Genomic DNA, 144,179 nt, shown 5'->3' on the forward strand with positions numbered 1-144,179 from the left:
TGTTATAGTCTATTTGCAAGGCACTTGGCTTATATGGTCCCTGTTACTTCACAGGACCCCCACTTGAACAGAACAGCATAGAGGGCAACTGGTTGTGCAAAACACCTTAAGTTCACTCAGCAGCTGTCCCACGATTATCCCACCGCGCCACATTACTGGGAACTCCAATCACATCCGTTAGAACAGACAGTTAACTGTTTAGACTTTGCAGTACCGGCAAATAAACATGGTAAGCACACAACACGGCAAACCATTGCAACAACAGTTTGGCGGCGCAAACCTTGACAGTCCTACTTATGGACACTTGGACCTTCGCATTCCACAATATGACAAATGACAACATAGTTCAGTTCACACTTTTGGTAAGGGGGTGCGGTACATGACGCAATCTACATCAACTCCCTTACAAATGCTTGCCCAGGCATGGGTACAGTCTTGGAGGTGAGTTTGGAAGCGTGTGGGCCCACTTGGCTTCATGGCCTACTTCCAGCTACAACCTCTATGACTCTTTACATAAACCAATGGGCTTAAGTAACACTGGTCAACAAATGTTTACAAAAGTCATGTTACTGAAATAAAATTAGTCATTTCTTATCAATTTTTATGTGCTCAATACAAATATGGCAAATATAGTCAAAATGCAAAACTGGCAAAAAATTTTCTTGTAATCTGCAATAGTTGTTTACATCACGAAATGTATGCCAACAGTTAATAGTTGCCTCTGGCTAATACCTGCAAAAAAACCAAGACTACGTCTTAGATGTCTTTGCCTGTCTCTTGTACTTGTTCGGGACCATCTCTGTGGAGTGTCCAGCAGTAGTCGGCCAGCACGGGAGTGTCCAGCAGTAGTCGGCCAGCACGGGAGTGTCCAGCAGTAGTCGGCCAGCACGGGAGTGTCCAGCAGTAGTCGGCCAGCACGGGAGTGTCCAGCAGTAGTCGGCCAGCACGGGAGTGTCCAGCAGTAGTCGGCCAGCACGGGAGTGTCCAGCAGTAGTCGGCCAGCACGGGAGTGTCCAGCAGTAGTCGGCCAGCACGGGAGTGTCCAGCAGTAGTCGGCCAGCATGGGAGTGTCCAGCAGTAGTGAGCCAGCATGGGAGTGTCCAGCAGTAGTCGGCCAGCATGGGAGTGTCCAGCAGTAGTCGGCCAGCATGGGAGTGGACCATTGTCCCTGGTATCTTTGTTCCATTGTTGTGATGTCTTGATGAAACGTTCACCATGTTCATCACTAACCACGGTTTTCTGAAAAGACATCCAGATGGGAATGAGGAAAGTGGATCTTTAGAGACATATTGAAGCCAAGTTACTGCATCAGCAGGTCTTGTTCCTTGTAGTTTTCTGCCCTAACATTCCCGAGAAAGTTTGTAGACACTTGGCGGAGAGCACTCCCATGCTTGTTCCACATCACCCTGCAGCAAGTTGTTGAACCGGTCATTATTGAAGAGCGCTCGAATCTGCGGACCCACAAAAACCCCCTCTTTAATCTTTAAAATGTAAGGATGTTGTTACAGCCCTACTGGATACATTTACACGGTGAAACACAGAAAATGAACTACCGGGTATCCCCGAAAATAAGACAGTGTCTTATATTATTTTTTGTTCAAAAAGGTTTACGTTTTTTACATGTATAGCTGCCTGGACACTATTTAAATTGGCTTTTTTAAATTAACTGTTAGCAGGGTTTAATTTTGGAGTAGGGCTTATATTTCAAGCATCCTCAAAAAGCCTGAAAAATCATTTTGCATCCTCAAAAATTCTGGAAAATCATGCTATGTCTTATTTTCAGGGAAACAGGGTATATGAAATATCTTCAAAACGAGAGCCAATAAACATTTTTCATGGTCATATTCGTGTTCAGCGCACCAAGATACAATTGGTAACAATTTCAGTGTTGACCCGTGTAATCAGCGGATACATGTAATCTAGCTTGACCATGCAAACTGTAAAAGACCGTCTACTTAATTAGTTAGTGAACGCCCCTGTTCTCTGCACTTAGTTAACATAGTTATCAACGGCTTCTATGACTCTACCTTGACTAGGATAGTTAGATACAAGGTTAGGGAGTCCACAGCGGAATCCGTCTCTGACCCCGGCCAGTGACCTCGCGTACCTTCACTTTTCTGTATTGCAGATAACCGCGGACACTCGCCTTTGGTCATGCTCAGTACAGCCTTTTGTTAAATATTTATTTTTCTCGTGCCGCTGCTAGGTGATGACTCGGGTATCCGCAACCTATCCGCAATGTCAATTATGGATTGACTGGGGGTTAGACATCTTCCATTAACTTCAACAGAAGCCATCCGTTCGGATCCCGCACAGAAATAGAACATGCTGCAATTTTATATCCACTCAGGGAAATCGCAATTGCTATCCGCTCATTTGAGTGGACACGCGAATGTTCTATTTTTTCAATGAGTGCGGAATACCACGGATTGTCCGCGCAGGTGACAATTGTGAATTCCGCAATTGAAATCCAGTTGTGTGAGACCAGCCTGAGCTTGAGCAATTAAAATCTTTTGGGTTGAGGGAACTTGTGGGCTCTTCCTGAACCAAAGTATCAAGAGGGTACTAAAACTGGTTGAACAGATATCCGACAGAAGATCATGCAGAGGAAGGCCACGTGTGGTTGATCCTAGAGGTGAGCATCAGGTGGCACGTCTCATACCTCAGAAATGATGTGCCACAGTGGACCAACTGACCCAGTACAACAGGGAAGTTAGACTAATTTCCACAATGACCATGTGGCTTACTTTGCGTTGACTGGGGTTCAATAACCGAAGACCGACAAGGGTGTCCCTGATGACTCCTCATTACCAACAATGCCTCGCATGGGCCCATGAAATACATTAATGGAGCTTGTACATATGGCAGGTGGTTGTCTGGAGTGACAATTTCCCATTTTCTGCGGAACCATATGGCTGTCCGACTCTGCAACAGGGATAAACGGAATGAAGCCATATCCCATGGGTGTACCATTGAGGCTCAACAGATCACTTGTGGTGGTGTCATGGTCTAGGGAGCATTTTCCTGGCCTAGGACCGTTGGTCATCAAATCACAATCCTTAAATGGTGAACACTACAGGGACCTGTTAGCTGACCACCTGCTCCCATATCGACGGAAGCTCTTCCCCGACCCCAGTGCCATGTTTCGACAGGACATCACTCTGTGTCATTGAGTTCAGATCACGAGGGAGTGGGTGGAGGAACACGGCAATGAATTCTGCACACAGCCTTTGCCCTCAAACTCACCAGATCGTAACCCCATTGAACATGTTTGGAATATGCTGGAAAGGGTTACAATATCTACTCCGACTTATCAGTCAAACGTGCATGGACAGAGGTGCTGCAGCAGGCGTGGGTCAAGTTGGGTATGGAGGATGTTTGCTACGCTGTGGAATCCGTTCCTAGGCATCTGAAAGCAGTGATCAACTAAAAAGGTGGAACAACTTATCGAATGGGTGTTCTTAATGCAGTGATTGTTCAGTGTAGTTCAATAGGAACATCAATTATACGAATACACTTCATATTGTAGCAATTGCCTAATTAATGACCAGGATTTAAGGAAATAATCTGATCGTTGCTAGATCATAACTTCCAGTTTTCCAGCTTTCAGTCTGCCCATCTCATCTAACATTCCAGATATGGTGCAGTTAACATCAAGGCGATCTGGGATGAGATGAAAGGTGATACCACCATACCTAGCTTTCCATAATACATAGACACGTCACTGGGGAGATGGTTAATGACACCAGTAGAGTAGCAATGTCTTCGAAGGACAATTTAAAAAGTCGTTAATGAACGATGGCACTTCATATATTGTCTTAATTATCTCTACACCTTCTACTGACTGTGCTGGAAGCAAAGACCTGACCCATTTTGCTAAAGTGATTAGCTCTTGAATGGAATAACTAGTTTATGAATAAATTAACCAGCTCATTGTCTAATGTAAAATGCTTGTTTTATACCAAATAATTCATTAATTGATCTAAAACTAACGGTGGTGGTGGTGGTGGAGGGGGGGGGGGGTGTTAATCTACATAGTGCCTGAATAGAATAGAATGAGGTTGCTTCAGATTGATGCACATGTCCACTCCGGTCTTCACTTAGTCAGGGGCGCCAAGGCTCATTGTAGTATGCATGGGGAGTGAGGGCTACTTTGCAGAAGAGCTGCTGTAGCATACATTGCTGAACAAGCTACTGCTGGCTATGAGAGGTCAGAACTTGCAGAGTGATATGGTTTGCTTTATATGGGGCCGTAAGCCATTTAAGAGTGCCCATGATGACCCCTGTCGAAAACACCTACACGTGAGAACGGGAACTTGTACCAATGGAAGAAGGCAGCCTGGACTGATAAATCAGGTCTTCCTTCACTTACATCATCTTGACATCTGGGTGCATGGGTATTTCTTACCTGGGGAAAAGATGGCACCAGGATGTACTATGAGAAGAGGACAAGCTGGTAGGGCCCTCAAACTGATGTGGATGTGACACATACATCTACTCACCCCATGTACAGACCAAGTACTGCACACAATGAGTCACTCTGCTGTTCATCATGGCAACTGTTGCACAGCCACTTAGGGGGTGCAACCACGACTGGGATGGAAGAGCGCCTACTCAAATCTCCGATGCATTTAACTGGATCCATGTCCTCAGGAGTAATGACGTTACTGTATCGCACCACCTGTACTGGGTCCTGCACCACCAGAAGAAATGAACTAGCAGCTCGGTATTGAAACATGGCGGAGATGCGAATCATGGCTATAAGAAATCTGCATGGCGGTGTGGACCGGATGGAGAAGAAATGTGAAAGTTAGCGACCTCTATCAGAGGGGATGTCAGGGCACTGCAATCACTTATATGATCCCTGTAAGAGGGTAATACTGGTATTTGTATATTGCCTTTATGTATAGTAACCTTCACCTTACTGGACAAACGTAAAGCTTCCTTTTTGTCAACAAAATTTGGCTGCAGGCCTTTTGCAGTCACTTGTCGGTTTTTGACCACGTGCCTCAGCAGAAATATAGGGACAGCTGGTGATAGTTACGATAAGCTGCCATGTTCCCTTATCTGCTCTGCTGGCATTACCATGCTGCGTCTTCTGCACACCGTGGCTTCCATATCCATTCTGCCAACAGTCAGTCCTAGATCCTGCCTGCCTGTAGGGTCCACATGCCCCTGCCTGCCCCTTGTTTTACAGGGCCGATGAGCAACCAATCCTGATCCAGTACCTTTTGTATTTGGCATCCACAAGCAAGAGTCGATGCCAAAGCCATTGGTTCCGCTCCATCGTGACCAAGTGCCAGTTAGAGTGTTGCTCTGATTAAAAAGGTTGTTCACGGTTAGAACAACATGACTGCTTTCTTCCAAACACAGCGCCACCCTTGTCCTTGTGTGTTACTGCAGCTCAGCTCTATTGAAGTGAATAGGAGCTGAGCTACAACACCAGACAACCCACGGACAAGGGTAGCGCCGATTTTGGAAGAAAGCAGCCATGTTTTTCTAACCCCGGATAACCCCTTTAAGCCCTCTGCTTGTTGTGACCTCCACTAGGGACTACAGTTTTGTTTGAGGACATCCCTGACCATCTGCTTCTGTCTTCACAGTGACCTGCCCGTCCTGACCTTTGGCTACATTATTGGATTCAGCCCTTGTTCACACCTTCCAGCACTGCACCATCAGCTGCCACATAGTCAGGACCATTGGCCTGGGGTTTCCTAAGGTGCCACCTCCTGTTTTAGCCCAAAGTCAAACCGCCATGGTTTTCTGGATTTCATTCCCCCCACCCCCGCATTTTATAATTTAACCCTTTCCAATCCAATTTGTATCCTAGTTTTCTTAGGGGGCTTACTCTTTTTCTGCCATTACACAACGGCGCTATCTGCTGGCTAAAGCCAGTACTGCATGAGGCGACACGTTGGATAGGGTCCGACAGCAGAGAGGCTGGCAATATACAGTAAGAGAACCCTGACGGACGTCTTCCAAGATTGGAGCTGTACAGCCTTAAATCATAATGTCTTCAAAGGTCAGACAGTGGCTTGGAAACGGTTAAAAGATTTTTTTAAGGTTGACACACTAAAAACCACCACGTTTTAGATACGTTCATTTTATAAGACTTTTTTTTTAATTGATCTGCATTAAACCAACAAGATGTGTGCAAAATTAAATACTTTGTGTACAATTAAAAAAAGACAAAAATACACAAGGCGGCAGACAGGACGACACGCTGCACGCCGCCGAGCCACGGCCGGTCACTACGCCGGTCCTACGCCCTGCTGCATTTTCCTCATCAACTCCTCATCTTGCATAGAAAGTTCTGTGAGTTTCTTGCCCATCCGTTCGTGGATGTCAAGATATTTGGCGACACAGCGGTCGAGGCACACGCTCTCGCCCTTGGACAGCTCCGCTTCCTTGTAGTGAGGGGGAACACACTTTTTGTGACAGGCGCTGGTCATTCTAGACAAAAACAAACAAACAAAAAAAAAACAAAAAACCACACAATTCAAATATTTTTTCATGACTTCTGGTTCACAAAATAAACTCACAGAATTATTTCGGAATACGTTCCCGACAGATGTGTCTAAAACCACGACAGAATTAAGGCGCACTGACATTCAGACAAACGGGTTGCGCCTAAAAGAAGAAAAGGCTCAGCCAATTTCGTTTTTCCCTGAATGTGGGCGTGGCTAGCTCATGTCTATCTTTCCGACATTAGTAAAATGTGGCGCTAATAAAACCAAATGAAAGTTGGTGTAAATGAAAAGACATTTGGTGCAGTTTTTTGGCGTACGCTCCTTTTTTGGCTCAAATCCAACAGCCTTGATAGTTTTATGCTCTTCATTGCGTCCCCATGTTCAGAATATAAAATTGCCACATTTTTGGCGCATGCAGCACTGCTATATAAAAATTGCCGCATCTTTCCAATTTTTGATGCAGAGTAAATTAAGGCAAAGTCCCTGTGCTACAAATGTACATTGGGCACAATTTAAGCCTGTCAAGTTCTAAACAGAATTGGCGCAATACACGCTAATATTCATAAATAGGGGCCAGCGTTTTAGTGGGAATAATTGGCGTTACTCAGGGCGAATGCAAGTAATTTGTAAATGATCGTTTGTTATGTCTACCCCCCTTTGTTAAAAGTCATCAGTGAAATGGTGTCTGTTGATCCGATACTGCACAAGCCTCTAAATGGCAATCAAAAGGTTGGCCAATGTACCCTGTAATTTGCAAATGGCAACAAGAATTTGCAGTCTTGTCACCATTTGCAACTATACTTACTGCAGATTTTTCACAGTTGATAGATTTTTTTTCCTCCTAAAAGTATTTTTTCCAGCCTATGGTGTTACAGCGGGGTTTGAGTTCGGTAATGGCCTTGGGAAAGCCCGGCCCTAAGTGATGGGCCTGCCTAGGGTGCTGGCGTAACAGGTAAGGGTCTAGAGCCTGCTGGTGTTTACATACTCTCTCTGGGAGGAAATTGCACTCCGCAGGCTTTCGCTGGGACCTCCGCTTGCACTGCGGGAAGAAGCAGCTCATGCAGATTCCACTTGTTTAGACCAGTGTTCCCCAACTCCAGTCCTCAGGGACCGCCAACAGGTCCTGTTTTCAGGATTTCCTCAGTGTTGCACAGGTGATGTAATTATTGTCGGTGCCTCAGACATTGCCACAGGTGTTCTTACCATAGGATATCCAGAAAACAGGACCTGTTGGTGGTCCCTGAGGACTGGATTTGGGGACCCCTGGTTTAGATCATTAACAGATTTATTATAACAGCCCTTAAACGGACTTAGTCTTTTAGAAAAAGTTTGCAATGGCAATTAGGTTCACCAGAAAATTTCCTTGAAGAAATTATCAGTAACACTGGTGAAGATGCCAGAACCGGTTGTCTTCACTGGGTAATACGCTTACTGGCACGGAGAGGATCCTCCTGAGACCAGAAGAGCAGGACTGGCATGCTTGCGACAGAAATCCAAATGTTTCCTTCACTGGGGAGGTTGGAACGTTAAGAAAGCGGACAGAATCCCCGCATTGTAAAACCCGTTTCGCAGGACTGCAGCTTTCCGCATTCACATCTGTACGCACACAGTGCCCCACTTCCATGGCGCACCCAGTCTCTGCCTTCTCGCTCCAAAAAAACTCCTCCAACTTTTAAAGATACATAAATCAAAAGTTTTAACAATAACAATTTTGTATAAACAGCCCGACTATAGCTTCAGCCTCAAAAGGGGGTTTACGTATTTACAAAAGGGCAGATCTAGCAGATGTGCCAAGAATGTCTGCCAGATCCACCTCCCACCAGAAACAATAGTAGTAAGCCTTGATAGGTACATGGCAGCAGGTTGCTCCTGGTCTGGAAATGCCCTCTGAGACTCGGCCTGCAAGACCTTCCGGGTAAGGAGCTCCAGGCCCATACGTTCGCCAACAGGGATTAAAATCTAAAATTTAGCACGCCCTGCCTAGAGAGGGTGAAGAACCGTAATAGGCTGCTGCTACGTAGGAGTTAAGGCGGTCAGCTTGCAGTTTTTGTTTCTTTTAGTGTCTTAATAAATAAGGCCCATTGTATAATTATAGTAAAATAAGATCCTTTGTGAATCTGGAATTCCTCCAAGATAAATTAACATATTGGAGAAGTCCAGCCGCAAGTGAGGACAGTTACTGCGAGCGAGACAAGCGAACAATGTGAGCAGCGACTTAAGAATGAGTGGGAAAGTACCAGGACATCAAGGGCCGCAGAGACGCCAGAACAGCACGAGGCCTGAATTCAAAAAGAGAGAGAAAGCGCCAGAAAGATTGAGCCGGGACATTAAGGGTGGCAAGGCCATCGGGGCAATGCTGGGTATAGAAGCTAGTGTCTTTATATAGCTAACATGATAAAGGTTGTTCAGACGGGTCTCAAGCCGGTGCCATTGGCTCACACTAGAAATAGGCTCTGCAATTCGCCATTTGCAAAAGTCATAATGTATCGTCACAACAAATGGCGCACAGAGAAGTTAGTAGAAATAGTGCGTGTATGAATGGCAAATAGGGAACCATCATGTTAGTGGGGTTCATTAGACTTGTAGTCCCCGTTAAACTTTGACATGCATATAAACGTAGGAAAGCAAATAATACAAGTCAGTGGGAGCAAAGACAGAGCTCAATACATGGGCAGAAATCACAGAGTAGCTGAAAAGTGTCACTGAACACACCCCTAGAATATACGTTTTATTATAAAGGCCCATTCAAACAACGATTATTGCTCGAAATTCACTCAAAAGCCATCTTTTGAGCGATAATCGTTGTGTGTAACTGCGCTGACATCGTGCAGTTTTTGTTAAAGAGTCGCCGATTGTTTTCTTTTAGCATGCTGAAAGAGAACGATCAGTTATCAGGAGTTCACAGCGGGGCACAGCTGATACTATTGTTTCAGCTGTCTCCCGCTTCCTGACGACAGGCAGATCTGAAGAACACAGTGGTCCAGCTGTGTTCTTCATAAACAGCCAGGGTAAGAAGAACACAGCAGTCTAGCTATTTTCTGCAAACCCATTTTGGAGCACTCGGCTGTATAACAGCCGGGCGCTCCGAGCAAAGAACAGCTGGATGCAGAAGATAAGCGGTCCAGCTGTCTTCTGCATTCCTTGCACGGAGCGCTCAGCTGTATAACAAAAGGCGCTCTGAGCAAAGAACAGCTGGATGCAGAAGACAAGCAACCCCACTTGTCTTCTGCATTGCCCGCTTAGAGCGCAAAGTGATCGCTCAACACGTTTGAGCGATCAGCTGCTGCTTAAAGGCACACAGAAATTATCTTTTGAGAGATAATCAGTGTCTAAATGGGCCTTTACTGTCTAAAATATCAAACAAAGGGCTGATAAATAGCAGTTAAATAGAAAAGTATAGAACTATACCACTAGATGGGCAGGGTATTGGTATGGAGACATCCTTCAGCCTCTAGTCACAACGGCACAGCCAAAAATGACCATCCATGATGAGGTTTGTGGGATGGAAAAACTGCTGACCAAAGTCTTGCCCCCAAAGTAGATGGTAAAGGACACACGCTGCGTGAACCTAACCATGTTTGTGATAGAGATCGTGGAAAACCCCTATTCCTCAGAGGGGGAAAAAAAAAAAAAGACAGAAAAGCTCTAATAACCTAAACCACTCCAAGAGAAGGCCCAGATCCCAAGACAAGTTTACTGGGTCCCAAACTAGTGTGGAGCTGCAATATCCCCAGGCTGCCACTTCCTACTGTCTTCCCAAGAATCACAAGGGTCTTCAACCTCTCAGGGGTCGCCCCATAGTGTCGGGGGTCAACAGTCTATCAAAATTCCAGCACACATCCTGACATTCTGAGTCTTACGCCCTTTTGTTTTAGCACTCCAAGCAACAACCAATTTTTCATTTTTTTTTCCATTGTCGTTTTTCATAGGTTTTTTTTGTTGTAAATGAAAAAAAAAAAACAACAAAAAAAAAAGCGTTTTTAAAGATTTGCTGTTGTATCATTGCATTCCAAGAACCAGGACATTTAGATTTTCCCATTGACGGAGCTCTACGACGGCTCGTTTGGATAGAATTCTACCGATACTCTGTAGGGGAACGGGATAGAATTAATTATTCTGTGTGTCGGGAGGCCTGGATGCAATTATACAGCGGGTGGAAGATTGGATGCAATTTAAGAGGGTTCTACCTCTAAAAATCACTACTGAGATTCGGAGCCTGGTCACATGTCACTGCTTGACACAAATCCACGCTAAAGTTCCGCATGCGCACTTTGCCCATTCATACGGCTAAATCTGCATGCGGCTTCACGGCAAAATACACGGCAGCGGATTTCAGAGGTAGAACAAACTGCATTGGGTTCCCCCGCGTGCGCCAAATACAATTATACCCTGGAGGGAAATGGGGAGAAGGCAACGGCGCCCCGCAGGTCTTATTATAACAAGATATCATTTATTTAACCCTTTCCAATCCAATGTCGGGCCTGCCCCGACATCATAATTTCCCTCTACAGCTCTGATGTCGGGACAGGCCCGACACTGCAGTGCAGGAGTGCATCTGTACCCGATCAGACACATCGGGTGCAGATACACTTCTGCACTGGTCCTCATCGAGGACCCCCGAGGAAAGGGCAGAAAGGGTTTTTATTTGGAGCTGGGGAGAATGAATGAGAGAAAAATAATTGGATTGGAAAGGGTTAAAGGGGTTGTCTCACGCCGAAACGGGTTTTTTTTTTATTTAATAGGCGCGAGACAAACCCAAGGGATGGGTTAAAAAAAAAAAAAAAAAAAAAGTTTATTACTTACCCGAATCCCCCGCGAGCGACTTCTTTCTTCCTTTACCAAGATGGCCGCCGGGATCTTCACCCACGATGCACCGCGGGTCTTCTCCCATGGTGCACCGTGGGCTCTGTGCGGTCCACTGCCGATTCCAGCCTCCTGATTGGCTGGAATCGGCACACGTGACGGGGCGTAGCTACGAGGAGCAGCTCTCCGGCACGAGCGGCCCCATTCACCAGGGAGAAGACCGGACTGCGCAAGCGCGTCTAAAAACGCCAGAAGAAAGTGAATTTAGACGGATCCATGGCGACGGGGACGCTAGCAATGGAGCAGGTAAGTGAATAACTTCTGTATGGCTCATAATTAATGCACGATGTATATTACAAAGTGCATTAATATGGCCATACAGAAGTGTATAGACCCACTTGATTTCACGAGACAACCCCTTTAAAGTAGGTTTTTTCCCCATTTTTTAAATTTGGCGACTATTATTCTATTTGGCTCCTAAGTTCTCGTCTCATAAGTCTGTGAGCAGGTAACAAATAAATATACAATCAAGGCTTCCTCACCTGTTGTACATATCGGCCATCATTTCCACTTCCAGTTCTGCTGCCAGCTGCTGGGCCCGTAACATATCCATGGTAAGGCAGCTTGTAAGCTCTTCTGTACAGAAACTAATGGACAAAAGAGAAAAAACTCTGAAATATAACCACCGTTATGGGGATCTACACAACTTACAGCTATGACATCACCGAGATGTGCCCAATCGAACAGGACTCGGAATACTACAACCAGATTCATTCATTCCTACCAACTGTAACCTTTACCTGCCATGTCGTGGAGCACAAACTATGCAATGCATTCTTATGGTCACGACTAGTGATGAGCAAACCGGAAGGTCATCAAACCCCTAAGACAGCGTTCAGTGGGATGAGCCCGTAGATCCCTGTTTTCGGGTAGAACTTCGCTAAAAGCTCAGTTCGGATTCATGCCAAAGTGAACTTTTAGCAGAGGTTGACCGAAAACAGGGATCTACTGGTTGGGTTCACTCAACACTAACCATGACTGTTGCACACTGCTATTCTAACGGCAGATTTAGGGTGGACACCCACTGGCGATATATTCTCTCTTGCGCTGCGAGAACACGAGAAAACTCTCGCCTCGCAGCGCAAGAAAGATGCCGGTATAGGACCGGCATATCGCTAGTGTTTTCAATGGGGCCAGCAGCAGCATGAATGAATAGCTAAGGGCAGTGTGTCATTGGTTGAGCGCTCAGCCAATAGCTAAGCAGTAGCTGCTATTGGCTGAGCCCTCAGCCAATCTGCACACCCCTTTCAGGAGGCGGGGGTCTTCTGCGCATGCACAGACCAGCTCTCCAGCGCGAGTACGCCGGAGCAGCCCCATTCAACAGAGCAGAAGACCGGACAGCGCAAGCGCGTCTAATGGAAGGAGAAGGCAGCTTTAGTCGGCGCCATGGAGACGAGGACGCCAGCAACGGAGGAGGTAAGTGTATAACTTCTGTATGGCTCATATTTAATGCATGATGTACATTACAAAGTGCATTAATATGGCCATACAGAAGTGTATAACCCCACTTGCTGCAGCGGGACAACCCCTTTAATAGCAGTGCCAGGGAGCCACCAGGAGGACGCGGCTGAGCGCCGGAGAGGTAAGTATAATTTTTTTTTTTTCTTTTTAAAAACACTTTTGGCAGATTATCGGGGAAGGGCTTATATTTTAAGCCCTTCCCCGATAATCATTCCGCGGGGCTTGGCAGAAACCATTGCTTTCAATATTAAAAGCAATGGGATAGAATGCCGGGGACTTCTGCCACAGCTATGACAGAGGATTTGATGAAGGAAACTCCTGTCACAGCTGTGGTAGAAGTCCGTGGCATTCTCCATCTCTTTTCAATGGGGCTAGCGCTGCTGCCGCTGGCCCCATTGAACAGACTGGCGATATGTCGGCGTGATGCCGATTTTTTTCTCGCACTGCGATGCGAGATTTTAACTTTAGTCTTGCGTCGCAGTGGAGAAAAAAAAAAAACACTAGTGGGTGTCCACCCTTAGACAACAATTTTACGCTCAAAAATCGCTCAAAGCCGTCTTTTGAGCGATAATCGTTCTCTAACTGCACTTACATCGTGCAGTTTTCGTTACCCCGTCGCTAATCGTTGTCTTACAGCATGCTGAAAGACAACGATGAGCCTTATCAGGGATTCACAGTGGGATACAGCTGATACTATTGTTTCAGCTGTATCCCGCTCCCTGATGACAGGCTGAATATGAAGAACAGAGCGGTCCAGCTGTGTTCTGCATCCCCCACACGGAGCGCTCGGCTGTATAACAGCCAGGCACTCCGAGCAGAGAACAGCTGGATGCAGGAGACAAGCTGTTCTCGGAGGACCACCAATTGATCGTAGAAGAGATTGCCTGTAAATTTAGAGGTTTGGTAGGATCTGGGCACACTATCCTGTGTGAAGACCTGAAGATGCAGTAAGCATACCTGGTCTTCCACTAAAACAACGCTGCTGCTCACCAGATGGCCTTTAGTCAGGGGTTTCTTAATGACAACGATTTAGACTTAGTTCCTCGTGCTTCATGTGGCCATGCACCAAACGGTTTTGGCTTTTTCCGATGACGATGGACACTCTTAATGGTCACGGTTTCCAGCTGCGCCTCTCTGGCATCAATGATTTTTAGAGACGGTGATGTCACTGGGGCTTCTTGACACATAGTGGACATTTAATGGAGGCCTTGGGCGTAACTAGCAGACAGCACACAGAAGCCCCGTTGGCATTGGACACTGCATGTTCGATTTGGGTCCATGATGCAAACCAGAATAGGGCGTGCTGGGCTGGGCCAGTGTGGAGCCTATGACATAGACAGACAGGAAGTCCACCTGTGTCAACGAGCCCTAAGAGGTCCACCTGTGTCAACGAGCCCTAAGAGGTCCACCTGTGTCAACGAGCCCTAAGAGGTCCACCTGTGTCAACGAGCCCTAAGAGGTCCACCTGTGTCAACGAGCCCTAAGAGGTCCACCTGTGTCAACGAGCCCTAAGAGGTCCACCTGTGTCAACGAGCCCTAAGAGGTCACCGTAGATGGCAGAGCCAGAGCCAATCAAGCCTCTGTGTGCCAATGCAACCCATCAGTACCTTGTGATCACATTCTGGGGGTCCGATGGATGACAGAGGAAGCCCCCTCTCTATGTCAACCTATCGCATTAACCATATAAAGGGTTAAACAGCTGGATTGGGAGGTTTCTTTGCTCCCATCTGGTGTGAATACGGCCTAGGGCCGGCATCACACGGGCAAGAACATTGCATGGCACACAAATATGAACCCCATTCTTCTGAATGGGGTCACACGAGCAGTTTTTTTAGCGGTGCGATGCGGGAAACAAATCGCGGCGTGCCCCATCTTCCTGCGCGCCCTCACATTGCAGCGCCCGTTGTTTATAGTGTGGCCGGCAGCAGCATTGCACCACATGCCAGGTGCACACGGTGCCACGTTTGTCCCATTGAAAACAATGGGAGAAACTCTGCATCCTACGGGGGAAGAAAAAAAAACGCATGTTGGTGGGCGCGATATCCTGCCGCGATTCACAGCCCCATATCGCATTCACCGGGTGACGTTCGCCCGGAAGCTTCTTCAGGTGATTGCGATTTTATCCGGTAACATAACGACACCATTGATTATTTAATGGTTTCGTATTGACTAGCGTGATTCTTGCGCAAAAGAAAATAGGACGCACCCCATCTTTTTTTGCACACGGTTTCCTGCTTTTTTTTTTTTGCGTAATCGTGTGAAGCCTGAATAGTCCAAATAAAAAAAAAAAAAAAAATCGTCCCTGGTTCATGCACTAATAAGCGATATAGCGGCGAGCGTTTTTGCACATTTGTGCCCGTATGTAGAATGTACGGGCTTATTTACGCACATGCAATGTCTGCAGCCACAATACGCATCAGCGTGTTTCGCCATTTTTCTGCGCAAAAAAAAATAAAAATGGACAAATGAAACTAATGGGGGCGCACAAAAAAAAAAAAAAAAAGTAAAAAACATGCTATCACGCGAGGGCAAGCGCGTAAAATGCACTGACGCATGTGTGAACCCAGCCTTAAGAGTTATTACGTCATGCGTATCCATGGCAACATCCGCAGCGTATTTGGCGCTACAGACTTTGGCGCGGATTTGCAACAAATTTTGTACCATTCGGATTTTTTCACTCCAGGAACTCTGCAGTAATTCTCAGTATATATGTGAACCCCAACCTGGTGGGCCATGCATATACTACACAGAGCCTGCACTGCAGTGACAGTCCAGCAGCTGCACGACACACGGCAGGTGAGCAGACTGATGACAAGGACCCATGCTGTCACCTTACCGGCACACACTCACCTCCACAGCCTGCAGGAAGCACGTGGGTCACACTGGCAAGCCACAGCTTCCTGCCACCATAGAGTCTTCACGGAAACAGAGCGTCGCCTAAACCATAGAGCGCAGCAGTGCTTCTAAAGCATGACGCACCAGCGCCACCTTCAGGGCACTCTCGAAATATCACGTCCAAGTATGTCACGTTATATCATTTGTGGTGAGGCTGTAACCCTCTCACTGCTGGGAAGGTGGCCTGTGCTCCTCACAGAGGACAGTGAAGGACTGGGTTCACGCGGGCGGAATTTCCGTGCAGACCTTCCGCACGGAAATTCCGCATGCATTCTAAAGCCCAAGCCTAAGCGGCAAGGCGGACGAGATTTGCAAAAGGCTGGCTGCACATGGGCGGAATTGGCATTGCGAAATCCAGAGCGGGCATACGCCTACGGATTCCACTGCGAATACCGCCCATAGCATACTATTGAAAAAACGCTTTTTTTGATCGCGGAGGAAAAATCACAGAATGTTTTAGTTTTGTGAGGATTCCATGCGGACGGCTTCCATTGAAATCAACGGAAGCCATACGAACCACGGCCCTTGACATTGCGCAAAGGTCACGGATCGCTGGGCGATGACACGGAAAAAGCAGCAGTTTCAAGGCGCGGGTTTTGAAGCTGCCCTCTCGGGCGGTCCTGCTGGGGACATTCCACAGGATTTCCGTCCCGTGGGAACGTGGCCTTTTAGGGGACGTCTGCGGTGGCACATGTTCATCCGTGGAACGCACGCCCGTTTTTTTTCTGCGTGGGTTTTTTTTTTTTTTTTGCAGGACTGAAAAACGGAACGTACGGCATTTTGTATAGCGATGGGAAACGTTTCGTTTTTTTTAACAATGCAGTCAATGAAAACCGTAGGGAAACGTATGGCTGAATGTTCGCGCACGCTTCACGGCTCGTTCACGCGAGTTTATTTGCGCACAAGTGTTGCAGGTGTAATACACAGTGAATAGAACTCACTGATTCCAATGGGTTCGTTCACATCAGCGTATATTGTAACGCCATGCCCTATCTCGTTACACATTCGCACACCGCAAGAGCCCATTGAAATCCACGGTTTTGTGTAAATGCGCACGACATACGCAGAAATCTGCGCCTTCGCTACGCATATACGTACAACACCAAGGGGATTTTGTGGGTAGTTCTTGGTGTGCGCCAGCACGAGGTACATTTGCGCACACATATACACGCCGGAGCGGATGGATTACGCAGATGTGAGTGCATTTCGGTCAGACAAACACACAGCGTATTTGCGCGGCCGAATTGCGCTCACACCGCGTGTGAATAAGCCCTAACATATGGGTTTTTTTGTGATTTGAGAGGAAAAAAATGCTGAACTACAAAAGTTTATTAAAAAAAAGTTGACAGTGAGAAATGCGGACGTTTTTCTTATAGAAGACGGATCAAAACGTAAAACACGAATACGATTTTAAAAACGCAGGCTTTTTTTTCTCATGAAGGTTCCCGTAGAGCGGCCGGTGTGGACGGACCCTTAGCTGGGGTTCTAACCCCTTGATGCTAAAGGGCCAGGGGGCGGGTCCTTCCAGCGCGGCGGATTACGCGGTAAATTGAACACATTGATTTCAATGATTTCGTTCATATGCTGTACAATTTCATCACGTAAAAAGCTAGGAGCCCTGATGGGAGTCGGACGGACCGCGGCGCAGTCAGTGGGGTCTGATCGCTACGATCATAAGACGGAACTGTTCGGCTAGGCAGGAACACAGAACCCCCGAGAGCTGATGTGAGCGCATGGAGTTCCCAGAAGAACCCTCCGATGTAAGCCGCCTTTTGTTTGCATACAAGATGTTATATGGCAGGCATGGCGGCTCTAGTCCCCTGTTGTACCGCCTCTAGCTTGGATACAAGATGTGATACAGGTGGACATGGAGGCTCTAGTCCCCTGTTGTACCGCCTCTAGCTTGTATACAAGATGTGATACCAGCAGGCATGGAGACTCTAGTACCCTGCTGTACCATCTCTAGCTTGGATACAAGATGTGATACCAGCAGGCATGGAGGCTCTAGTACCCTGTTGTATCGCCTCTATCTTGGATACAAGATGTGATACCAGCAGGCATGGAGGTTCTAGTCCCCTGTTGTACCATCTCTAGCTTGGATACAAGATGTCATACCAGCAGGCATGGAGGCTCTAGTACCCTGTTGTGCCACCTGTAGCTTGGATACAAGATGTGATACCAGCAGGCATCTAGGCTCTAGCACCCTGTTGTACCACCTCTAGCTTGGATACAAGATGTAATACGGGCAGGCATGTAGGCTCTAGTACCCTGTTGTACCATCTCTAGCTTGGATACAAGATGTGATACAGGTGGTCATGGAGGCTCTAGTACCCTGTTGTGCCACCTCTAGCTTGGATACAAGATGTGATAACAGCAGGCATGGAGGCTCTAGTACCCTGTTGTACTGCCTCTAGCTTAGATACAAGATGTGATACCAGCAGGCATGGAGGCTCTAGTACCCTGTTGTGCCACCTCTAGCTTGGATAGAAGATGTGATACAAGCAAGCATGTAGGCTCTAGTACCTTGTTGTACTGCCTCTAGCTTGGATACAAGATGTGATACAGGTGGACATGAAGGCTCTATTACCCTGTTGTGCCACCTCTAGCTTGGATACAAGATGTGATACAGGCGGGCATGGAGGCTCTAGTACCCTGTTGTGGCACCTGTAGCTTGGATATAAGATGTGATACCAGCAGGCATGGAGGCTCTAGTACCCTGTTTTGCCACCTCTAGCTTGGATACAAGATGTGATACCAGCAGGCATCTAGGCTCCAGTACCCTGTTGTGCCACCTCTAGCTTGGATACAAGATGTGATACAGGCAGGCATGGAGGCTCTAGTACCCCATTGTGCCACCTCTAGCTTGGATACAAGATGTGATACAGGTGGACATGGAGGCTCTAGTACCCTGTTGTACCGCCTCTAGCTTGGATACAAGATGTGATACCAGCAGGCATGGAGGCTCTAGTACCCTGTTATACTGCCTCTAGCTTGGATACAAGATGTTATACTGGTGGTCATGGAGGCTCTTGTACCCTGTTGTACTGCCTCTAGCTTGGATACAAGATGTGATACGGACAGGCATGGAGGCTCTAGTACCCTGTTGTGCCACCTCTAGCTTGGATACAAGATGTGATACCAGCAGGCATGGAGGCTCTAGTACCCTGTTGTGCCACCTCTAGCTTGGATACAAGATGTGATACCAGCAGGCATGGAGGCTCTAGTACCCTGTTATACTGCCTCATGCTTGGATACAAGATGTGATACGGACAGGCATGGAGGCTCTAGTACCCTGTTGTGCCACCTCTAGCTTGGATACAAGATGTGATACCAGCAGGCATGGAGGCTCTAGTACCCTGTTGTGCCACCTCTAGCTTGGATACAAGATGTGATACCAGCAGGCATGGAGGCTCTAGTACCTTGTTATACTGCCTCATGCTTGGATACAAGATGTGATACAGGTGGGCATGCAGACATACAGGTTCTGTATGGTATCCTGCAGTATATCAGTTCACATTTGCTATAACTGTACCTCTAGATCATGCAAACTCGTTGGCTCTCGAAGTTTGTGTCCCAGATGGTCCCATACATGTTCTATTAGTGCTAAATCTGGTGACCGGGCAGCCACAGAAGTGTGACAATGTTGTGGGGGGTTCCTGTGACCCCCATGTGTGCGCGGCCGAGCATTATCCTGCTGGAAGCCGCCATGAGAGGAACACATGTGGCTGCAGGATGTCCTGAACATATCGCTGAGCTGTCATTGTCCCTCGTACCACTACTAGGGGGGATCAACTGTATATGCGCTGGTCCTCCAGACCATCACACCTGCAGGGGGCAGTGTGCAGCTCCACAGCAGAAACAGGATTGAGGCGCTCACCCTGTGGTCTACAGGTGCGAACATGGCCGTCATCAGCGCCCAAACTAAACCTGGATTAGTCGCTGAAGACAACCCGGTTTTCCTCTATGGCAGTCCACTTTCATCGTTTATGACACCCCTGCAAATGAAGGTAGGTGGGTGTCAAAGCAGAAGATAAGTGGAAGAAGAGGTCACTACACACGAGGAGCCTCGGAGAGCCTCTTATAGGCCAAGCGGAGAACCACTTTTAGGGCCTCTGGTGACAAGACCGTTCATCTAATCACCACAACTCTCATCATTTGTAGATCCCCCTGAGATGGAACTGCATGCCAGGTTTACAGCAAAATGAGAACTTCTAGGTGCTTAATTTTTTTTTTCTTTTTTACAAGGAGTGTAAATCATTGGCAGCCATGAATTAAACAGCAGACAGAAACCAATTCATTACAAGGAAGATGCATGAAAGATCCTGCAGACCGGCTATTGTAACCTGCAGGTTGTGACCGGACAGCCTCTCATGCTTCCTGCAATGATTTATCGTCCGTGCTGTGAAATGCAGAATGTAGACCAGAGCTACAGAAATCCTTCGCGCCAGCAGCCTATGTTCATCAGATGGATTGTTTTCCTTTAAGGGGTTGTCCCACTTCTAGCAATTTTGCTGCAGGAAGCAGATAGCTTTGTACATTGCTTAGTTACTTCAATAGGACTCAGCCTGCAGTACCACCCTGGGCCACTGCGCAATGCACGGAGCTATCTACCACTTTAATTATCTTATGTGAGCACAAGGGGAGCATCTAGTAACAAGGTGCCTAATAGAAAGGATTGTCCACATTTATTAATACAGCATATACAGTACCCTCCTGCAACTTTGTTTATTGCACTGCTTTCCATTTATTAACTTGATGGGAGCTTTGTGTCCTCCGTTATATGTTTTTGGATGCTTTTTTTGCATAAATTATGTTAGTCTACAGCATTGTCAGACTTTTGGCCCAGGTGACATTTTGAAAACAAAACAATAAAAAGTTTTGCACCGCAAAGAATAAAGTGTTCCACCAATCCAGTTTATCTCACTACCTAAGGTTTTAGGGGTTGTCCACTTATAAACTATCGAAAGCCTGTCATCAATAGTAGATTGACAGGGGTCTGTTGCCAGTGATCCCCGCCAATGAGATGCTCGCTGGGCCTGTGTGCTGGTGCACTGAGCTGATTTCTGCAGGAAGCAGACAGCTCCATTCTCACTGCTGTGGCCATATTGTGGTATAACACATAACTTTTATTTTCTTCATAGCAGTGGCATGATACGCTTAAAGGCACAATAGAATAAACATAGTGGCACAGTACACTTCATTGTTACAGAGAGCCTTTCTGAGAGGTTCTTGATTGGGATGCTCTGATTGGTGCACCACATTTGGGTTACACCCGATGTAATTGCCAACTTTCGCTAGTCCTACAGTGCAACTATGCATCTCTGGAGGCAACTCCCACAGTCTGCTTTAGTTAAGGCTTCTTTCCCACGAGCGTATATCAGCCCGCCATTTTCACGGCTGGCTGATATACGCTGTGATCTGATGCACTGGATTCCAAAGCATCAGATAACATGGATATATTCCTGAGACGTAAAAGCGCCCGGCTGGCCAATATAGCGCCAGGCCAATATAGCGCCAGGCTTATTTATGTTGGGCCCAAAAGATAGTCCTGGAACTACGTTAGCTGCTGCATGGGCTCCTATGGGAGTCCATGGCAGCGGCCGCAGGTGGGAGGGAGTTTAGCAGTGTGGATGCTAAAGGCCCTTCCTCTGCTCTCCCTTCCCCTGTGCAGGCTCACCTGTCCTCCCCTCCCCCCTGGCTCTTTGCAATGCAAGGGGACGGGGCAGGGCTAAGCACTGTCCCATCCCGCCTCCTCCTCCAATTGATGGCTATAGACAAGGGGTGGGATGTGGGTGGGGCTAGGCTCCCACCCTCTCCCCGCCCCTTGTCCATAGCCATCAATGGGAGGAGGCAGGATGAGTCGGCGCTTAGCTCCGCCCCATCGCGCCCCCTCCTATTGTAAAGAACGAGCGGGAAGGAGAGGACAGGTGAACTTGCGATGGGAAGGAGGGAAAAGGGGGGACTGCATGGTAGTCTCTGCGTTTATGGGCCAGGGGCCCGTTCACCAGTTTTAGCTCTCCCAACGTAGCATATATCGTCCGGCCGTGAAAATGGCGACTGATATACGCTCGTGGGAAAGAAGCCGTAGGGTGAATGTCCACGAAAGGATTTGCATTGGGAATCTGCGTTGGAATTTCGTAGTGGCAAGGTTCTATTGAAGCGATCACTCACTGGCACTTTTTTTTTTCCGCGGGCGTATTCTGCATCACTCGTGGGCATGAACCCTAAGGGCTTTTAGCACAACTGATTTTAGCATCTACAGTGGAATACAACGCACCCCGTCACACGTCACCCAACGACCTGTAGCGAGCTTGGAGCCGCTGGTCAGGTAATGCCACTTACAAATCACCTGCCCAGCGGCTTGGCGCTCACTAGAGGTTGCCAGGGTGCGATGTCTTATGAAGTGAAGGGTAACACTGCAGCTGCTAAAATTCACAGCCGATTTCAAGCCAAAATCTGCACTTTTTTATGCAGAAATGCTGCAGAGTTTGTCTTGGAACTTTCCAATGTGGATATTCCTCAGCATATCCGCTACGTGTGAACATAGCCTACAGATCGCTCAGCTCAACATCACACTGGATGACTCCAGCTTGCCGTTTGCAGGGTAACACTTGAACTTAAATTGTTCACAAGACAAGGAATATACTCTAAAGGCTCATTCACACGGGCGGACGTGGCCCATGTATTTTTCACATATGTAATACGCAGTACACAGAGCAAATACGCCCGTAGCATATTATGCACACAACATACAGGCCACATACACCTGTATGAGTGAGTCCTAACACTTGGCTATCCTTTCCAAGAACCAATTGGGCTTACTGTAACTCTGTTCCTCCGAACTTCACCGGTCCGCTCACACTACAGGATGGGAATATACTGTAGTGACCCAGAATATCATCCTGGTACCCTCCATAAATGTCATACATGTTTGTCTTATGTAGATGCACTGTGCAAAGCTTGTGCTATCATATTCAGTGTGTGTGTTGCACAGCTGTGGCGCTTGAGAGGTTAACTTTAAAGAGTTACGCCTTCAATCTGTGAGTTCCAACTTGAGAGGTTTACCACCTAACACAGAGCCACATGGAAGCACCTTCAGCTTCCTTGTGGTGAAGATGGAGGAGAAGGAGAGATATCCCGTAGCTACTGCATTTTGAATGTGAGTGGAGTGAGCCTCGAGCCTAAGAGAGAGCTTTTTTAAGTAATCATTTTTCCTGACAAGACCCATTGCAGAGGTGCTAATTCAAACTCACACGTTTTCCCATGCAGCCTTCCGAAGTCAAGATCACCGTGTAAAGGTACTCTCTTAAGTCACACCCACGCGTCTCCAGTGTGGGGTGCAAATGCTAAAATTAAATAATACTACCAGAGTGTCTGTGGAGTGACCCCTACCTCCTTCCTCCTCCGGAGTGCTCCCAGTCCAGGAACGGTACCTTACAGATAACGCAGACTGTAGGACCGGTTTCATCCTGTGTGTCCTCCCTGTCCTCTGAACTTCCTTTTCTTACCTGCACTGTGAAGAATTGTACCTGGATTGTAGTGAATAAGTGTCTTGCCAAAGTTATTCCAAGTAAAGTTCATACCGGGCCCTAACCATTCTTGGGGACCCGAGGTACTAGAAAATCAGTGTCTGTGTTTATTCTCCGCTGTATATCATACCGGTGTGTAGGAACGGTGGCGTCACCCGTGACAAATACTACCCCATCATCCTGTTTATTGGCATTCCTTAACCTAGGGGTGTCAACGGTGGCCTGCAATCCTGCTCTGGCCTTGGCTACGTGCGATCCCTCTTAGAAAGGAGCCTGGTAAGTGCCGCCGTGACGAGCCACCACTTAACCCTCCCAGCTCTCCATGTTGTCATCCCTCTGCGAAAGGAGCCTGGTAAGTGCCGCCATGACAAGCCACCAATTAACCCTCCCAGCTCCCCACGTTTCTCAAGTGTCCGGGGTACTCCTCTGGGGTGTTGCAACACAACCTCACACTATACGTTGGGGCAGCTAATATCTCTCTGTCCTCTGATCACTTTCAACCTCTGGCCCCATTTATATACAGTCCCTTCTGCAACAGTCTTTTCCTAACAGATAACTGGAGTGTCAGGGGCGTAGCTAAAGGCTCAAAGGCCCAGGTGCAAAAGTTTATCTTGGGCCCCCCAACTTCTCTTAACCCCTCAACACAGAGGCGTAACTTGAAGCTCCTGGGCCCCAATGCAAAACCTGTAACAGGGCCCCAACTATAATACTTTATTCATAGTACTGGGCTCCCTATATGGAGAAGAGAGGCCTTATGGGCCCCCTAAGGCTCCTGGGTGCAACCGCATCCTCTGCATCTCCTATAGTTATAGTCCTCTCTTACAACACTCAGATCTCCTTGTGCAGTATCTCTCCAACACTATGGATGTCCAAGACTCTGTTTTCAGCCCATATCAGAGTCTCAAGACTCGGGGACTGCACTATGCAACTTTACTGCCCCCACCAACATCATTCTATAGTACAATTCTGACCACAATGTTCATCATCGGGCTCTGTGTGAGCTGGCAGTAATGCCCAGCAGCTCTTCCTGCACTTGCATACCATATCTGGCACCAACACCACCGTGTACAGCAGCCCACCAGTCCTTTATATACAAGGGCTAATTTTTTTTTTTTTTTTTTTGTTAAAGTGACATACATACAATTTTACATAAGAGAGAGGAGCAATATGAGGTCTCTCCCCCCCCCCCCTTACTGATCACCCTGGCAGTCACATTTTGAAATGAGATAACCCCTTTAAGACACATCGTTACACTCCTGTGTAAACCAACGACTGGCTGGCAACTTCGCTCTCTGATCAGGAAGGAGAGTCAAGGAAGTAGTTGGCTGTGTAGCTATGCTGCAGTGTGAGGAGCTGGGGATACTCCTTTGAGTCTGTGCAGTCATGCTGTGGAGTAAGGAGTAAGGGAATCCTTACTGGTGTGAGAGAAACTGCAGTGCGCTGGATGAGTCCTACGTCAGGGAGCTCCTCCACCGGACAGACTTTTCCTTTGGTGAAAAGGCAGGGCTGAATACAAGCATTGGAGAGACTTCTGCCTGACAATGTAGATGTAATACAGAGCTGCCAGAGACTACATTGCTGGTGATCAGGTAAGAACTTTTGAGAAACCCGCTACACAGGGAAAAGAGGACGTAGATTGAAACCCTGGTTACCAGCGAAGGAATTTGAGAAACCTGACATATGGGTACTGGACCTTTAACACAAAACCGCTAACGTGAATCCTCTGTAATAGCTGATCGATCGGAGCAGGACTCAAACTGTTTATCTGACTTCTTTTTACATTCATTACACTTTTTTTACTTCGAGCAAACATGTTGACTCCCAGACCTATGTGAGCTTTTCCCGGGGCCTCCATGCTACCCACACGGTCCCAGGTCACCGGGAAGACCCCGAGTCAGATACCAGGGCCCCCTCACAGTAGGATTCCTCCACTTCCAAGATGGCTAAGCCAAGTAGAAAGATGCCTCCTGACTAGAGATGAGTGAGCATACTCGCTAAGACAAACTACTCGAGCGAGTAGTGCCTTATGCGAGTACCTGCCCGCTCGTCTTTAAAGATTCGGGTGCCGGCGGGGGAGAGCGGTGAGTTGCGGGAGTGAGCAGGGAGGAGCGGGGTAGAGAGAGTGAGAGAGAGATCTCCCCCCCCCCCCCCCCCGTTCCTCCCCGCCACTCCCCGCCCCCCGCCGGCACCCAAATCTTTAGAGACGAGCGGGCAGGTACTCGCATAAGGCACTACTCGCTCGAGTAGTTTGCCTTAGCGAGTACGCTCGCTCATCTCTACTCCTGACATTGAAATTCAGACATAGTCGGATACATAGAAGTGCTGCTGTCTCTCTGACAACTCTTTTATTCTGGAGGTCCCAGGGGTCGAGCCCCACGGATCACACATTGATGGACTATCGGTGTAAGTTCTTGGAAAACCTCCTTAAGAACTTGCAGAAAGTCTTCCATTCTGACAGATGGGTGAGTGTGTAGTTTGTTTCTGGATTGTGTCCCTTTGAGGTTACTGCAAGCCACAGAAATATCGGCCTAGCGGCCCGCAGCCATAACGGTTCACCTTGCACCCCAGCGCTGAGCTCTTCCTGTCATTGATTTTCGCGTAGAGTACAGCTGCTCTCTGCATCTCATTTCATACACAGGCGGAGTACTAAGTCCCCCTGGATTCAATGTATTAAGCTGATGTTACACATAGCCAGCAGCCTGCAGCTCGGATCAGGCACTCGTTTTGTACCTTTGTAGAAGGATTACTGAGATTTTCTCAGGCGGATGTTAAAATCTTAATTGAAATTCAGGAGTAAACATTAGCATACAGCAATTTGCACAGTCACACCGCTGTATGTTAAGGTACAAGAAGACTGTAGAGGGCCAAAAAGTCAAGAAAACAATATGCAGGAGCTCTTACACTTAACGACGCGCCCCCTTTTTTTTGTTTGGCTTCCTCGCCACCTTTTTCGATATGTTCCCTGAGAAAAAAAGATAGATAAAACCAAACATTATTGGAAACGAATAAAAAATAAAGCACACAAGCCCAGTGTACGTATATACAGGGGGTGGACAAAAATATGGAAACACCCTGCGAAATGCATGCTTTAACCCCTTCACGACCAATGACGTACCAGTACGTCATGGAGCGTCGGGATATGTATAAAGAGAGGTTGCTGTTTATAACAGCTGACACCCGCGGGCAATAGCCGCGAGTGGCCGCGCGGCCGATCGCAGCTATTAACCATTTAAATGCCGCTGTCAATTCTGACATGGGCATTTAAATCCCCCGAACGATGTTCGGGGGTCCCGCATGGCCCCCCCGCGGGGAGATCGGGGGAGCCGTGCAGGTGGCATGGCAGCTGGGGTCCTAATGAAAGGCCCCAGGGCTGCCTTAACAGACTGCCTATCAAGCCATCCCCGTGGGGTGGCTTGATAGACTGCCTGTCAAAAAGCAGTATGACATAATGCTATAGAATTACATCATACTGCAGGAGCGATCAAAGTATCGCATGTTAAAGTCCCCCAGGGGGACTTCAAAGTAATGTAAAAAAAAATCAATAAAGTTTTTTTTAATTGAAAAAAAAAGTTGTAAAAGTTTAAATCCCCCCCCTTTTGCCATATCTATTATTAAAAAATCTAAATAATAAATTAAAAATATGTATTTGGTATCGCCGCGTCCATAAAAGTCCGAACTATCAAAGTAGCACCTTATTTTTCCCGCACGGTGAACATCATCCGAAAAAAAAAAATAAAGAACGCCAGAAATGCACTTTTTTAGTTACCCTGTCTCCCAGAAAAAACGCAATAAAAAGCGATCAAAAAGTCGTATGCATTCCAAATTGATACTATCGGAAACTACAGGACATTATGCAAAAAATGAGTCATCACTCAACTACGTCGATGGAAAAACAAAAAAGTTATAGCGCGCACAAAATGACGACAGAAAATAATTGAAAAAAATTTAATGTCTTTGAAAAAAAAAAGAGGAGTATAGTAAAAAAAAAAAACTACACAAGTTTGGTATCGTAGTAATCGTACCGACCCATAGAATAAAGTTATCATTTCGTTTTTGTTGCCATTTGTGCGCCGTAGAAACAAGACGCACTAAAAGATGGCGAAATGTCATTTTTTAAAAATTTTACTCCACTTAGAATTTTTTAAAAGTTTTTCAGTACATTATATGGTACTTTAAATAGCACCATTAAAAAATACAACTCGTACCGTAAAAAATAAGCCCTCATACAGCGACGTCGATGAATAAATAAATGAGTTACGATTTTTTTAAAGGGGGGAGGAAAAAACGAAAATGGAAAAAGAAAAAGGGCTGCGTCATTAAGGGGTTAAATAACATGGGATTATAAATCATATTTCAATAAAACACGTAGAGACTGATTTTAAGTGGAAGTAATATGACACAGATGCCCGAGCAACAAGGTTCCATTGGTCAGGGGTTTGGGCCACTCAGCTGCTGTTACCAGCTGGCTCCCAAAACCACGCAGAGCAGGGCAAGAGGTGAAGTGAACACAAATTGGATGGGAAAGCTCTCAGCCAAGCATGGGTCAAAAGGGCAGGTCCGTACGAATTATTAAAATCCTATGCATTTCATACAGTGTTTCCATATTTTTGTCTTCCCCTTGTATATTAGGACACACAACAATCAATGGAACACAAAGGTGTTCCACTTCTATCATCCAAGTAGAAACTGGGGGGGGGGGGAGAAAGGGTACTGGTCTTAAAAAAATATATATTTTGTCGCCATGTTCGGACCACCATAACTTTTTTCTCATTCTGTCAATGGCGCTGTGTGAGAGCTCGCTTTCTGCGTCCTGTAGCTTTTATGGCTTCATTCAACTTCTTGATTGCTCTTTATGACATTTTTTCTCAAAGACAGAGTGACCAAAAAAGGCACCTTTTTTAATATTTTTTTTCTGATAACGTTCACAGTTCGGCATAAAGCATTATTTTGACAGATCAGACTTTTCTGGATGCACCGAATATGTTTTTTTTTATTATAAATATGAAAAAGGGTTTTTTTTTAGCTCCTTAGCATTATATATATTGTATTCTGACAGGGAGTCTATTAAGATGTGCTACAAGTAGCACTTGATAGGTAATCATTCATGGCTGAATTGAGGGCTTTCAGAATGTCTTGGGGTGCCATGACAACCGAATAGGAGCACGCAATCTCAAAATCTGAATGGGGCATTTAATTGCAGCTGTCAGAATTGATTGGAAATTTTAATATTCATTGTAGCAAAACACTATGAGTGCAACATGTTATATATTTTCAAATCTAGCAGCACTAAAAGCTTGCAATATAGCTGTAATGATCATTCAGTCATAAATTTACTCCTCGGAGGCAGTTCCATACTGATCGGCCCCACCCCTGAGGAGCCTCTCCATCCTGACAAGTACTTTCCTGCAATAGAACAAATATTCTGTTCACTTCTGATCCTTCTCATCCCATGAGAAAACAATAGGACTTTAAGGGAAAAATACTATATATCTCATCCAACCAACTTGTTAGTGATTTTTCACATGTTCACAAGATCTCACTATATGAGTGCTTTTACCCTGAGATGTAACACTGGTGTAAGGAATTGTATGGAAGCTCATAGATACGGTGTGGTTGAAGATAGGTCCCCTGCACACGGGGCGGAAATTCTGCGTCGGGATTTCCCGCAGGATTTCTGCCCATGCCCGCCTGCATAGGATTGCATTACAAAACGCAATCCTATGCAGATGGCCGCTATTGTTCGTGTGAAAATACACACGGAAAACAAATCGCGGCATGCTCTATTATCACTCCTGGCGCCCCGGCTCTACTCTGCGCATGCGCCGGCTGGCTGGCAGCCGGCACAACACAGAGCCGGAGCCGCGGGAGCAGGTGAGAGCTGCACTGGTCCCTGCAGGGGCACCGGTCGGGTCCCGCTGCGAGATTTCTCGCAGGGGATCCGACCGGGCCGTCTGCAGGCGGCCATGGTCTGGTTTTAGAGTGTGCTACAGTTTTGATTTGAAAAGGGAAAATTGCTGTATATGAACCCCAAAATTGATATTTTTGGCTTTTTATGTGTGGTATAAAATTTGATATGTAAATTGGGCGTTGCTGCGCCAAATTTTAGAAGATTTTCCTATAAATGAAAACTACCTTTGAATATGAGGCGTTGCCAAGGCATTGTGACATCTCTTATTTGTATATCAAATCAATGCAAGGAGCATTGCATGGCCTTTAAAGTCTACTCATGCCCACTAGGCGGTCTCCACAAGGAGAAACTGTATCCGGTATTAGTGCAGGAGGTCTCCACTGGAACTATGGTGTGGAGACATGGGTTTGGCTCTTGAGGTGGAGACATATTGCACTAATACCATGCAGGGTTGCCCAACCTGCAGCCTAAGCGCAACCCTTATGCTATTTTGTATGGCCTCCAACCATCTAGTCACAGACATGCCTGCCAGTGTCTGGTGGCTACCATGCTAATGGTGCACTATGCTGACATCTTGAAACCCTATATATTGCAAGAATTGGGGATCTCCTGCCCCCTATGAAATTCTCTAAAAAAGGAACAAATTAGGTGCCCATATATGAGTGCGGGTGTCTTCATTGTAGTTTGCAGGAGTCATGAATCACTTGACTAGTTCAGCATCTCACTGAACTACAATGGAGAACCTGGCACCCATCAGACCTATCCCTGATGCTAATTCCCATTTTCTCATAGCACTTGAGAGTAATTCAATATGGCATTGTGGTCCCCGGACCAGAAAAGGTTGTGCAACTCGGGTGCAGAGTGTGCAAATACTATTCCTTGGGATGTGAAAGCAATGTGAAGAGTTTAAAGCTGGCCAAACACCAGAGATGTTTAATGGCTCAAAAAGGTACAATTTAGACCATATTCTGTCATTAGCAACTTTTTTTTAACAAATATTGACTGAAGAGAGATATTTTTCGAAACGTCGATCTGCAATGTATTTCACTTGTTGTTGGACGCTATAGTTGAAACATTTTTTAACATTTTAAAACATTACCTGATTAGATGCCGAGGAAGCACAATCGCCGCTAAGCAGGCACGATTTTAACCCTTTCCAATCCACTGTCTGACGTCTAAAGACATTATGATTTAGGGCTGTACAGCTCCGATGTTGGAAGACGCCCGTCAGGGTTCTCTTGCTGTACATTGCCAGCCTCTCTGCTCTCGGAGCCTATCCAACGTGTCACCTCATGCAGTACTGGCTTTAGCCAGCATATAGCGCTGTTGTATAGCAGCAGAAAAAGAGTAAGCCCCCTAGGAAAACCAGAATACAAATTGGATTGAAAAGGGTTCATTTACTTTACACTGAGATAGTGTAGGTTCTGACGGACGCGGTGAGGCCTTGCCATCGGCCCGTCAGCTTATGTGTCTTGGCCAAAATGCTAACTAACACCCGCATTTTATTAGTGTGTATCAATAGTTCCTTTATGCAGTTTGCTATTGACTTCTGGGGGAGCCCAAGATGTCAGCCAGTGTGGCCCACTGTTGAGATACGGGGCAACCCACTGTTATGTCAGTGTGAGTTGTAATCTTGTATTGTGCGACAAACCCATCTATTGGCTGGCTTCTGTGGTAGCGTTCACATTGCAGATCTAGTTGCATGCAGTCGCTCCTCCCCAATCTGGGCTGGTTGAGTGGGTGGCTGCATATAAGTCTGCAGTGGACAGTTTAGCTCCTCTGGTTTATAGTCTGGCTTGCTGCATATGGTTAGGGTCTATGGCCGTTGTGCCGACCCTACGGCCATTGTGCCGTAGGGTCAGAGTTAGAGGTTTGGCTTACCAACTCCGCAGCCCTCTTAGTGCCCCCAATAATAATAGTGTCCCCTGTAATAATAGTATCCCCCAAGTAGTAGTAATGGCCCCTAGTGGTAACAGTTCCCCCTGTACCTCTGGTGGGGCAGCAATCTCACCTAGAAGTAGTTTACCTTCCCTGTGTAGCTTTGGTCTGGGCACCGCTAACTGTAACAGGCTTTGTCTCTGACACTTCCTCCCAGCATTTTCCTGTACGCAGGGAGGAAGTGTCAGAGTCTGTAATACTCAGCGGTGCCCGGGCCAAAGCTATGCAGGGAAGGTAACGTTTTTCCTGGGATTGCTGGTCTTAATGATCAGTTATGGTGCTTTTGCCTTATGGAAGCAGTCAGAGGGGTCTGGAGATGCCAGACCCTTCTGACATCGGACCGAAAGATGCACATGTTGTCGCAATATTTTTACTTCATTTTTACTTGCCTTTTAGTAAGAAAAATACCGTACTTATTTAGTACATCTGCAGCGCAAAACATGTAAAATAAAGTTAGCGTGTTATTTTAAAAAAAAAAACTTGGTGGTTGGCGTAACAGAGACCCTTAACCTATCCTAGACATCACATACTATAGCAGTTTTGCATACTGCCCCAGAGAGATCCATGATAAATTTCCCCCGATGTTTATACTAGGAAGATATAAAATTCTGCATAAAGTAGTAAAGACATCTGCCGCCACCTAGTGGCAACACGGGAAACTTCTGGACAGATGCACAGGTTATGAGCTAAATGTCCTATTTACTTGAATGGGAACCTAATTTTCTGTAATCTGCACAGCGCAGATTTTTTTGTGTTTGCGGATGTGAAATCCATGAATATAAAAATAGAAGTGACTGACGGGATGCGGCAAAGACTTTTCCGTGCAGATTCGCGACTTCCAATATGCAAATTCACGACTTAAAAGCACGGATTGTTTGCCACAGTTTTCCACTGAAATCCCTTTTGTTATATGAATGCACCCTTAGGGTGGCAGCGTTGTGGCAGACATATAGTTAGTTCATCTATGTCTATTTATTGAGTTTGGCGGTAGGAGGGTGGAGGCCGGGTGCTGCCATGACACTTTTTGCCTTAGGCAGCAAAAAAAGACAAAAACATGAAAGCTATTGGGCCATGGTTACAGGGGCTGTACAGAATTTCAAGTTATCCTCAGGGTAGGGTAATAACTCGCTGATTGGTGGGGACCACACTGCTTATACCCCTGCCGATCTCGAGAACGAGACCCCTGTGTCCCGCTCTCCTGTCACTGCGGGGGGCACTCTGAGTGGACATCTGGTTGTACATAGGCTGACAGCACTCCATTCATTTCAATGGAGCTCATGGAAATACTCTGCAGTCCCATTGGTACCAGCGTTTCATTCAGTTTCCTCCTCACTTCAGGGGTGCAGTGAGGAGGACGGGGTACACGGAACTGTCTGATCTTATATTAAAAGGGCTTGTACGCTCCTTAACCCTTTCAGATAAGAAGCTTCTGTATCTAGAAATCTCTGACACTTCTCATAGTCAGCAGCGTAACTATATGGGGTGCAGTAGATTCAAGTAAACGGCACGTGGTAGTTGGGGAGCCTCGTATATTTTACATTCGAGCCCTGGCTTTGTGGAACATTATAGTCTCATGAATATGGAATCGTCAGAGGTCGGAGTTCATAGTAGCATCCTCATAATATCTGTCCATCATCGTGTATTTGATTTTCCACTTTAAATAATTTTGTCAGTAATGACATAAAACATTCAGATACCTGAGATACATGAAAATGACAGTAGGTAGTGCTGTTCCCGTCATTCCTTAAAATGAACTATAGATCTTGTGCTTTATCCCCTGGTAGGGAGTCTCTGCTGTACCAGCTGCTCATATGAATTCCTATACAACTTCACTTCACCTGGAACAAAGGCTTTGTTTTCTACCCTAGCCCTTCATTTAAAGAGACTAGTAATTATTGGGAAATTATATTGTACCAGTGTTTTTGGTGGCGTAATGCGCCACACAGCTCTGCTACATGCACTTTACACACACAGCTCTGCTACATGCACATCACACACAGCTCTGCTACATGCACGTCACACACACAGCTCTGCTACATGTACGTCACACACACAGCTCTGCTACATGTACGTCACACACACAGCACTGCTACGTGCAAGTCACACACACAGCACTGCTACGTGCAAGTCACACACACAGCGCTGCTACATGCACGTCACACACACACAGCGCTGCTACATGTACGTCACACACACAGCACTGCTACGTGCAAGTCACACACACACAGCACTGCTCCGTGCACGTTACACACGCAGCTCTGCTACATGCACATCACACACACAAAGCGCTGCTACATGTACGTCACAAACACAGCACTGCTACGTGCAAGTCACACATACAGCGCTGCTACGTGCACATCACACACACACAGCACTGCTCCGTGCACGTCACACACGCAGCACTGCTACGTGCACGTCACACACACAGAGCTGCTACGTGCACGTCACACACACAGCACTGCTACGTGCACGTCACACGAGCAGCACTGCTACGTGCACGTCACGCGAGCAGCACTGCTACGTGCACGTCACACACGCAGCACTGCTATGTGCGCGTCACACAAATAGCGCTGCTACGTGCATGTCACACACAGCACTGCTACGTGCACGTCACACACACGCAGCACTGCTACATGCACGTCACACACAGCACTGCTACGTGCACGTCACACGCATACAGTGCTGCTCCGTGCACGTCACACGCATACAGTGCTGCTCCGTGCACGTCACACGCATACAGTGCTGCTCCGTGCACGTCACACGCACACAGTACTGCTCCGTGCACGTCACAAACGCAGCACTGCTACATGCTTGACACAAACATAGCACTGCTACGTGCACGTCACACGCACACAATGTTGCTACGTGCACGTCATACGCACACAATGCTGCTACGTGCACGTCATACGCACACAATGCTGCTACGTGCACGTCACACGCACACAGCGCTGCTACATACACGTCACAAGCACACAGCGCTGCAAAATGCACGTCACAAGCACACAGCGCTGCAACATGCACGTCACACGCACACAGCGCTGCTACATACATTCTTCATACAACAGGGATCAAAAGTAGCACAGCAGAGTCCTGCACACATTGATTACCCACTGGTCATGTGACCCCGGACTTCTCCCATACAGGTGACTGATCACATGACGGTGACATCATTACAGCTCCTGTCCTTCCTATGTCCCCTACAAAGTAATGTATACCACATGTAATCTGTTGTGGTTCGCTGTGTTCTCCCGTGCTTGAAAGCGCTGTGGAATAAGTTGGTGCTATGCAAATAAAGATTGTTAATAGAGATGAGCGAATATAATCGCTAAAGACAATTGCTCAAGCGAGCATTGCCTTTAGCGATTACCTGCCCGCTCGAGACTGAAGGTTCGGGTGCCGGCGCGGGGAGCGGTGAGTAGCGGCTGTCAGCAGGAGGGAGCGGGGGGGGGGGGGGGGGGGAGAGGGAGCAAGAGATCTCCCCTCCGTTCCTCCCCGATCTCCCCCGCAGCTCCCTGCCCGCCGCTGGCACCCGAACCTTCAGTCTCAAGCGGGCAGGTACTCGCTAAAGGCAATACTCGCTCGAGCAATTGCCTTTAGTGAGTATACTCGCTCATCTCTAATTGTTAATACTATTGTCCACCATTGTGCTCCCACAAGTTAATAATACCCCATTAGTGCTAAAAGTTGGCTTGCCCTCCACAAGGTAAAAAATCCCCCCCCCCTGCCAGTTTCCCCCCAGTGTCCCAAAGTTATAGTGTCCCCAAAAGGTAAGTGACCCTTTGTTTCCCACACAAGTTAAGTGCCCCTTTAAGTGACTGTGCCCCCTTTCTACCTTGATTTGGTAATAGTGATCAAATAGATAGTAGTTCCCCTTTTGTGCACCAATTATCTGTGTGCACTGGTATGTTTCACTCATCCATTGCTCCACTCCATCTGAATTTGACTGCTCCGCCTTCCTTCCACTGAATCTGCTGTGATACCTTTAAATCTGTCATAGTCTGTGCGCAATGGTATGTCCCATTGCTTCATATAAATTGAATTGACTCTATTTGTACTTTATGTATTTTCCTCATCAACTCCCCCAAATAGTTTTCTCCCTGCCTCATCTTAGTGTTGCTGGACACAGTTTGTTTTTGTAGGAGGGCAATAAAGCCCCCCCCCCCATCTTGTTCATTAGCCATCTAAAGGTGGGTCAGCTGGTTGACTAGTGAAATGTAACAAGCCACTCCCAGCCAGAACTTTAAAGTCAGTTCTACCCTCCATGCCACACCAGAGGCTGCCTCACCTGATGTGTCCAGCACTAAGTGTCCAGCAACAAGTGGTTTATGCTGTCGAATGATGCAGTTATACAGCGCAGTTCGACAGAGCAGGAGACAGGTAACATCCACAACTGTCCAAAGCATGGGGGAAAATAATCTCTTTGCACTAATCTCCTTCACTATCCTCTTTTCGAGCCTTAACACTTTCTTCCAACGCCCGGCCCCAACACACTCCATCCACATCAGCCCTTCCCTCCTCTCCTCACCCATGTATGGCTCCCATGCACTGTTTAACTTCCTAAGACGCCTTCAACCCCCCAATACTGCAAAGAAACACCTCAGACACCCACACAAATCCCCTAGCCATGTGCTCACCCTTGCTACCCTGCTACTCCTAGCTACAGGGGACATATCCCCCAACCCAGGCCCACCCCGTACTGTTCCCTACCAAAATGCCCCCCCTGCCCCATTCAAATGCGCCCTGTGGAACTCCCAATCTGCATGTAACAAACTCCCAACTATCCATGACCTTTTCACCAGTAAACACTTAAACCTGCTCGCCCTCACGGAAACCTGGATACAGCAGTCCGATTCTACCTCCCCCGCTGCATTGTCCTATAATGGCCTGCAGTTCTCCCACACCCCCAGATCGGATGACAGACGCGCCGGAGGAGTAGGCATCATCCTCTCCCCAAACTGTGCCTTCCAGGTCATTCCCTCAGCTCCCTAGCTTACCTTCCACTCCTTCGAAGTCCACACCCTGCGACTCTTCCGCCCACTGCCTCTGCGTGTCGCAGTTATTTACCGCCCCCCAGGTCCCACCCGCCTGTTCCTAGACCACTTTGCTGCCTGGCTCCCCCACTTCCTATCCTGTGAAATCCCAACCCTCATCCTTGGTGATTTCAACATCCCTACTAACGACCCCAGCTCCTCATCTGCCTCCCGGCTTTTAACACTTACCTCCTCCCTTGGCTTATCGCTAATCTCTGACTCCCCCACTCACAGAGATGGTAACACTCTCGATTTAGTTTTCCTCCGTCTCTGCTCTGCTTCTCACTTTACTAACTCCCCACTTCCACTCTCAGATCACAACCTTCTCTCTTTCTCCATCAGGCACCCTAGCATCTCTCCTGAGCCTCCTATCTATCGCACCTCTAGGAACCTCCAGTCTGTCAGCACTAAACAGTTTGCCGAAACTATTCAGTCCTCCCTATCGCCTATCTCTCGCCTCCCCTGCCCTAACCTGGCAGCCGAATACTACCACACCACCCTCCGCCGTTCCCTGGATGAAGTGGCACCGCCCGTGACGCGAGTCGTCAAACGCAGACCACGGCAACCCTGGCTCACGTCCCAAACGCACTTCATCCGGCAGTGCTCTAGGTGCGCCGAGCGGCTGTGGAGAAAGTCAAAGCTGCCAGCAGACTTCTTCCACTTCTAATTCATGCTTAAAACTTATAACCTAGCCCTTCACCATGCCAAACAAAGTTATTTTACCTCCCTTGTCTCCTCACTATACCACAACCCCAAACAACTCTTTGAGACCTTTCACTCCCTCCTCAGCCTCAAGGAACAGGCCCCTGCGACAGACCTGACTGCTGGAGAACTAGCTGCCTATTTCAAAGAAAAAATCGACCACATTCGAAAGAAATCTCTGAAAGCTGCATGGTTACCCCCGATCCCAGTTTCATCAGCACTGCACCCAGCACCTACTAACTATCTACGCTAGAACCAACGACAGAGGAAGAAGTCTCCAGGCTCCTTTCCGCTGCCCGCCCCACCACCTGCGCTAGCAACCCTCTCCCCTCTCACCTCCTCTGGTCCCTTTCCCCAGCTCTCATTACTCACCTCACGACAATCTGCAACCTCTCCCTAACCTCTGGCACTTTTCCCTCCTCATTCAAACACTCCATTATATCCCGTCTGCTTAAAAAACCAACCCTGGACCCGACTGATGCTGCCAACTACCGACCCGTCTCAAACCTCCCCTTTATCTCCAAATTACTGGAACGCCTGGTCTACTCCCGCCTTACTCGCTTTCTCTCTGACAACTCGCTCCTCGACCCCCTCCAGTCTGGTTTCCGCTCTCTACACTCGACCGAAACTGCACTTACAAAAGTAACAAATGACCTGATGACTGTAAAGTCGAGAGGTGATTACTCCCTACTAATCCTCCTTGACCTGTCTGCTGCATTTGACACTGTCGACCATAATCTCCTTCTCACTATGCTCCACTCTATTGGTCTAAAGGATACTGCTCTCTCCTGGTTCTCCTCCTACCTCTCTGACCGCTCTTTCAGTGTTTCCTTTGCTGGTTCTATCTCTGCTCCACTTCATCTCGCTGTTGGGGTACCCCAGGGCTCAGTCCTTGGTCCCCTTCTCTATCTATACTGCCCCAATTGGACAAACCATCCACAAATTTGGCCTCCAATACCATCTCTACGCTGATAACACCCAACTATACACCTCCTCTCGTGAGATCTCTAGACCATTCCTCCAAAATATCACCGACTGTCTGTCCGCTGTCTCTAACACTATGTCCTCCCTTTTTCTCAAACTAAACCTCTCTAAAACTGACCTCCTTGTCTTTCCACCTTCTAACCGACCTCCCCTCAACATCTCCATTCCAGTGTCTGGCACCATCATAACCCCCAGACGGCATGCCCCATGCCTTGGGGTCACACTGGACTCTAATCTCTCCTTTGCCCCCCATATCCAATCTCTGGCCCAAACATGCCACATGCACCTCAGAAATATTGCTAAAATACGTCCGTTCCTAACCACGGACCCGCTAAAGACGCTCGTGGTTGCCCTCATCCACTCCCGGCTTGACTACTGCATCTCGCTACTCATTGGCCTCCCCCGCATTGGCCTCCCCCGCACTAGACTCGCTCCACTCCAATCCATACTAAATGCAGCAGCTAGACTCATTTTTCTATCCAGTCGTTATTCAGACGCCTCTGCATTATGCCAGTCGCTGCATTGGCTGCCCATCCACTGCAGAACTAAATTTAAACTCCTCTACCTCACTCACAAAGCTCTGCATGGCGCTGCGCCACCATACATCGCCTCCCTACTGTCAGTACACCACCCAGCCCGCTCACTCCGATCGGCTAACACCCTCAGACTAAACACCCCTGTAATACGAACCTCACATGCTCGCCTACAGGACTTCACTAGAGCAGCACCCATCCTCTGGAATGCTCTACCCCAAGGCATCCGGACAATTCCCAATGCACGAAATTTCAGACGTGCCTTAAAAACGCACCTCTTCAGGGAAGCATACCAAATCTCCTGACATAGTCCCTTGCCCCTCCCTATGGTGCCCAACCCTGTTTGCCTTCTGATAAATGATCTGTACATGAAATTTCCTATTGCCTGTGTTCCCCACCCCCTGCACCTCCTGTACCACCCTCAACCCATTTGTGTCTAACCCAATGTATCTCACATTGTAATTGTTGCAATTGTTGTATTGTTTTGCATTTATCCATGCCTGAAAGCGCTGCGGAATAAGTTGGCGCTATACAAATAAAGATTATTATTATAATTGTAGAATCATAGAATGGTAGAGTTGGAAGGGATCTCCAGGGTCATCTAGTCCAACCCCCTTGTAACGTCTGTCTCCTGAGATCTGTGGTACTGCAGGTTCTCTGGAACTTTCCTGCTCAGGTGTGGGGGATTGTGCTGGCTGGGTGGATGTGTGTTTCCAGTCAGCCAATCACTCTTGGTCAGTACACATGTAAGTTGTCTTCCCAGGTGTGGGTGTGGTGAGCGTTCTATGCGTGGTGACTGCAAAAAGGTTTGTGTTTTGGGTTTTGTTTGGTTATGTCGCCAGACTCCTGGTTACTGTATGGACTAGCGGTATTGCCGGGAGCCGTAATGTGGTCCACTAGCTTCCATATTTTGGCCAAAATGTCAACAAATACCTGGCATTTATAGCATTTACATCTTCTACTAATGTTTGTGTATTGGCTGCTGTATGGTGTGATTATGGCTCCGTGTGTCTTCCTATCCTGTCCAGTTGTCCCTGTCAGTGGTGGCATGTGTATGCATTCTAGCCTGGATGCGTGGGTTCCTAGGGGTAGCAAGGGCCCAGATCCGAAGCCCGCTGGGCCGCCCCCTATTGGGGCAATGTCCCCGCTCAGGTATGTCCTTGGTTATCTTCCTTTGTAGAAGATAGGGAGAGGTGTTAATCAGTGGTTGCTTCACCTGGTGATCCCTATCTTTGGTAATGTTCGTGTGTGCCTGGTGTTCATTTGCCCACACGAAAGTCACAATGTCCACTTTGTAGTATTGCCCCATTTTTGCCCTATCAGATAGGGCTCACTTTGTGCACCCAACAGGAGCACTGCCCATTACATAATAGTGCCCACATTAAGTAGTTGTGTGCTTCTTGTGCTACTCCTACTTAATAGAACCCACTTAATGCTCCCTTATTGCGCCATCAGGTAGTTGTGCCCCCTTTAGGTAACAGTGCCCCTTTTTTCCCCATTACATAATAATGCCCTCTTTTTGTTCCCATTAGGCAGCAGTTCACTATTTGTGCGCTCATTAGATACTAGTGTGTCCTTTGGGCTGCTCTTACTTAATAGTACTTTTTTGTGCCCCCATTTGAAAGTATTGCCCCATCAGGTAGCTGTGCCATTTCTGCACCCTACTTAGGTAACAGTGCCCCTTTAGATAATAATGTCCCCTTTCTTTTCCCATTAGGCAGTAGTGCAAGTCTCTCTCTGATTGTAGTTGCTTCTTTTATATACTGCTTCACCCTCTCTATGCGCTATGTGGTACCTTTTATATAGATCTTGATTAACCCTTTCCAATCCACTGTCTGACGTCTTAAGACATTATGATTTAAGGTTGTACAGCTCCACTGTTGAAAGACGTCCGTCGGGGTTCTCTTACTGTATATTGCCAGCCTCTCTGCTGTCGGAGCCTATCCAACGTGTCACCTCATGCAGTACTGGCTTTAGCCAGCATATAGCGCCGTTGTATAACAGCAGAAAAAGAGTAAGCCTCCTAGGAACACCAGGATACAAATTGGATTAGAAAAAGTGTTAATACTTCTCCCTGGTCTTGTCTCCTCTCCTCTAATGTTCTGAGGGGTGACAATTCTTACAACTTGTCCCCCAAAAAACAAGCCCTCATATGGCTAAGTCAACAGAAAAATTAAAAACTTCTGGTTCCTGTATCTGTGTAAATGCAGTAAATGATGACGTCCAATACATGTACCAGTAACTATCAAACATCCAGTAGAACTCCGAAGGTTTGTGGCTCTTTCTTACCGTGAGGACTAGCTGAGCCTATGACGCATATGTCCTTACAAGATCCCGCAGTCTCTCTTGTAGACTTGGACATTATGGCTAATTACTATAATTAAGACCCAACTTAAAAAAAAAGGATAATGAGAAAATAGAACCGGAGAGATGTTCAAACTCAGAAATGGAATCAAAGTATGACGTAGGATGAACAGGAACTACGCAGGCCTGTAGGGAATCTAAGGTCAAATCATTCAGGGGCCCCTTTTTTTTAAAAGAGGGGTCACATGGTCACATTTTGCTCCCACGGCGGTGTATGTTGTAGCCCGTGACTGCAGTCTCATCCATATTGCGGAGCTTGTCTGGATTTGTGGCGAAGGAGAAGGGTAATCTGAGGGTAAATGTCACAGCATGTTCCGCTTCTCTGGGTATTTGCTGTCCACCTTCTGTTCAAGTGATGGATGACATTTTTTTTTGTGTAATTTCACCAAACGTCCATAAAAGTCCTCGTTCACATCTGGGCTTTGCTTATTCCTTTAGCTGCAAATGGGAAAACAACGGTTCTATTTAATTTCCCATTGATTTCAATGGGAACTGAAGTGCTTCAGTTCAGCTCAGTTTGCCTGTTCCATTTGATTTCTGTTTTTTAACCCCTTAGTTAAAATGAAAAAAAAATGGAGTTTGGTACCGTGTTAGCCAGTAGAGCAAAGTGTGATTGTTCTCAGCAAGAGAAACCAAGTAATCTTGTAGATATGATACCTTTTAATGACAAAAATACATGTTATACCGAGCTTTCTGGTTCTTCATCAGGCTGAATAAGGCTTCTTCAGGCTTACATCAAGGATCAGTATTCTCAACAATCTCTGCTTTTGCAGCTGGGGGCCATGTGTCAGTCACAGCCAGCTCTCAGAGAGAGAGATGAGATGAGAGAGAGAGATGAGAGAGATGAGAGAGAGAGATATGAGAGAGAAAGATATGAGAGAGAGAGATGAGAGAGATGAGAGAGAGATGAGAGAGAGATGAGAGAGATGAGAGAGATGAGAGAGAGAGATATGAGAGAGAGAGATGAGAGAGATATGAGAGAGATATGAGATGTGAGAGAGAGATGTAGAGAGAGAGAGAGAGAGAGAGAGATGAGAGAGAGATGAGAGAGAGATATGAGAGAGAGAGATGAGAGAGAGATATGAGAGAGAGAGATGAGAGAGAGAGATGAGAGAGAGAGAGATGAGAGAGAGAGATGAGAGAGAGATGAGAGAGAGATGAGAGAGAGATGAGAGAGAGAGATGAGAGAGAGATGAGAGAGAGATGAGAGAGAGATATGAGAGAGATATGAGAGAGAGATATGAGAGAGAAAATAATGGCACAGACTGCTGAACTATTGTTTCTGAGAAAAAGACGGAAATCAAAAGGGCAAGACAATGGGCGACGCAACTCAACAGAAAGGTTTCCACTCGATTCTAATTTTTGTTAAAGGATGGCTTTTTTAAACGCCCATGCTCAAAAGCTTAGAAAGACATGAGAACGCATAAAGGAGCCATTAAAAATGGATGTAAATGGAAGAAAAAGGAAAAATACTGCACCCGGGTGCAGTCAAGACGAATGGCATGGGGGGCACCAGCCTAGCAATTTAACCCCTCCTACTGTTTACCTGGAATAGAGTTGATTCAGCAGGAAAAGGGTCATTATAGTTTTGGACAAACTGAGCTTGTTCTTACTCAAACAGCTGTAGCGCCGGCTCATCAGAGCGACCAACATGCTGCTGGTATTGTTTTAAAAGCAGGATTCTTGCCTTTAAATTGACACCTAGTACATGTCAATAACAATTGTAGAATTAGAGCTACGGCTGTTTGAAAAGGGGTTGGGAGTATTGAATTTACAGCTGCCATGTCTGCTGCAAAGTGGGGGTGGAGCAGGGCTTCCTGCACCCGGAGCTGTGCCAATCTGGTTCTTTGCTCTGGGTGACAGAAAGCTAGTTACATTTCTGTGTAGCCCCTTTAAGTCCGATGTTAAAAACAACCATTCCCCCTGTCTGTCGCCCCCATGCCGACGCTTCCCAAGTGCTGTATAGTCTCTATTCTTCCCGCTCCAGCAAAGGCATTTTAGCACCACTTGTAATCGTAGCCAATCACTGGCCACATCAGTGGGGTTGACATGTCATCGCTGTTGCAGGGAGAACAGAGATTGGTTGGTGAAATAAGGATATAACAGAGACTCTCACAGGTCGGGCCCAAAGATGGAATATGGAGAAGGTAGGCTTATAGTCAAGGGCTTACATAACGTAGAGGCGGACCATGCAACTGCTCTTGTGTCCATGGAGAGAGGGGGCCCCAGCTCTCACGGTACCATCCCTTCTGCTACCGGGTAGCAAGAACTTATATAGGACCAGGACCAAAGAGGAACTGCATAGTTAGGAAACAAGGAGGTAGAGAACCCAAGGATCACTACAAAGGAAACAGGCAACAAACACCAGGCCCTCCTATCCATGGTGGGGTGGCAAAACTGGGCACCATAATGGGAGGACCATTTAGTTTTTGCTATGGAGTCCTATCTCTTCCATGTAGGCCATTGCTTAAACTCACTTGTAACCCCCTATTATCTAGAAAAGCACTCCAATAGCAGTAATGGATCAATATCCAATTGATTAAATCTTCAAAAGCTTCATAGGGGTACACATGGAGGAATACCAATCCTTCCTCCTTTGTCTTTTATATTGCTAATGAGCTGGCAATATTGAGATTAACTTGGTAAGGGAAATGGAAAGCCTTGGCAGGGGGGCAGCAGAGGATTTGTAAAGTGAGTATTAAGTCTTTTGCTATTTTAAGTTGCCTTAAAAAGATTCCAGGTGGCTGAACAACCCCCTAATGTTTCCCTAAGTCAGGGAATATATTGGAAGGTGGCAATCATTTCTTGGGACACCCAGGGTACTAGCTAAAATACCCATCCATGCCATGTGCCCCGGTAGTCCATCTTAGCGACACCACTTTGTAAGAGATATAGGAAAATAACTTGTGTTATTTTTTATTTACAGTACTTGTCTACGCTTTACATTTTAGTCAGGTAACCAATCCATAAAAGTCACCGATTCATCTCTGACAACACTCTTTTTCATGAAAATTAAAAAGCTATTCTGGAAGGAGAGCTGCCAGAACATCTGGGATACACAAGCAGAGCTGGAGAAATGGAAGGGAGGGAGGGAGAGGGGGAAGGAGGAAGGGAGGAAAGGATGAAAAAGAGGGAAGAAAGGAATGGAGATAAGAGAGAGGAAAGGAAAAATGGAAGAGAGGGAAGGAAGAGAAGCACAGAGAGATGAAGGATTGAAAGGAGGGGAGGCAGGGAAAAAGGAAGTAAGGGAAGAAGGGAGGGTCGAAGGGAGGAAGAGGGAGGGGGTGCAGGAGGGTTGAAAGAGAAGAAGGGTAGGAAGAGAGAAAGAAGGAAGGGCGGTACAGACGGAAGGAAAAGAAGGAGGAAGAAAGAAAGGAGAGTGGGATAGAGAGAGGGAAGGATGAGAGACGAGGAAGGATTGAAGGGAGGGGCAAAGGAACAGAGGGAAAAGGGGTAGAAGGAGGATTGGAAGAGAAGAAGGGAGAGAAGAGTAATGGAAGAAAGAGGGAGAAAAGGAAGGGAAGTAGGGAAGGTAGGGAGAAAGGAAGGAAGAGGGAGGGAGAGAGAGAGAAAGGAAGGTGTTGTTAAGGCAACATATTGGCTCAGCTCTGTTGCGTTTTAGCACTAGTGTCCTGGGTTCAGGTCCGTCCAAGCACAACACCTTTATGATGTTTGCATGTTCTACCTGTGCTGGTGCAGCAACCGAGTGGGTGTGCCAGTGTGGGGGAGACCCCGGGTAAACAAGACGGATGTCACAGCTGGCTCGGCGATCTCTCCCTACAATGGTGGCAAAAGGCCTGGCTCGGTCGCGCACAGTGGCAAAAGGGTTATTACAGTCATCAACTATTAATGGTGGTTTGTCATGTGACGCCAGTACCTCTTCAGGGACTCCAAGCATTAATGACGAAATAACTGACATGAGTCCCGATAGCTTTGATTTGCAAACTAGAGGTACACAGTTTACTTCATCTTTAGTAATATTCAAAACAACAACAGTCCTGCAGTTATGGCAGAAGTATTACTTTGTATTAAACAAATAACATTGCTCTATAGTTCAAGTTTAGTATAACACAAGTTTATCGTCAACGCTCTCTCCTTATTTCCATTTAGAAGTTACTCAGTAGAATTCCCACAGTCCTAGTTATCTGACGGGGCTTTGTTAGAACGTTACTCGGCAGATGAATGAAGTTGATTTAAGATGGGCCTCTTTCACTTTCCTTGGCTTTACTTTTAACTGGGTTTTGTGTAACTCATTATTAAGAAGATAGGTCCCAAACTTTCTCCTCCACACTGCTATTGATTCGGAAGCGTGTAAATCCTGGCTTCCCACTCCAGACAACGCTATTACTCTGCACACGCTGTGGAACTCCTCCTGCATGTCTTCCGACGATGACTGCCTACTCGCTACTCTCCTAACTCCTCCTTCACTTCCTGTCCTCTCTCCTGCACTTTCTCTCTACACCTATCCCTAACATCCTGCCTCACCCTGCTATTTTCTCACTCTGGACTCTCACACTATCCCCCTCCACCAATCAGTGCGCGCACTCTCTGATAGACATCTATTGGAGAGCGCATACAGCAGTCTGAAAAGAGTCAGATGTGCAAACTGCATGGTGACTTCACCAGGGGAGGGGGGGGGGGGGAGGCAGTTCACAGGAACCAGGGACCAAGTGAATATAAAAAAAAACATCCATTGACTCCCCATCACTCTTCTAAACGGTGGTGACAGTGTCCCTTTAAGACGCCACCCCTACTTCTTATAACTCTAACTATTAAAATGTTGTTTCCCTGCTTCTCAAATATACTGCTACATTTGCAAGATGTGGCCAAAAGCCACCGTGAAATAGTTGTCGCCGGTTAGGCCTCATGTACACGGATGGATTTTTGCTGCGGAATCCAGGGCTGGCATCTGCCTCCGGGTTTCACAGCAATAAGCCTCCATAGCATGCTATGGAAAAATGAATCTTCATGCACACGAGCAGAAACCAAATCCGGCTTACACTCATGGATGAAAAGTCGGGGCATGCTCCCTTTTGCTGCGGTTCCTGCACAGACGGCATCCGTTGAAGTCAATGGAAGCTGTCCGACCCGCGGACTGGCCGCAGATTCTACGGGAAAATCAGGAGTTTAAAAAATAATCTGTACTGCGCATGTCTGACGGCGAGCCGTGCGGATCATCCACAGTACAGAGAAGCCGGAAGAAGACAGGTCCGTGCGGACACCAGCGAAGATCGCAACAGGTACGCAGGGTCACCCGTTGTGGTCAGGGCCAGATTCCATGCGGGATTCCGCAGTCGGAATCCGGACCTGCCATGTGCATGAGGCCTAAGAGGAATGAGCGAGGAGATGCTGCAGTATGGCGCTGCACCACTTGTGCCAGCCCCTGTGATGATGTAGGCAGTGATGTGGCTAGCATGTTGCTAGCTCAGAAAACAGAAGTTGGTGTAAACCAAAGAGTTCAGACACATGGTCAAGCCTGCTGCTGAAAGAGAGCCTTCTCTAGACAGACTGAGGCAGGAAGTGTAGAACACCAGGTGTCCTGCTTAGGGACCAAGAATGGTGACTAGGAGGATGCCTGGGAAAAGAGGCAGTCTTCCTCCCACCTCACAACGGAGCTGACCGATAAGGCAACAGACCAGGCCTGAGGTGGGGCATGGGTAGATACCCTCCGGAGAGGTCAGGTGATAGAGACATACGCTGTGGCCAAGAGACGGTAATACGGGCAAGCAAAATGTTGTACAACAGAGGGTGCAAAACTTGAGGGAGTCTCCTGCATTGGAGCGGTTAGGGCATATTCACATGAGCTTGTCTGATTTTGGTTTGTACATCCATGTCTGTGTTAAATCTTTTTCTAGCATTCATGAGTGAAAAATGGAAAACACTCGAAAACATTTCTTATAAGTTTGTTCCTCAATTCTTGCTACCGGAAATATTGGCATCTAAACATTTCTTTCTCTGAGAATCTCTTGAAGGAACTCGACCCCCGCCAGAGTGAATACATGCAATGATAAAGTTTGTTCTGGTAGCGTTACAGGGGGACGGGGTGTATTAGCTGGGTAGCTGTGCTATTTTACATCCTGTCAATGAATAACCTCCATTATTGAGCTTTTGTCTGGTCCGATAGACAAGTACTGCTGGGGAGAAAATTGGTGCTGACAGAGAACATCAGTGGGAGGGATGGAATGGGAGGCCATTCAAAATCCATTAGAGAGAAGGAGCCATCTTCCTCCCGAGTGTAGTTAATCTATCAGGAACATTTGAGGACAATGGTGTCTGTAATTTTCACTCTTTCGCTGCCAATCATCTACATAAGATGTCTGTACAGAAAGGGAAGGCAGAGTAATTGTATCATAGAGGTATTAGACAGATTACACGCACGCTAATACGTTTCCATTTGCTGCACTCAGTACCTTATTGTTATAATTTGTAGGCATGGATGACACCTACCGTAGAAGTTAACAACTATCTGTGGTGGCAGATAGTTGTTAACTTCTTTACTGGATCTGTAAGCGGATAGTTGAGATGAACCTCCCTGAGTCATGTACCGCACCCGCCTATAGTGTATACACTGAATGGTCACTACATTGGGTACAGCTAGAACGTGACATCTTGTGATCAGTAACGTGGTACCACACGATGGCCACGTCATGGTCTACTCTTAGATAATGTGCTGGTCTCTCTTCTGTGGAGCGGAAGACAATATTGGGCAGCCATAGGTAAAGGTGGTGACTTGAGTGACTTTTGCCAAGGCAGATTGTTGGTGCCCAGAGGTGTGGTGCCAGTATTTGTAAAAGGGTTGCACTTGTAGGCTGTTCCAGAACTACGACATCAAGACTGGTTGAGCCATGGAAAGAGATCTGATAGAAGATCACACAGCAGTAGGCCACACATGCTAGATTCTAGAGGTGAGCCTTGGGTGGCACGTCTGGTATCTCAGTATCGATGGGCTACAGTGGACCAAATAAACCGTCAATACAACAGCAGAAAAATTTGACAAATTTTCTACACCGCAAAACACATTCACCTTGGTGGAGTCCTACATGCGCTCCACATAGACATGTAGGTTTCCCTCCCCCAGATTCCAAAATCCTGTTAGGTAACTTTGCTCGAAAGGTGGAAGGCGGCTTAATCATTAAATGCTAAAGAGTCCATGACACTATCGCTTTCCATTACAGATTGCATACTCTCACAGAAAGAATGTTGCCTCGCTTTGTCGTCCGGTTTCAGGGCCGGTAACAATTAAAGTCGGTAAAGATAACATCACAAGTATTTGCGCAGAATCTTCCACATGGTTGACGGCGGGACTTCCAATTCTATGCTCACTCTGGCTATGGATTTCTGAGGACTCCATGGGAACCTCCACTGTTTCCATGGTTACTGGTCGACGGCCGGAAGATTTTAGCTTACAGATGCAACCTTTTTCCTTAAAATTGGAGTACCGATTACAAATTGTATGTCCACTGGGCGGATCTGTGTTTGAAAATGACCTTATACACTGATAACAGACTGGTAAACGTGAAAATCAAGGACACAAAATGCTCTCCTGTCTTCATTGGCAGCCATTTTGTCTCATATTCCTCTAGCAAAGACTATGGCAGAATAAGACTTTTCGGGCCTCATTTACCAAAACTGTCCAATAGTAGGACTGTCCTTGTTGCCCATAGCAACCAATTACAGGGCAGTTTTCATTTTACCTTAGCAGCATAAGAAATGAAAGCTGTGCTGTGATTGGTTGCTACGGACAACAAGGGCAGTCTTAATGATAGTCAGTTTTGGTAAATGTAAATTGTTGAGTTTCTATTTCCATTGATATCAAATTTCTGTATCTGAGTGTCATTAAATGGGAGGTATGAGGGGGGTCACATCGGGAAGATCATTTGTAATAACCCTGTATTTACATCAGACTGTTTGTTCATCTCAAGAACGCACCCTTAGAATTAAGGGAGGAATAAGGAAGATCCAAAGACTCTTTCAGTTACTTGTTTACTGTTCATTAAAGTTAAGTAGCAAGATGGCTGACCTTCAGAACATTATTTGCCATAAGCCACTGTCTATCATGATGTATTCATGTGATGGGGCTTATTATGCCAGGTATGGCCCGCCACTAGCAGTACCCATGGGTTTGAGCCTAACCTGTCAGAGGGCCCAACCTCCACCCAGGGGCCTCTTTCATTTATATCGACAAAAACACTGGAGAAAGACTATGATGTGAAGCCTGTAAGAAAGCCCATCAGTAAGGCGATTTCACACGGTCAAGAAACTCGTGTTGCCAGACGCACAAATCTCTCGTGCATATGAACCCCATTCTTAGTACATTCCTCAAAACGCATCACCCATTGATTTCAATTGGACCTTTAATGCATCACTTGGCTCTCGCATACCCTGTGATGCGAGGTTTCCCATTTGAAGTCAATGGGAAACACTTCCAATCCTGTTACGCGTGTGAACCTCGTACGAGAGAATCGGAACTTCACGAATGGAATGCGTTTTTGCCTGAAAAACGCCTCGCAACCACAAGTAAATCGCACGTTGATGAGCACGATATTAGTCCTAGTTTCACGGCCCGATATCCCACTCGCCCCTGTATAGATAGCCTAAGCAGAGATAGAAATAAGTTGTGAGAGCGGCACCTCCAGAATCGGGGATATTAAGATCTATATCTACATTTAGTAATGATATAGAAGCGGTGCAGAAAATACACTCACCTAGTGCGAGGGGGAACCACCTGGTTAAGGGGTCCACCTGCACCCTGAGTCCAAGTTCGCTTGTATTAAGTAAGTCCCGTTACCCACTATCCAAAGAAAACCGGAAAGACGTCTGGAGGGATTACCGAAGTCTGCCGGAGATGAGCCTTTGTGACTTAAGAATCTTCTGAGAAAGGAACAGTTCCTCCGCGCTCCTCGGGTATACAATACCAACAGCATGAAATTAATCAATATATGCTTTATTGAATTGAGCAACGCGTTTTGGCGTGAGAACAAACGCCTTTATCAAGCTCGTTACATCTAAAGATACAATTACAATATTTATAGTGAAAGGACACTTCCATAATCCAAGTCACGATGGACGCCAGCCTGTCAGATCGGGGCGTCACCTCTGAGGGCGTGTGTAGAGGAGAACGTGTTGATGTTCGGTCTGACGTGAAGTGGAGCACAAAGTGAGTTCCAAATTTACTATTAGTGGGAAAACTACCTACTGGACGTGATGGCAGCCTATGATTTTTCATAAAAACCGGTAATTCAGATAGTGACCTACAGTCCTGTCCAATTATATCAACAGTAAAACAATCATCTAAATCCTGATTATCTATTAGTTTTAAAATATTTTATTATAAACAGAGATAATAAACAGGAACAAAAAGAAATAGAATTCAATTTGGATGAACCCATAACCACAAACCTGAAGCCCATTAGTAAAATTTTAGCCGGTCTAAGCCAAGGGTCCATATGTCGAGCTTTTCTATCAAAACAGTTTACGAGATCCCACTAAAATGTCTTTATTAAAAAGACTTTATTAATCAAAAACTAACAGCACTTCAAAAAAATGCAATTAAAAACTGAAAGAAGAAGACCTTATTATAAAACGGGCTGACAAAAGGGGGAGGAGGCATGGTACTCCTGGACCGCGAGAGCTGTAATACAATGAATAAAAACATGCTAGATAACACCTTTTATTCTAAAAAATTTTATAAAGACCCCACCATGGATATTCCAAAAGAATTAATTATAATGGTAGGAGAAGCAATAAAGACTAGAGATGAGCGAGCACCCCAACGCTCGGGTCCGCATTATTCGAGTCGAGCTTTTCGTAAAATTCGAGAGCTCTACTCGAGTAATGAACCCCATTGGCTACAATGGGAGACTCGAGCATTTTTGCATGTGGGACGCCGGGTGCCGAGCTTTTTAAAATTTTTTCTTGGTTCTCTCTCTCTGCCTCTCCCTCTCCCGACAAAAATTGCCAATGACGCGCGCTGCGTTGTGGCAGGGAGGGGCCAAAACAGACACGTCACAGCGGGGAGGAGCCAAAAACTGGGGTGGGGTCGAACACGGCTTGATGCTCGTTCGAGTAACGAGCACCATCGAGTACGCTAATACTCGAACGAGCATCAAGCTCGCCCGAGTATGTTCGCTCAACTCTAATAAAGAACAAAGCAAGAAGGAAGGTAAATATATATGCCCAACGGAACCTGAAATCCCATATCTATATCTACCAAAAATAGGTAAGAACAGCCAGGACCCACCAGGAGACCCATCGTGGCAGGAGTGAACTCGATACCCATCAGGTTAGCGGAGTATACAGACCGTCTGTTACAATGTTATGTCCGACAACTACTCACCTATATCAAAGACAGTGGAGACGTATCAAGACATCTGGAGAATATACAGGGGAAAAGCTCCTACCTATGGGGCACACTCGGTATTGAATCTCTATACACCAACATTCCTCCTACCCTCGGTACAGCTGCAGTAGAAACTTTTCTCAAAGCCGACCCCCTAATACCAATAAGCCAAATAAATTTCATATTAGATTCCATTTATTTTAACCAATATTTTTAACCATTTCCATTCCATTTCTTTTAATCAATAACTATTTCATATATGACAAATTCTTTTCTAAACCATGTACAGGTACAGCGATGGGGAGTAACGTCGCCCCTTCATTTGCTAATCTCTATTTGGGGCAATTTGAGCACAATAAATTCTCAGATCCACCAATGCTTTATAGATGATATCCTCATCATTTGGGACGGAAAAGAACAAGACCTGATCAATTTCATCAAAAAGGTAAATATTAATAATTACAATTAGAGATGAGCGAGTATACTCGCTAAGGCACATTACTCGAGCGAGTAGTGCCTTAGCCGAGTATCTCCCCGCTCGTCTCTAAAGATTCGGGGGCCGGCGCGGGTGACCAGGTGAGTTGCGGCGGGGAGCAGGGGGGAGCGGGGGGGAGAGAAGGAGAGAGAGATCTCCCCTCCGTTCCTCCCCGCTCTCCCCCGCCGCTCCCCGACGGCCCCCGAATCTTTAGAGACGAGCGGGGAGATACTCGGCTAAGGCACTACTCGCTCGAGTAATGTGCCTTAGTGAGTACGCTCGCTCATCTCTAATTACAATCTAAGTTTTACCGATAATATTAACCCTAGCGGCATAGTCTTTTTAGATTTAGAATCGCATAGTAGTAACAGTCATATTTTCACCCGTACCCATCTTAAAAAAGGGGACATGAACAGTTTCCTCGATTACAGAAGCTGCCATGCATGATATTGGAAAAACAACTTCCCATACAGCCAGATGAGAAGGATCAAGGGGATCTGTTGGCACAAAGAGGATTGTGAACATCAGACAGACATTCTAAAAAACGGTTCAAAGAAAAGAAATATCCCCGTGAATTGATAGAAAATGCATACAGGAGGATCACAGAAGAAAATGAAAAAAAAAAGATGAAGAAAAAGAACGAAGATTAACAGATAAAAAGAAAAATAATCCAGACAACATCATAAAGGAACAAAGAAAACAAGCAGCCCTTATTACTAAATATAGTAGTCAGCAGGGAAAATACGTCACATTTTATAGAAGAATTGGAATATTAAAAAAACCTTTTTTTTTTTAGAAAAAAGTTTAGACCCCCACCCCACTTTAGTTTTTAGGAAGAATACCACGCTACAGAGTATATTCGCACCATCGAACCCCAGCAAGAAAAAGAAAAACAAAGGAGGAGCCTAAGCATCAACAGTTTATACAGAAGGAGTTGTGGGAAAAAGAAATGTCTGTGTTGCCAACACATCACACATAAGAAGAAAGAAATCAATGTAGACAAAAGATGGACTGTGACACACAGCAAGTAATTTAGTTATTAGAATGCCCCTGCAATAAAAGATATATAGGAAGAACGAAAAATAAACTCTGTACACGAATATCCAAACATAGAGGCAATAGCACTAATAAGGTCACAAACCATAGTATTCCACTGCATTTTACTGAATTTCACAATGGGGATAGTAAAGGACCAAAGGTCATCCACTCTCAGCTCCATTATTGCAACTCGTTGCTGATCGGCCTCCTCTGCTCCAGAGTCTACCCTCTCCAATCCATCCTGAATGCAGCAGCCAGGCTCATCTTCCTGTTCAGCCGCTACTCGGATGCCTCTGCCCTGTGCTGGTCACTGCACTGGCTGCCCATTAACTGCAGAATTCCATTTAAACTCGCTACCTTCATCCACAAAGCCCTCCACAGTGCAGCGCCCACCTATATTGCCTCCCTCATCTCAATCCATCACCCAGCCCGGGCTCTCCACTCTGCTAACGAAACTAGACTGAGCGCCCCTCTAATTGGAACTTCTCATTCCCGCCTCCAAGACTTCTGCAGAGCCGCACCGGTCCTCTGGAACGCACTACCAAAGGATACCCGGACAATCCAGGATTCGCAGAACTTCAGGCGTGCTCTAAAAACGCACCTCTTCAGGAAGGCATACCACATTCCCTAAACAAACCCCTCTGTACTCCGCCTGATAACATGCTCCGTGACCTACTGACTGCAATCCCTGCTAGCCATCATAAACCGCTCCTGCAGTCATACCGATTCTGCCATCACACGGCTTAATGTCTGACCATTGTCTATGTGTATATCACCCCTCACTCTCCACCTCGCCATACTGTGCACATCTCCAGCCCCTTTACCCTCTGTATCACCCCATTACTTGTAGTATGTAAGCTCGTTGGAGCAGGACCCTCACCCCTATTGTATCAATCAGCTGATTACTATGTAACCGTGGTTCTGTAATGTTTGTACTTTTGTCTTTCTGTATCCCCCGTCTATGTAAGCGCTGCGGAATATGTTGGCGCTATACAAATAAAGATTATCATTATTATTACAGCAGTGGAATACATACAACCCAAATCTATAGAAGAATTAAGAAAAAAAAGAAATGTACTGGATTTTCCGTTTAAAACTTTGGTCCCACGCGGTTTTAACGAACAACTCGAAAAAATGTAGTCACAAGAATAATAATAGAGTAGAAAGTCAGGTAGTCAGCAAATTAATAGGATTATTTTAAAAAAATGTTAACATTTCCATCAAAATCACCTGTTTTATATTTTACTTCTTGTATAGAAAGTTTTTATATGTAGAAAGTAGTGGAATTTTAAGTTAATTTTTATCTTTAAAACTAATAGATAATCGGGATTTAGATGATTGTTTTACTGTTGATATAATTGGACAGGACTGTAGGTCACTATCTGAATTACCGTTTTTTATGAAAAATCATAGGCTGCCATCGTGTCTAGTGAATAATAACAAAGGATCTCACCGTAGTTTTCCCACTAAGAGTAAATTTGGAACGCGCTTTGTGCTCCAATTCACGTCAGACCGAACATCAACACGTTCTCCTCTACACATGCCCTCAGGGGTGACGCCCCGATCTGACAGGCTGTACCAGACGAGCGTGGAGGAACTGTTCCTTTCTCAGAAGATTCTTACAGCACGAAGCCTAAGCAGAGAGGCTGAGATATCGAGAGAACCAGAGAGCTAGAAGTAAGAAAGAGAGAGACCAATGTGAGTGCTGAGAAATGAGACGAGCTGCTGTGAAGGATAGAAACAGACAAAATCAGATCTGGAGAGCCGGTACCCAAATGATAAGTGCTCTTGTGTGCAAGACTGGAGACTAGTCAGAATCCATGTGTGCAAGTAGAGGAGAGGTGATAGGTGCTGTAGAGGTGCACTACAGAGAATAGCCTGTAGGGGCCAACAGACAGGCATTCTGGTGCCTGAGAAAAGGGAAAACGCCCATAGGTGTGGTCAGGAAGTTGTATATAAGGGTACATTCCTGCTACACCCAAAGGGATGTTGGCTGAGAGAGCCAGAGAGACAGCTCAGTGCAGCTGGGAGGGCTGCTAGCCCCAGGGTCTAGTGCAGACCAGGAAGGCAGGAGGTTGACAGGGTTGACCACCCTAGCCTGAACACCCGGGGGTGGGGTGGATATGGACTTTATGTTGTACTGAAGTACGTTATATGGACTCTGTTTACGTTGTTTGTGCTGTGAATAAACACTGGCAGGAGCCAGGTTTAAAGAAAATCCACATCTCCAAAGAGTCTTTCTACACAGCTGGTGCCCATTCCGGTCTGAAAGTTGGCGATCCGCAGGCAAGTAGGCCCCAACTTGCCACAGTGCCTAACCCCGTAATGTCGCAGCCCCCCTTTTTTTTCCCATTTTTGTTTTTTTCTCGGCCCTTTTAAATAATCGTAACTCCTTTATTTATCTATCGACGTCGTTGTATGAGGGCTTGTTTTTTGCGGGATGAGTTGTATTTTTCAATGTTGCCCTTTAAAGTACCATATAATGTACTGGAAAACTATTAAAAAATTCTAAGTGGAGTAAAATGAAAAAAAAAACGACATTCCGCCATCTTTCGGTGCTTCTTGTTTCTACGGCGCACAAACTGCAACAAAAATGACCTGATATCTTTATTCTATAAGTCAGTTTGATTACTACTATACCAAACTTGTATAGGTTTTTTATACTATACTACCCTTTTTTTTTTCAAAGACATTTACTTTTTTTCAATTATTTTCTGCTGCATCTTCTCCGTGCGATAACTTTTTTATTTTTCCGTCGACTTAGTTGAGCGAGGGCTCATTTTATTCAGGATGTCCTGTAGTTTCCGTTAGTACCAATTCAGAATACATTCGACTTTTTGATCGCTTTTTATTGCATTTTTTCTGGGAGATGGGGTAACTGAAAGTGCATTTTTGGCGTTTTGTTTTTTATGTATTTTTTTTTATGATTGTGATTTTTTTATTATAGATAAGGCAAAAGGGGGGTAATTTAAACTTTCATTCCTTTTTTTTTCACAATTAATAAAACTTTATTGATTTTTTTTTTTTTTGTACTTTTCTTTTAAGTCCCCCTGGGGGACTACAACATGCTTGATGCTTTGATCGCTCATGCAGTATGACGGGGATGGCTTAATAGGCAGTCTGGTAAGGCAGCCCTGGGGCCTTTCATTAGGCCCCCGGCTGCCATGACACCTACACGGCTCCCCCGATCTCACATTAAAGGGTTAATAGCCGCGATCGGCGGTACGGCCGATTGCAGCTATTGCCCGCGGGTGTCAGCTGTAATAAACAGCTGCGCTGTATGAAGAGAGGTCGCCCTGCCTTGGCTGAGAGCAGACATAACAGCAGCTATAGTGTTCATCCAACAAGGCGGATTGGGGGTGGGAGGTCTTGTACACATAAAAAGGTGAGGTGCCATAAGGGTATACTGCGGATAATAGAAGGTAAGAGTGAAGGACGCAGCGAGAAGACAATGTAGTTTGCTGAGAGGGAAATGAAAGAAAGAAGAGACATGGGGCAGAGCGAAGACTAACGGCATTGCTTTTAGTCTATAACAAATATATGCAATGGGTTTGTACTTGTTTTCCCAATCCTCGCCCCATGGCAGAACCCCCAAGTAAGTGGAACAATATTATTGGAAAATACAAAAGACATTTAATAAATCCCATTGTCTTGGTCGTAATTTCCTGCTTTCAAAGTTCTAATCATCCAGCAATGTAATGGTGATAATTCTTGCTTTCTTTCCACAGTAATTGGACTTTCGACATCTAATTACATGGTTCCCATGGCAACACCGGATCCAATCGTCTGGTCTCCTGATATAACGTCCATTTATTTGCATACAAGTGCGGTATTTCAGTTGGTAAAGCAGTCAAGTGAGCCGGCGTGAGAGACCAGGCTTCTGTTAATGCAACACTTCAGGGCTCTCAATAGCTATCATACAGGCATCTTATACACATGACTTGGGCTTCTATAGATGCTTTGAAGAGAACTGAGTGACTGTATCACTTATTGTGTCTCTTTCCTACAGTTGTATGCTGGGCCTCATAGAGATATGTTGTTATATCTCTGTTTACCTTTATTATGTCTCCTCTGTACATGTGAATAGGTATAGCTAGGAGGGGACTGGGGCAGAGCTGGAAGGAAGACTGGTAGGGAATGTGCCCCGGGTGCAGCGTGCCAGGGGAGCTACTGAGAAGTTACTTGGGGTCAGGATATTTAAAAGGGTTTGTGCATTGAAAAAAAAACTAATGGCAGGGAACAGGGGCGTAACTAAAGGCTCAGGGGCCCTGATGCAAAAGGTGAGCTGCCCCCCCCCCCCTCTATCTGTACCCGTACCCATACCTTAACCATGCTGCACAGAGACATAACTTGAAGCTTTTGGGCCCCAATGCAAAACCTGTAACAGGGCCCCCAACTATAATGCTCTATTCATAGTACTGGACTCCCTTATGGGCCCCCTAAGGCTCCTGGGCCCGGGTGCAACCGCATCCCCTGCACCCTCTATAGTTACGCCCCTGGTAGGGAATATAATAAAATAAACAAATAAGCAATAACCTCCTGTTAAATGACCCAACAGTCTAGCGCAAGGACAGATTGGGGCACAGGGCTCTTGAAACAATTATTGTATATATTATATATATATATATATATATATATATATATATATATATATATATATATATATATATATATAGAGAGAGAGAGATGCTTGCTTATTAATAAACTGTAATATGGGAACAGAACTGTTTTGTCTGCAGCTGTTCTATAGAGAACAGGTGTAGACACACCTGGGTGGAGCGCCCTCTACTGTTATACATCTAGGTGAAGATGGATTTTTCAGCCCCATTTTCACCATAGCAGAAAAGGGGTTTGGTAAAAAAAAATTGCACAGTGACTTGTAAAGAGGAAGAACAATGTTCTCATCATGCGCCCCTAGACCTCTTTTGATGCATCCATGATCCTATTGCCTTGGCAGCAGCTGCCTGACACTGGTTGCTCCAGTTAAGTTTAAAGTTAAAGTCCTTTTCCAGGTCAGTGTTACCCAGCGGTTTCCCATTTAGTGTGTAATGGTGACATGTATTTCCTCCGCCCATGGACAGAACCTTACGTTTAGCAGTGTTAAACCTCATTTGCCACTTTTCTGCCCTGAACTTCTGTCTGCACCTCGCTGTTGCCACTGTGCCACCAGCCCTGATTATTTTTTTTAATTCCCCCTCCTGTTTCATAGCGGCGTTGCAAACACTACCCATACAAAAATATAGGGCTCACACTGCGTGGTTAGCAGAGGAATGGAGTATGTTGCGATCTATTAACAGCAGTGTTTACACCTTAATGTGAATGGATCAGTCAAAGTCTATTTACTTTCATTGACTCCATTATCCGCATGTTACACATCCGTAATATGTGCCAAAATTACGGCCGTGCGAATGAGCCCTTTGTCTTAGCATGTCCATAGACACACATGGCTCACTTAAAATAAGTGATCCAACCAATGAACATACAATTAAAAGGCACGTGACTTGAAACCAAAAAAAAACCAGGAAACTGAACATAAAAAATTAGAATATAGGCAACATGTGTCGTCCGGCCAAAGAGCTTCTCGGAACATTGTAGCTGCTTGCAAGACAGACTCCATAGAAAGTCTTGGGAGAACTGCCTCAGCTAGCTCACTCTAGTGACTGGTGAAGGTCTCGGCACTTAGACCCCACCAATCAAAACTTCTGAAATGACATGTCAGATGATTTTAGAGAGCACAATTATAACTTAATGGCGATAAACAGGCTGAACTTTGCAAATGACCTCATCCAAGGGTGGACAGGGGGTTACGCTAGCTCTCTCAAGCCAATCATGACACACAGTGGTTGGAGGAAGGGTATACTGTATGTAATGGGTGCGTGGCAGACAGCCAGGCACCAGGATACAATACAGTGGATGGAATAAGAAAAGTCTAAAATATTTATTTAGGAACACAGAAATACAAAAATGAACAATGGAATAGTAGTGAGGAAGTGATTCAATTTTCACCTTCGATTATGTAGACACCGTGTATCAACTATAATGTAGTAATAATAGCTTCTAAGCGATATCCTCAACACTTTTTCTATAATACTAGTACAGTCTAACAGAAATGCAGATTAAGGCCTCGGTCAGACGACCGTTTTTTGCCGCGATTTGCGGATCGCATGTCGGATGCGCATCCGCAAATCGCGTGACCGGGGCCGAAAAATCGGCTGCTAGCAGCGTTTTCGGGGGAAAAGGCCCCGATCACAGGAGTGCTGTCCAACCCATTGCAATTCAATGGAGCCGGCGATACAGCCGGCTCCATTGAAAGCAATGGGCTGGCGGTGAGCGCGGGATGAATTTTCGGGAAGGGCTTAAAAATATAAGCCCTTCCCTGAAAATCATCCTGAAATGTGTAAAAATAAAAAAATATATAAATACTCACCTTGTCCCGGCAGCCGGAGTTCAGCCGCGGCCGGCCGGCAGTTCTCCTGAACTGCTCTGGGTAGTATTCAGCAGCTGGGGATTTAAAATCCCCGCCTGCTGAATGGGCTGCCTCTGATTGGTCACAGCCCTCACCAATCAGAGGCAGCTCTCACTCACCCACTCATGAATTCATGAATGGTTGAGTGAGTGCTGCCTCTGATTGGCTCAGCGCTGGAGCCGGCTGTATTCCGGCTCCATTGAATTCAATGGGCAAACATCTTCTGTTACAGCTGTGGCAGAGGAGAGTGATCTTTGTAGTATATGTTCTCAATGGGGTCGGCGCTGCTGCCACCGGCCCCATTGAGCGCATATAAAGAACACAATGAATCGCAGATAGCCGCGATCTGCGATTTGTTGTCCTATAATTTATCGGACAAGCGCATAACAAGCGCCCATGTGTCCGATACCATTGCAAAGCAATGGTTCTATAAAATCGCAGATCGCATGCGCAAATCGCGCGAAAAATAGCCCGTCTGACCGAGGCCTAAGGCACGTAATACATGGTTTCACTTTGGGGGTTAACACTTATTTTCCTCTAAAGTTGGTTCCTACTTCCCCCAGTGAAGTATTTGAATCCCAAAATAAGTTTGCTATTTTCCCCATAGGTGCTACCAACTCTTGGGAGCTTGAGCAACACCAAATGTCCCTAACAGTTCAGTTTCTGCCAAATGCAGTTAGTGACCGATATAACAGACAGGCTGAGTAATTATTAAATATCTCTATCAGTGTGCACAACTAACGTCCTTCAGAGGCCGGCCTCACTTACAGTTCAATGCACAGAAATCACAGCTTCTACTGACCCAATCTTTGCAATAGCATTGCCTGGGGTCATGAGCACTACCATATTTCCTCTCCTCTCTCCTTGTCTTTGGTGATAGGCCCTCCCAGGTCAAGGGCTGTTGCGGCTTGTTCTTCTGCCTCCTAGGATTGCAGGCAACAACTCTCCCCGCCTCTTCTTTGGTACCAGCACAGTTCAATATGCAGCTAAAATGATCCCTTTTTATCTTAGGGCATCATTTAATCAGTCAGAGTCCAGAAAGCATGTTCAATTGCGTTGTGCCACATTTGGTGCAGCTACAACATTATATATTGGGGTTAGTCCCTTACACATTAGGCCTGGGACCCAATCTGAGACAGTTCCATATCTGTTGGGTGAAGGTTCTGAAGCCTGACATGCATGAATGCCATGGCAGGGCTTGAAGGGGACTTTTACTATTGATGACCTATCCATAGGATAAGTCATCAACAGTTGATCAACTGCGGCCCCAATCGGCTAATCATCCAGCCTGCTGTCAGCCTGATGTCATCATCAATGGACAGGGCCAGAAATGTAGTAAACAGCCTCACTCCCATTGAAATCAACGTGAGTGATGCCTTCTTTTACACTCCTGGCTCTTCATTGCGGTAACAGCTGGAAGTCTAATAGGAGTCATTGCTGCCATTGATTTCAATGGGAGTGAAGCCGTCTATTACACTTCCATCTGTGATCACTGATGACGACACCCGGCCTGCTGCACTGACAGTGAGCCGAATGATCAGCTGGAGGTGCAGAGTGCTGGACCCCCACGATCAACTGTTGACGATCTATCCTGAGATCAGGTCAGCAATAGTAAAAGTCCCGGAATACCCCTTTGATAGGCATCAGTGAAAATTACAATACACTGCAAAACAGAAGTATTGCAGTGTATTGTACATGCGATCGAGTGATTGCAGTTTCAAGTCACCCCCCCCCCCCCTTCATTCCACTTCCTATGATATTCTTCCCTGCTGGGCAGGTTGTATGCTAGAATATTCCATGTGTTGGAAACAATTTCCTGTCCTTGTGATTTGTTTTGCAGTTGGCAATGTCTGATGGGATCCAATCTACCATAATCAGCTCATTTCTACAAACATTAAGTCAGAGGTTCCACAGCAATTTCTTCCTACAGGGTACATAAGGCGTCCAAGCTTAGTTCTTTGTGATAGAAGTTGCTCAAGAAAGTGTAAAGTTACTGTTGGATTTTGTTGCCCATAGTAACCAATCACAGCCCAGTGCTGTGGAAAAATGAAAGCTGTGCTGTGATTGGTTGCTACGGGCATCAAGAACTGTTACTGTTCGACAGTTTTGATAAATGAGGCCCTAGGTGTTAAGTTTCTTTTTGATATGGTTTTTAATGATGGGGTATTGTAATCTGATCGGTATGTGTATGATAGAATGATAGAATGTACCTTGCAAACTTTTTCAGTATTATAATATCAATGCTCTATGTTCCGGATAAGCCATCAATATCATATCAGTGAGGGTCTGACTTCCAGCACTGGTACCAATCAGCTGTCTGAAGGGAACCTGATGTTCGGGTGATCACTGTCTGCCAGGCACAGCACTATACATTGTATAGTGGTGGTGCCTGGTATTGCAGCGCAATGCTATTCACTTGAATGCGACTAAGCTGCACAAAGGCCATGTGACTAATGGACATGATCTCAAAGAGGCTATAGTGCTTACTTAAGTATGTCTCTCTCAAGTTTTAGGTCTCAGAAAACCCATTTTAAATTATTGAAGTACATATCTCTCATTCTTCTTTACCCCTTAAGAATGCATCTTGTTGGGCCTTAAGACTAAGATTGCACAGCATGTTCGGCCAGGCATTAAAATTGGGGCTTTTTTTGCCAAATCGGATCAGGTCACCCCAAACCAATTTTTAGCAAAAATAGGGAATAAAATCGAGAGGTGTTTTTTTTTCCAGTGAATGTGATACAATGGTTAGCTGTATTACCTTTCAGTGCTGGGGTTCTGGATTCTAAATCTCATCAAAAGTGACATTTTCATGGACTTTGAAAATCTTCCTCCAGATGTTGCCCTTGGTCAGATTTGAACCAAGAACTCCAGCACTGCAAGACTTTCTTCTCTGGAGAAAGAGGAGAGAAGAAAAAGGGAAAACACAGTGAGAACTAGAGATGAGTGAGTATACCCGCTAAAGGCAATTGCTCGAGCGAGCATTGCCTTTAGCGAGTACCTGCCCGCTCAAGACCGAAGATTCGGGTGCCGGCGGCGGGCAGGGAGCTGAGGGGGAAAGCGGGGCGGAACAGAGGGGAGATCTCCCTCTCCCCCCCCCCCCCCCCCCGCTCCCTCCTGCTGACAGCCGCTACTCACCGTTCCCCCGCGCCGGCAGCCGAACCTGCAGTCTCGAGCGGGGGAAATACTCGCTAAAGGCAATGCTCGCTCGAGCAATTGCCTTTAGCGAGTATACTCGCTCATCTCTAGTGAGAACATGAAGTCCATACAGATGCCTATGTTCAGACTTAAACCCAGGAACCCAGAACTGCAAGGCAACCATGCGAAAGACTATGGAAAACATCTGCAGAATCTTCCACACGGTCGGCTGCGGGACGTCCAATTCTCTGCTCGCTCTGACAGTGGATTTCTGGGGACTTCGTGTGACTCTTACACGGACGCGCTCCGCTGTTTCCATGCTTGCTGGTGGCCAGCTGGATGATTTTGGCTTACAATCTGTTTCCTTACAATTGGAAAGCCACCTATGAATTTTGCGCCCGCTGGGTGGATCTTCACCAGACTATGTTCAAAAATTACTTTACACAGTAATAACAGACTGGTCGATGTCAAAATCAAGGACACAATGCGCTCCCCTGCCATTTTGTCTCATGTTCCCCCTAGTGACAACTACGGCTGAATAAAACTTTTTGGGCCTCATTTACCAAAACTGACTATCATGAAGACTGTCCTTCTTGCCTATAGCAACCAATCACAGCGCAGCATTCATTTTACTTTAGTAGATTGAGAAATGAAAACTGCGCTGTGATTGGCTGCTGTGGGCAACAAAGACAGTCTTAACCCCTTCCCGCCCCATGACGTAAGGGTACGTCATGGTAGTGGGATACTTCCCGCAAAATGACGTACCCTTACATCATGGGGATAGCGCGAGATCATAGCAGATCTCACGCTATCCCGCAGCAGGAGCTGGCTGTCACTAGTAGCCGGTGTCCCGCTGCAACAGTGGGGGGCATCGGAGATGCGTCCAGCCCCCGCTGTTAACCCCTTCCCTCGCGGCAGGGAAAGGGTTCACAGAGCTCCCTCTGTGGCTCCAGCCAGACTCTCGAGATAATATCGCGAGAGCCTGGCTTGTTGCTATGGCAACAGGACGCCAGATACCGGCGTCCTGTATTGCCATAGCTTAGATTGCTATAGTAAGCGATAAAGCATGGCAGGAGAGAAGTTCTGCCAAGCATTATTGCAGATCTGAAGTCCTGCAGTAAAAGTCCCTCAAAGGGACACAAGTGTTGTAAAAAAAAGTAAAAAACAAAGTACAAAAAATAAAAATGTAAAAAAAAAATGTTGAAAAACCCTTTTTTATGCTTTTTCTCATATTAGCATAAAAAAATGTTACAAAAATTAAAAATCCCACATGTTTGGTATCGACGCGTCCGTAACGATGCATACAATACGACAAAAAGCATTAAACAAATGCTAAAAAACTGAGGCAAAATGCTAATTTTTAGCATTTTGCCTCCCAAAAAACGCAATATGAGTGATAAAAAAAAAAACGTATGTACCCCAAAATGGTACCAATAAAAAATAAAGCTCGTCTCACAAAAAATAAGCCCTCACTTTGAATGCAGTGAGTTTAGAAAAAAATAATTTCCAAAAAAAGGGTTTTTATTGTGGAAAAGTGGAAAAACCTAAAAAAAATATTTGGTATCGTTGTAACCGTACCGACCCGCAGAAAAAAATGTAGTGTATCATTTATGCTGCATAATTAATGTTTTAAAAAAAAAATCTATGGCAGAATTGATGCGTTTTTTTTCTCCCTACGATCAAAAAAAAAAAACATAAAAGTTTTACAATGTAGTCTATATACCCAAAAATGGTACCAATAAAAACTACAGTTCGCCACGCAAAAAACAAGCCCTTATACGGCCGCGCCGACGGAAAAATAAAAAAGTCATGGCTTTTGAAAAATGGAGATGGAAAAAATACCAAAAATCGTTTGGTCCTCAACGCCAAAATAGGCCGTGTCATTAAGGGGTTAATGTTAGTAAGGTTTGCTGAATGAAACTTTTTGAGTTTTTTGTTAAACGGGACTTTTTACAGCTCCACATCGGGAAGAGCATTTGTAATAACCCTGAATAATATATATATATGTGTGTATATATTCAACCTTTTTCTTATATTGGAGCTATACGAGTGTCACACAGGATGACATCACAAAGCCTGAGTTATGTCGGCTTCTATGGCTATTGGCTTCTATGCTGATAGTGAAGATCAGTTCATGTTTGCCTAGTTAACACCAGAAGCGAAGAGGGCAGCCAGACCAAGAATTCTGCGGTTGGACGAGTCACTAAGAACGTCATGGATCCACATCAATACAAAGAACTAAATCAATTAGGGACTGAAAATGTTAAACCGCGTGAAGATGAATACGAACTACGTAAGATGCTCGGGCCTCAGAACTGTCTAACCATAAAACTGTCCCTGCTGGCCCTATCAACCAATCAGAACTCAGCTTCTTTCATTTTTCCAGCATGGTTTAAGAAATGAAAGCTGTGCTCTGATTGGTTGCAAGGACAGTTTTACAATCAGACAGTTTTGATAAAAGTACATGGAAGCTGTTCCAAATCTTCCTGGTCAGCTGGCGGTCTATACATTAATCTACCCTTTCCAGCAGCATCCGGTTATAATTAATATGTAGGCCACTATGCTTTTTTAGTACAGATTACAGGATTTTGATATATAATAGAAGAATGTATGCCAAAGGAAGAGTCGTTTTTCATACATTTGGCTTATATAACTCTCTGGTTACTTTTGGCATATATATTGCATTTCTTCATGTATACACTGAACTTAGAGCTAAGACTTCATAGGAACTTATCCAAAGTTCTGAGTCAGTAAATACTCCACACTCATATATTTATATTGATTATATAAGATGCAGGTGAATCATAAGATATGCTAATGTAATGCACTAATATAGATATGATAATATATTTAACAGCTTAACGCTATAGGATGTAAACTTACATCTTGGTTGGGAACAGGGATGTACCTAAGGGCTCAGGGGCCTGGGTGCAAAAGTTCAGCTCAGGGCCCCACCTTGGGCCTCCACCCCACAGTTCCCCGTACCCAGAGGCGTAACTTGAAGCTCCCGGGCCCCGATGCAAAACTTGTAACAGGGCCCCCAACTATAATGCTTTACTCATAGTACTAGGCTCCCTATATGGAAAAGAGGGGCCTTATGGGCCCCCTAAGGCTCCTGGACCCGTGTGCAACCGCATCCCCTGCATCCTCTATAGTTACGCCCCTGGTTGGAAAACACTTCCCTCCTCAAGACGTTAGCTTATGTCCTATAGATGGCGTAGGCTCCAAAGCTGAGGCCATGCCATCCACAGTGAGAGCTGGCTGAGATGGTGAGAATGCCGATCCCCACTGTTAGCACCTTACATACCACAATCACTGTTGATCGCGGCATGTAGAGGGTTCACAGAGGGAAGGTGCTCCCTTTGTGATGTCATCGTCCCTCCGCTATGTAATCATTGAGGGCTGATGGGTTGCAATGGGGATTAGATACCAGACAATGGCGTCTGGGTCTACCATGACTTATGGTTGCTATTGTTAATGATAATACATTGCAGTACAAAATTATTGCAGGTTCAAGCCCCATACAGGGACATAAAAAAAAATGTTTAAAAAAAAGTAAAAATAGTAAAAGAAAAACAAACAAATAAACAAAAAAAAAACATGTTTGGCATTGTATCCTTAACTACTAGAGATGAGCGAGTATACTCACTAAGGCACATTACTCGAGCGAGTAGTGCCTTAGCCGAGTATCGCCCCGCTCGTCTCTAAAGATTCCGGGGCTGGCGGGGGGCGGGGAGAGTCGGGGGAGAGCAGGGAGGAACGGAGGGGAGATCTCTCTCTCCCTCTCCCCTCCCCCCGCCGCAACTCACCGGTCACCCGCGCCGGCCCCCGAATCTTTAGAGACGAGCGGGGAGATACTCGGCTAAGGCACTACTCGCTCGAGTTATGTGCCTTAGCGAGTATACTCGCTCATCTCTATTAACAACTCATACAATAAATTGAATATACTTTTTCTCCTCAAAAAAGTAAAAAAACAAAAAGCTAAAAAGTGGAGCCAAAATGCTGTTTTTTTTTGTTCATTTTTCCTCATTTTGCCATATGTACTCCAAAATGGTACCACTCTAAACTGCAGCCCGCCATGCAAAAAGAAAACAAGCCCTCACAAAGCCCCGTTGATAGAAAAAAATAAAAGTTTTGGGACATTGAATGCAGTGGTGCAAAATAAAAAATTTATATTTTCCAAAAAAGAGTTTTATTATCTAAAAGTAGATAAACCTAAAAATAATATATAATTTGGTTTTGTCATAATCGTACCGACCCACAGAAAAAAAATGTTTCCTGTCATTTATGCTGCAGGATTAATGCTGTAAAGGTAAAAAAATACAATGGCAAAACCAAGATGTTTTTTTCTCCATGCCCTACAAAAAAAAAAAAAAATTAAAGGGGTTGTCCCGCGGCAGCAAGTGGGTCTATACACTTCTGTATGGCCATATTAATGCACTTTGTAATGTACATTGTGCATTAATTATGAGCCATACAGAAGTTATAAGAAGTTTTTCACTTACCTGCTCCATTGCTAGCGTCCTCGTTTCCATGGAGCCGACTAATTTTCGGCGTCTAATGGCCAAATTAGCCGCGCTTGCGCAGTCCGGGTCTTCTTGTTTTCTCAATGGGGCCGCTCGTGCAGGATGCCGGCTCCGTGTAGCTCCGCCCCGTCACGTGCCGATTCCAGCCAATCAGGAGGCTGGAATCGGCAATGGACCGCACAGAAGCCCTGCGGTCCACCGAGGGAGAAGATCCCGGCGGCCATCTTCAGCAGGTAAGTAAGAAGTCACCGGAGCGCGGGGATTCAGGTAAGCACTCTCCGGTGTTCTTTTTTAACCCCTGCATCTGGGTTGTCTCGCGCCGAACGGGGGGGGGGTTGAAAAAAAAAAAAAACGTTTCGGCACGGGACAACCCCTTTAATGAAAGTTATACAATACATTATATGTGACCAAAAAAAAATTATAAAAACTACAGCCCGCCACACAAAAAAACAAGTTCTCATACAGCCATGTTGACCAGAAAGTAAAAAATGTATGGCTTTCGAAAAGTGGAGATGAAAATACGCCAAAAATCGTCACTTCCTTTAGGTCCAAAATAAGGGGTTAATAAGTTCCATTTTGTGGATGAAAGTTCATTATTATTTATCAATCTTTTTATTTTTTTATAGGCAAGAAAGACAACATCTCACCTTCCTGTCAAGGTAGGAATATCTAGGATAGTTTTAACAATGTAGCTAAGGTTTCATCTAATTTCGTGTAATCAGATCAGAATACAGGTCGGCTTTTTTACCAGAAACAGCGCCATCCTTGTTTGTGGGTTGAGTCTGGTATTGCAACTCACTTCTGCCACTTGATTGCTTTTTGTACTTTGACCAACGACCTGCTGATCGGTGGGGCTCCTGGGTGGCAGACCCCTGCAGAGCTACCATTGATGATCTATCCTCCGGATAGGCCACCAGTAGTTCACAACTGGACAACCCTTTTCTTTTATTTCTCCAAAGACTCTAAACAGGTTCAGCAGTACCAACGTGTTGTGGGGGAGTGTGCCTTTCAATTTGAACGAAGAGTTCTGAAACACATGTTCCCGGATACTGGACGGTTTTATGGATTTCTGGTTTCTAATATCAAAGAGAAGATATTTCAGGTACGTCACACATCTGATATATTATAGAGTTGTTATAGCCATTTCATAGCAGGTCCTCCCAGTTTCATAGCGCATGAATGTCTTTACCAACAAATGACTGAATATCAGGTCGTCTTATGGTAAGAGGAGAGGAAAAAACAATGTAATGCATGAGATGCATGCAAGGATTTACGTCCTATCTGCACATGCCCCCTGCAGTATGGGCGGAAATAGTCAACCACAGCAAATGCTGTTCATGGAGTGGGTTTAGGAGCTGAACCTGCCGCATACATGCTGCCATGATCGTTTGCTTATTAACCCTTTAAGGACTGGGCTGTTTTGAACCTTAAGGACCAGACACTTTTTAGGGATTTTACCCATGTGGTGGTTTTACTGCCCTATTTTTATTCATTTAGCTACCAAAATTATTTTTGCTGCCTTTTTTCCCCTGACATATAGAGTGATTTTTTTTTTTAAATATCTTTTTCACTGCCTTTTTTTCCGTTTTTAAAATTTTTTTTATTGGGGGTAAAAAGCTAAAAATAATGATTTTTTTAAAGCATTTATAGTTATTATTATTTTAATTAGTATATTTATGCTAAAATAAAGTATTGGAACGGTTTCCTCTATTTGTTTTGGACGTTTTGATATATAATATGTATGGTTTGGTCTTACAGGGCGCTTATAGCGACTTTTTTCTTCTTTAGAAGAGCACCCAAAAAGTGAGTGTAGACACCTAGGGGGTGAGTGGGTTGGGGGATGGCATCATCCCTCCCCAATGAGAGCACCCAGAAGGGGTGTGAGCCAGCCAAGCCAGAATCCTGCTGCACACTCATGAGGGGGCAAACACCCCGAAACAGCTGTCTGTGTATGGGTTCTGGCTTGGTTTTCTACCCAATCATTGTTTTACAGACTTGTTAAGAAGTCGTATATTGATGTGAAGGAATGCTGCCATCCAATAGGTGGCGCTGCAGAGGTATTGTTCCATCTTACTTATTTGCACATTTTAATGCACCATGAACGCTGTAACAATAACCCCATCCCACCCACCAAAAAAGGTGTATTTGTGGGTTTTTTTACCCACTGGAAAATTTGTAGAAGTCTTACAATACATTATATGATAGGTTAAAGGTAGAGATGAGCGAGTATACTCGCTAAAGGCAATTGCTCGAGTGAGCATTGCCTTTAGCGAGTACCTGCCTGCACGAGACTGAAGGTTCGGGTGCCGGCGGCGGGCAGGGAGCTGCGGGGGAGAACGGAGCGGAATGGAGGGGAGATCTCTCTCTCCCTCTCTCCCCCCTGCTCCCTCCTGCTGACTGTCGCTACTCACCGCTCCCCCGCGCCGGCACCCGAACCTTCAGTCTCGAGCGGTGAGATACTCGCTAAAGGCAATGCTCGCTCGAGCAATTGCCTTTAGCGAGTATACTCGCTCATCTCTAGTTAAAGGTATCCCACAAAAAACAAGCCCTCATGTAGATATGTCACCTAAAAAGTAAAAAATTTTAAAAAATGGGAATAGCAGGACTGCAGAGTGTGACCTGGAGACAGGCGCATCAATGACCCTTGGTCATGAAATGATTAACCTAGAAGTATGGTTTTGGAGAGTAGGAGAAAATTGAACCTGGGGGAAACCCACAGAACACAGGGAGAACATAAAACTCTATGCAGATTTTATCCTTCGTTGACCTTCTGATCATAATTCGACTTTAGAAAAAGCAGTAGATAACCTTCTAAGTCTTCTGATTTCTTCTGACCAGCTAACTACCTGCCCCCTGACGGGTAAAGTGGACGAGGCTGAAAGGACTAAATTGTTTGAAAGGAAACACAAAATCTTTAATACCCTAAAACAGTTTGGCTACGATAAAAATGTTCACCCCATTTTCACGGAATACCTTGTGAATACCTATGGGGTACTTAAGGACCGTCCGCAATCCAGAACTGAGCAGCTAGCGTCTTATAACAGCCCTGAAGATTTGCAAAGGATAGCAGCTGAATCCATGCCCTGCAGTATCCTGGACAATGTCTACATCATCATTAACTGCTTAAAGTGTCTGGCAGAAGAGGATGGACAACCTCTATTCCTCTGCTAGTGAAGGTCCCGGCAACACCTACACCAACCATTGCAACAGAACAATAAAGGCATCAAGAACAAATTCTATGTTGTTGTTCTTTCACACAGCACAATACAAACTACATTTACAGTTTCACAAATATTATTTTGCACCATTCATTTCAGGGCGCTTTACATGGCAGTGCAATGGCCGAGCCAAGGGTTAAAGTAAGGGAGACCATGAGGTTTACAGAAGGGTTGTCACAGGTGGCTCTGTGGTCCCTCCAGACAGTGGCACTAAGAGTGCTCTGCTCTGGGGTTGTGCAGTGACCCAAGGAATGTACCATAGTACGCTTAACAGGAAGGCCTGTTTTGTCACGTGTGACGCCAGTACTCCAACCGGGACCCTCGAGATAGAATGCCAATGAAATAATTAAGACAAGTCCGGTAGCTTGTGGTAGTAATCTGGTAGTACTCAGATTTACTAAACTGATATTTGCAACGGTGAACATACAATCTCCAAAAATGGTACAAGTAGATACAGCAGTATGCAGTGAATTGAACACGATGAAGAATACATTAATATTGACTTGAATGAGAACTGACTTCAACACTCTCTCCTTTCCTTTCTCTGAAACTGATTTGTAAGACAATTTCCCCACTAGTTGCTGTAGCTGAAGGGATGATTAAGGTTTAACAAAGTGTAGATAAAGCAGAGTGTATATTGGTCACTCGACTAGTCTTGGCTTTGAGTTCACTGGATAGTTACTGTTTTAGTGGAAGACCAACCTCGGAAAAGATCCTCCTCCTTTCTGTTGTGGCTCACCAAGGGAGCGGAATGAGACTTCTCTCAACCTTGGGAAGAACATGTTGATACTGCTTTCTCTCTTGTACGAGTACCTCCTCCCCTCCGACACGACCTCTCTCCTCCTCCTGACTTCAATTGTAGTGGCCCAGAACACCATCCTGGTGCCCTCCATAAATGTCATACATGTTTGTCTTCTGTAAATGCACTGTGCAATACTTGCCGTGTCATATCCAGTGTTTGTGTTACACAGCCGTGGCGTTTGAGAGGTTAACTGTGCTAAAATCATTGCCTACATGTAAATGTATCAGTTTGTCATGTGATGTGATGTGAGTGAAGGTATAAAGAGGAGTGTTTGAGAGCGGGAAGGAGTCCATCTTGTCTGCTAACTGAGAAAGTGCTAACACAGAGCAACATGGAAGCACCTTCAGCTTTAATGTAGGTGAAGATGGAAGAGCAGGAAAGATATCCCATAGCGATTGGAGTCTGGATGTGAATGGAGTGAGTCCCAAGATCCTATAGAGAGAAAAAGAGCAATTCCCAATAGTTCTGTATATAGGAACCCACTGTACAGGTACCAATTCACACTACTCTTTTTTCCTGTGCGTCCAAAGTCAGGATCACTGCACAGAGGTACACTACTAAGACACACCCTCGCGCCTGCTGTGCAAAGTGTTATTGCTAAGTCTTTCAAGTAAATTGTCTGCCAGAGAGTCTGTGGAGTGACCCCTACCCCCCTTCCTCCTCTGGAGTTCTCCCAGTCCAGTAGCGGTACTGTACAGATAATGTGGACTGTAGGACGAGTTTCATCCTGTGTATTCTCCCTGATCTCTAGTCTACTTCCACTTAAGAGAATTGTACCTGCGTTGCCTTGAATATTTGTTTGTCAAAGTTATTCTTTCAAGTAAAGTTATACTGGGCCCTAACCGTTCCTGGGGGACCTGAGGTACTATACACAAACCTCTGTGTTTTATTCTCTGTCGAGTATCTAGCCAGTGTGTGGGAATGGTGGCGTCACGAGTGATAACTACTACTATGCCCCTCATCCTGTTTATTTGCATTCCCTCTCCTAGGGGTGTCGAAGGTAGCCTGCAATCCTGCTCTAGCCTTGGCTACGTGTCATCCCTATGGGACCAGAGCCTGGTAAGTGCCGCTTTGACAAGCCAACACTTAACCCTTCCAGCTCTTCATGTTAGTCAAGTGTCCAGGGTAAATGTCTGGGGTGTTGCACAACCACCACTTTCTCACTCCTGGCTGCAACTCCCTAATTGCTCACTGCCTCCTTCTTATATCTCCTCTTCTCCTTCCCGCACTTTCTTTACTCCTCCCACTCTGCATAGGGGCTTGCGTTGCTGCTTTCCAGCCCTTGGACTCTGCACCAGTGACTGTCAGCCAATAGGGCACCAGCTGACATCAGGACTAAGCTCTAGGCTTAGGGAAGAAACAGGGTCTCTCATACGGACAGCACTTTCTATGTCCAAGGATGTCACATAGACAGGTGTTCTGTAGGACCTACTGGGCCACTACAGCAGGTATTCTAAAAAGGTGGTAGGAGTAAGAAATCATGACAGGGTTAAGAGGGAGTGAAGGGGTTAACTAATCCAGGGGAATGCTGGGAGCTGAGGGGGAGTAAAGGGAGTGGAGTTTTTAAGGGAAAGTGTGAGAGGAAGAAAGGAGCCAGACTGGTAGCTGAAGAGCCAGGAGAAGGAAGACCAGAGCCATGGAATAAGAGTCCCACCTGCCAACCCTAGGATTATGGGGGCAGGGAGGATGGCCAACAGGGATTAGGAAGCATTGTCATGGCAGCGGTGAGGGGAGGGGTCCTTGGAGTCAGCAGAAAAGTACGGTGGGGGAAGGCAGGAGCTGGATAGCTACCGTCCCCTTTTGATTATTTAATTGGTGGGTCTTTCACCTCTTTGCTTTGCCAGGTCGGTGCCCTGCAAAGTTGGTGGATGTGGCTAGCCAGGGTATGGCTAGTCGGCCTCGGTGTCAGAAGGTCGGCGACTAGAGGCGAGTTGGTGAGCCTCCCAAGTCGGTTGGTTTGTGGCGGGAGGCGTGTGTTGGGAAATAGAGTTGACCGAGTCGGTTATTATATGACGGGCGGCAGTTACAACTATTTTCCGGGTGGTGAGGCAACAGAGAGGTACAGGGCTCCAAAGACCTTTCCCCATTTTTTCCAGAGGGTTATTAAATGTTGTTTTAGTTTAATGTTGTTTGTCAATAAATATGGCTGCTGTGGCAAAATTAGCCAAAAATAAAATGGTGTCAGTGGTTACTTTAGGTAAGTGGGGTGAGGGTGGGATGGCTACAGTGGAGACGACTGCGTTATACCCGGGGATGTATTGGGGAAGCACTTTAGAGTGTAGGAAATTTAGAGAAAACAGTGGACAACAGGTGAGCAGAGAAGAAGCATTTCTGAGGACCAGAGATTGTCTTCGGGAAGGTTGTGGTGGTTTTCAACATGAACATTGTAAGAATTATCATACTTTGGTACATTATTATCTTTACCAGAGAATTTATTCTGATGGTACAAACTCCAGCAATTCCCAATGCCGGGTAATAAAGGCAATCTTCAACCAGTTTTTAGCACATATTGCAGTTTTTCTTATCAACGTTGATCGAAGCATAGCTGAAGAATTGATGTTTGAAAACCTCACGAATCGTATGTTAAAGGGGTTGTCCCACGCCGAAACGTTTTTGTTTTTTTTCAACCCCCCCCCCCCCCCCCGTTCGGCGCGAGACAACCCCGATGCAGGGACCTAAAGAAAAATCCGCACAGCGCTTACCTGAATCCCCGCGCTCCGGTGACTTCTTACTTACCGGCTGAAGATGGCCGCCGGCATCTTCTCCCTCGGTGGACCGCAGGGCTTCTGTGCGGTCCATTGCCGATTCCAGCCTCCTGATTGGCTGGAATCGGCACGTGACGGGGCGGAGCTACACGGAGCTACACGGAGCCCGATTGAGATAAGAAGAAGACCCGGACTGCGCAAGCGCGGCTAATTTGGCCATTAGACGGCGAAAATTAGTCGGCTCCATGGAAACGAGGACGCTAGCAACGGAGCAGGTAAGTGAAAAACTTCTTATAACTTCTGTATGGCTCATAATTAATGCACAATGTACATTACAAAGTGCATTAATATGACCATACAGAAGTGTATAGACCCACTTGCTGCCGCGGGACAACCCCTTTAATGCAGATACGGGGTCCAGTGGGCGGTCCTGACTGGCTTCCTTAGCTACATTTTTTTCCACAAAGTGCCAGCCCCATGTGATGTGGATGATGTTGTTGGTGTCATCCATGCACCACACTGATGTTGGCTCCTGGTGCATGCACAAATAAGCCATCCTACGTGCGGCAACTCAGGTGGCTTATCTGCCCATGTGCCGAGATTTCAGAGCCAACGCCAACTACATTTTCCATATCACAGGGGGCTGGAGAGATAAACTATGTAAGCTGTATAAGAATAACACAGGGTATCCATAGAACAGTAAAGCCAGTCTTTGGTAGAAATGCCAAACAAATCAGTATTGCGTATCACTCCACCATATATTAAATATTATACAAAAGAATGGAACAAGAACTACATACTATATATATTTTATTATACAAAACACAGAATACATTATGATCACACATTAGGAACAACATATTTAAAAATATTAAAAAAATCAATCATAAGTGGTATCACAATAATCATAGGAAATATAAAGTATAGAACAGAGAGGCTTCATGTAATATAATGTCATATTTTTTTTAGCAAAGTATGGACGCATAAATATATAAAAAGCAAAAAATGCTATAAAAACACAACAATGAACCTCTCTATATAGACTCCTGAAAAACTTGTAATAACATGGTTGCATACCAGCAATGGGTATATCAAAGGCATAAAAGAGACCCATCCATGATGCAGAAACACCTGTCATTAGAGCTGAGCGAACGTACTCGGTAAGGGCGATTTCGCAATCGAGCACCGCGATTTTCGAGAACTTCACTACTCGGGTGAAAAGTACTCGGGGGCGCTGTGGGTGAGCGGGGGGTTGCAGAGGGGAGTGGGGGGGGGGGGGGAGAGGGAGAGAGAGAGAGCTCCCCCCTGTTCTGCGCTGCTACCCCCCACTCCCCTCTGCAACCCCCGCCCCACAGCGCACCCGAGTACTTTTCACCCGAGTAGTGAAGTACTCAAAAATCGCGGAGCTCGACTGCGAAATCGCCCTTACCGAGTACGTTCACTCATCTCTACCTGTCATCCATAGGTGGGATCACACATCATATAAAGTATAGTAAAAATAGGTAAAGGCTATATACAGTTTGTTAACAAAGTACAAGTCCATAGATGTCCAAATGATGGAAAAGTATCTTGGCAGTAAACCTCTCTCCAAAAACTCCTAAAAAGCATAATAATATGATTGTCAACCATGAATATGTCAGAAGCATACAGAGAACCCACCTATGATGCACAAAACACCCCGACACACGTTTCGACTTCTTTGTCAAAGTCAACAACAGCTGCTCCACTTCCACAGCGACTGCTGCTCAACAGCTGATTAGGGGTCGAAGAACCAATCAACAGCCAATGCATTGTGGAGGTAGGATTTATAAATTAGCTGAGCCCAGCTCATAAAAAAATCCCACCTCCACGACGTGATGGCTGTTGATTGGTTCTTTGACCCCTGCTCAGATAATCGATGCAGTGCTGGATGAACCAATGCGATGGCTGTTATTGGTTCATCGAATGCTGCATTGGTTTGCTGAGCAGTGGTCGTAGAACCAATCACACCCATTTGCTTTCTGGAGGCGGGATTTATGAATCCCGTAAACATGAAGTGATGTTGCATGGACAAATGAGGACTGCGGGAAGTGCGCCGGAGCTCCAGAGAGCAGCGTGAGGGACCTGGACCAAGCCTGCTAGGTAAGTAAAATAAGACCTAGTGCCTCTTTTGATGCAAAAATTAATATAATACAGGGTCTTATTTTTAGGGAAACACAATGTTTTCCAAACATTTCATGTTCATGTAGCGAACAGCGGGTCAATCTCGTTTATCAAAACTGTCTAACTGTAAAACTGTCCTTGCTGCTCAGATCAACCAATTCTTTCAATCAATTTCTTAAACCGCTCTGAAAAAAATTAAAGTTGAGCTCTGATTGGTTGATAGGGGCAACAAGGATAGTTTTACAGTTACACAGTACTGCTAAATGAGACTCGAGTCTCCCATTGTAGCCAATGGGGTTCGTTACTCGAGTAGAGCTCTCGAATTTTACGAAAAGCTCGACTCGAATAACGCGGACCCGAGCATTTGGGTGCTCGCTCATCTCTAGTCACGAGCAAACCGTATGTGTCTATCTGTATTACACAGCCTATCCTATAGAATTCCTAATTATAATGCAGAGGAGTTCTGTATATGTTCCAGAATCTTGGAGTAAATCATTGCTCTTATTCTCTGTCTGTTATGTAATGCACATCTATCCTAAACATATGGACTATCCGACTGTGTGTCCAGGATTTGCTGCTATTACAGATATTTCATGTTTTTAAGCTTGAAGTCCCTCCAACACAAACACTAGAGCGATCCATAATTCTATGTTCTCATACACAAGACCGAGCATCTATTTTCAGTTCTTTATATTGATGTGGATCCAGGATGTTCTAACTGACTTGTCCAACTGCAGAATTCTTGGTCTGTCTGTCCTACTTGTTCCAGGCAAACTGGAACTGATCTTCACTATCACTATAGAAGCTACTTGCAACATAACTCAGGTTTTGTGATGTCATCCTATGTAAAACGAAAAAAAAAGGGGTGTGGGACCGTGTTAGCTAGTAGAGCAAAGTGTGATTGTTCTCAGCGAGAGAAACCAAGTAATCTTGTAGATAACTTTTAATGGTTAACAAAATACTTGATGTTACTGCAAGCTTTTGGGTCTTCTATCAACCCTTCATCAGGCTGAATGAAACTGGTTTGGATCTGGCACATATATAATATACAAATGCAGAGAGGACACGCCTCTTGATCTAAATACAAATGTTCACACAGAAATTTAAGACTGTTTTGCACTCAAAACTTAAAACACCAGACAAACTGAGCTGAGAGATAAATACTTAATCAGTCCACTGAGCTCAGGAATGTGACAGTTATATGATGTGTCTTATCTCTCCTTCAACCTGCACATGGAAGGAGATGCAGCACCACCTATTAGATGGCAACATTATTACAAGTCAATTTCTGGATTTTTATGAAGTTTTAAAAAAAAAAAATGACAATGATTGGAAAGAGGACATCCTTCTTGACCTCCTTTAGACCTTTTATATTCTCCACTTATGCAAGAATCCTGGGCCGAGGTTCATTCCATTCTTGAGGGTATCAAACATGGCCATAAATGTATACTCCCAAATTCTTCTGTGATGCTGCAACTTGAAGTTGCCCTTCAGTATGATAACTCCCATCTGCTCTTTGCTGTGTCCCTGACCAAAAAAATGTTTTGCCACAGGTAATTTCGTCTTTCCCTTTCTAATTGGGTGGTGATGAGATCTCATCCTGGCTCTCAGTTTTTGTCCTGTTTCCCTGATATAAAGCCCCCAACAGGACATTCACTACACCGGATCATTTACACAACATTGGATGTGGAACATGTGAGTGTTCCAGGGATCTTATATATCTTATAGCGGGACTATAAGATCCCTGGGACATTCACACAGCAGGAATAAAAAGAAATACCTTACCTGTGCAGCACTATCTAATACACAGTCGAACCTTAGCCACCATTTGGAAATCTTCTCTCTGCTAGCTTATAAAAAGACAACAGGCTTTAGGAACCATACTCGCAACTCAAGTGCAAGACTCACACAGACCAGCTTTCTGTGTCTCCAGTTAAAGTAGCTACTGGTCTCTGAGCTGCTCCTTAAATATCCAGATACTGGCTTACCTGATTAATCAGCCAGTTGATGATACTCTCCGCTGCTTCCGAGGAATCTGGCAGAAATCTACCTACCCTCTATAACCACGCCTACATTTTTGCCACAATACGAAAAAGATAATAGATAGATATGAAATAGACCTACTAGAAGACAACTTCAGGGCTCTTTCACGCGAGCATAGGCGATTTTCGGTTGGCCGCATCAGGGCCACAGTGCGACTGAAAATCGCGTAAACGGGTGCTCTGATAAACTGCCTCCCCATTTCCGCACCCTTTAGGAGGTGGGAGCAACTAGCTTAGCAACTAGCTCCCGCCCTGTCCCGCCCCCTCCCATTTCAAACAGCTGGAAACGGGTGGAGAGGAGGAGGGAAGAGGGTGGGAGTTTAGCAGTCACGCTGCTAAACTCCCTTCCACCTCCCTTCTCCGGCAGCTCCCACAGGATGCCATAGGAGTCCATGGGAGCTGCCGCCGTATTCCGGCTAGAAGATAGGAATGTGCATCCAATGTGCTATCTTGGCTGGTCGGGCACTTTTACGCTGCGGGAAAACACCCATCTGAACAGATGCATTGTAAACCAATCCATCAGATGGGCAGCATATATCAGCCGGCTGTAAAAACGCGGCCGATATACCCTCATGTAAATGTAGCCTTACCTGTAAATTGGCTTCATTGCCAGTCATGTGTTCTTTCTTCTGGTGGTGTGGAGAGTCATCCACACCTGCAGTGCCGCCGTCTTCTTTGTGCAGTAACCACCGAAAAATCGGATTAATAAAGAATAGCCGCGATCAAGTCCTGAGCTTAACTAACGCGTTTTTTTAACGAGGCGGAAAATCGCTCATGTGAATGAATGCGTTGGAATCCAATGCTTCACATGGTCGCGATTTCTGGCTGACATTGGAATGAGGCTTTAGAGTGGTGGCGAGAAAATCGCTTGCTTTTAGCTTGATGCGATTTTTTATCTCCCATGTTTCCCTATAAAGCCTCCTTTTTATCGCATCGCGATTTGAACATTAGAAAGTCCAATTGACTTTCGTGGTAAATAAAACGCGATTTCATTGTACAATTTTATCGCGGACGGCAGCAATATGATGTGAGATTGTTCTAAAAAAAAAAGCATCGGTGATGCTCAAAAATCAAGGGAGCAAAGATCGTGATCGCCCACGTGAAACTAGCCTAACTGACTATCTTCATTTTATCAGTAGCAGCACATGCATGGTGGACTACCTAAAGTAGTCCTGGATATTCATTAGCTGCAGACTAGTGTGGCAACGTAGGGGTATTGAGCTCATGGGATCGCCATGTTTCCTCCACCTACATGGGTGGTTGCGTCTCAGTAACCCACGTCCAGGCCAGATGTTTGGTAAAATGTCCAAATCCGTCTTTATTGCGGTACTCAGGCCTCATGTCGAAATCTCCAAGTGTGGAATCCTGCGGCGGTTTCCCTCCGTGCCCACAGCCATGAGGCCTAAAAAGACATTTTCTTACCTGTCCGGAGCCGGTGCCGGTCTTCTCTGTCCATGGTCGGATTTTCTTTCCTCTGCACTGCGGACGCGCAGTATTTTTTTTTTTTTTATGCCTCCAGACACCCATGCAGCCATCCCTACTGATCAGTACACAGAATGCCTGCTTTACAGCCCCCTGTAGGCCATTCTGTGTATTGTCTTGTCACACTAGCTGTAGCTAATGAATATACACGACCAGTTCTGTGTCTGGCTGTTACTACTAAAATGGAAGTTTCTCCTAAAGTACTGCGCAGATACATACAGACTATAATCAGTGTGACCGCCTCTACCTTATGGTGCTCTCAGGGAGGACTGCAAACATGATTCCCTTTAATAAATTGGTTTTGGCCCTTTCTGCCATCCATGTATAATTTATCAAATGCTGTCTTTAAAGGGGTTGTCCCGTGCCGAAACGGGTTTTTTTTTTTTTTTAACCCCCCCCCGTTCGGCGCGAGACAACCCCGATGCAGGGGTTAAAAAAACAAACAGGAGAGCGCTTACCTGAATCCCGGCGGTCCGGCGTCTTCATACTCACCTGCTGAAGATGGCCGCCGGGATCCTCTGTCTCCGTGGACCGCAGGGCTTCTGTGCGGTCCATTGCCGATTCCAGCCTCCTGATTGGCTGGAATCGGCACGTGACGGGGCGGAGCTACACGGAGCCGGCATTCTGCACAAGCGGCCCCATAGAAGACAGCAGAAGACCCGGACTGCGCAAGCGCGGCTAATTTGGCCATCGGAGGCCGAAAATTAGTCGGCTCCATGGGAACGAGGACGCTAGCAACGGAGCAGGTAAGTATAAAACTTTTTATAACTTCTGTATGGCTCATAATTAATGCACAATGTACATTACAAAGTGCATTAATATGGCCATACAGAAGTGTATAGACCCACTTGCTGCCGCGGGACAACCCCTTTAAGTAATGAGCAGCATGTAATGAAGTACACGGTGTGGGTCCATATGACCGGAAACCTTTTCTCATGACGAATAGTTGTTACAGTTTTCCGTGTTTTCTTTCTGTTCTTTGTTTCAAAGAGGAGGAAATGGTAAACTCATTGTCCACCGCTAATATCAGCTACAAGGCATGAGAGCTTACATTAAATTAGGAGGCATGGATAGTGATAACTGATTACACCCCCTAAGGGTGCCCGTAGGGGCGCAGGTTCTGTTCAGATTTTTTTTTTTTAGCAGTTTAGTGTATTGTCTCAGATAGAAATGCATCTAAAAGCCCCAAATTGTTGCCGTTTGCAATTGAATTGAGTGTTAGGGTATGCTCACACCACATTTCGGCTTCCGTTCAGTGGTTACATCAAGGGTTTCGTCCCAAATTCCAAAAACGGGATTAGGACATAGTCCCTCGATGGAAGCTATCTCCGCCATTCTACAGAGCTGCTGATATGGAGACCAATAAATCTCCATTTCAGCAGGGTTCCAGCATTCTGTGACAGAGGTAATAATGAAGGTGGTGTACTCGGTTAACTGCTGTTATGGCCCATTCATGCTAAGGAACTACCGTGTTTCCCTGAAAATAAGACAGTGTCTTATATTAATTTTTGTTCATAAAGGTTTAACCTTTTTACATGTAGAGCTGCCTGGACACTATTTAAATTGACTTTTTTAAATTATCTGTTAGCAGGGCTTAATTTTGGAGTAGGGCTTATATTTCAAGCATCCTCAAAAAGCCTGAAAAATCATTTTGCAACCTCAAAAATTCTGGAAAATCATGCTGTGTCTTATTTTCAGGGAAAAAGACTAGTTAGGCATTCAAATACATTAATTGAAGAATCAACATTGTATTTGGATGCAATTTGCTTAACTGTGTGCTGCCTCTTCATTAGAATGATTCTTAATATCCTCCTCTGACCCCTTTCAGTGATGAGTTATCTATGTTCACAGAATCCCCTTTCGCTGGATGTTTTTTCATCACACCATTCTCAGTATAATCTTTACACCAATGCACAATAAAACCCCACGTGGTTGGCAGTGTATACATCCTGCCCCCGGCTAGTCTAGCACCGATGACCAGACCTTGTTGGAAGTCGCTGGATTTTCCCATCCACGTAAAACTTGTCACGTGATTTTATGCCGCACTCCTGGGTTACGGGGATAATTTCCATACAGGGGAACTCCAATTGGAAAGGGCCGGGGGCTCTAGTAAAGTTTCCAGTGTATGTTGGATATCAGTATGAACACTTTCACAAGCCGAGAAATATGTTATTAACTGGCTAACCGATTTAGACAACTAGAGATATTAGTTATTAAAGGGGTTTTCTGGAACATTATTATTGATGGCCTATGGGTCATCTGTAGTTGATCAGTGGGAGTCGACCGCTCAGGATTCCCACCAATCAGCTGTTATCGGGCCAGCTGTCATTGTGACCACAGCTAGAAGCAGATGCTCTTCCACAGTGTCCAGGTTGGTAATGTGGATATTGTATTTAGTGGCAGCTGCATCTGCATTACCAAACCGGCCTGCTGCAATACCAACGGAGTAGTCACCTTCGCCTCTGTCCCACCTATTGGCTGGTACCAGCTGATTGGTGGGAATCCTGAGCAGCAGACCTCGCCAATCAACTATTGATGACCCATACAAAGTCCCAGAAAACCCCTTAAATGATAAAGCATTTTAGACCACCAGGAATTTTGTCTCTGCACCACTCAATATGTAGTGAGAGTAATGTTGGGTTATCTATCCATGACATTTGTATTCTCCCCCCTTTTAAAAATGTTGGGTGTGCCATTGATCCAGAGTACTAAGTATGAAGTATTCTGGGACCTTTAATACCAAACTACCAGCGCTAAACTACAGTGCCCATGATAAACAGTATGTAATGTACACTGACCACGTTATGCAGTAGGTCCTTTGGTTTTCCATCTATTTCACATCTAGACAACCAGGAATATTTTTACTAACCCCCTTAAACTACTGTATGCAAAAAGGGCATTGAGTGCTACTGTACATATGGGAAGTTGAGAAAATGAGTTAATAAGGGGGAATGTTTGCCCTGTCTATTAGGCTATGGGCACCATTGCACATGGGAACCTCCATGATCCAGAAAGCCAGGCATGACGTCTGCTGAGATCTGTAATACTAAGAGGCCATAAAGTATGTAATATAAGCTGACCACACAATGCAGTTAAGCAGTGTGGCCACCGAGCGCAGGCCTATGCGGGAAGATAATGGGAATTAAGATGTTTTGTCAACGGCAGCTCTATTGCCCCTCCCTGGAAGCATGGCCCAGCGGCACACAATGTTAAAATAGTATAGGTGATGATAACTGTTAAAACTAGAATGTTCTCGTGATGCCAGTACCTTTTCGATAAAGCGTTCTGATAGAGATGGAATAAAGAGTCTGAATCAGGTTTTGCAAAGTAAACCAAAGGTACACAGTTTACTTAATGCTTGTAAGATTAAACAGTAGTTCACACTTGGCAGTTTCCCAAGGAGCATTAACTTTGACAGTCTCACGGTAAACAGTAGATCACACGTTTTAACTTTCTTTTCTTTTTCTCTGTTTGATAAGGAAAAGAAACACCAGTCTTCGTTAATTGGTGTTCTTCTTCTTAGTAATTATTTGTAAAAAGGAATGAAGGGCTCCGACAGGGTTGATTGCACATTTACTGATTCTCAGCTATGCAGGGGCAATTTCCACTCACTGTTTTGAGAAGTTTTCTTTCGGCGGACTTCTGGTCCTAACTGCGACCTGTTCTGGGCCCTTTTCTCTAACTCCCGACCTCTGGGGACTTTTTTTCCTTGCAGCAGTGCCTTTCACTGTGTCTACTCTCTTCCACCTCCGACGACCAACCACACCGACTCCTCCTTCACTTCCACCTGTTTTCCTCCACTTTCTTCCCTCTTCCTCTTCCACCCTGCTCACGTTTCTGAGCTTCGCACAACTCCCACTCCACTAATCGGGGAATTCACTAGCGAGCAGCCAATCAAAAGCGAGTGGTTGCCGGGCAGAATAGCTTTAGTCCAACTTCAGAGAAAGTCTTTCTCCCGTACCTCCATAGGAGCTCATAGGCAAGTATTACAGGACTTTGCTGCCTATTAGCCTACTCTGTAGTACCCTCCGGGTCACTACTGCAGTAGTCTCCAACTTGTGGCTCGCCAGTTACAGCACAACTACAACTCCCAGCATATTCTGACAGACGCAAGTTTCAATCCATTCCCCCCAGCCATGTAATAGTCCCGTGTACCTGTTTCTAATTATCTATAATGCTGTAAATAACTCATAGGAACAGAATCTAACAAGATTGAATAAAAACTAGCTTTCATCTGCACACTCATCGTCGAGATGGCAATTAAATTGGGAAGTCAATTGGCAGTCCTTAACTTAATTACGGTGCTCTAGTTAGTCATAATAGGTTGTATTTATGCGTAGATTGAGAGCTTCTCGGAAAATAGTGAAAGTGTATGTGGCATGCTGTGCGGATGATCTCAGTAATAACATTAATAACATGTAGTCTTCATAAATATAGCTAAAAATATGTTGATAATTGCTTTTATGTCTAACCCAGTGATTCCCAATCAGGGGGTTGCGGTATCCTGGGGCACGGCAGGAATCCTCCACGGGTGCCGCAACAGAATTAGCCACATTAGTGCTCACTTGCATGGGTATATGTGGCCCATGTATTACACGCATATTTTTTATGCATGTGCTAAAAGTCCATTGATTTCTATTGGGTCACAGACACCTGCATTTTTTTCACGCACATATTACGCACATGAAAAAAAATGCAGCATGTACTATTCTGGTGTGTAATATTCACTAATACAGGCTATGAGGATTTAATATAAGCAGCAAATGCGCATGAAAAAGGGATGGTGAAGCTCTGGATATGAATTTCTACTACAACGGGGAGTAATGGTGAAGTTCAGGATGTGGTTAAACTGCAACAAGGAGGTGTTTTTAGCCATTTTTTGTAAAAATTTATTTAGTAGGGTTGCCCCAAGTTAAAACTTTCCATGGGGTACCCTCATAGGCGTACCGGCAGGGGGTGACGGGGTCACAACGGTGATCCGGCCCCTGCGCTTGAGGGGGCCCAGAGGTCACCCTCCAAAATATACAGCTACACTTTCACTTCACACTGTCGGCGACCGCGTGCTGAGTTCGTGCAGTTCAGTCGACAGCATGAGCCAGAGAGGAGAGTAGGAGAAGTGAGGGGGGAGGACTTGGAGAGACGAAAGGAAAATAGGAGGGGGGATGGGGGAAGGAGCAGAGAGGACACAGACACAAACTCACGGCACACGGGCACAGCACAGCAAGGCATCGAGTGGAGCAGGGATGATGTCATCTCCCTGCTGCTTCCCTCCTGCTGACACTGTGTACAGCTGCTCTCCTCACCAGAGAAGTAGTCCGGGCACCAGGGTAGGTATCTATCTATCTTCTTGTCTGCCTGTCTGTATGTCTTTCTATGTGTTTGTCTATATATCTTGCCTGGTCTCATATCTATCTATCTATCTATCTCATATCTATCTATTTATCTCCTATCTATCTATCTCCTATCTATCTATCTCCTATCTATCTATCTCCTATCTATCTATCTATCTATCTATCTATCTATCTATCTATCTATCTATCTATCTATCTATCCATCTATCTACCTATCTCATATTTATCTATATATCTATGAATCTCTATCATAGGCCTCATGCCCACTTGCACGCACGGTGCTGAATCCCGCAGTGACATCTGTGCATGCCCGCGGACATAGAGAGGGAAAATACATTACACTCACCTCTCCGGACGCTGCGGGGCTCTCCTCTGTGCAGGCCGGATCTTTTTTCTTCCGTTTGGCGGACATACTTAGCACGCCGGCACCATGCCGCGTGCATGCGCACCAATATTTAAAAAAATCTCCTGTTCTCCCGCGTATCAGCAGCATAGCACAAAAACTGCTGTGACTGTGCCGCGGATACAAACGGCTTCCATAGGCTTCAATGGAAGCCACGGGAGCCGTCCGTGTGGCAGATCCGCAGGAAAATGGAGCATGCTGCAATTTCTTCCTGTGCGTGTGACCCGCACTCCGGGAAGGAATCCCATCTGCAAGCTTTTAGCTGCCCTACCGATACCAATGCATCCCTATGGGCATCAAGAAACACGGATCTCCCGTGCAGGGGCCACGTGCGTATTTTATAAATAAATTCCGCACGTGGACATTGGCCCTCAGGCATAGGTACAGGGCGAGGGGGAAAAATGGCCGGGGGGGCTCGAGTTGAACTTTTGCTCCCGGGCCCCTGAGCCTTTAGGTACGCCCCTGGGTACCCCAAAGGCTAAAAAGCATGGATCTAACCTATAGACTTTCCCTCTAATCTTAAAGGCCCGCTAGAAAAGTCAGATCAGACAACCGGAGCACCAGCGGATTCTCTGATTGACCCGGGCTTTGACAAAGTAATGGACTTCTAGGGTCCAGCAGAAGACAACCGCATTAGAATCTGACCTTGGAGACAATTATTTTCCATCAGGTTTCTTATAGGATGAATCACAAATAACCTGCTAAAACTTTATGGATGACTTTTCCTGCAATTATAATCATAAAGAACAAGATTTTAGCGGAGTTACAAGTAAATGTGCCTATGATCTGTATGAGTGAATAAAAGGTGGGTTTGCCGAATAGTGTTCTCTGGTGGATAATGCTACACCTAATGATTGTCCAAATGATTTTCTCACTTTCCTCCATGTCACTCTCACTAGAGTCCAGGAAGATGAGATTTGAGGAGTTAGTGGATAAGATAATCAAATGTAGAATTCTTTTAGCTATCATGGTGACACAAAAAACATCATTAGATTTCCAAAAATTTTATCAGAATCTCTCATTCATTGGTTCTGTATGAAGTCCCATTGTGGAAGGTGTAAAGTTGTGAGGAGACTTATAAGGCCATGCATACTCCTCTGGGAAATTCATGCATGTGTGAAGATGGAATACAGCGCCACCTATTGGAAGACAGCATTCCTGCAAGTCAACCTCAGACCTTTTAACTGGCCTGGACTGAGAATGTAAGCCAAAGCTTTTGCCCCTCATCAACTTGCAGTAGGTTTCTGGTTTGGCTGGGTGAGAAGCCTATGTCACAGGTTAGAAGTGGTAATGTTTCTCCTTAGGGGGAGCATCTAGTAGGAGGCGTGAGAAGACTTATAAGGCCATGCACGCTCCTCTTCAAAGTGTAAGCTAATGGAAACATGGAACACTGCCTCTACAGAACAATCTATTGGAAGAGAGTATCACTACAAGACCTTTTTTACCGGCCTTATGACAATGACTGGGAACACAAGCCAAAGTCTTCTCTAGGAAGAAAAGAAAGCCATCCATAGATAGACTGTTTGGGGGTTTGCGCAGTAGATTGCTGGCGCTTCTCTGGGAAATTTATGCAAATGAGAAGATGCAATAATACCTGTATAGCGCCACCTATTGGAAGGCATCATTCCTGCAACACAAAACCAGACCTTTTAACCAGCCTTGTCACAATGACAGGGACTATAAACCATAGACAGAGTCTTCTCCAGAAGGGGAAGCTAACCACGCATGGACAGCTGTTTGGGGGTTTTTACCCCTCTTCGGTTACCACGTGAAAGGCCATTGATGTGCGCCAGAAGAAGTAAAGTTTCTCCTTAGATAGAGCACTTAGTATGTGTGAGGATACTTGTAAAGTCATGCATGCTCCTCTAGGAAATTTATGCAAATTGGAAGATGTAACAATATTTCCATAAAGTCTCATGATTGAAAGATGGATCCAAATATAAAAATAGCACAGTCAGGCAGAAAGTATTTTCGGGGCCTTCATCAGGTATGCAAACACCTTCTGCCTGACTATGCTATTTCGGTATTTGGAATAAAGTGAATTTTTCTACATTCCCGCACATCCATCCTTTTCTCGAGACGTCTTGGAGCAGCGCTATATTTGGTTGTTACTTTTGCTGGCATGTGCATCTAATTGCTTGTCCCTGCTAGGGATCGACACTGACAATCTAGCTGGCAGCTCCTGTTCCGATTTCTTGAACTCCAACTAGTGTATTGCTTACAGCTGATGTGGAGTTGTGCCCATTCAGGTCTTTTCCTTTAGTCATGGCTATTAGGGAAAAAAGAATTGTCAGTCAAGGCCCTAATGTGAAGAACGTAGGAACCATTAGTACATAGCAGAAGAATTAAAAATTGTGGACAACTTTGTGGGGACAGTTTTTGCATGTATTTTGGATTGACTATCTATGTTGGCAGTAGGGTTTAATGAAAAACTTTGCACCCTTTGTCTTCTGCAGCTTCTACTTATCACTGTCTATAGACACTGCAGTCAGAGTCACAGTAGGAGATCCATCAGTGAGACTGGACTAAACCCCCATTTACACAGGGTGACTGTCTCGTAAACGATGCCCGACACTCGTCCTCGCATATACTCGCTCTCATGCTGTCACACAGGAGCAAGTATCGTTGGCTCGCAGCAGGGCGGCTGGAGGAGATTTCACTCCTCACTTTCCCCCACCCCTCTCCATTTACTTAACACAGCGGTCGTTCAGTACTGAATGGCTGCTATTTACACTGAACGATCATCGTTTAAGCTGCATAAAATTCTGAATGATAAGCATTCAGTGTAAACAGCAGCCGTTCAGTATTGAACAGCCGCTATGTTAAGTAAATGGAGAGGGGTGGGGGGAGAGCAAGGAGTGAAATCTCCTCCAGCCTTCCAGCTGTAAGCTACCGATCAGATAAGCTTTATTGTGGTCCTAAATAGTGTTGAGCGAAGTGAAACATTAGAACCATATTTTGGGTCAGATTTTGCTAAAAGTTTAATTTGGCAAGAGCCAAATCCTTAGGCAGTTCATCTCAGCCAAGCCAGCTAAAAGAAGAAGGAAAGGAAAACGAATGGGATGAGAGGAAAAAGAGGAAGTAGAGGAAGAATAAGGAAAAGGAAGATGAGGGGAAAAGAAGAAACAGAGGATGAAGAAGCAGATGGGGAAAAAAAGAAGCAGAAGAAAAAGAAGAAGCAGAGGACAAAGAAGGAAAAAAGAGAAAAGCATCTTTTCCTCTCCTTCTCATTCTTCCTTCTTTATCTTCATCAACATGACCTTAGAAACAGCTTAGAAGCACTTAGATACACTCCTGGTGACATCAGAGTGCTATACAGGGCATTTATGGCTCTTAGACAGTATTATCCACCAGTTTCAGGGGTATTGGTGAAGTTCTCACTCGGCTCGAAATAATTTGGACTGAACTAAACATTTTGCCGAAATTCGATGAACTGGAAGAATCAAACTTATCAAACGTTTGCTCACCGGTAATCATGAATTGGCTGATAAGAACATGCAGGAACATGGATCAACACAGGAGGCTAGACAGGCTGGACTAGATGGACATTGTCTTCATTCGGCCTTACATACTATGTTACTATGTAACAGGGAGCGCAGTGAGATAGCGAACCATCAGTCCAGCCTTACTGACAGATTTGCTACTGAGACTAAGGGCCCATTCACACAGACGTATGCCAGCTGCGCCTAAGATTAAACAGTACATGAACACACGTCATTGTGCTGCCCCATGCCTGCATATATGTTTGATAAAGGCCCATAGGGCTGAAACGCTTGGCATAATTTCCGAATAACTGAACCTTTAATACTTCCGGTGACCCTCATCTCCGGACTTAAAGAGTGCAGAGGATTTTTCTTTTTCTGTTTTCTGGTCCATGTGCTGTTCATGAAATACATGGTCAGCAACTGGATGGGGAATACACCCATGTGAATGGGCCCTTACACTGTAGTTACTATATACAGTGGTAGATAGAAGCTGCAGAAGGTAAACAATGAAACATTTTTAATGAATCCTTATTCCAGAATGATTGTCAGACCAAAATACATACAGTTAAGTGAAAAATAAAATTACCCCCCAAAATTGTCCATACCCTTTAAAGAAATATGATTTTCTTAAAGGGGTTGTCCCGCGCCGAAACAGGTTTTTTTTTTTTTCAATAGCCCCCCCGTTCGGCGCGAGACAAACCCGATGCATGTGTTGAAAAAAAAAACTGGATAGTACTTACCCGAATCCCCGCGCTGCGGCGACTTCTTACTTACCTTGCGAAGATGGCCGCCGGGATCTTCACCCTCGGTGGACCGCAGGTCTTCTGTGCGGTCCATTGCCGATTCCAGCTTCCTGATTGGCTGGAATCGGCACACGTGACGGGGCGGAGCTACGAGGAGCAGCTCTCCGGCACGAGCGGCCCCATTCAACACGGAGAAGACCGGACTGCGCAAGCGCGTCTAATCGGGCGATTAGACGCTGAAAATTAGACGGCACCATGGAGACGAGGACGCTAGCAACGGAACTGGCACCCGAATCTTTTGAGACGAGCGGGCAGGTACTCTCAAAAGGCAATACTCGCTCGAGTATTTGCCCTTAACGAGTACGCTCACTCATCTCCAATCATAACTCCCAATGTTTTCATTACTGATACTAAAAATTCACTGATGTTGTATTCATTTTGGGGCACATGAGTCTTCTGTGTTGTTCCAGAATTCTGCCATCAAAGTGCAGCTTCTTTGGTGCAAATGCCAAAACGGCAACTTTTTTTAAAAAAAAGTTGTCATGGCTTAACATAAGGGGGTGCGGCTGCTGCAGTCTGTTGCATTTACTATCATTTACGCCAGAAACTAGCATAAATTATAGCAGGGATGACTTCTAGCTGGGGGAAGATTTCAGACTTGTCACACAGCACCCCCATAGAAATATATGAAGAGGTCTGCATCTTCTAATACCTTGGTGCCAGCGATAACTTTACTTACAAACGGGTTTGAAATGCGGGTCTGATATGCTCCATTGCCGTCATGTCAAATTAAAGGGGTTACTCAAGAATTTTACTACTGATGACCTATCCTCAGGACAGATCCTGAAAGCTCTACTTTCACTTCCGGAGGCTTAAAGGGGTTGTCCCGCGCCAAAACGTGTTTTTTTTTTTTTCAATAGCCCCCCCGTTCGGCGCGAGACAAACCCGATGCAGGGGCGACTTCTTACTTACCTTGCGAAGATGGCCGCCGGGATCTTCATCCACGGTGGACCGCAGGTCTTCTCCCATGGTGCACCGTGGGCTCTGTGCGTTCCATTGCCGATTCCAGCCTCCTGATTGGCTGGAATCGGCACACGTGACAGGGCGGAGCTACGAGGAGCAGCTCTCCGGCACGAGCGGCCCCATTCAGAAGGGAGAAGACCGGACTGCGCAAGCGCGTCTAATCGGGAGATTAGACGCTGAAATTAGACGGCTCCATGGAGACGAGGACGCCAGCAACGGAACAGGTAAGTGAATAACTTCTGTATGGCTCATAATTAATGCACGATGTACATTACAAAGTGCATTAATATGGCCATACAGAAGTGTATAACCCCACTTGCTTTCGCGGGACAACCCCTTTAAGCTCTTTTCAGACTCCGTTCTTCATCTCAAGGTCTGGTCCCATATTGGTTTCTATCAGTAAAGTGCAAATTGACCCGAAAACAACTGGAACTGCAAACTTGGACGAAACATGGACAGCACCATAGAGGTGAATGCGTGAAATAGAGATCTCTGTCAATATGAGATGGAGACCCAATAGGTCTCCTGAGCACATATACACCCCTATCGTGCCTTCGGGTTCGGTCCTGACTTAAGTTCCTATGCCTATGGCACAATACTGTTAAAGGGGTTTTCCCGAATTTAAAAAAAAAAAAATCAGTGGCTCAAAAATGTATACAATAAAGAAAAACCACCTACTGTCCTGCTCCAGCGGCGCCCCAGTGCCTGCTGCTCAGAACCCAGAAGAAGCGCTTAAATGTTGTACATTGTGCACACAATTGCTGAGCCAATCACAGCCTTCAGCAAGAATGGAAGAATTACCACTGAAGTCTGTGATTGGTTGAGCAGTCACATGACAATTAATGGCATGTGACCGGCCTCTAGCTTCTTCCGGAATATGAGCGGTGGGCACCAGGTCTCCAGTGCTGGGTAGAGCACCCCCTGGTGCAGGTAAATATGTGATTTTTCTTTAAATTATACATTTCTGAGTCACTAGAATTTTTCTTTGTAAGGCCCATTCTCATGGGTGTATTTCCCGTTGGTGTGCTGTCCATGTATATCAAAGATAGCACACAGACCTATTATAGCCAATTAGACTATTCACAATAGACATTTTTACACAGACCAATGGTCCATATGAAAAAAAATCGTAGCACGTCCTATTGTGGTCCGTATCACTGACCAGAGTTAGACATGCAATGTCCATTGCCTGTGGGTATTGGGCAGCACATACCGTGTTTGCCCGAAAATAAGACAGTGTCTTATATTAATTTTTGTTCAAAAAGGTTTAACTTTTTTACATGTATAGCTGTCTGGACACTATTTAAATTGACTTTTTAATTAACTGTTAGCAGGGCTTAATTTTGGAGTAGGGCTTATATTTCAAGCATCCTCAAAAAGCCTGAAAAATCATTTTGCATCCTCAAAAATTCTGGAAAATCATGCTATGTCTTATTTTCAGGGTATGTCTTATTTTCAGGGAAACGTGGTAGATGTGTTTCTGTGTGCTGTCCAATCAAATTATGCCCGAGAATCTTAGGCCCTTCTCGCATACGCCCATGGGAATAGACCCTAAGTCTTGGGAAACCCCGTTAAATTATGTTTTTGTTTTAGACTTCTGTTCAAAATGGAGCCATGGCGGCTATGATGTATCTTTTTGGGGTTTTTTCTATCCGCGCCCCAATGGATGCCACTGAATTACCATTGGATCTTTACCTTTTATGGCAAAGACCCAGTATTTTTGACTGCAATGTACACTGTTCTTGGCATCCAAAAGGAATTAAACTAGAAAGAAAAGGAAAAACAGTAGTGTGAAGAAGCTTCACTCGGTTTTCGCAATTTTTTATTTACAAAATGTACTTTCTGCCAACACTTTCTCACATTGTCCTGATTCCTGAATGGATCAAACATAGCCAAGGATTTAACATGTTCACTACAAAAAAATGTACGGAAATTACGGTATCTAGAGTAATGGTAACACTACGAAATTATTTCTGTATTGAGAAACCCTTGTAACGTGGGTTAACCCTTTGCAATCCAATTTTGGACTCAGGGTTTCCTAGGGGGGGCTTTCTTTTTCTGCCATTATACAATGGCGCCACCTGCTGGCTAAAGCCACTACTGCGGTATTGGACATGCTAGAAAGGCCCCCAACAACAGAGCAGCCAGTAATATACAGTAAGAATACCCTACCGGATGTCTTCCGACATCAGAAGCTTTACAGCCTTCAATCAGAATGTCTTTAGACGTCAGACAGTGGATTGGAAACGGTTAAGGATTTCAATAGCTTCAACAATAAGACATCAATACTTGTTTCAATGGAGGATCTTTCTGCATAAGTTCTTTGAAAACCATTACTTTATATAAAAGTCATATAAAAGAATACATGTTTAAGACATATCTTTGCTTTACGGTCACAAGGCTTAAAGTACAGTACAAGAAAATACCAGTTGCCCATGGTGGTCATCTGCATGCATTGAGCAACATGTCATAATCCACTTTAGCGATGAAATGATTAAACTAAGGGGCGTAACCAAAGGCTCAGGGGCCCTGATGCAAAAGGTGATCTGGCCCCCCCCCCCCTCTATCTGTATCTGTACCTGTACCCATACCTAAACCATGCTGCACAGAGACATAACTTGAAGCTTCTGGGCCCCAATGCAAAACCTGTAACAGGACCCCCAACTATAATGCTTTATTCATAATACTGGGTTCCCTATATGGAGAAGAGAGGCCTTATGGGCCCCCTAAGGCTCCGGGGCCCGGGTGCAACCGCATCCCCTGCACCCTCTATAGTTACGCCCCTGATTAAACTGTTCTTATATTAGGTCACTTCTCTTATGATTGCATCAGCTGTTGTCTTGAGACGAAATTCAGTGTTTGCATCTGACAAAGGTCATATTCAGAAAGCTGATTTTCTCCTGCTACAGTAACCCTTTGACATGTCCATTGTCTATATGCTCTAAAGACCATCTACTGCCCAGTTGGCCATCGCCTGGTGGTTACAGAACAGTAGAGAGATGGGAGCTACAGACGGAGGTGCGATGAGGGAATGTAGGACTTCCTTCTTCAGCAGAGTCTTTGCGCTTCCGATTGGCCAAGATCAAAGTGCTTTTCTGTGGAACAAGCACCTGCACAGGAAGTTTGGGAGTCCAGTGTTTAAAAAGTGGGGGTAAAAAGTTTTTGAAGGCAGATCGAAAGCGCCTGGAGAGAAGGTTGTAGATCAAGGGATTGACAGCCGAGCTGAGATAGAAGAAGACTCCTAGTGGATAAAGAAAAATAAAGATGATGTTATTGCTATCATATTTGAAGAATATTTTGGGGTTTGTTAATAGTCTTTATGCAATTCTGATACCTGAGTGAATATCCGGCCCAACAGTATGTATGAAGCTGTATAAATGTCTACCAGAAAATGTCTCCATCCCATCAGTGATAGAGATTCAACCAACATGATGGGACTTGTAAAGGGCATATACTGTATATCAGAGCTGCCATGTAACTAGGGAAGAGGTAAGTTCCATCTGAGGTTGGCTTATGAGTAAAGGGAACCATTACTTTCCCAATACACAGCCACCATGATGTACACCCCTACTTTTAGCTTTTACAATTTATGGTCTGAAGGCCAGCAAACACAGAGTCTTCTCTTACTTCCCAAAGGGGCTCAAAATGTACACACTAGGATCAATTAATAAGGATGTTTTTGAAGTGTAGGGGAAACCAAAGTACCCAGAGAAAACTCATGCAAACACAATGTGTTAGCTCAAGACACTCCTATCTGAATATGTATATATTCCGCTACGTCTAGACACTCCTAGTACATGTACATTCTGCTACGTCATTCACACTCACGAACTGGCGAAACTCCAGAGGTACTTGAAAACAGAGGACATAACTCATGAACAGACATAACACACTGACTGACAAATGGCCAAAACATGACCAAGCATACCCGCACGCATAAACGGATGTAAATAAATAGGATGTGAGGTATTGGTTCATATTTTGACCAAGATACTTAAGCCCACAAGCTCACTTCAAGGATCCTCGTCTCACGGGTTCCTACTCTAATGGGACAACTTCCATGTGAAACCTGACTGGTAGCAGGGCGATCGACCGGACTGGGATGGCCCCGCACTGAAAACTAGGGACCTACCTAGACCTAGATGATAAACAAAACACAGCAGGACAGAACGCAGCTCACACTAACACGCCAGGGATTTTCATACAACAGCACACCATGCACCCTAAACAGGACTTTTCACACCACACATCCAACACATGCACTGACACGTAGATAAAGACGCTTTTGGAAGCGTTGAAACACGTTGCATTCGGTCTTATGACCCAATAAAAGGATTCTCTCCAGCCTTCTGTGTGGACACCTGGACTTGGTCCATAAGTAGCACGGGGTCCTTTTCCCCAATCCATACATCTCACCTGCTGCCCTTTTCCAAAAGTCCATCAGCAGACGTCTCTTAACTCCCAGTTCTACTGTGTGGCTCTGTGCAGTCACGGGACATAGCTCAACTCTTCCTGTCCCCAATGCTTTACTGACAGCAGAAGACTGGAGAGAGGTAGAGCTATACACTGTGATTGCAGTGCAGCAGGACTGTGAGTTAAGAAACTTCTGCTGCTGTACTGACTTTGGGAAGGGGGATAGCACACAGGAGGCACACTACCACTTTAAGGGGACCAGAGGGCACATTATAATTTTAGAGGGCACACAGAGTGCACTATTGGTATAATTTTAGAATGCATAGTTGGCACTTCAAAGGGGCACTTTGAGATTACTTTGTGGGGCCGAGGAGGGGCATTATTACTTTATATGGCCCCAGAGGTGGCTCTATTAAATTATGGGGGCACAGAGGGGCCACTAGTACCTATGAAGGGGTTACTGAGAGGTTCATTAGGGGTAGTGGTGGGATGAAGAGAGTGTGCATAGTTGAGTAATGTCTGGAAGCCTGGAGGGTTCTTTCACACGAGCGTTTTATCTCGGCTATTTTGCTGAAAATCGCGACCGGCTGAAGCACTGGATTCTAATGCATTTGTTCAGACGGGCGATTTTCCAGTGCGTAAAATTGTCTGGCTGGAAAAGATAGCGTATGCTGTGCGGATTTCAGCCAGCCGCTTTTACGTATCGCTGGAACAGATAGGATTTGTCCTATCTTTTGTGGGAATACGACGGCCGTTCCCATAGACTCCTATGGGAGCCTATGAGAGCCATCAGAAAAGTGCCTCCTCCCCCTCCCGGTAGATCCCATAGGCTGGGGAGGGAAGGGGAGGGAATTTAGCATGGCAAGCGCTGCTAAAGTCCATCCCCTTGTCGGCAGCTCCCATAGACTTCTATGAGAGCTTCTATTGCCACTATCAGCAGGCAAGGGGACGGGAAGTGACCTTAGCAGGACCAAGGTCTCTCCATCCAGGCCACGTAATTCTGGGCTGTGGTGTATATACACCGCAGCCCGGCCATGTGAACGGGTGAGAAAGTGAGAGATTTAGCCACGGCTTTTTCCCGTTCATGTGATTTTTGGCATGACTATCATGGTTTAGAGCTGATATCTCAATATTATTTGGTAACTGCATTATTTAGAGTTATACTAGAGCTGAATAGCTATACCTGAACTCATTAGGTTATAGAGATATGCTGTCTTTAATATATATATATATATATATATATATATATATATATATATATATAATTTTTTTTTGAAGGGGAGATCAATTCTGAGTTTTGCTAGGGAGCACCATGAGTTTTTAGTACCCCCTTGTGTATAGCTTGAGAAGGCAGTCTATTTGTACAGCAGATAACACTTTCTGTAGTCAGTTAGGTTCTGGCAGCTGTTTTGTAGTTGCTGTAGATCATTTGGAGCATCATGGCCTGTTGAGTGGAGCCCAATGAAAATGAAGGAACCTAAATCATATAATAGTATTTTAAGGTTATGTCCACAATTATTTCATTGTGTCAATGCATCTAATATATATATATATATATATATCTAATTGAAAATATGTAACCATTTTTGTACACCCCTCTTATGCAGATCTATGTGCCTGATTCTCAGGGAACACTCCATTTCGTATGTTCTCTTCATTTTGGTAACAATTGTTGAGGTCAGATGTAAGAAAGCATGACTACAAGACCAGACTACACAAGATTTGTTTGTTGTCTGTTACTATGGAAACACACATCTGCAAAGGAGCTAAAAACAGCGTGCTAGTAAATTGTGGATCAAAACTATGTGCAATTTTTTTTTTTCACATTTTAAATGCATCAGAGGAATAGAAAAGTAATTGCATATTTGTACATAGCCTTTAATGTTCATTAACCCCTTTGAGTCCACCATCTGTGTATATAAGTCCTAATTGTCAATGCACCGTGTAGCTAGGACATATATACAAGTTCTCCATATTATTGGCATTGCCAGTAAAGAGATTAGGCCGACACTTGGTCAGTTCTACCCTTATGAAGTGAGAAGTTGTAATGATGGGCAAAGTGGTCAAAGCGAGCCAAATTACCAGATAATGATAGAAGATACCAAAAAAATAAATATAGGGGTCATTGTTACTAGGTATTTCAGTGATAAGTTAGACTGCCTGTCCACGGGCGAGATGTCATAGCAAGATCCACTGCGATAAATCGCCCATGGAGCTCGGATGACACACTTTCCATAGGATAACTATGGAAGGCGCAGCCCAACATCCACAAGCGGAGAATCATAGCGATTCTCCGCTTGCGTGATTAAAATCATGGCCTGCAATAACCCTTTGCAATCCAATCCTGGTTTTCCTAGGGGGCTTACTCTTTTTCTGCCATTATACAACAGCGCTATCTGCTGGCTAAAGCCAGTACTGCATGAGGTGGCATGTTGGATAGGCTCCGACAGCAGAGAGGCTGGCAATATACGGTAAGAGAACCCCAACATCGGAGCTGTACAGCCTTAAATCATAATGTCTTCAGAGGTCAGACAGCGGATTGGAAAGGGTCAATTTAGGCATCAAATAAAAAATATGAATTCCTACAATGAACCCTTAGAATATACTATTTTGAAATGTTGATGACATTTAGGCATCGAAGGCCTTCGTCATAAAGGGGTTAAACTGTCATGAATTAAAGGCCATAGAAAGAAAACGTCTTCCAGCTGCTATGACAAATCTAAATGCCAGGGTGGTATTCTCAGTGTATGATATGACCTGTAATAGAGCATGTGTCTAATAGTATCAGCTTGTAATGAAATGAGCGCAGCGCTGCGCGCCAACCGGGAGGGGGGGGGGGGTTAGGGTTGTGATTGTAATTTAGGCATTTTTTTCATTAAGTCATAATAACTGCTTTCATATTTACAGCCACATGTGAAAGGAGATGACATAACTAACAGATACAGGAAGACGGGCGTCTCTGCTTTGGCGCAGTTACGTAGAAATGATAAGCAAGCCTCTGGATACAATGGATGCTCAGAATTAGTTACATCATTGTGGGTCTGTCTGGAAGCAGCAAAAGGTCGAGAACAAATGATGTAATGATGAATGTTTTGTGTTGGGTTATTATTATTGGCAGCCGAGTCCTGATTATGTTTTAATTTAAAGTGTAATTGTCATTTAACCCTTTGCAATCCAATTTTGGATTTAGGGTTTCCTAGAGGGCTTTCTCCTTCTGCCATTATACAATGGCACCATCTGCTGGCTAGAGCCATTACTGCGGTGTGGGACATGATGGAGAGGCCCCGATAACAGAGCAGCCAGTAATCTACAGTAAGAATACCCTGTCGGACGTCTTCCGACATCAGAGCTATACAGGCTTCAATCAGAATGTCTTCAGATGTCAGACAGTGGATTGGAAAGGGTTGAAAGTATTTTTTAATATACAAAATAGATGATTCTAAGCTTTTTTTCCAATATGTTTTATTAGCCTATGCTGTACATATTTCCTTCGAAAACCCCTCTTCTTCTATGCAGCTAGGAGAATACATTCCTAGGCAAATCCTAGTCAACCCACTGCATAGCAGAAAAGGCAGGGGAGGACAGTCCAGCTGTGCCTGCACTGGGCTTAATAATGCAGCAGCAGGCACAGCTGTTTCCATATATCATCACTTTATTCATAAAGGCTGCTTTATATATTTTATTGAGAATTACACACACAATTATTCCTACTGTGCCCACATCTGACCCCAGCACTTATTTTTTCTCTCTTCGCTCATCGGTCACCCGGCGGCATGCTGTGTATAGAGAAGCTGTTCTATGCTGATGGCTTCTCCCCTTCACAGCGCACTAGTTCTCTGATGGACCTGATGCAAGGTCAGGGTTTCAGATGATATAGATATGAGATAGATTGATAGATATGAGATAGATAGATAGAGAGATAGAGAGATAGATACTGTAGATAGATAGATAATTAGATAGATAAATAGATAGATACTGTAGATAGATAGATAGATACTGTAGATAGACAGATAGATAGATATGAGATAGATATGAGATAGATAGATAGACAGATAGATAGATATGAGATAGATACTGTAGATAGACATGAGATAGATACTGTAGATAGATAGATAGATATGAGATAGATACTGTAGATAGACAGATAGATAGATATGAGATAGATACTGTAGATAGACAGATAGATAGATATGAGATAGATACTGTAGATAGACAGATAGATAGATATGAGATAGATAGATAGATAGATAGATAGATAGATAGATAGATAGATAGATATTTTTGGAGTTAATTATGTTTTCTTCTACTTGAATGATTACAAACTATGGAATGGCTCCAGGAGAATCTTGGCTGCGATCGCCCGGTAGAAGAAGTGTGGAGTTAGCACCGGTGCCAAATGTAGAGTTCTTCACTATCCCTAACCACTTAGATAGATAATTAGATAGATAAATAGATAGATACTGTAGAAAGATAGATAGATAGATATGAGATAGATACTGTAGATAGACAGATAGATAGATATGAGATAGATAGATAGATATTTTTGGAGTTAATTATGTTTTCTTCTACTTGAATGATTAGAAACTATGGAATGGCTCCAGGAGAATCTTGGCTGCGATCGCCCGGTAGAAGAAGTGTGGAGTTAGCACCGGTGCCAAATGTAGAGTTCTTCACTATCCCTAACCACTTAGATAGATAATTAGATAGATAAATAGATAGATACTGTAGATAGATAGATAGATAGATAGATACTGTAGATAGATAGATACTGTAGATAGATAGATAGATAGATAGATATTCTGTAGATAGATAGATAGATATGAGATAGATAGATAGATAGATACTGTAGATAGATAGATACTGTAGATAGATAGATATGAGATAGATATATATGAGATAGATAGATAGATATGAGATAGATAGATAGATAGATAGATAGATAGATACTGTAGATAGATAGATACTGTAGATAGATAGATAGATATGAGATAGATATATATGAGATAGATAGATAGATAGATAGAAGAGATAGATAAGATAGATAGATAGATATAGATAGATATGAGAGATAAATAGATAGATAGATGTATCATATTTGAAGTTAAGTATGTTTTCTTCTACTTGAATGATTACAAACTATGGAATGGCTCCAGAAGAATCTTGGCTGCGATCGCCCGGTAGAAGAAGTGTGGAGTTAGCACCGGTGCCAAATGTAGAGTTCTTCACGATCCCTAACCACTTAGATAGATATGAGATAGATAGATAGATAGATAGATAGATAGATATGAGATAGATAGATAGATAGATATGAGATAGATATGAGATAGATAGATAGATAGATAATTAGATAGATAAATAGATAGATACTGTAGATAGATAGATAGATAGATAATTAGATAGATAAATAGATAGTGTAGATAGATAGATAGATTCTGTAGATAGATAGATAGATAGATACTGTAGATAGATAGATAGATAGATAGATAGATAGATAGATAGATAGATAGATAGATAGATAGATATAGATATTTTTGGAGTTAATTATGTTTTCTTCTACTTGAATGATTAGAAACTATGGAATGGCTCCAGGAGAATCTTGGCTGCGATCGCCCGGTAGAAGAAGTGTGGAGTTAGCACCGGTGCCAAATGTAGAGTTCTTCACTATCCCTAACCACTTAGATAGATAATTAGATAGATAAATAGATAGATACTGTAGATAGATAGATAGATAGATACTGTAGATAGATAGATACTGTAGATAGATAGATAGATAGATATTCTGTAGATAGATAGATAGATATGAGATAGATAGATAGATAGATACTGTAGATAGATAGATACTGTAGATAGATAGATATGAGATAGATATATATGAGATAGATAGATATGAGATAGATAGATAGATAGATAGATACTGTAGATAGATAGATACTGTAGATAGATAGATAGATATGAGATAGATATATATGAGATAGATAGATAGATAGAAGAGATAGATAAGATAGATAGATAGATAGATAGATATGAGAGATAAATAGATAGATAGATGTATCATATTTGAAGTTAAGTATGTTTTCTTCTACTTGAATGATTACAAACTATGGAATGGCTCCAGAAGAATCTTGGCTGCGATCGCCCGGTAGAAGAAGTGTGGAATTAGCACCGGTGCCAAATGTAGAGTTCTTCACGATCCCTAACCACTTAGATAGATATGAGATAGATAGATAGATAGATAGATAGATAGATAGATATGAGATAGATAGATAGATAATTAGATAGATAAATAGATAGATACTGTAGATAGATAAATAGATAGATACTGTAGATAGATAGATAGATAGATAGATAATTAGATAGATAAATAGATAGTGTAGATAGATAGATAGATAGATTCTGTAGATAGATAGATAGATAGATAGATACTGTAGATAGATAGATAGATAGATAGATATGAGATAGATAGATAGATAGATAGATAGAGATATTTTTGGAGTTAATTATGTTTTCTTCTACTTGAATGATTAGAAACTATGGAATGGCTCCAGGAGAATCTTGGCTGCGATCGCCCGGTAGAAGAAGTGTGGAGTTAGCACCGGTGCCAAATGTAGAGTTCTTCACTATCCCTAACCACTTAGATAGATAATTAGATAGATAAATAGATAGATACTGTAGATAGATAGATACTGTAGATAGATAGATACTGTAGATAGATAGATAGATAAATATTCTGTAGATAGATAGATATGAGATAGATAGATAGATAGATACTGTAGATAGATAGATACTGTAGATAGATAGATATGAGATAGATATATATGAGATAGATAGATATATATGAGATAGATAGATAGATAGATAGATAGATAGATACTGTAGATAGATAGATAGATATGAGATAGATATATATGAGATAGATAGATAGATAGAAGAGATAGATAGATAGATATAGATAGATATGAGAGATAAATAGATAGATAGATGTATCATATTTGGAGTTAAGTATGTTTTCTTCTACTTGAATGATTACAAACTATGGAATGGCTCCAGAAGAATCTTGGCTGCGATCGCCCGGTAGAAGAAGTGTGGAATTAGCACCGGTGCCAAATGTAGAGTTCTTCACGATCCCTAACCACTTAGATAGATATGAGATAGATAGATAGATATGAGATAGATAGATATGAGATAGATAGATAGATAGATAATTAGATAGATAAATAGATACTGTAGATAGATAGATAGATAGATAGATAATTAGATAGATAAATAGATAGTGTAGATAGATAGATAGATTCTGTAGATAGATAGATAGATAGATACTGTAGATAGATAGATATGAGATAGATAGATAGATATGAGATAGATAGATAGATAGATAGATAGATAGATAGATAGATAGATAGATAGATAGATAGATAGATGTATCATATTTGGAGTTAAGTATGTTTTCTTCTACTTGAATGATTACAAACTATGGAATGGCTCCAGAAGAATCTTGGCTGCGATCGCCCGGTAGAAGAAGTGTGGAGTTAGCACCGGTGCCAAATGTAGAGTTTTTCACGATCCCTAACCACTTAGCTACTTGTTCAGTGCCAAGACCCAGTTCTCCTAGAGGGCACGGAAAGCGACAAGGTGATCACTTTTAGTTAAAGTTCAGAGATGGTCCGCATCCAGATCCCCCTCCCCTCTTCTTTGTATCGCTGGAGACCAACATTTAGTAGGTGTTAAAACATTTCTTATTACGAGGAACGTCTGGCTATCCATCAGATCGCAGGCTTTTCATCAAGGCACGCTCCATATCAAGACGCCAGAGTGTTTCATGCTTCTGAACCATTTTGTGCAGCAGCCAAAAAAGTGCAAACGATGTCTGTGTATGTGCGAGACAGGACTGAATGCAGTTACAGAACGGTGGCCTTGGAAATGATAAAATAATGTGAAAAAAGCTAGAAAATAGTGATGCGTCTTAGAAGAAATGGAGCGTTGTATGGGGCCGGGGTACTTATAGGCACAGTCAGCCTGTGCCCCTACGCAATCCTGGTGCAAGGGTGCTTGTTAAAGGGGTTGTCTCGCAAAATCAAGTGGGGTTATACACTTCTGTATGGCCATATTAATGCACTTTGTAATATACATCGTGCATTAAATATGAGCCATACAGAAGTTATTCACTTACCTGCTCCGTTGCTAGCGTCCCCGTCGCCATGGTTCCGTCTAATTTCGGTGTCTTCTTGCTTTTTTAGACGCGCTTGCGCAGATGGATCTTCTCCCTTCGGCTGGGCTCGGAAGCATCTGCGTTTTGGCTCCGCCCCCTTGTACACGTCATCGCGTAGCTCCGCCCCATGACGTGTGCCGGTTCCAGCCTCCTGATTGACTGGAATCGGCACGTGACGGGGGCGGAGCTACGCGATGACGCGTTCAAGGGGGCGGGGCCAAAACGCAGATGCTTCCGAGCCCAGCCGAAGGGAGAAGATCCATCTGCGCAAGCGCATCTAAAAAAGCAAGAAGACACCGAAATTAGACGGAACCATGGCGACGGGGACGCTAGCAACGGAGCAGGTAAGTGAATAACTTCTGTATGGGTCATATTTAATGCACGATGTACATTACAAAGTGCATTAATATGGCCATACAGAAGTGTATAACCCCACTTGATTTCGCGAGACAACCCCTTTAATGGAAAGACTGAACAGTGCTGTGAAAATGAGAGGAGGACATCCATGGAGGGGCAAGCATTTTATAGCTATATATGGCTTATGGTTGGGACTTTCTTGATAGCCAGAGGCTAAGGATAGGATCCTGAGAAGTCATGTTCAACATTCTATAGGTCGGGAGGGGTGTTGTCTTTCCTTAAAGAAAGCACCCAGTAGGTGTGGGGAGACACCTAGATGCTCTCCTTTAGGAGAGACGACACCCCTTCCAACCAACCTCACAGGACTCTTACCAGTCAAACCAGAAACCTACTGCACACTGATGAGGGGCAAACACCCCGAAACAGCTGTCTGTGCATGGTTTTCTGGCTTGATTTTCAATACCCAATCATTGATTTAAAGACTTGTTTAAAGAGTCGAACATTAATTAAAAGGAATGCTGCCATCCAATAGGGGGCGCTGCAGAGGTATTGTTCCATCTACCTTATTTGAAACATTCTATACACACATGGGAAATACAGGCTTTCATTAAAAATGTGTTCCTCTAATCTAGATGTGTTTTTAGTAATGTATGTAAATAAGGAAGATGGAACAATACCAATACCTATAACAATACCTCTGCAGCACCACCTATTGGATGGCAGCATTCCTGCAAATCAATGTCAAACCATCTAAAAAGGTCATTATAACAATGATTGGAAATTGACCAAAAGCCAGAATCCACACACAGACAGCTGTTTCGGGTTTTTTGCCCCTCAGTGTGCAGTAGGTTTCTGGCTTGGCTAGTGCAAGGTTTATGACGTGGGTTTTGAAGGGCATCATCTCTCTTGAAGGAGAGCACCTAGAAGGTGTGTGAGGAGATGATACCCTTCATGAACAAGGCACTATTACACTATGAGAGGCACAAAGGGGGCACTATTAACTTATGGGGATAGAAATGTGCACTATTCAAATTGAAGCACTGCATTCCTCTGCACAGTTTTCAGATTAACGGAAGCCACCGATAAAGCAACTAGTGGGGTCAAAGAAGGACTTGTGGATCACAAGGGGCAAATCATTACCTAACAGGAATACAAAGGGAGCAACATTATGCAATGGGAGAACAAAGTATGCACTATTACCAATTGGGGGTACAGAGGGAGCACTATTACCTAATGGAAACACAAATGGAACACTATTGTTTAATAAGGGTTCAAAAGAGGCACTATTACTTTATGGGACAATATTACCCAATGGAGACACCAAGGGGAAACTATTACCTAATGAGATCACAAAGGGGCACTATAACCTTATGGGGTCATAAATGGTCACTATTATCTAATAATATATGCATTTCTAAGAGAGTCCTGGAAACAGCCAAGCACTCATCCAAGTCCATAGTACAAGGGTCCGGGATTTTGAGGCGGTTCCATTTTCCATATAATATCATATACACATACAAATTTATATTGCAATATGCATGAGAAAACCTACCGGAAATAACATGGATGAGGTTGAAGACATTGGCCAGGGGTTCAGTCCAGTCCATAACAAAACTAAAGAAAAGCCGATCTATATGGAAAGGGGCCCAGCAGATGGCAAAGACCATGACCAGGACAACTGATAAGAAGAATACAAAGAAGTGTTAACCATATGGTTCAAGTAATAACTGATTGCTTAGAGTAATGTATTGTACATTTGGAGAAATACTGGACATGTATAGTGTCAGTGGTAGATTATATACCCCATGTGCTGGGGAGTATGCAGCCATTTTTATGTATTTATAGTCTACCGTAGTTTTCTTTTCCATAGATGGAATAAATATGGATGACTCGACTATATTAAATCTGTTCTTGCTCCATCTATTGAAAAAGAACATGTTATCAGCAGAGGCAATAACTGATAGAGAGAATGTAATCTATGTTGTGACCTTTCACTGCTTACATTCTGTATTTTATCATTTTCCTGGGCATCATTGGGGAAAAAGTAACACGGCGCCTGAACCGTACTGCTACCCAACATGATTTAAACTCACATCATAGCATTTGTTTAGGCAGTATTTAGCAACTGTGTAGCATTATTATTTGAGTACTTCTTGTCATCATTATTTTGGAACCACTTAACAGAATTATCTGTTCATCAAATGGCTACTTTATGAGATACCCCCATCTAGAACCCCTGTTGGACCCCCTTTGGCCTTCCGAAATACAGCAGTTTGTCATGGTTTGTCAATTCTACTAAATGTTGAAATTGCTCTGTGGGAATATCGGCCCCTGCGGACAGGAAGCTTTGTGTAGTTGCTGCAGAGGAGAAGGAAGTAAAGACATGCTTTGAGTAGCTGACCGGAAGGGTTTACAACCCCTTTAAGGGAAGAGTACCTTCATGACAGCTACTGGTTTGCCTGTCCACATAACATGAGGCTTCTAAGATGAAATACAAAGAATGTATACAGTTTGGAGTATCACTAAAGATGAGCGAGCGTACTCGGTTCGGGTGTTTTTGCACTCGAGCCTTGCTTTTTCCGAGTAACTGACTACTTGGACAAACAGATTCGGGGGGCGCCGGGGGTGAGCGGGGGGTTGCAGAGGGGAGTGGGGGGGAGAGAGAGCTCCCCCCTGTTCCCCACTGCTACCCCCCGCTCCACCACACCGCCCCCCGGCGCCCCCTGAATCTTTTCGTCCGAGTAGTCAGTTACTCGGAAAAAGCAAGACTCGAGTGCAAAAACACCCGAACCGAGTACGCTCGCTCATCTCTAATTATCACCCTTAGGCAAAACTGAAACGGAGTATATAAGAAAGTTCCACCCTTTTTTGTCTTTCGAACACCATTTTTTATTCCCCTCTAATTTTTGACATATCCTTACGGAAATTGATTCCCAAAAAGTTGCCACTTGATTTCAGTGTTGCCTAACTGTGGCCGTTGATAGAAATTTTTGAGTACAGCCAAATGGGTTTTAGCTTAAAAAAAACTAAAAAAAACTTTTGAATACTCAATACAGGGTGATTTAAAAAATGCTGAAAAGGGCGTCTGACTTCTTCATCCATGAATTGAAGCACAACAGACAGAATGACAGGAAAAGATCGAAGAACTCTTCAAGTTGTTAGTGCACCTAATGTGTGATGGCGGTGCCGTTGGTGTCACGACAGATGTCAAGCCGGTAGTCCAGTTCCTCCTAGAAGAGTCTTGGCATATCTCTGTTATTGATTCCACTGCAGCGGAGATGGGTTGTTTTAGCTCATCACCAATGGCGCCAACGTTGAACATCTGTTAAAAACTCAAAGAACTCTTCTATCTTTTCATGTCCCACTGGCTGTTGTATGCCAACTTATCAATGACTAAATCCGCTTTATTTTTGCCCCATTCTTTTTGAATCACCCAGTAGAGTCACATAGTGTAGAGCTGTTTCCGTTGCCTTCTCAATATGCTGCATTGTTTGCATAACGATTATTGTACCCTGTTTCCTGAAAATAAGACATACCCTGAAAATAAGACATAGCATGATTTTCCAGAATTTTTGAGAATGCAATATGATTTTTCAGGCTTTTTGAGGATGCTTGAAATATAAGCCCTACCCCCAAATTAAGCCCTGCTAACAGTTAATTAAAAAGTCAATATAAACAGTGTCCAAGCAGCTGTACATGTAAAAAAGTGTAAAACCCTTTTGAACAAAAATTTATGTAAGACACTGTCTTATTTTCAGGGAAACACGGTACAATACTTTTTTCTTCCGGAATGGTTTTAATGGTGTTCAGTCCTCCGGACACATTTTCTTTTGTTGGTTACATGCCAAAGAGAACATTTATCTCCATTGAACACACCACACAATAATGCATTGCACTGCCTACTTACACAGCATCTTTGTGACTGATTTCCGGGACGGTCGCTGTATGCTAACAGACATTTTGTCAGCTTCCAATGAGTGATCACCCCGGAGCTGAAGAAGACAAAGTGATTAAATGAAAAATCCTATTTTTTACAATGTGCCTTATATATAACTATTTTGTCATTTACCCAAAAAATCAGCCACTCTCCTGACAGGTAAAAGAGGAGTCCAGTATATTGAAACCCAATAAGAAATGGAATGAACCATTCGGAAGTAAAATGATGTATATAGTTTCATCGTATGTGCTATATACTGTACGTGATAAAGCAAATAGCAACAATGCCAGGCATGCAAGGCTACAGTAATTATGAGTCAAATGTCTACAAAGATCATCTTCTGCTCTGGAGGACCCAAAACATGCAATGCTTCATTTCCTCTGTGGGGGTGCTATAGGAAAATACCAGCTACCAGCTGATCACCATGGATCTCAGGAGGAGTAAAGAAACTTGTGATTGACTTTTGTTCACGGACTCTTTTTAACCAAAGGGAATTGTCTAAAGCAGGGGTCCCCAACTCCAGTCCTCAGGGACCACCAACAGGTCATGTTTTCAGGATATCCTATAGTAGGAACACCTGTGGCAATGTCTGAGGCATTCACAAGAATTACATCACCTGTGCAATACTGAGGAAATCCTGAAAACATGACCTGTTGGCGGTCCCTGAGGACTGGAGTTGGGGACCACTGGTCTAAAGTGGAAAACCACTTCAAAAGGCACTTCAACATACAATAAGTAGCTGTCTGCAAATAAAAGTCACGTTCTTGTGTTAAATCATTTAAATCTATATTCAGCAGATTCTTTAAAGAGGTTTTTCTTTATAACTCTGCTATATTGATAATGATAACCTATTCACAGGATAGGCCAACAATAGCTGATTGTCCAGGGTTCACTGCCCAGGACGCTGACTGATCAGCTGTTTACCACATCTGCTGTTACCCTGTATAAGTTGGAAGCAGATAGCTCTGTACATTGTGCAGTAGTCCAACATAGTATTCCAGGCACTGCTGCTCCCATTGTAGTGAATGGGAACTGTGCCTGCAATACCACGCTGAGCCACTACACAATGTACAGTGCTATCTGCTTCCAATTCTAGACAGGGTAACAGCTGGTCTGCTGAAAAGTTGATCGATCAGAATCCTGGGTAGTGGATGCTAAAAATGTGATTGCAATATATCAAGGCCCCCAGAAATGCTGTTAAGGCCTTAAAGAGGTTGATGAGATTTATTTATTTGTAAACTCTCAAGTTTATAATAACCATATAAAAGATGCAAACAGTAAATATCATCCACAATGCAGTATAGAATGGGATGTATCAGATCATACAATACTCGTATAAAAACAACTTATAACAATCAGTGTGAGAAACATCCATGATAACGGGTCTGCCATAGGGGTCTTCAGGGATAGAGTACCACTAGCTCATAATGTCAGATAACTATAATACAGCATTAACCCTTTCCAATCCACTGTCTGATGTCTGAAGACATTCTGATTGAAGGCTGTACAGCTCTGTTTTTGGAAAATGTCCGGCAGGGTATTCTTACTGTATATTACTGGCTGCTCTGTTGTCAGGGGCCTCTCCAGCATGTCCCATACTGCAGTACTGGCTCGAGCCAGCAGATGGCGCCATTGTATAATGACAGAAAGAGAAAGCCAGAAAGCCCCCTAGGAAACCCTGAATCCAAAATTGCATTGCAAAGGGTTAACATATATACTATTATAGTAATACTATATATTATAATACTATTATATTAGCAAAATATTAACTGCAACTGTCTCTGATAGCTGTCTGGGGGTTCCAGAAATGGAAAAAGGGGTGGAGTGATGAGGAGGTGCAGCCATAGAAGAATCCCTGCTGAAGCCTGTAAGTGGCGGAGGGGTCACGTGCAGAATGAACAGCACATGACCGCCCTTCACTTTTTCTGCATTCCAGTACAGCGGGCACTGCGGCTTTACTTTAAGGCCATGTAACCTTTTTTATGCTCCAGAAACCCCTTTTAGCTGCAATACCTTATCTTAGGAGGTCTGTGACGCACCCCATGTTTAATTGGTTCAAACTGCTTCCTCTGCACACAGAGCTTTTGCTACGGGTGTGATGCAAAATCTGTGTGGAATGTGCACTGACTTCAGGCAGATTCCACTTCACATTCACTGCAAATCAACAACCTGAAAGTGAAAATGGATTTGCCGCATTAAACTGGGCAAAATCTGTGTTTGGGTCTGTGATTATAAGGTGAATAAATGTCAGACTGCGTCCATATAAACATGGCCTTAGGGTATCTAACACATAGCGCAAATTCTGCAGATTTTCTGTAGTGGAATTGCCTGTCGCAAATCTATAGCATATACAGTAGAACCCATGAGAATGTAAGAAACTTTATGCACATGGTACAGAATAAAATTCACTCTGAAGGTGCAATGTGCGAAAAGCGGGAAGAGGCCTGCCCTCTCTGAGCGGTTTCTAAGATGTGGCTGAGGAGCTGTGTCACAGTGGCGATGAGTGCAGCACGCTCTTTGTAATCTTGCGCTCCACTGAAAGTATAGAACAGGATCTAGACCATTAATTAGGTAGTCGTGGCAAAAGTGCCTGGATTAAAAGCTCTTGGTAGCGAAATAAGACTTAAACACATATGTAGATAAATGACAGGCACACCATTTACTTTCAGGCCTGTGGTTGTTTGCTTTATTATTAGGCACCAGAAATTGCATATATAACTTGCATATATACTGTTTAACACTTTATACATGGATAAACAAGCCTTGGGGAGGCCGTATCTGAGCTAAGGGAGGGAGCTATATATAGAGAGAGAACTGATGAGAAAATACCCCTTTTTTCCGACTAACAGTAAATTGCCCATTATGAAGCACTGTGCTGAGGATTTTTTTAGTACTTCCAAAATCCGATGAAGATTCTCTACTGCATGTCTGAAGCTGTCATCCAGTAGGTTTGGGAAAACAAGCAGTTTCTTCCAGCATAGGGGTAATTTATGAGCAGCTACACAAAGGATTTCTTGAATGTTTACATAACGTATCTCTAATTACAGCAGTACAGAGGAGGGGAAGAAGCTGTGTGCTAGATCTTCACATGGCTCCCAGCTTCCTCCCTGTCCATCTCGGCTTCTCTCCGACTGAACTTCTCACTCCATACTGCCTACTGCCCTTTGACTTCCATCTTCTAACACTGCTTTATCATTTAACAACTGTGCCACTGGAAATAAGCCGGAAACCCCCTGCTTTAACCTCACTTGTCACAGCTCAGCAGCTACGTGAATTACGACGGTGCCTAAACAACCATAACTCTTTAGTTCCTATCTCCCCTTCTTATTAAATGAAGTCCAGCATAACTACCCTTTGTTGAATGAACTGTTACCGTGTTTCCTTGAAAATATGACAGTGTCTTATATTAATTTTTGTTCAAAAAGGTTTAACTTTTTTACATGTACAGCTGCCTGGACACTATTTAAATTGACTTTTTCAATTAACTGTTAGCAGGGCTTAATTTGGGAGTAGGGCTTATATTTCAAGCATCCTCAAAAAAGCTTGAAAAATCATTTTGCATCCTCAAAAATTCTGGAAAATCATGCTATGTCTTATTTTCAGGATATGTCTTATTTTCAGGGAAACAGGGTAGTTTGAACAGTTGCTTTTAACTTGCAGGTAAACTACGTCTACTTCTATCCTGTAGTGCCAGTCCAGGTCACTACAAAGGAGCAGTAGAATAGACAATTGTTTGCTGTGGATTTTCACAGAGAAGGGTAAATTCTGCAGCTAAATCCTTTTCCAAATCTGCATGCAAAACGTGGATTCTGTAGCGATTTCATTGCGGATTCAAGAATCTATAGCAAAATGTCTCATGGATGTAGCCTTAAAGGGGTTGTCCAGGACTTTAACTATTGATAACTGGTGCTCCAGATAGGTTATCAATAGTGAAAGGGTTTTCTGGTTGTTTATGAACTCGCCTCATGACAGGATAGTAGATTAACGGGGTTTTGTCTCCCCGGAACCCCATCGATCAGCTGTTTATAAGCCGCTGCACTCGTGCATTGAGCTGGTTTCTGCAGGAAGCAGATAGCTCCATTCCTTCTGCACTGGCCTAGCTTGGTATTGCAGTCATTGCAATGAATAGGAATTTGTCCAGTGCAGTAAGAATGGACCTGTCTGCTTCCTGTAGATACCAGCTCAGTGCACAAGTGCTGTGGCCCTGAGAAATTTATAAGCAGGGGTTCTGCTATTGATGACCTGTTCTGAGGATAGGCCGTATGCAGTTTATACCTGGACAGCCCTTTAATTGTCAGGGTCTGTTGCTCAGGATGCCCGCTCATTAAGGCTTCATGTCTAAGAATGGGGTGGGTTCTGCGAGCGAGAGCCTGCAGCGAAATCTGACCCTGCCTGTGGCCGAGGACCCTGCATACCTGTGCGGGTAGGCGTCTGCATGGACCTTTGCTTTCTGTTCTGTGATGGTCTACATGGCTCGCTGTCAGAAATGCGCAGTACAGATTTTTTTTTTAATCTCCTGCTTCCCCATGGAATCCATGGCCCGTCCGCGGATCAGATGGCTTTCACTGACTTTAATGGAAGCCGTCCGTGCAGGATTCACAATGAAATGGAGCATACTGCGATTTTTTTTCCCAACCAAAAGGTCTGCAAATCAAATCCACATGCTTTATTTCATTTGTGGACACCTACGTTTCTCTATGGGCGGCTTGATTTGCAGATCTCCTGTGTGGGTGCCCCGTGCGGATTCCACAAATCAAATCCGTCCGTGGACTAATCACTAGGCTGCTGTCAGTGCAGACAGTGCTGGAGGCAGATAGCACTGTTAACATTGTACCATACTGGGCTGGTACCAGGGTCGTAACTAAAGGCTCAGGGGCCCTGATGCAAAAGTTGAGCTGGGCCCCCCCCTCTATCCGTATCTGTACCCGTACCCATACCTAAACCATGCTGCACAGAGGCATAACTTGAAGCTTCTGGGCCCCAATGCAAAACCTGTAACAGGGCCCCCAACTATAATGCTTTATTCATAGTACTGGGCTCCCTATATGGAGAAGAGAGGCCTTATGGGCCCCCTAAGGCTCCTGGGCCCGGGTGCAACCGCATCCCCTGCACCCTCTATAGTTACGCCCCTGACTGATACTACAGGCTCAGCTCCCACTGAATTTAATGCAATACCAACCCAGGCCACTGCAATATGAATAGCACTATCTACCTTCAGTGACGTCCTCACTGACAGCGGACCTGATAACAAATGACCCCACCAATCAACTGTTAATTATCTATCCTGGGAATAGATTGTCAATAGTAACAATTCCAGACCTGCCCTCTCAGGGTGAAAGCTCTTTAACAACAGACATGTAAATAGATCCTCCCAGTTTACTATATAGCCGCTATTTGTGTATGATCAGATTGCTAATCGCTAGTTGTTGAGAAAATAGAACAGAATGGAAATGTTGTCATTGATGTTGGGAAAAGGTCATTACGGAGACAATCATGGGGGATCAGTGTGTACAGAGTGTAGTGGCGGTCAAGGCGTGACATTAATCTGGGCTATAGACTCATGGAAACAAAGAGTTAATTCCTGCATTTTCCTGCTTTTAACAAAAGAGAACAAGCTTACGGCCCTGGAGGCGGCCAGTGTTCCCATTAACGCTAGCAAAATGACTGTTACACAATCAGCCATTCACCAAATAACCCCGGGCTTAATAAGCGCATTTTGTCTACCTGCTGTTTCTGTAAGAGCCATCTCTGTATGATGGGGCGACTGTTAATTTCAGAGAGCAGAGCATCCTCATGCAACTCACAGACACGTCAGTCCTGCCATATGGAATGTAGCGTTGATCCGTAAAAAATGTAAACTTTCACAATGTCAGAAAAGCATATAGTGTACCTTGTAAGAGCACCCCATATTTCTGACTAAAGGACACACTTTTTAGCAAGGAAAAGTCTATGTGTTTTGGTCTGATGTCAGGAGGGTCTGGCAGCACCAGACCCCTCTGACCATTTCCATAATGATCAGACATAGCGCTTCTGCACTGAAACTGATCATTAGGACCACCGGAGACTATTCCCTCCTTCCTTGTAGCGCCGGTCTGGCCGCCACTGATCACAGACTCTGACCTCACCTTTTGGTATTTGTACTTTTCCTGGTGGGTTTGCGCAGTATATTGCGCATCCCCTTGCATATTGCGCACCTCCCATAGACTTCTATGAGGCCCTTTGGTGCACAAATATGCAGCATAATAGAAATGGTCCTATTTTATTACGCATGTGAGAAAAGTAGGTGAGAACAAACCCATTGAAATCACTGGGTGCTATTGTCTGTGTTTTGCGCAAAACCGAGCGCAAATGAATTCGTCTGAAGTTGCCCTGATAGTCCGAGTCACACTGCATCCACACACGTATATGCGCAATACACAGAGAATAGAATCCGTTGATTTCAATGGGTTTGTACATATTTATGTGTTTTTCATGCACATTTTGCTCGTGCAAAAGCAAAACATGGCATGCTCTAATTTTGTGCACCAAGGGCCCTAATAGAAGTTTATGGGGGGGGTGCGAAAGTGCGCATGCTATACGCAAGTGGATGCGTGAAACACTGCGCAATTCCTCTGGAAAAAGAACATTTCTGGAACTCATTAGATGAATTAGCCATTTAAATCGGGGCGCAGTTGTGCTCCGAGTGCATGATGCCGTGCCTTGCGTGCAGAAAAACTGCAGTACAATACGCAAACATGCGCACAAAGAAGACCAGTTTACGGCGCAAATACGTTGAAATCAATGGGAAACACTTGCCGATTCTCCAATGCTAATGAAACAAGTGCCGGAGGATCACAATTTCATGGAAGTGATGCAAAGCATTTTGGCATGTAAACGTATCCGCAGTTAAAACGCGCGATGAAAAGCCTGATATCGGGTCAGGTTTATCGGTACGATATCGCACTCGCCCATGTGATGTAGCCTCAGAGTGAGGCCCGCAGGGCGGTCAGTTGGCTGCCTCAGATACTGCTCCTGGCACTCCTGGAAAATAGCTGATTTTGCCAAGTGAAACCATGGTGATAGGTTGTGCTGCTGGGACCTGTACTATGGTTTCTAGCAGCACAGCCCCACAGGTGTGGAATGATATTGTGTTGGCTGGGTGTGGTGATCTCCTGCTAGCCAATCCCCTGGGTCTATGCTCACATATATGTCCAGGTCCTGTCAGTGTCTGTTTGGTGCTCAGGGTGAGCAGTCATGTATCCTTGTCCATTCCAGCTTGCTGTGTGACTTGTGTTCTGTTGGTTCATGTCCATTCTTACGTTTATTTTCTGTCAGTGTGTCCTGCTGAGTGCATTTGCCATTTCTGGGCCGGGGTAGCCCTTAGGGTCCTCTAGTACAGGGTTCTCCAACTCCAGTCCTCAGGGACCACCAACAGGTCATGTTTTCAGGATTTCCCCAGTGTTGCACAGGTGATGTAATTATTGTCAGTGCCTCAGACATTGCCACAGGTGTTCTTACTAGAGGATATCCTGAAAACATGACCTGTTGGTGGTCCCTGAGGACTGGAGTTGGGGACCCCTGCTCTAGTAGATGTATCTTGCTAGTGTAGGGACCGCAAGACACAAGGAGCCTTGTCATGGCCTTGCGGCTTAAGTTCATTGGCCAATGTACAAACCAATACCTCGTCCTTTTATATCTTATGATCTGCTTATGTGTACAAGTATGCAAGGTGAGTCTTTTGGTTATTTGACAGTCCCTATGTTATGTCTGTCTGTTGGTCCAGTCCACAGTTCTCTGTCCAGTTGGTGTTTCTGTCAGCTCGTCTAATCTGAAGTCCATCTCAGGTTCCCTTGTTTGTGGTCCCAACCTCTGTTTGGGCACATTCATGTGGGCCTGGTGCTTATTTGCCCACACGAACGTAACATAATGCCCCTACCGTTGGTAGGTGGATGTTAGGCCTTTGTTTCCATGTATCACCCTTTCAGGAATAGCAGGCCCAAGGTTCCATCGCGGGGCCGCCTTTATCAAGGCGATCGCCCCAGTTATTAGGTAGGGACCCTCCATCCTCCCGGTCAGTGTCCCTGTGTGTATCTGGTTTCCAGTACTGTCCCAGTGTTTGTTCTGTGGTGACGTGCACCCAGCGGTCATAATTTAAGGTCCAGCCTTTCCATTTGCTGCAGACCCCTGTGCGTTATGTACATGAGTTTGTTCCCTTCCCTACCTGACTGGCTGGCATCTGCATCAGGCCCGTATGGATAAGTCCTGTGCACGCTATGTCAGTAGGGAAGGTTGCCATGTTTTCCTCGCTGGCTATGTGCACGTTAAGTGTTACATTTGCTCCCTCCTTGTCAGGATATGTTGTGCGTTTGCATCAGGCCCTTCGGATAAGTCCTGTGCTACACCTATTCTGGTTATGACATATTTGCAGCAGTACTAGGGCCTTTGGGTAAGTCCTGTACTGCGTGGGTGTCTTTTGGAGGAGTTGCATAACTTTTGTTATGCTTAAAGGGTCCAGTGGCCCCTTTTTTAAAGAGGAGGTACTGTTAGGTTGTGCTGCTGGGACCTGTACTATGGTTTCTAGCAGTACAGCCCCAGAGGTGTGGAATGATTTGAGCTGGCTAGGTGTGGTGATCTCCTGCTAGCCAATCCCCCGGGTCTTTGCTCACATAAATACCCAGCTCTTGTCAGTGTCTGTTTGGTGTACCGGGTGAGCAGTCATCTTCCCTTGTCCTTTGCAGCTTTCTGGGTGTTTGGTGTCTTGCTGGTTCATGTCCGTTCTTACGTTTATTTTCTGTCACTTTTATGTCAGTTTGTCTCTCCTTTGTCCTGCTGAGTTATTTGCCATTTCTGGGCTAGGGTGACCTTTAGGATTCTCTAGTAGATGTGTCTTGCTAGTGTAGGTACCGCAAGAAATGAGACGCCTTGTCGTGGCCTTGCGGCTTAAGTTCATTGGCCAATGTACAAACCAATACCTCGTACTTTTATAGCTATATCACCTGCTTATGCAAAGTGAGTGTTTTGGTCATTTTGTCACTATATTATATCTGTCCGTCAGTCCAGTCTGCAGTATGCAGTTCTCTGTCCAGTTGGTGTTTCTGTCAGCTCGTCCAGTCTGTCTCAGGTTCCCTTGTTTGTGTTATACCCAGCCTGTTTTTGGCACGTTCGTGTGGGCCTTGTGCTTAGTTGCCCACGCGAACATAACACATGGCCAGATAGACATTTCCTCTAGATTGGCTAGGTCAGGGGATTTAAGTATTATACAATGGCCATTGTGAATAGTCATCCATGTAGTACAAGGACAATTCAAAGTGCACCATAATAGAAGCCACTGCTACTCCAGGCTTAGAGGGATGTTCCAAGTTGGGGACCCTGATCTATGACACCCATATGCCCAAAAAAACAACCCCCTTAAAGGACAATGACACTAAGTGAAAATAAATGCCTCCAAAGGTCTCCATAGCCTTAAGGTTTACTGGTATATTAGTAAACATAAAAATTCTACCCAATAGAATCTGTAAAAGTACCGAGGGGAAGTGCCAAGCATGATGGCAAAGGATGGGACCAACCAGAATTAAGACCCCTCTCTCCATAGCAGATGCACGGTCTGCCTCTATAGCATGTCCAGCCTCACTCATCATTACCAGTACAGATGAGACCAATGGTGACTCTCCCAGGCTTTCCTGTTATACAAATCCTAACGACTATGAAATGAAGGTCCTACTCTTCTCAGCACGTCAGAGAGAACCCATCATTCATATTGTCAAGGACAAATGAGACAAGTGACAGAGTAATGAAGTGTTCTCGAACAACCGATATGCAACAACTGATCATTCTTCTAGCAAGAGGTGGGCAGAGAGGTTAAACACCTGCAAATCCACTCATCTGCAATTAGAAGGCATCACAATAAAAGATTTTGTGCATTTCTGTAATCTTAATTAGCTTTTATGGCTCTTAGACAGTGTTAGGACGCTTTCACACAAGCGCTGCAATTATTGGCCGGCCTCATCGTGATCGAAAATCGCATGAATTAGAGGCAGCCGCGACTTGGTCGCATCTTCCGTTTTCTCACCCATTCAGACGGCTGGGTGTGGCGTATATACACCGCAGCACGGAAAACCGTCGGCAGGGGGGAGTGTGTCCAGCTGTGCTAAACTCCCTTTTCGCCCCTTGGGAGAAGGTGGGACAGGAGCTGAGCCGAGCTACTCCTGCTAAACTCCCCACTCCCTCCCCAGCCTATGGGAGCTAAACTCCCTCCCCCTTCCTTTTTCTCACGGGTCGTATAGGCTCCTATAAGAGTCTATGGGAACGCCCGGCGTATTCCAGCAAAAGATAGGACAAGTCCTATCTTTTCTGTCCGGGCATAAAAACAGCCGGCCAGAATCCGCACCGTATGCACTATCTTTTCCGGCTGTCCGATTTTACATGCCGGAAAATCGCCCATTTTAACAAATGGATTGGAATCCAATGTTTCGGATGGTTGCGATTTTTGGGCGTTTTAAAACATTTGGGTGAAACTAGCCTAATACATCAGTTTTAGGGGTATTGGTGAAGTTCTGGTTTGGTTCAAACTAATTGGGACTGAAAAAAACTTTTTGCCGAAATTTTGCAAACAGGGCAAATTGAACGTTTCAAAAGTTTGCTGCTGACTTATCTCCACATACCCTTGATATACTGTGTCCATGTGTCGTGGTGGGAGTAGTTTTTAAAGGTAACGTATAGATAAAAGATAAACTAATGTGATAGCCTGCAGTAGCATTTTTACTGTAGTCAGAGGCGTAACTTGAAGCTTCCGGGCCCCAATGCAAAACCTGTAACGGGGCCCCCAACTATAATGCTTTATTCATAGTACTGGGCTCCCTACATGGAGAAGAGAGGCCTTATGGGCCCCCCAAGGCTCCTGGGCCCGGGTGCAACCACATCCCCTATAGTTACGTCAGTGCCCTGGGTCTCTTGGCCCCAGTGATCTCCACTTTCAAATATGTCTTTGCCCTTCCCCTCCATCAGTGCCCCAACTATTCAACACCTCCGCATTGTGGTAGTGATAGAAAATAAATAGTGGCATCTGCATATTGTGATATAGGTCCAGGTGAAGCCCCAGGTTATGTACAGTAAGATACATCAGCTGCCCAAGGGATTGGATATGGGACCAGTCTTAGCTACGTGTAACCCGTGCGGTCGCACAAGACGTCGGTCACCAGCCTATAGGAGGACACCAAGCAGAGACAGGCCGTGGGGGCAATCACCCAAGTTAGATTCTCCCAGCCAGATGATGTTTTTCCTTCAGAGTCTTGTGGAGCTACATGAATGCTTCTCCTCCTGGCTCTGTCTTCTGCCCTGTGATCTTCCAAGACACCACCATCAGCCAGTTTGTTCTTGGTGCTGTATTTACCATATTAACTTACTTCTGAGGCTGTATTTATCTCATAAGCCTGGTTCTGAGGCTGTATTTATCTTATGAGCCTGGTTCTGAGGCTGTATTTATCTTATGAGCCTGGTTCTGAGGCTGTATTTATCTTATGAGCCTGGTTCTGAGGCTGTATTTATGTTGTGAGCTTGGTTCTGGGGCTGTATCTATGTACTGAGCTTGGTTATGAGGCTGTATTTATGTTGTGAGCTTGGTTCTGGTATTTTAACTATGTACTAAGCTTGGTTCTTGTGGCATATTTATGCACTGAACTTGGTTCTGGTGCTGTATCTATGTACTAGACTTGGTTCTGGTGCCATCTCTATGTAACAAGCGATGTTCTGGTATTGAATCTAAGTACTGAAGTTGGCTCTGGTACTGTACTTATGTTATGAGCTTGGTTCAGTAGCTGTATTTATGTTACGGATTTGGTTGTAAAGCTGTATTTATGTAATGGGTTTGGTTCTGGTGCTATATCTATGTTATTAACTTGGTTCTGGTGCCATCTCTATGTAATAAGCGATGTTCTGGTATTGAATCTATGTACTGAAGTTGGTTCTGGTACTGTACTTATGTTATGAGCTTGGTTCAGTAGCTGTATTTATGTTATCGATTTGGTTTTGAAGCTGTATTTATGCAATGGGTTTGGTTCTGGTGCTATATCTATGTTATTAACTTGGTTCTGGTGCCATCTCTATGTAATAAGCGATGTTCTGGTATTGAATCTATGTACTGAAGTTGGTTCTGGTACTGTACTTATGTTATGAGCTTGGTTCAGTAGCTGTATTTATGTTATCGATTTGGTTTTGAAGCTGTATTTATGCAATGGGTTTGGTTCTGGTGCTATATTTATGTTATTAACTTGGTTCTGGTGCTGTATTGATTCACTGAGAATGCAGGCAAACTGCTTGTCCGTTCAAAATATAATTTTCTTTCAATGGTGGCGGGCACATAAAAAATCCACCCAACCCTGCTGTGAATTTTAAAGAGGTTGCATAAGCGTAGAAGACCATGCTTGTTCATAATCTGTTTCTGGCTTTGCAGCTCAGTTATATTAACGTCACGGGCTGTAATACTAGACACAGCCAATAGACAAGAGTGGCGCTGTTTCTGGAAGAAACCGTCTTTTTTAATCTCCTATATTACTAGTTCTTCCCTCCAGCAGCCACGTGTAGAGTTCTCAGCCCGGCTTACTAATAGGACAGTGAATTGGTATAGATTATATGGCGATCCGCAGCGCAGTGGATGGATTATAAGAAATCTATTTGCGGCAGTGCTTATTAATGGTCCCTGTGACAGTGTGAACACCCAAAGCCTTCTGTGCCGCAAGAAACCTCAGCCTATTTCCTCCAGGTTATCGATATTTCCCACTTGCTGCATTATATGATAATACGCTTATTACATCCGATCGCTACTGAATTTAATTAACGCGCCGCAGACGATTGTGCAATGTCCAGGAAGCAGGAAAGTCCAACTAATGGGATTTGTCGCAGGTTGTTACCTTCCTGCAGGATATCAGCAAGTAGCGTAAACCTCCAGCAAGAGGGGGACTTAGGTGACACACTTGGGAAAGCACTGCAGCCATTCGGAATAATCCAGATGTAGCAGAGCTGAGTGTGTTGTTAGGTCCAACGCTGTCAGATCACAATTTTCCTGGTATTTCTGTCTTCTGCGGTTTGCGCAGCAGCTGTACCAATCAGTGGCGACATTTTCACTGATATAGGCTCGTTTCACACGGGCGATCACGATTTTGTCGCGAGTTTAACGCGCGATATCTGACTGATTGCGGTACGCTCAGATATAGCACGTGAAAACACCACGTTGCTTTCAATTGCTTTTCTCCGGCACTGATGGTCCGAGATTGAAAAGCTGTTGTTTGTCCTCTTTTTGGGTGATTTTGTGTTAGAAATGCACATTATTTCCCAAGGCAGAAAAAATTGCATCGCCTTCGCATATAGATGCGATTTTTATGCGAGTCTGATGCAAATTTTTTACATTTTTCCCATTGAAACAACATATCATTTGCACATCTTTGGAAAACATGCATGAAAATCGCAGGTTGCAGAGATGCGGGGCATTTTTTTTCGCAAAACACATCGTGCTCGCAGCAGAAATCGCAAGATTGCAAGAACGATATCGTATTCGCCTATGTGAATGCACCCTGACAAGGGCGAGCCGAATATCGGTGTGAGTAAGCCTGGGAGTTCGCCTGCAATTGCAATGAGTTTTGCTAAAAAAAATGCATTGCATCTCAGTGCTGCGCTAGCGTGAAAATCGCAAGCTGTTTCAATAGAGAAATTTTAAAAATCGCGTCAGGCGCGCATGACAATCGCATCGATACATGAGTGTAATGTGATTGTGATATCGCTAGAGATGAGCGAGTATACTCGCTAAGGCACATTACTCGAGCGAGTAGTGCCTTAGCCGAGTATCTCCCCGCTCGTCTCTAAAGATTCGGGGACCGGCGGCGGGCGGGGAGCGGCGGGGGAGAGCGGGGAGATCTCTCTCTCCCTTCTCCCCCCCCCACTCCCCGCCGCAACTCACCTGTCACCCGCGCCGGCCCCCGAATCTTTAGAGACGAGCGGGGAGATACTCGGCTAAGGCACTACTCGCTCGAATAATGTGCCTTAGCGATTATACTCGCTCATCTCTAGATATCGCCCAAACCTCATTTCAATCGTGTACCATCAGTGCAAATGGAAAACCAGCATGTAAATTGACCCCCTGTAAATAATGGATTATTAGGACGTGCAAACTCTTCGCGTCTCGCAATCACACACGCTCTTCTCGCTTGTGTAAATACGTACTAAGTAGAGATGAGCGAGCCTACTTGGTAAGGCAGTTACTCTAGCGAGCATCGCTCTTCTCGAGTGACTGCTTAGTGATCCGAGCAGGCTCGGGTGGGCTGCAGGGGTGAGCTGGGGGAAAGCGGGGGGAAGAGAGAGATCTCTCTCTCTCTTCCTCCCGCTCCGCTCCCCCCCCCCCCCCCCCCGCAGCCCACCCGAGCCTGCTCTGATCACTAAGCCGTCAATCGAGAAGAGCGATGCTCGAGTAACTGCCTTACCGGGTAGGCTCGCTCATCTCTAGTACTGAGGGCAAAAACAGACGGCCGTATGCACAACTACGCTTGCTGCTACAGAGCGTAGTTGCGCATGATTGTTTTTTTTTTTCTTCTCGGACTTTTCAAACTCCACATTAGGCGCACGAGTTTGAAAAGAACAGTGAGAAGATTGGTCCTGCTCTGTCCCGCTCACATGCAAATACGCACAAAGATATTACATGCTGCGTTTTTCTCTCTCGCTCGCTCAAAACTTGCGTGCAGATCCAAAGCACCCATGAAAGTCTATAGGAGCGTAAGAAACACGGTGAACATAGATGTCATATATGTGTGCTCACTGTGGGGTTTTTTGCATGTTGCCAGGAAATAGAGGTGAGCGAGCGTACTCGGTTCGGGTGTTTTTGCACTCGAGCACCGCTTTCTCCGAGTAACTGACTACTCGGGTGAAAAGATTCAGGGGTCGGGGGACGGCGTGGTGGATCGGGGGGTAGCAGTGGGGAACAGGGGGGGAGCTCTCTCTCTCTCCTCCCCCACTCTCCTCTGCAATCCCCCGCTCACCCCCGGCGCCCCCCGAAACTTTTCATCCGAGTAGTCAGTTACTCGGAAAAAGCGGTGCTCGAGTGCAAAAACACCCGAACCGAGTACGCTCGCTCATCTCTACCAGGAAACAATGACAAAAAAAAGTGAGTTTGAGGGCAGTTTCAGACAAATGTGTTTTTGCGCTCTTAGGCGGCCATGACGATCAGTCGCATAAGGGGACAGAACGAAACCACTGATTTCAATGGATTTAGGAAGTTTCGCTTTCACAAGCCCTCGCCTCACAATGTCAATTGTACAGCTGAAAAAAAGATAGGACTTGCCCTATCTTTCACGCACGTAGTTAATAATCGTATAGGTACCTGTCTTCCCGCATTTTTTTCAAACTCCTGCGCTCTAGCGTGGAGTTTGGACGGCCGGCGAAGGGGAAGAAAATTCCCTTTTTCCAGCGCAAGTACATTCGGCACCCGTGAACATAGTCGCGCCTACGGCCAACTAAAACCGCCACAAGTGAGCGTTCATGCAGGGCTTTTGGTGCACGTGAAAACAGATAGCACACAGACATTTAAAAAAAGCACACATGCAACATGCACATAGACACGCAGTGAAAACTGTTCATTTTTCACGCATCGAAATTGCTTGTGTGAATAAGCCCTTAGACATGCTACCTATCATGGTGTCAGATCTCACCTATGGTAACTCAGTCACATCTCCCAACAGTTCATTGGAAATTCTTGACAAATCTAACATTGCCCCTCTTGGTAATATCATTTTTGGCCATCCTTTTCCAAAAATTAAGATACACAAAAACCTTTTTGAGACGGCCACCAAAAAAATTGCATAGCCTTCTAGCTCGATTGTCCTATCAAAGAACATAGTTATAGGATGGTCCCAAAGAGCTATCATTGGAGATCTGGTCTAGATGAAGGGTGGTCTTCTCAAAGAGATGCTGAGGTATCATTGTATAAGCATATATTTTTGAACTTCATGACTTATGAGATATAAAGTTCATAGGTCTACCCGATGAGCTCATGTTAGGAAGGGTACATGGTATAGTACATGATAGTGAATGACATCAGACTTACTTTAATGCCCATCAGACAGTAAAGGACAGTGATGACTCCCATAGGCAGCACGTAGAAGAGCAGAGATGTGACTTGGATGATACAGTTGTAAATCCACAAGGGTTGGACCACCGTGCAAGTAGCAGAGTCGGGAACAAGACTCCCATTGGGGAAGTATTGCAGTAGGATGCCATGTGTGCTGGTATTGGGAATGGAAAAAAGAATGGAGAAGATCCAAAGTGTGATGAGTATTCGCAGTGCCCTTCTTCGGGTGCTCTTGAGCTTGGCTTGAAAAGGATGCATAATGGCCACGTATCTTTCCACGCTGACTGTGGTCACACTGAGAATGGAGGCAAAACACACAGTTTCAAAAAGCACTGTCTTAAAATAACAGCCCCAAGCCCCAAAAAGGAAAGGGTAGTTGCTCCACATCTCATAAACTTCAAGAGGCATCCCGAGAAGGAGGACGAGAAGGTCAGAAACAGCCAGACTGAACAGGTAATAGTTTGTTGGAGTCCTCATGTTATGGTGCTTCAAGATCACCAGACACACCAACATGTTGCCACTGACCCCCACCAAGAAGATAACTGCGTAGACTAGAGTCATTGGCAACGATAAGCGACTGCGCTTTGGTCCGCACAAATATGCCAAGTATTCTTCGGTGCTGTTGATATACCTCAACAAAGAGTGGTCCGCAGGAAAAATATGAGCTGGCCACGTGGAGTTGATGTACTGCTGCTCATCCATGACTATGGCTTGATAAGATCAGGACCAATCAGTTTGGTGATAATCAATGAGGAGAAAGGCAAAAAAAAATGTTGGATTATGTCAATATGAATTAAACATAGGTGGGAAATTTGGAATGGGTGACCAATGGCTAAAAAACAAAAAAAAACACAAAAAAAGATACATAAAAGACACAAATGAGAACAATGGGATGAAATAACTCAAATCATTGATATCTAGGAGGACTGAAATAAAGGACTCCAAATATCAGGATGGAACCTGAATAAAGTAAAAGTCAATAAAAGGAAGCAAAAATGGAGAAACAAGTTAAAATATGTCATAAAAAGACAACAAAAATGTCCTAAAATCCTCTTTCCAGGCACTTTCCATATAAAGACTTGGGTCTTCGGATGGGAAAATGCTGCTTTACTCTGTTTGTGCTGCTGTGATACTGCACACCAGTTGCCTTTCAAAGACCCGTGTTTTGCATTGAACTTCTCCTCCCCTGAAGGATGTTGATTGGATGCCGGGGATTATTCCATATTCTTACAAGGAGTTGAAGGAGGTTTCCACAGAGATCTGAGACGAGGGGACTTCAGTCCGGCTATTGCAGGTGGTTCGCTTTTCATGACAATGTTCCATTAATGACAGTTTAACAATGCCATGGCTTGGAAGGGTTAAGTCCGGCAGATAGATTCTGTCCTAATGATGTTGTTAGTGGGGAATACAAGCTAGGAGGACTGAGAAAAGCTAATGATCAGCACACAGGTACCGCTCGCCATGCAAATGATAACGCATTCCAGGTCTGACATCATTATTCGGAGATTTAGCCCTAAATAACAGCTGATATTGGATTAATGATCTACAGGGTTTCTACAAATGATCTTCCCGATGTGAAACCCCCCTAACTCATGTTTAATGACACTCAGATACAGAAAATTTGAGATCAATGGAAACAAACTCAAAGTTTCCGTTTAGCAAAACCGTCTAATGGTAAGAGTGTCCTTGTTGCCCTCAGCAGCCAATCACATTACAGCTTTCATTTTTTCAAGCTGCTGGGGTACAGTGAAAGCTGTGGTGTGATTGGCTGCTATGGGCAGCAAAGACAGTCTTATTGTTACAGTTGGCAGGGATATCCTGACCCCGGCTATCTAGCCCCGATGACCAAGCCTAGTTGGAAGTCGCTCAGATCAGTGGATTTTCCCATCTAATGTGGATTCACACTGAAACTCCATTGGAAACTTAACATTTGATTTTATGCTGCACTCCGGGGTCAAGGGAATAATTTCTGTACAGAGGAACTCCAATTGGAAAGGGTTGAGGTTTCTAATAAAGTGGCCGGGGTGCAATCATGTGCCTGAGGCTCTACAGTCATTTAACCCTTTCCAGTCCAATTTGTATCCTGGTTTTCCTAGGGGGGCTTACTCTTTTTCTGCCATTATACAGCAGCGCTATCTGCTGGCTAAAGCCAGTACTGCATGAGGTGACACGTTGGATAGGCTCCGACAGCAGACAGGCTGGCAATATACAGTAAGAGAACCCTGACGGACGTCTTCCAACATCGGAGCTGTACAGCCTTAAATCATAATGTCTTCAGAGGTCAGACAGGGGATTGGAAAGGGTTAATAATGAAAAGGGAAAGTTAATTTTTTTGTACTTTTTTCAGTCTTCTTCTGATGGATCTTGTCAAGAATCTTTCAAAACTCTTAATCAGGAAAGTGTTTTGCGCGATTGTTTGCTGTAATTACACTCTTATGCTTACAAGATCACATTATCATTAAAGGGGTTGTCCCGCGCCGAAACGTTTTTGTTTTTTTTTCAAACCCCCCCCCCCCCCCCCGTTCGGCGCGAGACAACCCCGATGCAGGGACCTAAAGAAAAATCCGCACAGCGCTTACCTGAATCCCCGCGCTCCGGTGACTTCTTACTTACCGGCTGAAGATGGCCGCCGGCATCTTCTCCCTCCGTGGACCGCAGGGCTTCTGTGCGGTCCATTGCCGATTCCAGCCTCCTGATTGGCTGGAATCGGCACGTGACGGGGCGGAGCTACACGGAGCTACACGGAGCCCCATTGAGAACAGAAGAAGACCCGGACTGCGCAAGCGCGGCTAATTTGGCCATTAGACGGCGAAAATGAGTCGGCTCCATGGGAACGAGGACGCTAGCAACGGAGCAGGTAAGTGAAAAACTTCTTATAACTTCTGTATGGCTCATAATTAATGCACAATGTATATTACAAAGTGCATTATTATGGCCATACAGAAGTGTATAGACCCACTTGCTGCCGCGGGACAACCCCTTTAAGCATCACTAGTAATAGGAATGGGATTTTGACAACATGTCATTAATTCTATATTAAAGAGAATGGTTGTCACCTCCAATAAATGAGACAATTCTAACTGACGTGTGAGCATTGCGCATCTCATCAACGTCTTAGGAAAGTGCAAAAGAAGACTTCACATATAATGTAAGGATTAACGAGCAAAGCAATTGGGGATTATGTGTTTGGAGTGGAATGAAGAGGATTCATGTAGATTTTGGTATATTATTATATATGAAGTCTGTTTAAAGTGACCTTCCGATCCTGGACAAACCAAAATGGCCAGACCACGTCTCTGATTGGTAGTCTAAGACAGTAACACGTTTCTTCGATTGGCCATAGCTGCTCGCATGACAGTTGAGAAAGGAGTTTTATCCCGAAATGCGTTTTTTTGATACTACCCCGTTTCCCTGAAAATAAGACATACCCTGAAAATAAGACATAGCATGATTTTCCAGAATTTTTGAGGATGCAAAATGATTTTTTAGGCTTTTTGAGGATGCTTGAAATATAAGCCCTACTCCAAAATTAAGCCCTGCTAACAGTTAATTAAAAAAGTCAATTTAAATAGTGTCCAGGCAGCTATACATGTAAAAAAGTTAAACCTTTTTGAACAAAAATTAATTATAAGACACTGTCTTATTTTCGGGGGAACACGGTAACAGATAGGAAAGTTACTGTCTACTATTGATGCCCATTCATTCTATTGGGCTGTACTACTCGTCTGTGCTCCAGTATTCGGGAAGGGAGGGGGTGTCACACCTTTTTTTTTTTCTATCCTTCTGGTGGATTTGAAGCTCTTGTATTTTCAGAAGCGACATAGCTGATGGATGCCACAGAGGCAGGATGATTGTGTTACAAGTTGTTCTTGGTGAGCACCCATTTTTTTGGATTTGTTGCTCCTTCGCATCTCTTGAAATATCATCCAAGGAAGTGCTTTGCTCTTTTTTCTTCTGGTCCCTCTATCAGGGAGCTCCCCCCCAGTACTAAAGACGGGGTCAGTGTCTATCTTATAGAGAGTGAGGCCGATGGTCGAGAATCAGAGCTGTAATCCATGTGAAAGGCCACCTTCTTATCAAAGGTGTTGCCATTGATAAAGCACTTACCATTTAGTAATAATCTTTATTTGTATAGCGCCAACATATTCCGCAGCGCCATATTACAAGTTGTGGCATTTAGAGCTTGTTTGCAACATTCGGGTATACACTATCCTATCAAAAGTAATTGGCTGCTTGAGCAGTAATCAAAAGTAGTATTTATTTCCATACGGTAATACTTGGCAGGGCTCCTTTGGCTCTAATGACATTGGATGCTTGGCTTGTTGGAAGTATGGCCGACCATTCCCAGAGTATTGTCACATTGTTGGCAGCACACTATTGTCCAGAATGTCAGGGGACACCTCCATGTTCATGGTTCTTGTCAATACAACCAACGGACTGCCACGTAAAACATCCCCAGACCATAATGGAACTCCCACTGTACTTAAATTGGTTTTAAACTGGGACACAATGGAAATTCTGAAAATCCTGAAATCTAAGAGGAACAACTAAGTAGCGGCAACCTGTACCTTCTATCTGCAGCTTTGGACCCTTTTCTTCACCCGCGCAACCGCCCATCTTCCGCTGTGTTTACATGCATCACTTCTGCAGTAAACACAATAATAGTCTGTTACCTACAACTTCCAGCATACATAGAGCTTGTTTACCGGCCAACACTGTGCTCCACCCACAGCTCAAAGTTCCTGCAACTTACAAGCACTAACCTCCCTCACACTGAGAGTGCCAGAGAAAGCCTGCTGAAGCAGACAGACAGGAGCTTCTGGCACTGTAAACTGCACTGTTACATTTGGTGAGCACCGGGTCCACATGAACGTTACCAAAGATAGGGAACACCAGGTGAAACAATTCTATTGCCCCAATATGTTTCAGGCCAGCCATCTTCGGATCTCGGCCCTTGCTGCCTCTAGGAACCCACACACTCAGGCTAAGACGCATACACATGCCACCAACGACAGGGACATTTGGAGAGGATAAGAAGAAGCACAGAGCCATAATCACACTATACAGCAGACAAAATGCAAACACTAGTAGCAGATGTTAATGCTATAAATGCCAGGTATTTGTTGAAATTTTGGCCAAAATATGGAAGCTAGTGGGCCACGTCACAGCTCCCAGCAATACCAGTAGTCCCTATACTAACCAGGAGTCCAACGACATAACCAAACAAAACACAAACCTTTCTGGCAACCACCACATATAGAACCTGCTTACACCACACAAACAGAGAGAATGAGAACAGAGAAAGCCGACCACACCCACACCTGGGAAGACAGCTGACCACACCCACACCTGGGAAGACAGCTGACAACACCCACACCTGGGAAGACAGCTGACCACACCCACACCTGGGAAGACAGCTGACCACACCCACACCTGGGAAGACAGCTTTATGTCTACTGGCCTAGAGTGATCACCCAGCCAGCACAATCTACCACATCTAAGCTGGAAAGGTCCAGAGAACCTGTAGTATAACAAGAGACGGAAATGACATACACAATACACAATACAGTGCAGTTCTTCCTCTCCTGTCCTCCCATCATGCACAGCTCACAATAGGATGTTGGAGGCTATGGACAGGGGAAGAAGTAGCAAATGTGGACAAGATGTCAGAGGCAATGGAGATATTTTTCAGGCAGAAGGTCACATGACAGAAAATGAAGAAAGTAGATAGACCAGGTTGAGTAGACCTATTACAAAATGACCTATTGTGATAATTATGTTACATTTTAACATATTAACTTGTGCCTGGAGTACCCTTTAACTGTTGGCACAACGCACGTAGGCAAAAGGCGTTCCACAGACTACCCCACACTCAGGAACGTACATCTATTCTGAAGATGGAGTAATGCGATTCATCACTCCATAGAACGATTTTTTCATTGGTCAAGTGTCCAATCATAAAGCCCCTTGCACCACTGTAGATGGGCTGATTACATTGTGTAAAGCAAAAATGGTCTTGACCCCACCGGGCCTTATTGTTGCACCATTTACCAACCCCCCTGCAAGATGCAACATGTTCGATCTGAACCTCCATAGATTATAGTGGATGCGGAATACGGCGGTTACAAGCTATCAATAAACCGTTGATATTACCCCGCGGCTGCGCTCCCACACGTCCATTATATGTTGTTTGAAATGTAATTATTTCTCTTACATTTTTCAGGAGTCAGGGGGCTTCTCCTGGCATATTCATTGGAGGCGTAAACAAACATTTCTTTGATCTCATAGTTACGCCTTTGTAATCAGTATTGCGTGAGAGATTGATCAAAGACTGCCCTCCGGGGTCTTTACCAAAGAGTAGCCATTTTGTATTATGTGAAATTGAACAATTCACTAGGGATAGATAAATAAATTGCATTGGAAAGCTTCCAGACAAGATACTGCCTCCGTATAATTACACAGCCGAAATATGGAAGGACACCTGGGTATTACACTGAGGCTTTACTTATTACATGTACGAAGGAGACAGGGAGACTGATCAAACCTCAACAATGGGGCCGTGCTAATACAACATATCTATCTATCTATATCTTTGTGCATATAGTTGAAAAAAAGTAAGTGAACCCTTAAAGTGAACCATAAAATGTGGTCTAATAGTTATCTAAGTCTCAAATACAGACAAATGCAATTTAACTAATAACACACAAAGTGTAGTACACATTTATGTCTTTTATTGAACACGTTGAGTAATCACACAGTACAGGGAAAACCTTTGAATTTAGTAACCTGCAAATCTTCCTCTGACAGCAATCACCACTACCACACGTTTCCTGTAGCTGCATATGATGCTGAGGTAGAATTTTTGACCATTCGTTTCAATTCATCAGTATTTCTGGGATGCCTTGTTTGTACAGCCCTCTTTCGGTCATGGATCTCCATAGGGTTTAAGTCAGGACTCTGACTTTGCCATTGCAACACACAAATCTTCTTAGTTTTTAACTATTCTTCAGTTGATTTACTTGTGTGATTTGGGTCATTGTCTTGTTGCATCACTCAACATCTCTTCAGCTTGAGGTCATGGGCGTTTGCCCATAGTTTCTCCTGTAAAATGTCTAAATCCACCTTAGAATTCATTCTTCCCTTGATTATCACAAGACAACCATGCCCTGAGGGAGCAAAGAAGCCACAAACCACGTTGCTCCCTCCATCATGCTTCACAGTAGGATGAGGTCTTGGTGTTGGTGTGCAGTGTTCTCTTTCCTCCATGATATTGTGTATTTTTGGTAATAATTTCCACTTTTGTCTCATCTGTCCATTGAACCTTTATCAGAAGCCTTGCAGAACATCCAGGTGGTTTCAGAAAAATGTGAACTGTCCGGCAGTCATTGTTCTAAGCAGCGATTTCCCTTTTGATGTCCTTCCATGAACTTCATTGTTGTTCACCGAACAGAGGTCTTTGCAATTTGTAGAGTCTTCTGTGGATCACTGTTGAAGACAGTCTACGACAGGGAAGGTTTTTGGTGCAATTATGGATAATGAACAAAATATTAGCATTCAATGCCAGTCTGGTTTCTCTAAGGCTAACAAGATAATTCTTTCTTATTAGAAAAAGAATGACTTTCAAAGTTATTTTGCTTGACTTCAGAAGGAAACTAGTCTAAGGGTCCACTCTCCATCTATACAGAAGATGCACAATTGCATTGACACAAAGAAAATATAATTGGCAAGCTCTAATTATTTTTGAATCAACCTGTAAGAAATAGACCCTAGTAGTAAGTAATTGGCTCCAAAGCTAACTCCAAGTGGGGTTGTAATGGACCATCATTGTGTGAGGACTCAAAAGAAAGGATCAACACTGCTATGGCTGCAGTGCCTCTCCTAATCATTCCACCCTGCCAGTCAGTGTGTCCCGGTGGAGGCGGTACAATTTGGACATCAGGCTTACAAAAATCTATAGATTTTTATTATATCTAGGAGAGGAGAATAGCAACAGAAGGTTTCGTCTTTTGGGCGGTTACGATGGGAACATTAGACAACTCAAAGTAGGAATAGCTTTAATGTTACTCGAATGACATAGCAATCTTTGGTTAATCACAAAGCTCCGTAAGACACTTTCATCATAAAACAGGTGATATAACTATCAAATATATTAACACAGTAATATATGGTGGTTTACCGCACACAACTCCAAATGTCACTAAAGTATTACCCAATGGCTTGTCCGCAACTGGTGGATGCATATTCCTGCAATAATAGCTTATAAGTTCCTGCTCATCTCCAGTCACTCTTCTGTATTTTTAGTGTTTGCTTGAGCACATATATTGTAACTGGCAGGCTTACCTAGTTCCTGACGTTCGGTGGTTTGCTCCTGGGCAGGTTTTTATTGAGGACTACCCTCAACTTACAGAGGACTACCCTCAACTTACAGTTCTCCAGTTGTACTTGGTACTACAGAGGGGAAGAGAAGTCTCTCAAAGTGAGAAGGAGATGATTAATGTGAAGAGTTGCAAAAGCGTACCCCTCTCTTTCTAACAGTCTCAGTCATGGTCCTGTGGTCCTTGTGAATCTGTAGTTTTGCTTTCTTTAGTCTATCTCTCCTGGCAATGGTTTATGACACCACGGTCATACTGGCAGCGTCAATCCAAAGTCTCAGCCGTAGGCTGCTGCTGTCCACCTGTGTCTGTTCCTCTGTTCAGCTCTGCTGTTTCACAGCTTCTCAGTGCCACCATGCATGGGCCACAGATACACACATTCTCTTCCTTTCTTTCCCCCAGGACTTTTTCCTGGGCCACATAACTATCCCAGCCAATCACTGCTTTTCTTTTATGAAGGAGAGGTAAGCAGCAATGTGACCACTGGAGGTCTCTAGTAACCCACATTATACATAGCTTAATACAATGATAATAGAAGGAACAGCAAATTCGACACACGTTCAACAATGGAGGGACAGCACCACACCCCTGTTACAAGTGTCATCGACATTCTCCACGTCTTCTCTGCAGCAGATACTGTATTGCTCTCCCAGCTGTCTTCTTAGGGCATGTGCTTGCTTGGTCTACCTCTTAAAGCTCCAGTACATGCACCTAACTTTCCCAAGCTTTTCGAGTTATGTAAGGGACCATTCCCCATTGGAAGATGCCTAAGTAGGTTAGTAGTGTGTAGCTGTATTCTGCTTTACTTTCTTTTCTGACCTCTGCTTGCATAGGTACCGTAGATATGGAGGAGGGCTTCAACCATTAAAAATAATAACTTTATTGATTAAAACACAGGTAACAGGTAACAGGTAAACGCTGAACGCTTAGCCGACTGCCAGCGGCCATCTGAGGTCGGAGCTCCCGCTGGGAAACAGACAATGTTTTTCCCCTATACTGGAGGCACTGCTGCTGAGGTGAGCCCCTATTCATTTTTTTCCTTTTAACTCTGCTTGCATACCCAAATTTCCTGAATTCTGCCTCTCCCGACCTTGACCTGCTTCTTGACTACCGTTTGCCTTATTACTACCTACCTTGACCTTCTGCCTGATTAACTGTATTACGTGAACTCTGCCTATCCTGGCTTTGGCTTGACTTACTAACTATGCCCTTGCCTGCCTTAATGGTACCACGCTTAGATACTTTTGACCTCCCTGGGTCAGCTGTCACTGTACTCAAGAGGAAACCACCTAGAGCTTCCCAATGGTGAAGGACAGATCCCTCTAAAAAAGGAGTTATAAAGTGAAGACCAGGGTCTTCCTAGAGCTACCCTCAGGTGTAGATAAAAGCTAAGTGAGTCAGTCACACAGTAGGTCCACACTTGCTGTTTTGCAGGCAATCAATGTCGTTTTGCAATACCTTCATTGATTTTAGTCATGTTCGTTGGGTTATTGAGGTGTTTCCATCTAGGAAACCTGTATGATAGCTTTGGTGGAGTACATTATTATGTGCGGGTCCTCTGATTCTCTCATAAGCCAATCCAACTCTTTATTTATGTATGAAACAGTAGGATTAGAATAACATGGCTACTCTCTTCCAGTAATAGCACCCCAGATGGTCATGGGCTGAATTTATAATTGCAGCTCAATTTTCACTGAAGTGAATGAGGATGAGCGTCAATACCGCACACATCCATTGGACAGTGTCAGCCTTAGGTTAGATGGCATCCTTTGTGGAATTTTTTTTGAAGTTCCCCCATCATAAGAAAAAAAAGAACAGCTCAGTGAATAAATACTGTACCAGAACCAAACTTATAAATATAGCACCAGAACCAAGCTCATAACACAAAGGCAGTGCCAGAACCAAGCTCATAACACAAATACAGCACGAGAACCAAGCTAGTTCCATGAATACAGCAAATGAACCAAGCTAGGTTCATAACTGGAGCACGAGAACCAACCTTATAACATTTATACAGCAGTAGAACCAAGTTCAGTTAATAAATGTAGCACCAGAACCAAGCTCATAACACCAATACAACATCAGAACCAAGCTAGATAAATGAATACAGCACCAGAACTAAGCTAGGTACATGACTACAGCACCAAAACCAAGCTTATAATATTTATACAGCACAAGTTCAGTAAATAAATACAGCACTAGAACTAAGCTCATAACATTAATACAGCACCAGAAGTAAGCTCAGTACATAAATACATTGTAAAACAACCTGTTGCGTCCCACCAGGAGTGCAACCTCCAAAACAAAGGAAAAGGCACGACTGTGCAAAGGAAACATAAAAACTACGGGAATACCTCTCCCTACAAACCCCTAACCCGGGAAGGGGCCCTGCCTACTCGGCGGGACGATTGCGCCGACAGGTGCGGGCCCGCACTCGTGCCTGGGCCACTGACAATTCCCTATCTGTGAGCCCTAATACTAAAGAAAGGAACAGAAAAACCAAACAAAGCAGAAATAAAGAACTTAGCTTATATGGAGGAGCTTCAGCCACGATGTGTTCCTCAGCAGCTGTCCAGCAGCAACGGAAGCATTGACCAGCACTGGGGTCAGTACTAGCACTGCTTCAATAGGAGCAGAGCTATTCAGCACCAGGTGATGACTGACATCACTTTTGCAGTCACCACACCCCTCAGCTCCGGGAGAGGTAAGGAATACTGCTAAACCCTGGTCTGGCCTGAAAGCAAGGTGGGGACCTCAGAACGGCTGCAACACAACCTTGGTACAAGGATACAATAACAAAACTAAGTTCATTACATAACTGCAGTAGCAGGATGAGTCAATTGTAGAGATGAGCAAGCACCAAAATGCTCGAGTGCTCGTTACTCGAGTCGAACTTTCAGTGATGCTCGAGAGTTGGTTTCGAGTAACGAACACCATTGAAGTCAATGGGCGACTCGAGCATTTTTGTATATCGCTGATGCTCGCTAAGGTTTTCATTTGTGAAAACCTGGGAAATTCAAGAAAGTGATGGGAACGACACAGCAACGGATAGGGCAGGCGAGGGGCTACATGTTGGGCTGCATCTCAAGTTCCCAGGTCCCACTATTAAGCCACAATAGTGGCAAGACTGAGACCCCCCCCCCCCCCACTGTCAGCGTAAAGATCGTTCTCCTTTGCCACAGCTGTAACAGCTGTGGCAGAGAAGAACGATGTTAGCCCATTGAATTCAATGGAGCCGGCAATACAGCCGGCTTCATAGAAAGCAATGGGCTGCCGGCGATCGCAGGATGAATTGTCGGGAAGGGCTTAAATATATAAGCCCTTCCCTGCAATTCATCCAGAAATGTGTAAAAATAAAAAAAATATATATACTCACCTTGTCCCGGCAGACGGAGTTCAGCTCGGTCGGCCTGCAGTGGGTGTGAAGGGGGTGTGAGTCAGACCTGCCCCTGATTGGCTCAGCACTGAGCCAATCAGAGGCAGGTCTCACTCACACCCATTCATGAATTCATGAATGGGTGAGTGAGTGCTGCCTCTGATTGGCTCAGGGGCAGCTCTCAGGTGAATGACATTGAACTCCGGCTACCGGGACAAGGTGAGTATATATATATTTTTTATTTTTACACATTTCTGGATGAATTGCAGGGAAGGGCTTATATATTTAAGCCCTTCCCGACAATTAATCCTGCGATTGCCGGCAGCCCATTGCTTTCAATGGAGCCGGCTGTATTGCCGACTCCATTGAATTCAATGGGCTAACATCGTTCTGCCGGGACAAGGTGAGTATATTTTATTTTTATTTTTACACATTTCTGGATGAATTGCAGGGAAGGGCTTATATATTTAAGCCCTTCCCGACAATTCATCCCGCGATCGCCGGCAGCCCATTGCTTTCTATGGAGCCGGCTGTATTGCCGGCTCCATTGAATTCAATGGTCAGTGCTCATTTAATTGAGACGAGTACCGCGTGGTGCTCGTCTCGAGTAACGAGCATCTCGAGCACCCTAATACTCGAACGAGCATCAAGCTCGGACCAGTATGCTCGCTCATCTCTAGTCAATTGTTTTGCAGATGTTGGGCTGATAGCGGCGCTCCAGAACATCCAAGGGGAGGAGACAAAGCTAGGAGGAGGATGATTCATGCTTATCCATCTCGGAGGAGAAAGAAGATCGTCGGACTTACATCTGCCTGGTGACTCCCCTACAAGCTGGTGCCTGTGGGACTGCACGGGTTACACGTACCTCCGACCGGCCATGCCTGTGGACAAGTGAGATGCAATTTCGGAACAAAGCAGCCATGTTTTTTTAACCTTGGACAACCTCTGTAAGAAGGAAACATTTTATATGTTGGTCTCTTTTTAAAGTATGGATTTTGGATCAACTTAGCTTTGTAGATATAAAAGGTTAAACTTAATGAATGCCTATTGTTTTTTTCAACTCACTAACTATATAACGCCATATCTTTTGCTGAAGTGTATAATTAAAAATTGCGAGTAAGTAGCGGAATATGAGTCACAAAAAAGTATCTAAATTAGTAAGGGGCCAGACTTCAGGTTGTCTGAAAACCTAAGATCATTATAAAGGATCCTGTAGTGTAGTAATAGCTGATTACATGTTCATTTAGCTGCAAGGAAAATGAATTTGTAAGTGACATGAACTTGTGGGTGAAGCTGAAATAGGATTTGACCTTCACTATTTTCGATGGCAGCCTTTCAAATCAAGGCTTATTTGTATGCAATGAATTATGGGCAATTTGACAGAATCGGCTTCAGCCCAAGGACCGGGTGTGTCTCTGTGCCCATATTCCAAAGTCTTCAATTTGGTGACCTCCAGAAGCTTCAACATAAAGTACTAGTAGACGCCCTAGTATGGAACTGAACCCACATTACTGGTCTTTTTTGAATGTGCAAATTTCTACCAACCAAAGATATTTGCATAAATCTTAAAATCTGGCCAATCATCTTTTTTTGACAGTTCACATGCTAAGATTTCAATTTTTGCCACAGCTAGAGATATACAGGTGTCAGACTCAATGGACGTAGATCCACTGTGCCACAGACTGGTTTGACTTTCAGCTAAATATATAGGGAACACCAGAGGTACCCCAGCCTTTATTCTTCAACCCCACTGATTGGGATATGCGCTTCACCTTGAGGTCCCTAGGATGTTCCAGAAGAAGTAGTCCCAGTAATGTGGCAGTTGATGCTGCTTTAGGCCAGCCCACTCTAAACATGGTCAGTGTCAGCGCAGTGGGCTAGACCGAGCGCCGACTGACGATAAGGAAAAAGCAGCGTGGAATAAGATGGTTGTCAATGGTGGCTCTGCTGCTCCCCTAGAACGTGGAAAATTGTTGTCTAGTCCGGTAAGCCACATGCAAAATGGTAAAAAACAAATAAAATAAAATAAATAATAAGCAGCTATTATGGCCTGCTATCCACGGAGTCGGGTAAGTGAAGATGTTAGTTACCGTGACGCCAGTCCGTATATTGGTAGGGACCCATTCCGGACAAAAACAATAGAATACAAAAAGTGGAGAACTAAACAAAAATAGGGGTAGTATTCCTTGTTCCTGAAGTGTTAGTGTGGTACCTCAGTGCAGTATGTTGGTGATGGGAAGAGACTTCAGGCCACAGAATGTAGATGGTAAAAACAACTTTGAACTATTTATGTTACAGTAATCTACCCTGGATACGTCAGCCCGGGTAGCCCTGGATCTTACCTGCAACCCCTGTCCCTGTCTACTTCCTCCACTCCTGGCTAACCACATGTGGGCAACTGGGCAGCGGTTCCTACACTATCTAGGGACGCTGACGTACCTAGATGAAATGGGTAGTCTACCGTCAGGACAGGCAGGTGATAAATACCAACATGGTAACAATACTGATAGTACCAAGGCAGATGGAACAACCTGGCAGATGGTAACAAAATAGCAGACAAACTGACAAAGGCAGAAGACCTACATATGCAGACTAGCTAGCAACCTGAGGGTAACCAATAACTGGCGGTAATTACAGTCACTGCCAGACTTTTACTAGCTAGCAACCTGAGGGTAACCAATAACTGGCGGTAATTACAGTCACTGCCAGACATGGTTGTCAATGGTGGCTCTGCTGCTCCCCTAGAACGTGGAAAATTGTTGTCTAGTCCGGTAAGCCACATGCAAAATGGTAAAAAACAAATAAAATAAAATAAATAATAAGCAGCTATTATGGCCTGCTATCCACGGAGTCGGGTAAGTGAAGATGTTAGTTACCGTGACGCCAGTCCGTATATTGGTAGGGACCCATTCCGGACAAAAACAATAGAATACAAAAAGTGGAGAACTAAACAAAAATAGGGGTAGTATTCCTTGTTCCTGAAGTGTTAGTGTGGTACCTCAGTGCAGTATGTTGGTGATGGGAAGAGACTTCAGGCCACAGAATGTAGATGGTAAAAACAACTTTGAACTATTTATGTTACAGTAATCTACCCTGGATACGTCAGCCCGGGTAGCCCTGGATCTTACCTGCAACCCCTGTCCCTGTCTACTTCCTCCACTCCTGGCTAACCACATGTGGGCAACTGGGCAGCGGTTCCTACACTATCTAGGGACGCTGACGTACCTAGATGAAATGGGTAGTCTACCGTCAGGACAGGCAGGTGATAAATACCAACATGGTAACAATACTGATAGTACCAAGGCAGATGGAACAACCTGGCAGATGGTAACAAAATAGCAGACAAACTGACAAAGGCAGAAGACCTACATATGCAGACTAGCTAGCAACCTGAGGGTAACCAATAACTGGCGGTAATTACAGTCACTGCCAGACTTTTACAGAGGTGGAGAGAGTGAGACAGCCAACTCCCCATAGCACATCAAAAGGGAGCTCGTGCACGGTAGCTGCACTCCCAGGTGCAAGTGCGCATGGCCAGAGCTACCGAGCGCGCGCACCGTGAGCCACCAGCACCACACCGGCCACAAGCCGGGGGAACGCGCCCCGACTGCGGGACCCAGCACACCGCCGCCTCGGGAGGAGCTGCAACCGCCGCATGGTAACAATTTATTTGCCAGAAGAGACAGATTATTTGATGTAGAAGCAGTAGCTTTACATCACATTGATTAGAAGTAGTTGAAGACTTTGAATTGCACTAGTAGACATTGCATTGACAGCACTGGAAACTCTTTCTCCGGGCGCTGTGACAACACATTGCAGTAAAACACTTCCAGCTTTCATCTCTGGCCTTGTTTAATACTGTGCATAAAATCCACTGACTTGATTCCTTCTTTTTCTCTTTTGTTTCCCTTTGCTCTCTTTTCTCTCTCCTCCACTGTCTCTCCAGCATAAACTTGGCTTGTTAGTACTCACACTTATATGTTATAATTCGCAGACTGACTAACCCCGCCTACTCTCTACCTTTTACTCCCTTTCTGTCCACAAATCCTGAGCTAGGGGAACTCTCTCTATCCAATCCCAGGCTAGCTAGTGGTGACTGGCAGGTGTGAGAGCAGGTTAGGGTGTCTTATGCACATTCATGCAGTGTTAGGTAGTAAGAACACCAAATGTTAACCCATTACTGCCATTCAAAGTGAGATACACATAATTACACACATTTACAAATACATATACTCGTTTTACATAAGGTAGCAATAGTAGTGCTGTGGGACCCCAACTCTGAAAACTACATCAGCTGCCTATAAAGGAGATGTCAAGTTACTGGACAACAATCCTTCAATATGGCTGCCTGTAATAAAATAACAAACTGAGCTATACTTACCTCTCCACCACCAGGATTCAGTGCAGCAGCTCTGCTGTGGTCTCAGTGTTCGTTGCTGCTGCTGATGTCACTGGAAGTCAAGTGACCGCTGCAGCCAATCAGAGGCTGCAGCATCACGTTTCCGAAATCCTGGCATTCTGGCACTCAGGATGTCAGTGCCAATACCAGAAAACAAGCTGAGATACTGCAACCTCTGATTGGCTACAGCAGTCACCTGACTTCCAGTGAGCTGTCAAAACAAACGTCAGGACCACAATGGGTGTAACCAGTCTGGTTCTAGGTTGGAGCCTCTGGTGTTGTAACCTGTGCAGATGGAGAGTATAGTCAGGAGGAAGCCAGGAGTTGGTAACAGGTGGTATCAGGTATAGAGGATCAAGTTAGGAAGAGGAGCTAGACTATTGACAGGGAGTTCAATAATCGCGTACTGGTGCAGTGGAAAGGCCAGGCTTTTATAGTTTTCTAATCAGAAGCAGGGGGTGGGCCAGGACAGGGAACCAGACAGGGAGTACAAGATCATGGCTAAGCTTAGTAGGGGAGCAGTCTAGACGTCTGGATAGCTCAGCAGGGAGAGCTGCTGCCTGGAGCACAGTTCAGTTTGCTATTTTACTTCAGAGAGACCCTATTAAAGGGATGCTGCCTGATAATGGGACAACGTCTTTAAAGCTAAAAGGGTAGCAATTTTCAATAACGCAGACGTTAACCCTTCATATGTCACTGTCAATTCTGACAGCAGCATTAAAATGCGCCAACGGAGGAAGGGAGCTCCCTCTGTCTCCCAAACATCCCCCAACACACCGCAATCAGACCATGGGGTGCCGTTCTGCTGACTGGGACTTTGTTCTTCTGCCTACTAAGCCCTGTCTGCCACATCTTAAAAGAATGCCTGCAGAAATACAACATACTGCATTACTGAAGTATTGCATTTTATTGTATGAGCAATCAAAAAAATGGTGCGATATATAAATATATATATATATATATATATATATATATATATATATATATAAGTGAAATAAAGTTTATTATAAAAAAACGTTAAAAAATCCTGGCAAAAAATAACGTGGTACTGTTGCATCTGTAAAAGTGTGATCTATTCAAATAATGCATTATTATCTTGGATAATTGAAAACCTTTGTGTCACTAAAAGGATGAAGACAATCAAACTATTATACGTGGTACCACACTGGGGCCATCTTATTGGGGGTGGTTAGCCTCTGAGTCACGTTTAGCTTTTGTTCGCTTTCAGATGAATGCATTATGGCGCTAATATAAATCTATGTATGCAGTCACACAACCGTATTTTTATGTCCACTTTTTTAAAACACCACATGACCATTTTTTTTGCATTTTTGCCTCTATATTGCTATTATTTTCTATCAAGCAAATACAGATCAGTATTTGCCCAGTAGAAAATAAAATATCCGGGGGTAAATAGTGCTGAAATACTGATCATATATGATTGTAATGTCATCTGTAAGCCATCAGTAGTACAGATCCATACTACAGATGTGCTACAATTAGAGTTGAGCGAACATACTCTACCGAGCTTGATGCTCGTTCGAGTATTAGCATACTCGATGGTGCTCGTTACTCGAACTAGTAGCAAGTGGTGTTTGACGCCGCCCCAGTTTTTGGCTCCTCCCCGCTGTGACGTGCCTGTTTTGTCTCAGAGAGAGAGAACCAAGAAAAAAAAAAAAGCTCGGCACCCGATGTCCCACATACAAAAATGCTCGAGTCTCCCATTGTAGTCAATGGGGTTCGTTACTTGAGTAGAGCTCTCGAATTTTAGGAAAAGCTTGACTCGAATAACGCGGACCCGAACATTTGGGTGCTCGCTCATCTCTAGCTACAATACGCTCGTCTGTACAGTTAGGATTTATAAAACTTCTCTGGGTGCTACAAATGATAAATGATCTGCCGTACGGAGGGATCGTCGCCCTCACCGTGTCTATTTGTGTCCTGATTTAGGGTGTCAATGTTTAATTCCATAAGTGTTAAAGCCGTTCGTACATCCAGCTGACGTATATACTATTACAAGGAGATGGTGTTTTTCTAATAAATTGGATGTTCTCCGCTATTACCCAGGATCCACTTTTATTTGGCGTTCTAAACCCTAGTTATTTCGGATTTAATATGGCCGATGGATGACACCTAGCCACACAAAAACTCCATTAGGAGGTCGATAATTGGGGCTTAAAAGGTACAGCTTTTATGCCCAAAATCCATTCCTGCTTGTATACAGTATATTTCAATCACAAGCTGAAGATATCTGTCATTTATAGGTGCGGTGACACATTTAATAATTCCTCTATATTTGTTCTTTAGACATCTCCCAAATGTGCAAATAGGAACAAAATCTGGGAAAAAATGTCCAAAAATGCAAACTGAATATATTCTGATTACAATTCTCTGCGCCCATCTGAAGGGCTCATGTACAGAGTTATAGATATGGGTCTTGTAAGGCAACATGTGAAGTTTCCACCCTACGGGTCCATGTAACGGTTCCATAGCTACTCTATGTGCCATCGTATCATACGTCATTGTATTTCCCCCAATGCTGCTGCCGGAGAATACCTCCATGCTACCACATGTGAAGGAGAACACCGCAATTCGAGGACGACAAAATAAAACATGCACCGAGGTTGAGTATGGGCCCATTGTAGGCTGTGAGCGCCATATTACAAGTCCGTACAACAAGGGTTTATAATACCGCCATGTACTATATTGTGTATAAGCCCTCTTCTACTATACCTTGCATATTCATTGACTCTTTGCTGTATTCACTTGGCCGTATGCAAGTTGCTAGCTAGTCTGCCTTTGTTGGTCTCCTCCCTCAGTCTGCTATTCCTTGCGGTTCTGTCTTAGTTCAGCTAGTAGTGTTCATGTTGGTTTGTGCCATCTGCTTTTCTTGTCGGTATTCTACCCCATTTCATCTAGGTACGCCAGCATCCCTTGCTCGGTCCCTAGACAGCATAGGGACCGCCGCCCACTTGCCCGCCTGGTGTTAGCCAGGAGTGGAGGCAAGTAGGCAGGGACAGGGGTTACGGGTGAGATCCAGGGCAACCCGTGCTGGCGTATCCAGGGTAGTGTACCGTAACAGTAACGTCCAAAAGTGCGTGACAAAAATTTTTGGGGGAGTAATCCTTATACACTATGTGGACAAAAGTATTTGGACACTGCATGTTTTTCAGAAAAAGTTCTTTATTCTTCTATTTAGTGACGTGTCGGCCCTCCTTTTGCTTATTACAGCGGCCAAACCCTGCGGAATACTTTCCACACGTTCTCTGTAAGTCTGGGCTGGAGTAGCTCGCCATTTCTCGTGCAAGGCTGTGAGAAGAGATTGTTGTGGGTGGTGGTGTCCTACCCGTCCTCCAGTTCGTCCCACAAGTGCTCGATTGGATGAATGAATGGTTATTCCAAAATGAGCAGCTCGACACACTCAGTATTTGCAGATTTGCTGATTTTCCAAATAGTGTATCTCTCCATACTCTAATGAGTCAGCCACTCTCAATGTAAATGGCTACACACATGGAGTTCCAACATAGATCCTCAAAAACAGCTCAATTGTCTTGGGTGCATAGCCATAGCACCTAGCATGGAAAAGGTTTTTGGCTCAAAATCAATTAACAGTTATACTGGATATGATAATACTGGAGGTCCTCTTGGCTTCGCCATTCATGCTGTGTGAGATGTGGACATAATAGATGTATTTGTTGCTCTATTGTTCACACTACAAAAAACTTTGTGTCATGTGTCGTGAAAAAAACTTTCAGCATTGCTCAGTATATTAACTGTAATACCACCTTTCTGGTTCATCTCATCACATGTCTGTCCTGCCAAGTGCATTATGTTGGATTTACTCCCTACAGTCTAAAAACCAGGATAACAAGATCTGATATTGAACATGCTGGAAGGAAAAATGTATTGGCTGTTTAATCCCATTTCTTTTTGGTTCATAAGACCGGCTTCACGTTGGCGAGGGCGATATCAGGCCGATATCAATGGCAGAAGATTGCTAAACAGCTTTGGAATTCCCCATAGCGAGGAGAGAGAGGGATCAGGGAGCTACAGGGGATCTACTGCATATCTTTCCATATTTGGAGAGATGGGGGGCGGGGCAAGAGGGCTTTCCCTGGGCTTCACCAAAGTTGGTGGACAAGGGGGCGGGACTAGAGAGGGGCTAGAGGGATTCTCATAGTGCTTACATTGCTCTTCATTAACAGGCTATGAAACATGAAAGTTCAGAGACCTCCCAGACAGTGGCAGGTGTTGAAACCTTCACCTGAGGACTTTCAAGACAGAAATACCATGGTCCTCTTCTCTCCCGCCACCCTAGAAGATACACAGGCATGGAGGACAACACTGGGCACTAACTCTCATCACCTCTGACTCAAAATATCAGCACCAACTTTCAGAATAACATTAAAATAACGGTTAAGTCCCATGACCATTGCTCATTTTCTCATCCCTTGATAAGTGCATACAATGTTTTGTAACGAGTTTTGAAACTGCTATGGTGGAGGTACGTCATTAAGTTTAGTGCCGGTCTCAAGGTTAGTGTATCAAGTATTGGAAACTTTATATATTTAAAAGCCTTAGTGTAGTGGCCCGAAGTCTATATTTCTGGCCCCTCCATAATTGTCATACATGTCATGTCTGCTCTGTAGATGCACTGTGCGAACTGTCTAGTCTCATGCTATGTGTATTGCACAGCTGCAGCATATGAGAGGTTAATGTCTGAAAGTGGCTGGGATATGTCTGCAAAAATATCAATTTATATCCTGTCACGTGGTATGTTAGACCCTATAAATGTGAGTGTCTGAGAGCGGGAAAGGGTCTTTCATCATCTTTTACGGTTGAGTGAGGAGTGGAGTGCCGGCCACATGGGGGGTACCTTCAACCCTCATGTGGTGAAGAGATGGAAGAAGAGGAGAGGTATCCTGAGGGCTGTATTCCAGGTACCACCTCTAAGGAGCGTCTTAGGTGAAGAGTACACCA

The 144,179-nt window shown here is 44.7% G+C and overlaps 2 protein-coding genes across 4 annotated transcripts; both read right to left on the bottom strand.

The window, feature by feature from the left end:
• Positions 1 to 6,098: 6,098 nt before the first annotated feature.
• Positions 6,099 to 61,841, bottom strand: TIMM10 (translocase of inner mitochondrial membrane 10). Of its 3 annotated transcripts, none has more exons than XM_066589484.1 (3): positions 61,754 to 61,841; positions 11,816 to 11,920; positions 6,099 to 6,453 (listed from the first exon to the last, which is right to left on the bottom strand). In XM_066589484.1, the coding sequence occupies exons 1-3, from the start codon at positions 61,804 to 61,806 to the stop codon at positions 6,252 to 6,254; spliced, it is 360 nt and encodes a 119-aa protein (XP_066445581.1). In that variant the 5' UTR covers positions 61,807 to 61,841; the 3' UTR covers positions 6,099 to 6,251. The 3 variants fall into 3 exon arrangements, with proteins under 3 accessions (XP_066445581.1, XP_066445583.1, XP_066445584.1); XM_066589486.1 differs by lacking the exon at positions 61,754 to 61,841 and adding an exon at positions 15,645 to 15,708; XM_066589487.1 differs by lacking the exon at positions 61,754 to 61,841 and adding an exon at positions 15,631 to 15,671.
• Positions 61,842 to 93,033: 31,192 nt separating this feature from the next.
• NMUR2 (neuromedin U receptor 2) lies at positions 93,034 to 123,767 on the bottom strand. Its single transcript, XM_066589197.1, has 4 exons — positions 123,029 to 123,767; positions 106,936 to 107,020; positions 104,581 to 104,706; positions 93,034 to 93,293 (listed from the first exon to the last, which is right to left on the bottom strand). Exons 1-4 carry the CDS (start codon positions 123,752 to 123,754, stop codon positions 93,034 to 93,036), a joined length of 1,197 nt encoding a protein of 398 aa, XP_066445294.1. The 5' UTR covers positions 123,755 to 123,767.
• Between the last annotated feature and the right edge of the window lie 20,412 nt (positions 123,768 to 144,179).

Source organism: Eleutherodactylus coqui, chromosome 2, assembly GCF_035609145.1.
Source record: "Eleutherodactylus coqui strain aEleCoq1 chromosome 2, aEleCoq1.hap1, whole genome shotgun sequence".
NCBI lineage: Eukaryota > Metazoa > Chordata > Amphibia > Anura > Eleutherodactylidae > Eleutherodactylus > Eleutherodactylus coqui.

What these genes read in the sequence shown, in the direction of transcription:
- TIMM10 (XM_066589484.1), bottom strand. Translation starts at nt 61,806, where the DNA reads ATGAAAATGTCACTTTTGATGAGATTTAGAATCCAGAACCCCAGCACT. An exon ending in CAGAACCCCAGCACTGAAAG is followed by an intron (nt 11,921 to 61,753) that starts GTAATACAGCTA and finishes TTTGTCCATTAG; the next exon opens with TTTCTGTACAGAAGAGCTTA. An exon ending in ATGGCCGATATGTACAACAG is followed by an intron (nt 6,454 to 11,815) that starts GTGAGGAAGCCT and finishes GTTTTTGTCTAG; the next exon opens with AATGACCAGCGCCTGTCACA.
- NMUR2 (XM_066589197.1), bottom strand. Translation starts at nt 123,754, where the DNA reads ATGGATGAGCAGCAGTACATCAACTCCACGTGGCCAGCTCATATTTTT. An exon ending in ACTGTCTGATGGGCATTAAA is followed by an intron (nt 107,021 to 123,028) that starts GTAAGTCTGATG and finishes TGTCTTCTTCAG; the next exon opens with CTCCGGGGTGATCACTCATT. An exon ending in CCTCATCCATGTTATTTCCG is followed by an intron (nt 93,294 to 104,580) that starts GTAGGTTTTCTC and finishes TTTATCCACTAG; the next exon opens with GAGTCTTCTTCTATCTCAGC.